At 42.0% G+C, this 143,034-nt stretch overlaps 6 protein-coding genes across 8 annotated transcripts; 4 read left to right on the forward strand and 2 right to left on the reverse strand.

Annotated features, from left to right (window-relative positions):
- The first annotated feature begins 355 nt into the window (after positions 1-355).
- On the forward strand, positions 356-33,578 carry HEPHL1 (hephaestin like 1). The gene is made up of 20 exons (XM_056485499.1): positions 356-525; positions 8,092-8,336; positions 9,118-9,330; positions 11,099-11,278; positions 12,269-12,523; positions 13,135-13,303; positions 13,977-14,113; positions 14,272-14,403; positions 17,604-17,815; positions 18,232-18,382; positions 19,557-19,769; positions 21,808-22,021; positions 23,594-23,733; positions 24,766-24,906; positions 27,895-28,001; positions 28,490-28,712; positions 29,466-29,605; positions 30,200-30,359; positions 31,660-31,752; positions 31,831-33,578. The coding sequence occupies exons 1-20, from the start codon at positions 356-358 to the stop codon at positions 32,031-32,033; spliced, it is 3,498 nt and encodes a 1,165-aa protein (XP_056341474.1). The 3' UTR covers positions 32,034-33,578.
- Positions 33,579-36,121: 2,543 nt separating this feature from the next.
- PANX1 (pannexin 1) lies at positions 36,122-62,209 on the forward strand. The gene is made up of 5 exons (XM_056499770.1): positions 36,122-36,526; positions 45,206-45,345; positions 54,298-54,521; positions 56,024-56,694; positions 59,080-62,209. The coding sequence occupies exons 1-5, from the start codon at positions 36,124-36,126 to the stop codon at positions 59,163-59,165; spliced, it is 1,524 nt and encodes a 507-aa protein (XP_056355745.1). The 5' UTR covers positions 36,122-36,123; the 3' UTR covers positions 59,166-62,209.
- Positions 62,210-68,125: 5,916 nt separating this feature from the next.
- On the reverse strand, positions 68,126-73,354 carry GPR83 (G protein-coupled receptor 83). The gene is made up of 4 exons (XM_056494814.1): positions 72,803-73,354; positions 71,836-71,961; positions 70,677-70,810; positions 68,126-69,861 (listed from the first exon to the last, which is right to left on the reverse strand). The coding sequence occupies exons 1-4, from the start codon at positions 73,187-73,189 to the stop codon at positions 69,237-69,239; spliced, it is 1,272 nt and encodes a 423-aa protein (XP_056350789.1). The 5' UTR covers positions 73,190-73,354; the 3' UTR covers positions 68,126-69,236.
- Positions 73,355-76,511: 3,157 nt separating this feature from the next.
- On the reverse strand, positions 76,512-95,830 carry MRE11 (MRE11 homolog, double strand break repair nuclease). Its single transcript, XM_056492933.1, has 19 exons — positions 95,610-95,830; positions 94,985-95,117; positions 92,943-93,103; positions 92,257-92,344; positions 91,268-91,409; positions 89,771-89,885; positions 88,613-88,798; positions 87,976-88,147; positions 87,181-87,261; positions 86,454-86,580; positions 84,603-84,703; positions 83,345-83,518; positions 82,147-82,209; positions 80,967-81,183; positions 79,989-80,072; positions 78,943-78,998; positions 78,422-78,489; positions 77,971-78,049; positions 76,512-76,872 (listed from the first exon to the last, which is right to left on the reverse strand). Exons 1-19 carry the CDS (start codon positions 95,627-95,629, stop codon positions 76,828-76,830), a joined length of 2,112 nt encoding a protein of 703 aa, XP_056348908.1. The 5' UTR covers positions 95,630-95,830; the 3' UTR covers positions 76,512-76,827.
- Positions 95,831-95,842: 12 nt separating this feature from the next.
- Positions 95,843-98,006, forward strand: ANKRD49 (ankyrin repeat domain 49). 3 transcript variants are annotated; one of them, XM_056492954.1, is made up of 3 exons: positions 95,843-95,922; positions 96,373-96,643; positions 97,052-98,006. In XM_056492954.1, exons 2-3 carry the CDS (start codon positions 96,386-96,388, stop codon positions 97,508-97,510), a joined length of 717 nt encoding a protein of 238 aa, XP_056348929.1. In that variant the 5' UTR covers positions 95,843-95,922; positions 96,373-96,385; the 3' UTR covers positions 97,511-98,006. The 3 variants fall into 3 exon arrangements, with proteins under 3 accessions (XP_056348929.1, XP_056348920.1, XP_056348937.1); XM_056492945.1 differs by having other exon boundaries at positions 95,867-95,969; XM_056492962.1 differs by lacking the exon at positions 95,843-95,922 and adding an exon at positions 96,074-96,148.
- A 14,249-nt stretch (positions 98,007-112,255) lies between these two features.
- Positions 112,256-116,841, forward strand: FUT4 (fucosyltransferase 4). Its single transcript, XM_056501862.1, has one exon. It carries the CDS (start codon positions 112,256-112,258, stop codon positions 113,543-113,545), a length of 1,290 nt encoding a protein of 429 aa, XP_056357837.1. The 3' UTR covers positions 113,546-116,841.
- Positions 116,842-143,034: the final 26,193 nt, after the last annotated feature.

Here is a 143,034-nt window from a genome sequence, read left to right on the forward strand (position 1 = left end):
CAGTATGCCATATCACCTAGTCTGGAAAAAGGAGGATTAACAAGCATCCAAACTTCTAAATCCCACCAACTGTCTCTAGCCTGGACAGGTAAGAAAGCAATTTACTCACTAACCAAAAGATTGGCAAAGGTCCTGCCATGACAGCAACCTTCTCCCTGCTCTGCATAGCCCGGCTCTCTACCTATCCCAGTCCTAACCTGCTGGAAAGGAGGAGCTTTGCTCTGTCCCTTCCTTATTTATAACTAGTTGAGAGCTGGGAGGGAGGGAGGGGTGAGCTGCCCGTGGTGCCTCCTGCTGCTGCCTGCCCGTGCCAGCTGCCAGGTGCCAGGTGCCAGCCTTGCAGCCAGTGCCACAAATGCCTCCTGCTCAGTGTGGTGGCTGCCTCCGTGCCCTGGCCTTCCTCTGCCTCTGGGCACTGGTGGAAGCAAGGATCAGAACTTACTACCTTGGCATTGTGGAGGAGAACTGGGACTATGCGCCGTCTGGGAAAAACCTGATCACGGGGCAAAGCCTCTTAGAGGACAAGTAAGTGACTGGGGGCTTTGGGGTACCAGAATTGGTTAATGTGGCTATTTTGCTGCAAATGTCTTAAGAGAGCCTTTTCCTTGTTTTTATTCTGATGATGTTGTCATAGGTGGGAATTCGGCTTCAAGGCAAGAGTAGGCTTTGATTGATTTCTGTTGTGGTTGTTTAAGCAAGGTGATAGCATGTATTTGAAGAGGATGTTAATGAACTGATATTTGTCAAAATGCATCAGGTATGGGCTCAAAATCACATGTATTTCTAGAGATGCAGGTATCCCTGGGACTTGGTATCAAAAAGCAAAGTGCAAATTTGCTGAAACCAAGCACACTCTTTGCAGTACAACACAAAACCCTGTTTACTGGCATATGATGTTATTTTAAGTATTTTCCCTGATAAAATTTAGGGAACTTGGTAAGATATGAAATTCAGACGTGTATAATACCTGCAAATGAGATAGAAGTCCCTGTGTCCATGTAGTGACTTCCATTTTGGAAATGTGTTTAGATAAGAGCTTAGATACACAGCAGTGGATGGTCAGACAGAATTCCTGGTGGTCTCTGAAGCTGGGGAGTGTAGGTGAGCACTGTGATGAATTGTGCCCTGGTCAGTGAGAACAGGTGTCTGCTCTCATGCCCACACGGCTGGGGCTGGCTGTGTGCTCATCCCACAGCAGGAGAGCTGGCCTGGATGTTGGATGGAGATGGCTCTGACCCCTGGTGCCTGCCTAAAGAAGTATTTGGGTTGGAAAGGACCTTTAGAGGTCCTTGTTCACCTCCCCTGCCATGTTTATGGTTATTTTCAACTAGGTCAGGAATTTCAGAGGCATGTCCAAGCTGAATTTGAATTTGGCTTCCATGGATGGGGCATCCACCACCTCCTTGGGCAATGTGTGCTGGTGTTTTACCACCTCCATTGTTAAAAATTGTTTTTTCTTACATCTGAATTGTCTCTCTTTTTGTTTAAAACCATTCCTTCTTACATCATGGTATTCAAATGTGTGGGAATATTTTTAACATTTCATTGATATTTTTGTCACAGTAGAGGTATTTTGGGAGTCCTTCCTCAGTGTTTAGGCTTGGGATTGGAGTGGGAGCTGTGAGTAAGTGAGGAGGTCCTGGTCTCTGTACCAAGTTTGGAGGCTCACTGGGAGCTTGGTACTGCATCCCAGAAGCTAGAAATGGAAATGTACTTTCTGACTTTTCAGGAAATCCCAAGCAAGTCTGGACATGTCTCTAGTGGTAAGTAATTTCAGAATCACTCCTAGGTGAATTTCATAAAATAAACTATTTTGTCACAAGAAGGAGATGAGAAAGAATTTTATTTTTCAGCACAAATATATGCTTAAGTTTTTAATAGCTAGAAGTCCCAGATGGCATCCAAGACAACAGGTATTGCATTTATAGGCAGAATTAAGGGTAAGAGTTTGTTCCCAGCCCATGAAAACAAGCTTTACTGGCAAAATTGTCCTTAATTTATATTAAATACCTGATTTTCTCACTTTCCTAGTCTTTATAGTAGAGAATAACTTTCTTGTCTCACTAAATTAGAAGATCTTTCACTATAGAGTAGTTCAGCTTTAACTGAAGAGCAGTTACTTATAAATCCACTTCAGTTGAGAGGTCTTCAATAGAAAGATACCATAGAGAGACTGGAATCTCTTCTGTAAATTGTACTTTTGAGGCTGTCTGCACTTGGTGCTCCCTGAACATCAAATGGAACATTTGCTTTTAAGTCTGTGACATAAATGCAATTTTTTTTTACGAAATGGCACCAACAGGGATGGAAGATATTTTATGTCTTCAGTCATCATGGCAATGTAATAATTACAGAATGTCAATTACAAAAGGTTTACCCACAGAGGATTTCAATCTAGACTACACATTCAAAGCTGGGGAGATGTTTGCCATGAACTCCCTACGTGCACAATAACTAAGTGATTTTTGTTATTTTTCTCCATTTTTAAACCGTATTGAGTAGAGCCAGGATAAAGTGCTGTATTCTGGAATAATAGTGTGTCTGCATAAGCATGTGTGTTAAATAGTGAACCAGAAATAGCTATTTTGACTATTCACCTCTTTAGGATAATCTCTAATTTAAATTTAAAGCAGTATAAGACTGGACTACTTCTCAGCTAATTAATTGGTTCCTACAGATATTATAGAAAAGTAGTTCCATAAGCAAAGTTTTAAGGATCATTTTCAAGGTAGGGATAGGAATGCCTTTTGAGCCAGCTCTGTTCTGCAAGCAGCAACACTCAGGCTCGCTGAGCCAAGCACTTCTCACCTTGTGAAGCATCCTCACAGCACCCATCTGATGGGGCACTATCCCAGTTTTATTGAGAGCCAAGTGGAGATAAGGAGGTTGCAGACAAGCTGATTATCTTTGAAAGAATTGGTGCATACACTAAAAGGAATGTTTCCTTTGATTCCTGCTAGCCCAGAGAGATATAATCAAATCGAATAATTATTCTTCAGTACTTAATGAAAATCCTGAATTAGCAAGTGTGCAGTGGAAAGTGTTACATTACCTGGATCAGATAGTGACATTTAAGAAAGGGTTTTCAATGTTACTTGCCAAAGTCAATAATATTGTCCTCAACCTTTAGTTTTTAGCAGTAAAGAGGATGAAGGAGGCTCTGGTAGCTGAAGCATGGGGCTAGAAACCAGGTGAGCCAATTCTGGCACCAGACACGACTGCGCTGCTCAGTTCCCGCTGTGCTGGTGCTGAGTGAGCTGCCTCTGGAGCCAGGAATCCTGGTGCTGCATCAGAACCTGCCTGGGTGTGAGCTGAAACACTGCCTCTCATCAGAGCTGATTAGCCCAAATGAGCCCTGTCTTAGCAGAACTATTCTGCTTGGATGATAATTTTTATTATGCCTTGTCTTACTGCAGTGCTCCAGAGTCAGCCTGCTGCTTGCACGGAACAAGTATCTTGCTGGACATCAGTACTTTTAAAAGACTAATGGGACTTTCATCTCTGCTCTTTGTCTTGTCTAAGTTTGAGGCCTCAAGCTGTTCTACTAATTCTCATAATTTGGAGTGTAGTGAGTAAAGCCAAGACATTTCAGTCTCTGTTCTCCCTTCAGAAATTAAACTTACGTTTTCTGGAGTACACAGGGTTTTGGAAATAGCAGGTCCAGGTGAGCTGTGAAGGTGGTCAGCATCCCTTCCCACCTGACATAATTGGTGGAAGAGCTGGCATCCTTAAACCATGCTGGACTAGACACAAAGGGTACAAGGTGCTCTCAGTGCTGCTGGATGTGCTGCAGATCCCAGCGAGATTTTGTGATGGGTATTGCTGCTGCAGGAGAGTGAGCTTGGATGGTTTCTGCTTTCTTTTATGGTCAAATGGCCTTTCAAGAGGAAAATTTACCTAGGTGTTGTGGTTTGACATCCACCAGTCATTCTTTCCCCACTGTAGCTCAGCCCTCAGGATTAAAGTGTAGTGATAATCTCTTGAAATTAACTTGATGCTAGTTCATATGATGGACGCTTAAATCTTGCTCTGCTGGTGGTAGATGTCGGTAAGTTTTGCCTGATGTGGCAGATCATTCCTTCTCTTTAGGCCACCAATCCTGCATTTATCTTGGCCAAGTCTTGCACCCACCAACACTAACGGGTGTTTTTTGTTACCACAGCACCAAACACAGTTTGTGCAATTTGCCTGTGAGGAGATCCCACCCAGAGAAATGACGGTGGAACTATCGTCACAGATGCTACACTAATGACTGAGTCACTGTGAGGCCAAATAACCCAATTGCAACAGCAGACATGATCATGGGGGGGAGGGTCAACATCAAAAGGGTATTTGAGGTGAAATCCTGGCTCTAATGAAGCCTGAGAGGAGCCTTGTTACTGACTTCAGGGGCAAATTTATTGCAGGAGGGAAGCCATCATACCACACCAGTGACGCCTCAGAGCCTCGTGTAAGATTTTATGGATTTTATTGACCTCTGTGGCTCATGCAGGCCAGAAAAAGCCTAAAAACATCCTTTGAGGGCTTTGTGTCTCTGTGTTTTGAGGACTCAGCTTTGTTGTTTGACGCTTTGTGGTCAGGTGCCATCTGGAAAGGTGAGCTGGCACCACTGGTCCCCCTTCCCCAGCCATCCCTCAAGCACAGACATTGCACTGGCCTGGGCACAGGAGTCATGGTTTCCTGGAGGGTTACCTTGAACAGGTTACGTGCCACAGGGGTTCTGGAGCCCTGTGGTGGTCTGGAGCCCTGTGCTGGCTTCCTTCAGCCACAGGAAAAATCAGGGACTTTGAGGAAATAAAATGGTTGTAAACCTAAACCCAGGGTATGTAAAGAGGGAGGAGAGTAAGGAAGGTTTCACCATCTACAGATTTTAGGGGATAAACCCATAAAGATGGTTGTTTAAATGGTTAGGAGTGTAAAGTGTATGGGACTTTCATGGAATAATGACAATAAAAATAAATTTTGCACATACGTACATTTGCACCCAGGAGTGTACAGTAGCTATAGGGAGTGTTAACCACATGAGAAAATTTGGAACTCTAAATCTAGTAGTTATTCTGAGTGCTGTTTTTTGGCACTCAGTGGTGATTACATCAGCAAGCCAACTCAGGAGGCTTTGAAATTTTATTTGTGAGGATCTGTCTCCAGGCCACTGAAGAGCTGTTTGCTTGGCCACGCACGAGATGTCATCCCATTTCTTACTGCTCTCTGCAACACAGTGCTCATGTAATCACCTCTTGGAAAACATAACCTCTGTTAGGATGTAGCCTTGAGATCAAAGGAAACATAAACACAGTAAAAACTACAGCAAAACACTTCTTCTGTGTGATAAAAGAAATGGGTGTAGAAATTACACGTCACACATGGATCTTCCTGGAAATGGCAGATTGTCTGCATGTCTAGTCTTGATTTGGAGTAGAATCTACATGGCACTCTTGTTTTACTCTTTCTCTCTGTGGAAGGGTTGTATTGCTTGTCATTGCAGGGAACTGGATGTCTATAATTATGCTTACACTTATTTTAAAGAACTAGAGTTAATTCCCTGTTAATAATTCCCTGTACTACTCAGGTGCGTTTCCAACTTCTCTTGGAGTTTTGTAAGTGCAGAGAGGGGTCAAGCACTGTGACTGGCTGCAGCTGTTACCCACTGCACCCATTAGAACAGTCCTCCCCTCAGAAAACTGACACTAAAAGGCTTATTTTCCTGACTTCTAGATGGCTTTAGGTAGGAGGCAAGCACAGACCCAGATATTATAGCACAGCTTTAGGCAATGAGACTTTCTCAATGCCTAAGCCTAGAGGGTTTTCTCACAGTAATTTCTTGAACTTCAATAAGTAACTGGATTTTGGGATCACAATCTATGCATTTAAAGGAGCTAGGCTCATGTGAAGCCTTTAACAAAGCCTGACTAAGAAGTGCATTTTTTGAGGTCCAATTCTTCTCCTTCAGAAGAGACAGTGTATCCCAGGGGTGTTATGAGAGAGCATACAATGTTGTCTGGACATAATGACACTGTCATCATGGCTAAAGCATGGCCCCACTGCACCACAATATTTGGTGGCTGATGAAATTGGAAAAAAACCTGATGAAAAATATCTCCTGAAAATAGAAACTTTCTGAAAAAATCAGAAAAAAATATTGACCTTTTTCTAGAGAAAACTTCTTAAGAACCATTTTAAAAAATCAATTCATAATTCGAATTAGAGATAGCCATGTGAATCCATTGCCATGAGGTAAGGAAGCATGTGCATTGACACTGCACTCCTACTGACACCACTTCCCACTCTGTGGTAAACACTGGTAGCATCTCTTCCCCCAGGCAACAGAAGGTATCTTCTCCTTGGTGAATGTGGTGTGACTTGCTATGTGCACAGACTACAGACCTGCTAATTCACTGAAAGTCCTGATTTCTTGATAACTCATTCCTTAACCCTGCTTTTGGGGTGCATTTATCTGGCATACATTATTCTGTGAAGAAGTTGAATGAGAAGCTTCTGTCCCTTCCACCCCATCCTACCCCACTGTTTCTGCCCCAGCAATATCACTGGCAATGTTTTAATTGCTGCCAAAGCACGTAGCTTCTTATAAAGTGCACATTTCAAATGAAAAAGTGTACTTTTTGGAGGCTTTTATATCTGGATCACTTCAGGGGTCTGTTTTAGACAGTGATTGTGGAGGTGTAATGACAACAGGTGTGGGATATTGTGTTTTATGGTGCCACAGAAATCACAGCACCATCAAAAGGTTTGGGTAGAGACAGAAGTGGATGTCATGGTGAAGAACTTAAAGCAAAGCATGCCTTTCAACTTATGTGACATCCACCACTTTGGTTGCTTGCACTTCACAAAAGAATCTAAACAAAATTGGTTAAGCAAGTGAACTGACCAGTCAAAAACCTCACAATAAATGTGAAATTGCTTTATTTCAGGAAAATTTAGTTCAACTTTTAAATGAGTTTTTAAGATAGCATGAAAGTTCAAACAATCTTCAGGAGATGGAAAAGCTCATGATCAATTATGGTGAAATTGGTCATGCCATTCCCTGCTTGGTATGTAGCAAAGAGTTTAATTTCTGCTGTTATTGAGTGTTATAATTAGGGACAAAGATTGTATATCATATTTACCAGCTGTAACCTGGAGTGAGTTAAAAAATGGATTTTATATCATCACACATAGGATGAATATGGGTTATCAGCATGATGTTATAGTTCAAAGGGCAACTGATTCCCAGTTACATAAGAAATATTGACTGGGAACGTCTCTGGTTCTAGCTGGATTATTACTTGCCTATTGTGTGAGTTCTTGTGTTCAGACTTCAACAGAGATAGAGAAATATTTGCTTTCAAAAGAGAGCTTTGCATAAGATTTGTGGCATAAAGGGTGTCTCTGTGCTTGGTTTGTCCAGAAGGGGGGTATGAGGCAACTTAGTCAATTAATTAAAACTTATGCAAGTGTCTGCATAGAAAAGAAGTTTCTGATGGTATGTGGCTCCTTTGATCTGAGAGAGAACTTGACTGGAACCAGTGGTTGTAGTGTGGAACTGGATGATATTAGACTGCAAATGCAATTTAGGCTTCGATGGGAGCAGGTATTTAATAGTTATAATATGCTAACCACTGACCATATGGTGGGTTCTCCATCACTTGAAGTTGCTATAATCACTGACTCTGGAATGTGGAACACATTTAATGCTACTCTTCCAAGGAGTCAAGCTGGTTGATTAGAATCTCTCTTATTGGCTTTTGAAAAACCTTGATTTGGTTTTATTTTCCTTCTGAACAGTCATGTTTTCAGAGGCGAGGTTTTGAACCTTCAGAAGAGGGAGAAGCTGTTAAAACTGAGCAGCTTGAGGCTTGAGTGGCTGGCCCTCAATGAAGGCTTGGAGCAACTGTGCTGAGGACAGGACCTGCAAGTGGGATGGTTGTTACTGTACAGAAAGGGGCTTGGGCCCTGCTAGCCCTGTCCTGATGTACTCCTGAGCTTTAACTCCACCAGCCATGAGATGTGTCCCAGAGAACTGTTTATCTGCACCAGTTATCTGATCAGTTCTTAGGCTATCTCCTATAATGTCTCATATTTTCCCAACACTAGGTTTGCGAGCGTGTACTCAACACGAGGAGCCAACCGGATAGGACGTGTGTACAAAAAGGCTATTTTTAGGCAGTTCACAGATGACACTTACTCCCAGGAGATCCCCAAAGCAGCATGGCTGGGGTTCCTTGGCCCAGTCCTGAAGGCAGAAGAAGAGGATGTCTTTATCATCCATCTGAAAAACTTTGCTTCCCGCCCATACTCCGTGCACCCACATGGGGTCTTCTATGACAAGGACTCTGAAGGTAAAATCTGGCTTGCCTTTTCCTCTCTTTTCCCCTGGAGTAACTAATATCATGACTATAAGTCTGTCCAAGTATTTATTGTTATTGACATTGACATCAGAGGACTTTACATCACCCTCTCATAAACTCATTAGTAATTGCAGCTGATGACTAAAACCAGGAACAGCCTCATCTCCAAACTTTTTGCCATGAACTTTCAACACCTGGGATAAATCCAGTACTAAAACAGGTTAGATGGGTCTTTTTTGCCTGAATTATTTTTCTGAATCATAAGTCACTGAAACATTTTCACTCCTTCCTTCCACCTCTAGTCTATTTGAATAGATGGTGTTCTTGAAACTAAATGCTTTCTTCTCTTTTGGCCTATAACAGACGTGATCTAATTTTCAAAATCCCAGACCTGTGCATGTGCATTTCTGTTAGGAGATTGTGTGGATGTGCCTACAGTCAGTCATTCTCATCAATTTTCTGTGAAAAAATACACACTGTTAGATGACAAAATTCTAGATGATGTATGAGTGAAGAGACTACGAAAAAATAGAAACTGTTAAAGCATTTTAAAGCTTTATCTACCAATAAAAAAATGGATTTAAACTCCCATTATATTTGTGGTGAGATTGTCAGAAATTCTGATTTTTTTCATAATTTCTCAGTGATTCTGTATTTGTAAGTGCTGTTATTATTTTATAAATAGAAGTTAAAATAGAATAAACTACACATTTATTTAACAAAAACAACTAAGGGATGGCTAAAGTCTTCCTTTTTCCTTTTTATGTATTAGGAGCACTTTACCCTGATGGAACTGGCGGTAAAAGCAAAGAGGACGACTTTGTTGTTCCTGGTGGAAATTACACATACACATGGCCAGTAAGGAAAGATTATTCCCCAACTTTGGCAGACTCAAACTGCTTGACTTGGATTTACCATTCTCACATTGACACACCAAGAGATATTGCATCTGGTTTAATTGGGCCTCTGCTGGTGTGTAAAAAAGGTACTGAGCTGGGAACACTGATAGAGCAAGCCCCTCTGCCAAGCTTGGCATCTTAACAGTCATTTTTGCTTACAGGTTTAAACATGATGGTCTAGAGTCTATCCCTACATAGCCCATAAAAAGGGGCAAGGAATAGATGGGCCATTCCAGGAGCATCCCAGGGTAGGTATTGTAGCTCTGGGATAACCCCCTTCCTGCTCCCCTTTGGCTTCATGATAGGTTTGCCTCGGCTGGTGGAGGGACTGCAGCATGCTCTGTGACCATCCCATCGTGGCCGAGACCACAAATAAGCATTCAGTCCAAGCTGGGGAAGTTTCAGGATGAACAAAGGACTCATTGCTCAGGAAATCAGATTAGACCTGGGTGGGTGAATTTGGCATTAGCATTTACATAATTGAAAGCCCAATCTTTGTAATTTTTTTCCACATACAGAGTGTACATTTATTTTTGTTTACAAGTTATATCTCACAACCATATGGGGATGTGCACTGAACAGCCTGCCCTGTGTATTTTATAGCCTGCTAATGCTGTGCTGGAGCCATCATGAACCAGCCATCTCCTCTTTATCAGCTGAGCCATTGCCACCTCTCCAGCTGGGCACATGTAACTCTGCCATGTCTTTTCAGTAACTCCCAGAGTACAAAATCAGCCCTGATTTCATACAGCACTTCTAAGTGAAGTAGGTTCTATATGTGAAGAAGAGAAAGACTTTAATGTGGAAAAGACAGGCCTGATTTCCAGCTTAACTCACACAACTAAAGTGTCTCAGACTCACATTCTTCTCGAGAGCCTTTGAAATCCACAGAACTGAATATGTGACACTGAGCTGATAACTACGAGACGACACATGAAGAGAGGAGCAGCATATTCCAAACAATCCTAGCCTGAAAGGCCAGATTATCTGCATGTTTGGCCTTGAATTCATGACGGCAGATATCTACATGATGTTACTGCTCTAGTGCTCCAGCCAGTGGTGGTGGACACAGGACTGAGAGCAAGACTGGGAGCTTCCTCCTGTAGAAGGCAGAGGAAGTTTTCATGGGATCAGAGGTAGACTGATTGGAATGAAGTCTACACCTACCAGTGAATAATAAAGACTACTCAGTATCACAGTCCTATAGTCTCAGGTTGCTCCCCAAACAGATACTGGGATAAAGATATTGAACTTAGCTGGACTAAATTCTGTTCATCCTGTCTTCAGCCTTTTAAAATTTAAGTATCTAGTCCTAGATAACACTCATGAATTCCTTGTCAGTCTGTGGAGAGTGAGCCACATTTAGAGGCCACTCTGAGGGTATGGTTTAGCATCACTTCAGTGCAACAGAAATGCAGGTTACCACCCATCACTCCTCAATTCCTTGTCAAAAAACCAAGAGTAAATGGTTTCTGGATAGATCCAGTTCATGATCTGGCTCACTGTGCTGGAACACAGATTGACTAAGGAGCAGGATTTGGTGCAATGGGCCAAAGAATGAGGAAATGGGACAAGAGATATCAGCAGGTGCTTGTGCTCATGTTGGACCACAGAGATATTGAAATATCAGCTTGATTTAGCTTAGCTTTGCCTTTTGGAGGCACTCATCTGTTCAAAGTCTGTTGGAGGGTGATCAAAATTACTTAGAAGAGCAAAATTAGGTGAAATTCATCCTGCCCTGAAGACCGTGGGCAAAGAACTGTATTTCCTTGGGTGTGTCAAGGTTATTGCAATTTTTAAATTCAATCCTGTCCCAGGCTTTTTTTATCACTTTCCTTTTCGTTTGCAATTTAGGAACTGCAGATGACACCACAATAGAAGGGACTGGTGCTGCTAATGCTTTTGCCCTGATGTTTAGCATTGTAGATGAAAACTTCAGCTGGTACCTTGATGAGAATATAAACACCTTCTGCTTAGAACCAGACACAGTTGACAAAGAGGATGAAGGTTTCCAGACCAGCAACCGAATGCATGGTGAGAAGGACTTTTGGGTAAATGGTGACCTACAGTGGTGACCTACAGCAGTGACCAGGCTCTTTTCAGTTCAGAAGGACTTTCTGTCCCCTGTGATGCCTCTCCTTTATCTGTGACAGCAAGGAATGGTCAGAATGTTGAAGTACTGTGTTGATAAAAGCCTCTCCCTAAAAACAGCAGGACACTTGCAGAAAGGAGATTTGGCTTTCATGCCCAGCTCTGACATTTGCTTAGCAATTTATCTTAGGCAACAGATTTAAGCCTATTTTTTTTTCTGTCCAGCTGTGAAAAGTCCAAAGAAAGCTGCAGAGCAATTTGAGATGTATGTATTGAAAGAATTCTCAAAAGACTTGTGGATGATGGGCTGGCTGGTAGAACCACTCCTGCCTTTCAGAGATATATTGGCCAATGGTACTTTGTGTTATTTGGTTACTTTGTGGACATTTGGCGTAAGAAGTTAATTCCAGATATTTCTGTGTATTTTATTGGTTCTAGTGAGCCTCGGAAATAAAATATTTTGCAAAATATGAGTCTCATTCTCCTAGTGTCCTGATACATTATCAGATGTGGAACAGAGCTGACTTCACTGATTTGGCTGATATAATTTTCAAATCTAAATTGCTTGAGCCTGGCATATAATGGTATATTTATGACTTAGGACCAGAGGAAATAGATTTCAGCCATTCTAAATAGCTGCAGAACAAGTTAACTTCATTATCAGGCCTTTTTGGTGATGACTTGGCCTTTGCAACATCTTGATGTTGCCCAGGATGTTTTTCACAGACACAGACAGAGAATTTGAGGCATTTGATCATCCAGAGCAGTAACACGTATGTTCAAAATACTCTTCATCAAGGAGCCTGTGAGGGCCTTATTCAGTGTGCACATTCAGGTATTTTCTTTTCCGGGCCAGCAAAGGATCATCCTTAGAAATGGCATCAGAGGCACTTTCCTTCCAGCTCTCATAAAGTCTCCAACTTCCGTTCCCAGCTATTAACGGGTACATCTACGGCAATCTGCCCGGCCTGGAGATGTGCGCCGACACCTCGGTGTCCTGGCACCTGTTTGGCATGGGCAGCGAGATCGACATCCACGCTGCCTATTTCTACGGGCACACGTTCAGCAGCAGGGACCAGAGGGCCGACGTCGTGGGTCTCTTCCCGGCCACGTTCATCACGGCGGAGATGACGCCCGGCAGCCCCGGGAGGTGGCTGATAACCTGCCAGGTCAACGAGCACTTGCGAGGTACGCTGTGGAGATCTGGGAGGTGTTTCCAGGGAAAGCAGGACTTTTCAGAAACCCTCATGTGAAGGAATTTGGTGGTGTGATATTTGTGCGGTGCAAGACCCCAAAAGCATATATCATAAACTAGGTTCATGGGAGCAGGCAGTGTATAATAATAATTGTGAGAATTTTTATATATTGATTCCAGTGGGATTTGCGTCAGGCAAAACAGACTTGATTCTGGCAAGCAACAAATACCTTCAGCAGAAACTGTATTTCAGTGGAAGTCAGGGGGAGATGATGCTATTTTGCAGGTTTCTGGAGGCACTCCGACCTCCAAAATCATTCTACCATCCTTATGCAGATTAAAAAATTGAGTAAATAAGTCCACTAAAGGGTGTCATTGATGTCCATGGGTTTCATCCGCTGCATAAAGTGTGCCACCTTGCAAAGGAAGGGTGTTGGTATTTGGCCCATTGTGGGCAGAGAATGTATACTGAAATAGAAATTTACTGTAGCAATTGTTTCCAATCCATGTAGCTCCCAGAGAGTTTTGAATGTGTGTTTGTATCCATGAGATTGCTGACTCTGCAGCTGGTCAGGGACTGTCTCCAGACTCTTTCTCCTCCCAGGTGGCATGGAGGCACTGTATGATGTTCAGATCTGCCAAAAAAACCTGTCTCAGCCTTCACCAATCAGTCATATGAGAAGATATTACATCGCTGCTGAAGAAGTGCTCTGGAATTATGGACCTGACGGTTATGATAAATTCACTGGGCAGGGTTTGAACGCCACTGGCAGGTAAGGTTTATTGTCAACTCCTGCTGTGCTTTAATTTCAGGAGTCTGTGTGACACTGCCCCAGTGATTCACATGGGCTAGGTCCTGCACTGTCATTAATTTTAATTGAAAGGGGCAGGGAGGAATGGATTTAAACAGCCTTGTCAGGAAGCTAGATGCATAACGTGCTCCAAGGTGCCTTCTGGAAGCACTTATCTTACTCCATTAAATCCATGGGGAAAGTGAGGCATGCCAAGTTCAACACAGTTAATGACCTTTTGTCGAGAGCCTTCAGGCAGCTTTCACACTTACAATTAATGCAGTTCAGAGGTGCCACAGTGGCAGAATTTTGCCCCCTGATATTACTGATGAGGACAAACTGCATTATAGTATCTCCCAGAAAAGCCACCAAGGATTAGACACGCATTGTGCACAGTTCTTGCCCTAAAATAAGCTGATATAAATGTCTCACTAAGTAAATCAGGGTTAAACATAAAAGTCTAATGTACAATGAATGCTCCTTTGTTGGCTAATTCAAACCAGTCATATCTTTCTTTGTGTACTAGAAAAGTGTATGCAGATTAGTTACTTGTAGGGGTCATTTCTCCTGTATCTGGAGTAATAACTTTATCTGAAATGAAGGGTTCTGCTTGAACCTTCAATTATTTAATCAGTCTGATTTGCTAATTCCACAGTGAATCTGCAACATATTTCACCCAAGGGACGGAGAGAATAGGAGGGCAATACTGGAAAGTTCACTATGTGGGATACACGGATGCAACGTTCAGTAAGAAAACTTGGTCAGAAGACATGAAGCACCTGGGAATACTCGGTACAGTGAATATTTTCCCCTCCTGTCATTACATCAGGTTTGAATGTAGAACCATCTGGACTAAGAGGGGAATTTAGGGCACGCTGCTCTTTCATCTTTTGGTGGAAATACGCTGGAGAGCAGCCCTTCTAATACCTGCCCTCACTCTGTTTTTCAAGGCCCTGTTATAAAAGCTGAAGTGGGAGATACATTGCTGGTTACTTTTGCCAACAAAGCCAGAAGAAGCTATAGCATTATGGCCCATGGTGTAAGCTTCAGCAAGCTGTCAGAAGGTGCTCCCTACTTAGATGGTAAGTTTTGGCTGCACTACTGCATCATCATATCTAGAATACTTGCGTCCAAAAATCTGCTGCTGAGCTATGCAGGTTTGCCCTTTCGTGGATGCTAAGGCACAGAAAGGATGATTTGATTAATTGGTATCTACCCTTCTTGTCACAATCAGTGGGACTCCACAAGTCTGCAAATGTGATGGTTCTTCTCCTTGGGTATGTGCCAGACCAAGGTATCTAAAACTAGCTGAGGTCTATGTTGACAAAAGTCACAAGCACAGTTTCTATTAGTTCTAATCTAATATTGCTCCATTGCAAGCAGTGGACCTCCTCTGGACATGCTCCAGAATTATGACTCTTAGGATCTGGCAGGATGGCCCTGCTGAGTCTGGCTGTAACTATCCATATGGTCTCAGCTGCATCACTCCCTATTCTCTAATCCAGGCTGGGCATTGCCCTTGCTTTACTGTCAGGATAGTCAGTTTCAAAGGCAGCTTTTATCCAATTGCCCATGAAGCAGTGGTAATCATTATTAATTCTCATAAATACATAAATGCTGAAATAGAGCATTTATTAAATTAGTCTCATTTCGTGCAACAACAGGGTCTTATTGTCTAAGTTCAACTATTGAATATTAAATATCATGTTTAATTGGTAGGCACCTTTTACAGTCAGTGACAAGAAGACCCTCTGGAGACGTGATTCTGTCTCCACCAACCACAGAAGTCTAGAGTTTGAGTTAGGGACTAAGCTTGAGATGGCCCAATGAAAGCGAGATGGATCTCATTCACAGCATCTACAGAGATAATGCTATAGTCTCCAAAAAAGTTTTTGTTGCTTTTTCAGCACTGAAAAGAAATGTAGTTTTCTTGCTGCCTAAATTGCTTTGTTTCTACTACAATGCATCAAAAGAAACTCATGGGAGGTAATCCCTCTTTTGAAAATTGTGCTGAGAGAGAATTAGGTCAACATGTAAAACTCATCATACAATGAAATCAATGCAAAAGGCTTTATTAAATTGTTGTCTCTTATTCCTGACCTTGCAATTCAACAAAATTCGCCAGGAGGCAAAACATAAAAAACCAGCTGGTGTGAGTTCAGCCTTGAAGCTACCTGCACAGATCCTAATGCCACCCATGTCAGAGATAGCTCTCCATGGAAGATTCCTGCTTGCAGAGCTGTTGGGCTTTCATTTAACAGTCCCTGGTAATAGTGCCCTTCAGCTCTGCACACTTTTGTGTGTAGCAAAATCAACCCAAAACCTACAATTCAGCAGCCATGTGTGAGCTGGCACACCTGTGGGTCTTTGGAGAGAAACCTGACTCCAGATTTATCAATAATCTTTCTGCCCCTCCTCTCCTTTTAACTCTTTGTCCTAGTTTGAAGGACAGGTGTTTGCCAATAAAGGCAGAAGCTTCTCTTTGAAATGGAGAATGTAAACCCTCTCCCTCCAAATTATTATTATAATTTTGAAATTAAGGGGCTCTCAGGCAAAGATATGGGAATTAAGAATAACAGTTCTTTACTAGGAAAATTAAAATAGAAATACAGTATTACAAAGAACAATCCTAACCCTGACAGAGTCAGAATACAACCTGACACCCTGACAGTCAGGGTGTTGGCAGCAGTCCCATTAAATGGTGGCTGCATCCTCCTGCAGTGGCAGATGTGGTTCAGCTGAAGCAGTGCTACTGTAGAAGGTGCAGTTTTCCTCTGAAGGTCCAGAGATGATGTGTAAAGGTCCAGTTTTCCTCTGGAATCCAGTGGAAAGACAGTATCTTGTTGTCCAAAATGTCAGTTTTTTATCTAGGTAGGAAAGGCTTGGCTCCTCACCCTGGCTGGAGCATCTCCCAGTGGGATGATGTAATTTTATCAGTCATACAGTGGGACTGAATGGCCCATTAACAGCAGATAATATCTTCCTGGAGGGAGGATGGGTTGTAGATAAGATAAAGATGATTGCCCCACTTTGTCTTAAAGAAGGCCCATTAGCAGATGGTATGTGCCATGGAGATAAGGGTCACTGCCCAACCCGGCTGCAACAGATGGTGATAGAATACACATTTCTGGCCACATCAACCCAACACAATCTTGTGCCACGGATTTCCATAACATCTATCTACAAGTGTATACATTGCATGAAATCCTGTATACATGCAGGAAATCCTATCAATGTACACATGCAGAAATCCTGTCCGTGGACATGCAGAGGCTGTAGGTTTATGCTGAGGGTAAATAATTTTTCAGAAGACGTGCATTATCTAAGTACAGCTCACTTTTGTGAAAATATTGTAAATAAAAATACTTACATCTAGAGATGTCTGCATATATATGTCTTTTTCAGTGCTCTCAAGGAAATATCCTTGCATGTTGCATTTGATACTTGTCAGTCTCAGAGGGCTTTTGACTCCAAGTCAATGTTTGCCTCATTGATGACTGTTGCAGGATGAATTCAGTAGTATTGGATACTGTGGAAACTATACTCTGCTTTCTGTTGCAGTTTGCAGCAAATAGAGGTGCTCAGAGTAATACTGCTATTTTCACTTGTGTCTAAGTTTCTAAGATTTTCTTGGAGTAGTAGAAACTGACTGTGCTGAGAAAATATAGACAATGGATGCTTAAATATCAAAGAAAATTTAAATCTACCATTTGCATGGCAGCTGACAATGGCCCAAATCCTTTAAAAGTAGCCTCCAACAAAGAACAATATCATCCACTCTCTGGAGATGCTGACAAAGGCTCCTGTGCATTGCTACAAAATCAAAAAGAAACAATTACCAGGATCAGATTTGTTTTGAATTTCTAAAGAGCCACAGCTCCAGCTCCACACACTAATCTAATTCATTTTTTGGTGCTTAATGAAAAGCAGAGTCTGAGTTGGTGCCACAGATAAATTCCATGTCAGGGCAGGTAAGCTACAAACATTAGAGGAAGCCATTTAAGCACCAGGATGAGCTCTGCCTGTCTTGTCTGATTGAATCCAGATAATCCAGCGTAGCGTCGGAGGGTGTCTGAGCCGAGCAGCTGAGCTTGTTCTGCGGGGAATGGGCTTGGCTGTCCCCATGGCACAGGACTGGGCTGAGATGTTCCCATGGCATAACCGCCCAAACCGTGGGATTTCCGCAGAAATCAGTAGCTGTGCCTGATTTCCATCCAACTCTCGTTGACAGGAAGACAAAGCCTTCCTGTAATCATGGTGCATCTCAACTTTCTCTCTACAGGCTACCTGAAGCCAGGAGCCCACGTCAGGCCAGGTGAAACCTTCACCTACAAATGGAGGGTGCCTGAGAATGGAGGCCCAACAGAGAGTGACCCCCCGTGCCTGACCTACCTGTACTATTCAGCCACTGATGCTGTCAAGGACACCAACTCTGGCCTCGTGGGACCTTTGCTGGTCTGTCGGAAAGGTGCCCTGGATCACGACGGGACACAGGTGCAATGAGAATATCTGCTTCTCCCTAAGAGCAGGGTGCTGCACTGGGGGTTCCATGCAGGCAATTTGTCCAGTTCCCAGCTCAGTTTACAGAGATTAAATAAATGTCACTCCTCAGGGCAAAAACTGACCTAAGTGGATGGTTAAGAAGCCAAAATTGTCATTCTGGAACATCCTGGCTCTTCCTTAGCTTTTCTGTCTTTTCCATGCAAATAATAACTCTTTTCACACCACATTATGGACATTTTATTTATCCTTCTGGCTGATGGAAAGGTGCCAATTCCTGTCTCTATGCAGACTTAGTAAGAAGGTGGCTTCAGGGAAAAGAAAGTTTTGTTATAAAAACCTATTCATTTTCATTATTCAGACTTTTTAAAATTATTATTATTACTTCTTGTCTTCCTTTTTGTCCACAGAAAGGAATAGACAGAGAATTTTACCTCCTCTTTTCAATCTTTGATGAGAATGACAGCTGGTATCTGAACAAGAATATCGAAGCATTTACTGGAGACCCTTCAAAAGTAGATGAAAAAGATGCTGATTTCATGGAATCCAACAAAATGCATGGTATAGAATATCTAATATCTGTTAAGGATACTTTTTATTCAACCATATTGGGAAGATGAGTTGGCAGGTTTAGTTATCACTCATAGCTCTCTGCACTGCCCTGGAGAGTGAGCTGGAAAGCTGTCAGTCAGCTTATGGCCAGCTCCTGATGCCCTTGGAGGGCACGCTGAAACCCCAATCACAATGGCAATGAACACATCCATCCACCAACTACTACTGGAAAAAGACAACAGAGCATTGGTTTTGGATACAATACCTAGTTCTATAAAAAGGCACAATGCCAGACACAGGCATCAGCTGCAGAAGAAGCCCATGTTCCCTAGTGTTTCAAATTTCACTGCTGTGAAATTGGCTGTGCCTTGGCGCTGACTCATGCAGTAAAGTCTACCTGCTCTGCCATCTCCCATTTGGGCAGTGACCACCTCTGGAAGAGAAGACACAAAGACTAGGGAAATGGCCAAAAATATTTTACAGCATAATTTCTGGATGCAAGTATCTGGCTTCAGCATGGTAAACTCCAAGGTATCCATGGGATGACAGACTTGAGCAAATCACATAACTTATTTTTACTTTAGATATATATTGCGAGAGAACTCTGGGGCTTTCTGGCCCTATCTTATTCTTCTGCTATGAGATGGACTTCATACTGAAGTTTTGTTCTTTTATAGCATCTTTCACACACTGATCATAGAGAGGATTAGGGAGTTTAGCCTCATAACACCCTTGTTAAAGAAAGATATACATTTAGGAAGTAAAGCTGGAAATCAAAGGTCAAAATCACATAAAAAGGCTCCATCAGAACTGAACTTGTAACTCAGACTCTTTATGACCCTCTCCACTGGTTATACATTCTCCAGGCTGAAAGAAGGTACCAAATTTGTACACTTGGCTGGTGTATGGAAGGTATACTGAAAAGCTCAGAGGAGGAATGCTACATCATCACTGCAAAGGGCTGTTACAAGATTTTACAGACTAAACCCAGAGAGGCAGAAGTTCTGAGTTTATAGGAATAGCACTTAGATGTTAATTTTATGTCCCCCAATGCTACCCCTGATTCACAAAATGCCCCTTTAGTGACTTGCTGAGTCGTGAGTCTCTGGCCAGGTAGGTGATAGGAAGCTCTGTGCTTTTCTGTGGACCTGCTGCTAACCAGGATTTTTTCCTTCTCCTCCAGCTGTCAATGGTTACTTGTATGGCAATCTGCCAGGCCTGGCCATGTGCAAGAATGACAAAGTCTCCTGGCACCTCATTGGGCTGGGCAGCCACTACGACATGCACGGGGTTCATTTCCAAGGCAACACCATCGACTTGAGAGGGACGACAAGGGATGGGCTGGCCTTGTTTCCTCATTTATCAGGGACAGCACTAATGCAGCCAGACCGTGTGGGTAGGTTCACGAACTGATTTTGGTTGTGTGCCACTTGCAGATACCAGTCAGCCAAAATAACAGACAGTGAGATGCTCTGCCCTGCACAAGGAGGCTGAAAGCATTGACAGAGACTCTGGGGATCTGGCATAGCTGAGAATTCAGGCTGGATTACTTTTCTGGGAAGGTGTATAAATCAAATATATATATATATGTGCAACAAAGACCAGAGGCTTTAATGACCTGGGGATGGGGAGAGCAGCAAGCAGAGAGATAGCTAACAGGATACTCACAGAATCCTATAATTCTCCAGACATACTTTTTCAGAAAAGCTAATTCACTGCCATGTGGACAGGCAGCATCACTTAAGGTATTTTAGGATTTCAACAAAAGCTTTTCAATAATAGCCAGTCTTTAGGAGTTTCTTCAGAAGCTTATACATTAAAGGTACTTTTAAATCTCATGGGTAATCCAGTGATTCACACTTCAAACTAGGAGAGTATGAGTTGTTTGCTGGAGACACCGAATAATCTTCATAATATAGAGTACAACATTGCTTTGCTTTACATTGGTGCAATGCTGTTTAAATTAACAGAGTCATCAGGGCTGTACAAGGCTATGCCAAGGGCTACCCATGGCCAGGGCACCAGATAGAAATGTACATTGGAGTTGTGTATGTGCCAGATTAGACCTCTGTTGCAGATGCCTGTAAATGGGGAAGAGATAAGGAGATATTAAAAAATATTAAAATCTGCCCATCAACATGCCAAAATATGCTCTCACTACTGTCTTTGATCACCAGAGCTACCAAAAAAAGAGGCTCATGGTGGCTTAGCCTTTCATGGAGGGAATGCAAAGGGTCAGAAAGTTACAGTTTGCCTCAATTGTGCATATAGATAGATGGTCATAAGGAGGCATTCCTGTATAGAGGGTCTGTATGTGTATTGCAGAGCTCTTCATTAGCCTGATTACAGCATACAGACTGCAGGGGCTCAGTGAAGAGTCTCTTGCACTGAGGGCTGGTACAGTGGCTCCATGCTCAGGGACAAGGAACCAGCATCTCTCACACAACCCTTGTTTCTCCATGCCTTTACTGAGTTTTGCAATGAATGCTTCCTCCTACGTCTTCTTGTGTTCCTCATGGGCATGTCTGCAGCATGGTATTGCTGGCAAGCTTACTCCTGCTTCCAGACATCTAAGGGCTTCTCAGAGCTTCCCTGGCCAAGCTGATCTAACTCAAAGAGCTAGAAGTAATTTATGGTGATTTTTGAGCAAAGATAGAGCAGGCTAGTTTTTCCTATGGAGCAAAATAAGGTCCTGCACTTGGTTCACAATAAGGTGCTGGTCAGCAGTGGCTAACCATGATCCAGGGTGTGCCCAGGTGTTCAAGAAGGCCAGTGGCACCTGGCCTGGACCAGCAGTGGTGTGGCCAGCAGGAGCAGGGCAGGGATTGTCCCCCTGCACTGGGCACTGCTGAGGCCACAGCTCCAATCCTGTGCTAAGTTCTGGGCCCCTCACTGCAAGAAAGACATTGAGAGGCTGGAGAGTGTCCAGAGAAGGGACACAGAGCTGGGGAAGGCTCTGGAGCACAAATCCTGTGAGGAGTGGCTGAGGGAGTGTTTAGCCTGGGGAAAAGGAGTCTCAGAGGGAATGTTCTCAGTCTCTATAGCTGCCCGGGTGTTAGTCTCCTCTCCCAAATAGTAACAAGTGACAGGAAAAGAGGAAATAACCTCAGGTTGCATCAGAGAGTTTCAATTCATCGGAGCAGGCTGCTCAGGAAGTGGTGAAGTCACCATCCCTGGTTAAAATATTGTAGATATAGCATTTAGGGACATGGTTTAGTGGTAGACTTGGCAGTGCTGGGCTAATAATCTTGGAGGTCTTTTCCAGCCTAGAATATTCTATCATTCTATTTAAACCTTCCCTTGCTTGACTTTCCATACAGCATCATAGATGAGGATTGTCTGAGGACAGATCAGAGATGTACACAGGACCTAATTTGTGCAGCTGATTGTTAAGTTCTTTTAACTGCTTAAATGTCATGTGCTTTTCTTTGCAGGCACGTTCAAAGTGGTTTGCAGGACTTTTGATCACTTTGTTGGTGGGATGAAACATCTCTACGAGGTCAGCAGCTGCCACAACACCACCCAAGCCCAGCAGCAGCACGGGGCCATGAGGATCTACTACATTGCTGCAGAGGAAATTGAGTGGGACTATGCCTCAAATAAGAGCTCAGCACCAAAGATTTATAACATCAGCAGCTATGAGGAAAGGTACCCAACCCAAAAAAACACTTGTGTGCACACGACACACTTATAGTGGAGGGGAAACTTTGAAGCACCATTTCATGATGCCAGCCTTGTATTTTTTAGGAGGACTCTTTGCCAAACATATCATGAAAAAATGTATTTATGAAGTCACAGCCCTTCAGACTAGACTAGTTCACAGGGACCAGTGTTAAATGCTTTCATTTCAGAGTGTCTTGTAATGCTGCTGAATTCAAGAAGGCTTCCAAGTTTGTGTTCCAGCCCTGGCACAAGCTTACAATGATGTACCCCAACCCCCTCCTCTCCCTTACTCTCCCCAGCCCTGCCATCCCAGAGTTCTGGTTTTCATAGAGGCACCTGTTCCAGATGTGAGCTCCTGTAGGCAATGCAGGTGCATGAAGGGGGTGCTGAGCCTGCTTTCCTGCAGCATGGTAGCCCCTAGATCCCCTGAAAAGATCAGAACAAAAATAACTCTGCAAGTGAATCACTGTACTGTGTTAAGGAATAAAAAACTTCTGAAAAAAATACACATTCCAGATCATATTGCATAGACTGCTCTCTGAGGACACTTTGCTGAAAGCAAAAAGGAACACATGTCAAAAATAAACCTTAGAAAAGCATCTGGGAAGCTGCTCCTTGTACAGAGGAAGAGGAGATTATAAAAAATACACCTGAAGAGTCACAGATGTTGATGTGAGTTTAAAGAAAACATAAACTCCAGTACTGTCAAATGCTGCTGTTGCACACATAGCTCACTACACAGTAAGCAGTATCCCTGGGGCAGTTCTTTGGTTTTATTTAGTATGTTGTGAGCCAACCTTGCAACTCCCCTGCCAGGGGCACCTTGGAGATGGGCTGCCAGGAGCCAGCTGCTCCCAGAATAGGGTGAGCTCTCAGCTGCACAGCAGGTTGTGAGTGTCCTCTGCTGGCAAGTCAGCCCTCTGGGATCCCATGGGAGCAGCAACAAACTGAGGGTAAGCCTGGAAAGCATCCTCTTCCAGGTGCAGAACAGAAAATACCATGCTGGGAAAGCATCTAACCTGTTTTATCATCATGCTGGGAAAGCATCCTACCTGTGCAGCACATAGCAGCAAGAGGGAAGGGTAAAGCAGCTCCCTCTTATCTCAGATGATGGCATTTGTTTTCGAAGGTCAAGCTTTGTTTATCATCTCCCCGTGCTGACTAATAGCCAGGATAGCAATAGTAGCCATCATGATAAGAGCATTCAGGTCTCCAAGGACAGGCAATATCTTTCATTGGAGTGAAGGATGCAGCTGGAGAGGGCAGCTGAAACCACTCCCATCTCCTACTTTACCTCTGTTCTGACAGCTCTGGTGAAGGTTTTGTGTTCCCAAAATTCTTGGAGAGTGCAACTTATTATCAGCTTTACCTGTTTGAAGAGGGTGTGCATTCAGTGAGGATTATCACTCTTGCTGTTTAAAACCTCCTGCATCTCTCAGGGCCTTCACATCCATCAACACATTTTCAATTATCATTGAATCTATTGTGACTAACACAACAGCTACTGGCTTTCAGATATGTGTGCTTTAGTGCTTTTATTGTCTTTTTATTTTGCAGCTATGGGCATGTTTTTCTGAGCCAAGCAGAGGACCAGATTGGTTCAAAATACAAGAAGGTGGTTTACAGGGAGTACACAAGTGGCAACTTCACACAGCACAAAGTGAGGACAGAAGAGGAGGAACACTTGGAAATCCTGGGCAAGTAGCTCTCATGTCTCACAGACCAAGCCTGTGGTCAGCAAGAGGATTGCTTTCCAAAAACTAAGATGTTTTCTAGCTTTGTAAAGATGAAAAATAAGGAACACTGATGCCTATTCCAGGCATCAGTGTTTTTTTACATGCTATTTACGTAATTGCTGAGTGTAAAGACCCTTTCCAAATTAAAGAATTTAATCTTGAACATGAATAAGGAATATCCTTCGGAGTGCTATAATGGCAATTCCAGGATTCACCTTAGCTTCAGAGCTTGTAACATGAGGGAGACTCTTGTAAACAGATTGAGACAATATTAAGGAGATGGATTTGTGTTTGCAGTTGGGCAAGACAGAATTTTACCCATTATTAAATGTTTTTATGGGATGAAAAGTGGGCAACAACTGGTCATAAAACAGTCATAGAATCATAGAATATTTTGAATTGGAAGATCATTGAAGTCCAGCTCCTGGCCCTGTACAAGATCACTCCATGTTCCTGAGAGCAAACACTTCCTGAACTCTGTCAGACTTGGGGCTGTGACCACTTCCCTGGGGCACCTGTTCCACTGCACAGCCACCCTCCGAGTGAAGAACCTTTTCCTTATATTGAAATTAAGCCTCCCTGTTCCCTTGGGATAACCTTCTCTAGGAATATATTTACTATTTCCTTTTTTTGAAGAACAAGAGCTAAAAAAAAAAAATAAATTAAAAAAAAAAAAAAAGTGGCAATTGCCAGCTTAAGAAATAAAATTTTGAAAGATTCAAAACCCATCCTCAGGAATTTTCCTTAAAAGCCAGCTGTCCAAAGGCCTGTTTTTAGAGAGAAATATTCTCTTCATTGACTGAAAAGGGACTACTTATACATATGGAGCTTTTAATCAGCTGAGATAAACCAATTTTGATGGCTTTCCTGGAAGAATAGAAAAGCCCAAGGGTTTTGATAGAGACTTTGGCTCCACTCCTAGGCCAAGCTATAGAGAGTGTGTTGAATTCAGAAAAGCAGCATTAATCACTGGCACCTTCTATCTGCATTTAGGGCCATTACTCCATGCCGAGGTCGGTGACTCTGTACTCATTGTCTTTAAGAACAAAGCCAGCAGGCCTTACTCAATAAGTGCACATGGTATAGAAGAAGTGGGTTGTGAAGAACAGCCTGAGACACCAATTACCCTCCCTGGTAAGGATCCCTTTTGTTTTATTTCCCCCTTCTTTTCTCTGAGCTACAGAGGCTGTATATGAAAGCATTTTAGCACATAATGATAATCCCTCTTTCAAACTCGCCCATATCTGTATGTTCTCCCAGGCACAATATGCTCAACACTTACTCAGCTACAGTTCTGAGTTGCTGTACATGTAGGTTCTTGACCAAGTGACATGTCTGGGCAGAGAATGAGCCTTCATTCCTATCAGGGTAGAAACAGGAAGGTAATATCACTGGACAACTTCCAAAAGAGAGAGAAGAAGGCCCATAATCATGGCAAGAGAAATGTGAACCAGTGCTGCATTTGTCTCCACACTGACACTCTAACAATGTTTTTAAAACTTTCAAATTCAGAGATAAGAATTGCAGATGTTAATATTAACTCTGCCTCTTTCAAGCTACACAGAATTGGCATTTGCATTCAGAGTCATGCATAAAATGCAAAATGTAGCTGCCATGTGAATTAACAATCTTTGGAAAAGTGTACCAAATATGCCTCAGTTTCTTGTGAGGAAAACAGTGGAAAATAGCTTTTCATATAGAAAAATTCTAGTTAAACTTTTTGCACTTCAATTTTTTTATTGGGTTTATGTTCTAGTAGGAAGTCACACCCAGGTATTGTAGTCAATCCAAAATGTACACACCTTTGTTTTTCCAACACCCATGCAATTTTTTTCATGGTATTTGTGAACTAAATGTGTGTGAAGCTAAATGAAAAAAAAATTTCATGTAATAAAGCTCTTTGCAAGCTGAAATTTCTTTCCTGTGAGCAGCTGTGTTGGTGCAGTACAAAACCACAGAAACCCAAGTCCAAATATGAGCCAACATCTGCCTTGCTGGAGTTTGATGAATGCATACCTGAGGTGTAATACATGGCGGAGGGGAAAAAAGAGGAACTGATTTATATACAATTCTCTTGTTTTGTAATTTGCTCTGTGATGCTGTTGATGCAGTTAGGGGTGTAACAGGACTATTACTGCCATGTCTCCTGTGTCCACATGGGAGCAGGCTTGGGATGAGTTAGATGAGGGAAGGTGTTTGTGTTTGAGAGTAAGCCAAAAGCGTCCTTCAGGATCTAAGGACTGACTTTTCCTTAGGAGTTTGGAAAGAGCAGTTAACACAGAAATGAAATCCCTGAAAATAGGAAAAATTTTGGACACCTCAGTCCCCACTACCATCACCTAGAAATCCTCACTGTCAGTCTTCCTAGCTAGGATGGACTGCTCACCCCAAACTGGCCAAAGACTGTCTAATTCTACTAAATCAGTCATCAGACAGATTTGCATTCTGACAAACTGCACTCCTAAGAGCACTGCCAGCTCCTAAAGAAACTGTGGAGGGCATGGTAAATAGATGCAGAGAGCAGCAGGCTATGCTACACTAGCTCTCATTTACCACAGCTTTGTTCTCTCCCTGTCCATTTTTCCATTTGCTCAGAGGAAAAAAGGGGAAAAACATAATTTTCCTCATGTTTATTGCTCTTTTCAGGGATTATTCCTTATTTGCACTTCAAAGATAGGTCTTCAATGCCTTCTGAAGTGTGTCAGCTTTTAAGTAGGGTGGAGAATTTTTTCCATCTCCAGCCCCCAAACATCCTGAGATGAGGAGGAAAAAGCAAGGAAGGGGTGGAGGACCATGACCAGCCTCCCTTCTCAGATCATGCTCTCTAAAGAGAGGTGATGACCTGTAGGTTACATACAGGTGGATGGCAAACAGTTCCCTGGCCTATGTCTCCATGACATGGTGCTTATCCTGTAAGAGTAAATTATATTGCAATACTTACATGAGACTCATTTCATATTGTATGAGAGTTGAGAGTCACTTTCTTGTTTTTGTAGTTACTCCTGTACAATAAAACCCATTGTTGCATGAAGCATGAACAGTGTGGTGGCTCAGTGACACAAAACTAGGCTCAGTCACTTCCCAACCCTTTAAGCTTGAGAACTCTCCTTGCCTAAATGTCCACAGCTATTGACAGCTGTACTAAAACCATGGTTCTGTGATTTCCTGGTTTTCACCTGACTCACAGCACATCCCACGATGCTCTTGGCTATGGTCACCCTGAAAGACTTTTGGGACAGAGATTGCCTGGTTCAACATTTCTCCACCACTTAAAAGGGCAAGGTGTAGACCACATCTTGGTTTCCTATCCTTTACTGCAGTACCAGCAGAAAAAAAAAAAAAAAAAAAAAAAAAAAAAAAAAAAAAGCAGGGAAACATAGCATAGGCAGTTCATCTGAGCACAGATGTTTCTGTTCAGTGTAGAAAAATGATCCTCACTCAAATAGATAATTTCCTCACCCATTTGTTACAGTTTTTTAAAATCAGAGATCAGGGAATTTCTGCTCAGGGAGGATGTGGCAGAGATGGTGATATTTGGGAAGGGCTAGAGATTCTCTGGTAATTGCTGTGGAGCAGGGGCTTATCTAGAAGAGGAAAGAACCCCCCCTGCTGCTCCCAGACAGCAGGTTGGTACATATTCAGCTCTCCTATCTGGGCCCTCAGCTGACATACTTCTGCAGCACCCTCTGCAAAATCCCAGTGGCAGCTGCCACTTCTTTTTGCCCTTTTCAGCTGAAAGGTCCAAGAAACATTTTCTGGGCTTGGCTTCCAATGCCTTGACTGACCTTAAGCATCAGCAGCCAAGATCACTGAATTACTACAAGTTTTGCAAAGGGGAAAGATGAAGAGTCCTGTCTGTAAACTTCCTTCTGTGGGATGCCACTTTTGTCAGTATCATTTGCAGATCTTCTCCAGAGCAATCTTCCTTCATTTACACCACTAGAACCTCCCTGACTTCCTGGAAGGTAGAAATCATATCCCTGTCCCATTGCTACATGTTTCCACAGCTAGTTTTGATGCAGAAAATTTTTTGATGAGGAAGGTAGGAGGTCTGAGTTAGATACTATTCAAAGCCTCTAACACTTAGCTACTCAAGGTAAAACTGTTCTTTCTCTGTTTCAGGGGAAATAAACACCTACAGGTGGAATGTCCCAGAACGATCCGGTCCTGGAAAAACAGATCCGAATTGTATCACTTGGGTTTATTATTCAACAGCAAATTTTGTCAAGGTAACCCAGAAATGGCCATGAAAGCTTGCATTGCTTTGGCTAACATGTCATGGCTTGTGTAATGTTTCTGAAAGGATCCTGCTTCTCAGCTGAGAGAGGACCACAGGCTGGAGAAACCATTTACAGAGCTAGATGCTTTGTCCTCTTTACTAACAGTTGCACATGCCTGGGTAATTTAATCTACAGAAATCCCAAGGCATGCACCACAGTAATGTGACTTCCTCCTTAAAGAACAGTTGAAGGGATTTGGGGTAAAGACAAAACATTACACAAAATCACAGAATCACAGAATGAGTAAGGTTGAAAGGGGCCATTTGAGCTCATTGCTTTGGTATATTACCAGAGAGGCAAACAGAGAAAGAAATTTTTAATCAGACTGTTTTTTTCTTGTCTGCTAGGAGAAAGCAATTTAATCTTCAGTTAATCTGTATTTATTTCATAACCGGATGAACTGAAAATCTGTAATGCATATATTTATTTTATTTCAGGACACATACAGTGGTCTGATTGGGCCTCTTGTAGTATGCAGAAAAGGAACTTTAGATGAAAGAGGTCTAAGGAAAGACATCGATCGTGAATTTACTCTTCTGTTTATGGTGTTCGATGAAAATCAGTCCTGGTATTTGAAAGACAATATTGAAACATACCTTCACAAGAATCCTGATGATTTTAATTCCACTGAGAACTTTGAAGAAGGCAACAGCAAGCATGGTATGTAGGACTCGGCAGCAGCAGCCAAGAGGAAAGAGGTTTATTTTTCACAGCCCTTTTAGTAAGACATTTGACTTAGCCTGCAGTTACCCAGCCACGTGACAACTTCATAAACTGCAGTGCTGGATACAAAAAGATTTCACCAGGCCAAGCCAAGACATTTTTCTAACAAGATAGTTTACAAGATAGTCTATTGGGAAGAGGGTGCCCTGCCAGAATTCCCTTGTCATTTGGGAGCCATGCTCCTCCAAGGATTGTTGTTTTAGGAGCATAAGGATGATATTTTAAAACTGTGGCTGTATTTGCAGCTAGTTCAGGAGCCAGGCAGAATAGACTGGATGGTGACAAAGCAAACTGCAACTGGGGGCAAAGCAAACTCTTCTTTCTACAGCTGGTACCCATTTTAGGCAACAATTTTGTTCCCTCTTTTTCCATGTGGCTTCTCAGCATAAATCTAGTTTGTTCAGGAGTTCAATCTCAACCAGTAAAAAAACAGTTTGATGCTCTTTAAGACAGAAAAATATTTGCAGATGTATACTTACACAGTTTGGAAACTGAAACAAAAGCATGACTGTGTCCCTGCAGTGGCAGTGGTCACTATGGACAGCACTTGTCTTGACCACACATGCCTGTCCCCGCTCTGCCTGAGCACTCCTTCTCCCCTGGAAATGCAAAGGCTGCCTGAAGCAGAGGTTATAATCACCCACCCCATGGCTAGTTATTAATCATTCCTGTTTTCTGACATTCTTCCAGCAATCAATGGGAAGATTTACAACAATCTCTTGGGTCTAACGATGAACGAAGGTGATAGGACAAACTGGTACTTGATAGGAATGGGCAATGAAGTGGATATCCACACAGTTCACTTCCATGCACAGACCTTCATCTTCAAGGTTGGTAAAATAAATCAAAGTAAAACTTTTATAGTTGGTGGGAAATTTATAAGAACAACAAACAAAAAAAAAAACATCCATATTTCCAGCCTGGTTTTGTCACTTAGGCACAAAGCCCTGAGGTGATGCTGAGGTTGCTGAGAGTTTTGCATTTGAAGGACATGCAAAATGAATGAGATCCTTGCAAAGCTTCTATTACTCTAGCAGAGGACATGCTTGGGTGGGTTAAAATATGTGATTATCCACAGATGTAAGGGAAGATGCAGGGAGGAAATTAGAGTTATGGAGGGTTAGAGTATAGTTTTATGCTGTGACAGTTTGCCACTGTCAGAACTACCTGAAAAATCCATCTTTCAAAGAAACATCTTTGCTCAGCCAACAGTTGGAGTCATCAGGAGAGGTCTGCTGCTGTTATATAATAGATGAAATGAGAGGTGTCCACAGATCTCAGTTTCTCTGGATGATGCTCACCAGAAATGTACAAGAAGCATTTGATCTACCTTAAGGAGCTGGAAGTCTAACTGGAATATTTCAGTGCCCGTGGGGGAGTATTTGAGGCACGACTCTCACAATTCTGGTTTTGCTTTGCCACAGACAGATAAGGACCACAGAGGAGATGTATATGACCTTTTCCCTGGGACTTTCCAGACAGTTGAACTCGTAGCAGAGAACCCTGGAACGTGGCTTCTGCACTGTCACGTGGCCGATCACATCCACGCTGGCATGGAGACAACCTACACCATCAATAAATCAGGTGCACTATCAGAAATGTCCTGGCACTCAGAGATGGTATTGCAGCACAATTGGATGGAAGGCAGGGATGCAAGGAAAAGAGCTCACCTGGGAAGCACCTGCACTGCCATGGCCAGTTAGCAGTGACAAGAGACAGGTCAAACACCCCTAATGACATGGCAAAGACAGCAATCTTTGGTGCACTTTGCTGCAACTTGAAAGCAGTTGGTGCTTCACAAGTGCCCTTCTGAGACAGTGGCAGCCTAGGGACCATTTGCCATTTAAAGGTGGTGCAGAGAACATCTGCAAAGCTGTTTTTCAGCCTTTTTGACACACTGTGAGGGAGGCCCTACAGTCTGGCATGGTGCTGGTTCCTTCCTGTGACCCCTAATGATTTGCAGAGCTGTTTGGGCTCCTCGCTGCACAGGCAGACACCAGCTGGGATAAAAGGAGCTCCAGAAAATGGCTGTTCACCTTGTCCAAGAAATAGGTGATCTCTTGGCTAAGAAAAGCTGGCAAACTTTTTGAGGGGTGCCTGTCTCTTCCAAGGCATGTGAGTGAAGCCAAAAGTGTTTTGTGAACCTCTCCACAGCACATCACTTCACTAAACATCTGGATCCAGCATCTCCCACCTAGGTCCCCACTGTGCTGGCTACACTCCTCTTCAAGAGTTGAACCAGTGCCAGTAGACACACCTCATACCTATAACCCTGTAGCAGCACGATGACAAGTGTAGATGACAAATGTAGCCAAAATACTCCTTCCTTGGATATGAGGAGTTTATTTGATTCCACCTATTCATGTGGGCTGTGAGATTTCAAATGGACAAGCAAATGTAGAATCATGGAATCATGGAATGGTTTGGGTTGGAAGGGACCTTAAAGATCATCCAGTTCCAACCCCTCTGCCATGGGCAGGGACACCTTCCAATAAACCAAATTGTTCAAGGCCCTATCCAGCCTGGCCTTGAACACAGCCAGGGATGGGGCATCCACACCTTCTCTGGGCAACCTGTGCCAGTGCCTCACCACCCTAATCATAGAAAATGTATTCCTTATAGCCCATCTAAATCTACCCTCTTTCAGTTTAAAAGTTACTCAGTGTCCCATCACTACAGTAAGTAGTGGAGTAACAGAGATACCTCCAGAGAAGGGGAATGCTGCCCATGGAGCTGCCCAGAAGAACAGCTGTGATGATCTAATCACGATTTGTGTTCAGATCAACAAGGTAGAAATAATGAAATAAAGTCAACTCTACTTTTTCAAATAAGAAAAATTATTTATTAAGGCTTTCAACATAACTATGCTTTTTTTCTCTCTGAGAAGAGAGAAGAGAGTGGGAAGTTCCTTCAGAAGGAGGACACACAACTGAAGCATACAATACAACTACTTCAACAAATGGAACCACTACAAAGGGTAAGGAATTTTTAAAATGCCATTTAAAACTCTTCAGATTCATGTGCAGATTTCTCATTAACAACTCTCTTTTAGCAGATGATGACAACAGAGTAGGCAATTTTTTCGGCAAAACTTTGAGTCCTGGAGAAGCCAGCCTGATACTCGCAGCATTTTTTTGCATCGGACTTGTTCTACTGTCAACAGCATTAATCTTCTTCTGCTTCATCACCCACCAAGGAAATAGAATCCATTACACAGCTCTGCATGACAAAAGTGCATTTCTGGCAGATTCCCTGTAAATCCCCACTTTTAATATCGTTCACAGGGACTCACTGGATTTCACGACATAGAACCATAAAACCATAAAGGTTGGAAAATACCTCTAAGATCATTGAGTCCAACCATTAACCTAATATTTGCAGACCACATGCTGCTAATAAAACTGGAGCAGGGCATATGCTGACAGTCCTACCCCATGGCCAGTGCTCACAAGAGTGAACATGAGCTGTAGGGCTCAGCTCCAAGAGCCATGTGCCACCCATCACCATTTCCACTCCTCTGGAGCTCAGATGAGCTCTGTCCAAGATCCAATCCAGCACACCTCTTGGCATCCATAGGCTTTTCACAGGAATAAGGAGCAGGCAGAATGGCATCCATGTGATCTGTGCAGAAACACGGGGCTCACACTAGGAAATAAACACCACCAGGGACTGGCTTAAGTTGTCAGCTTCTGAAGGAGCAGGTGCTAATCTCAGTGTCCCTGCAGTTTCCCAAAGTTTGGCTCAATGAATTCACCACCAGTCAAGTGATTGTCCCTTTTTATTTTTCCTGTTAAATGAGGAATCTCTGCACTACAGACAGATTTCTGAAAACCTACAAATAAATTTTAGCACCTGACAGGTTCAGCAGTGCCCGTGCTGTTAGTTTCTAACAGCTTTTTCCATCTCTAAAAAATCTAGCCCTGAACAACCTCCAAGAGATTAATTGACTTTGTAAATGCTGCTTTTTACGTCCTGATTCTGTATTTCTTCTTTGCACTGAGCAACACCTCTCTCCCTATCTGTAATGAAGGCATCAGGAAGATGATCTCTGTGCTCTGCGAGGCAGACAGACAGAATCAGGACATGTTTAGTGATACTTGAATGTTTATAGCTCATTTTTTTGTTAGGCTGTGTTCTTTCTTGCCTGCTCATACCTGCTATAGCTCTTGAAGAGGAATTCCAGAACAAACACCTTTGTAAAACTGTTTACACAAATTTGATTTTGAATGTAAATTCAAGTTGCTGTTTTGGTTTTTTTAAATTTTTTTTCCCACTTCTGTACTTTAAATTATGTTCAAAGGTAGGAAATTTCACTGTGCAACAGTCTTACTGTATCTTAAATGTGTCCTGCATTGATGTCCAGTCAAACAATATGTTGAAGGTTCTTAAATGTTTCTCAGTAATTTCTTTGTTTTCCTCAATCATTTGAAAACACACAAATGAAGTAGAAATGCAGGGCTGAGCCTTTATAGAATCTACATCACATCAACAAACAAAATTTACTTATCAAAATCTCCCATTTCAGCTGCCAAAAACAGATACTCTAAACCCTTTCATCTTCCTGTCCTGTAAACATTGAAATTGGGGTCTCTTGTTCTGTGCAAAAATACTGTCTGTGCAGAACTTTTGTTCTCTGTGTACATACAAAATTAAAGCCTTTCACTTAAAATGCATTGTTAAGAAAGGGAATTATTTGGTACTTCACTTCTAGGGTAGCTAATGTGCCTGATGTTTTAGAAACAGAGTAGTAAGTATCTTTTGACTGTAGAAGCTAGTTTGCCAAAGTGATTACACTGATAATAAAAAAAAATCCAGCTATTTGTATGAACCTTCTGGCACAGTTCATTTCCTCTGTCCTGCTCCTCATCTGGATAGCAGCTGTGAAACCAGAGTGAAGGCTCCAAAGAGCCCCAGGACATCACTGCTGCCACAGCCTGCCACAGGGATCATGAAACATCACAAAAAGTGTGAAGCAACGGGTTCACCATTGCCTGCCTGGTGCAGGCAGCACTGAGACACCCGTGTTGAAGGACATCTGTGTTGGGCTGAAGCACCAGCAGGGACAGAGTTAAGCAACAAAATGAACAGAGATCAAGTCACCAAGGCAGGAATGCTCTCCATGGAGTGCTACAGGCTCTCAAGTATGAAAAGTCTGCATTATAAACTAGTAGCATTTGGGAACTGTCCTAAATCCAAAAGCTTGAAGGTGACAAACCCAAGGTCAACCTCTAAAACCTATCCAGAGGACTAAACAGCTCTGTCAGCCACAAAACAGGAGCTGGCTGAAACTGTTCTAAAAACAAAACCAGATAAGTGTCCAAAGGAACGGAAGAGAACATGGAAGAATTTATACTTTTCCCCCCTCCCCAAAGAAAATTATGCCTTAGGAAGGTCTTTGTAGGACTCAGTGCATAGGTAAGAAATGTGGATGAATATAAGCTGTTTACATTTCCATAAGATCTTTGAGAAGGTCTTCAGCTAAAGCTTTTTAAGAAAATTAGATCACCATGGGATTAGGAGTCCATAGAAGTTAAATAACTGGTTAAAAGACAGTGAAAAGTGATCAGATTTCATGTTGAAAGTCACTCATGGGGCTACATGGCTTGTAGGTCATGCTTGTCCTTTCTCTTCACTATTTTATCTAGGTGCTGTGAAAAAGAGTGGACAAGTTGAGTGACAATCTTAATCACATGTAGCATGTAAATCAGTGAAAAAAAAAAAGACAAAATTTATTACTGACACATTTACAGTACTACATGTGGAAAAAAGCAATCCTAATTTTATGTTAGGTTATCATACTGTCTAAGCATCTCTGAAATGGGTGGGATCTTATTTTAATAATGACAGCATTAGCTCCAGTGTTGTTAAGTGGGCAGAAAGGCAATTACATACTATGAATCAGTACAAATTAAGAACAGAGCAAAACAGAAAACCACTTTGTCCCATGTCACAAATGTCTGGGGCACCTGCATCTTGTGTACTGCATGAGTCAAATCTACTGGCCTCATCCAGCAAAGCTGCACAAGACCAGCACAAAAAGGACAAGAAAGGGAATCAGTATTGTAGAATAGTTTCCGTATGAGGAATTATTCCCTTGGCTTATAACTTGGAAAAAATAGGAAGGACAATTGAAAGCAGATAGGATAGCAGTTTTATAAACAGGAATTTGAGTGGAGAAGGGAATAGTGTGTCCTTTTTGTAGAAAGCAGTGACCTGTTACATGAAAGCACAGCACAGGAGGTGGCTCTTCATGGGGCAGATGTGACTTCTTCTCTGACTCCTGAGAATACTCCAAGCTCACAGACGTCCAGAAGCCAACAGGAAAAGTACAGAGGAGCAAATAAATTAAGGGTTATTAAAGGTGCAGGCACTCCAGTGACTTCCCCAAAAACCTGACCTGAAAAGCAGTGATCAAACATTTTGGATGGAGAAAATGCCACTGTACATGGTGCTAGGTAGGTTGGGGGCTTGGAGCACCTGTCAGACTGTGGTGGGGAGATGAGTGCTGAGACCCTGAGATGAGCTGGGGCTCATCAGCCTGCAGAAACTGCCACAGGGGCTCTCCATAGTGTGTGCAAACAGCTGATGGAAGAGTAGCATGGACAGAGTCAGGTTGTTCTGGGAAGTGCCTGGCAGGGTGACCTGAGCTGATGGGCACAAACTTGACACAAGAAATCTCCATCCAAACACTGTCCCTGGGTTGAGGCCACCACAGATGTGAGTACAGACTGGGAGAAACCACTGAGAGTTCCCCTCACTAGGATTTCTTGTGGATGAAAAGCTGGAGATGAACAAACTGTGCTCAGAGTGCAGAAAGCTAATGTCATCATGGGCTGCATCACACAGAGTGTGGCCAGCAGGCCAAGGGAAGTGATTCTGCCCCTCTGCTTTGCTCTGCTGACACCCCACCTGGAGTGCTGTGTCCCCAACATAAGAAAGTCATGGACATGCTACAGCACATCCAGAGAAGGCCACAAAGACGCTCTGTGCAGGGGCTGGAGCAACTCTCCTAGAGGAGAGACTGAGAGAGTTGTGATTGTTCAGAACAGAGAACAGCAGGCTCTAGACAGACCTCACCGCGGCCTTCTAGTATCTAAGGGGGCTTATTTAAAAAAGGCAGAATGACACTTTACAAAGATATGCAGTGATGGGAGGAAGGAGAAAGTCTTTAAACCCAACGAGGGTGGCTTTAGAACAGATTTTGTTAAGAAATTCTTTATTGTGAGGATGGTGGCACAGGCGGCACAGGCTGCCCAGAGAAGCTGTGGACGGCCCGTCCCCAGTGGCGTTCAAGGCCAGGATGAATCCGGTCTAGTGGACCTGTCCACAGCAGTGGGGCTGGAACGAGATGATCTTTACAGTCTCCCCTGAGCCAGGCCACGCTGTCACTGCCCGCAGTGCCTCTCCCGACCTGCAGGACGCCGCTCCGCGCCCCTCGGCGGAGCTGGGCCGGGCTGGGCCGGGCCTGGCTGCGGGGGCGTGCCCGAGCGGGGCCCAGCCCCGCTACCCCGGCACAGCCCGCCCGGCGTGGCCCGAAGGAGCCGAGCCGGGCCCGAAGGACGAGCCCGCCATGGCCATCGCGCACATCGCCACCGAGTACGTGTTCTCCGACTTCCTGCTGAAGGAGCCGCCGGAGACGCGCTTCAAGGGGCTGCGGCTGGAGCTGGCGCTCGACAAGATCGTCACCTGCATCGCCGTGGGGCTGCCGCTGCTCCTCATCTCGCTGGCCTTCGCGCAGGAGGTGTCCATCGGTAGGTGCGGCAGCCCCTTTCCCGGCTGGCCAAAGGCGGACAAAGGGCTCGGCGGGGCGGGAACGCCGCTCGCAGCCGGGAGGGCTCCGCTGGGGCAGGGCAGAGGGCGCCTGTGGGCCGCGGGGAGGGAGGCTGCCTTCCCGGAAAGCAGCAGTCCCGGAGAGCATCCCGGGCTCATCCAGGTGTGCTGTGCTTCCCGGTGAGCCGTGCCCTGCTCCTCGCTGGGATCCCGCCGTTCTCCAACACCTGCCGAGCAGGCGCCCTGTCAGCGCATCTTCTCCCTGGGAGCGGCGGGGAGCGCTGGAGCCGTGGCGCCTTTGTTTCCCAGGCTGGAGCCGGCAGGCGGGATGTGCCCCGGGAGCTGCCCGGCTGCTGCCGCTGCTGTTTGGCAGTAGGATCCCGGGGTCGCTCAGCAGCTGCCAGGCCGGGAGAAGGCTGCCAGAGCTCTGCCTTTGTGCTGCAGCCGCTCCCTGGGGTCACCCGCGGGACGGGCAGCTCTCTGAGGCTCTCCGCTGCTCCACTGCCCTCCTGCAGCTGTTCCAGTAAAGCTTTCAATTTCTGCTGTGACTCGGTAGATGAAACCATGCTTTATAGGTAAAAGGTCAAGTTCCCCAATTATTTTGCTATGTTTTTATTTACCCACCTCCCCAAGTTACAAAAGTGATCATGCAGCAGCCCTTAGTGTGAGGAGTGGAACTAAATATTTACTAAGAATAGCACCATATGAATGAAGATTTCAAAGGTGAATAAGCAATGCTGTCCATTTTGAGACGGGGTGAATCACAGGATTGCCAGCCTTTCAAAGAAATAGTTGGATTTATTTCATGTACCTATTTATTGCCATTCAGTGTTACATACCTGATCTCCATCATCTACAGAACTGAGTCAAGGGAATGTCAGGAGAGTGGAAATTGGAATGGGACTTTGAGTGGGTGGTGAATCTATGTAAAGGCATCATGAATAGCATTAGTCAGATATCAGATTGTTTAAGAGATAAGGTGCCCCGGATTGCTGTATTTACATAAAGCTACACACCTATTGCACAAGATGTGCACCAGATCACTGTGGCCTGCAATAACTGTGCAGGGGAGTGAAGGACATCAGACTGGGAATGATGAGACCGGGTCTGAGCCCCATGGCAGCTCTGTTTGTCCAAAAACTGGATGGATACATCCATATTTCTGTACTCTAACCTGCTTCTTTTAGTTTTAGATCTGCTACTGATATGTGCACATTTCTTACTCTTAAAACAATGAAAAAGAGGGTTTGTATTTCCATACAGTATCTTGTATGTGGCCCCTTAATTCTTCTTTCTACTTCTACTCTAGAAGTTCTGGAACCAGTTTGAAACAGTTCCTGTGTACCAATGTTTCTTTTATTTCTTTCATTTTCCTCCCTTACACAAAGATCAAACACACAGTGGAACTGCAGAGTTTGGTAAAGTGTGCCTTTCTTTCAAATGAATTAAGTTTTTATCTTTTAATTATTTCAGTATTAAAACTATTTCGAATGAATCTGTGAGTGTGGTAGATTCATAAAGCGAGAATAGAAATGTGGGCTCTGTCTTGTTAGTGTTTCTTTTTGTTTATAATCCTGAGACCCTATTAGAAGAAAACATTGGGTTGAAAACTGAGCTTTTTTATTTGAAAAATAAATATGCAAGTAAATATGAGAAGTACTTATTGTTATTTCCGGGCATGTGTGAAACTGCACCACGTGGTGCCCATACAGAAAGTGATAGTAAATCAGCCATGCTGCTGTGACAGCTGTCACCTGTTCCCCACACAGTCCTTGCAGCTCAACAGGCTGGCTGCTTATGGGACAGCCCAGAACTGCTTCTGTTAAGGCATTTGGGGCAACACTGAGGGTTTTAGGGGCTGGGAATGCCTGGTTGTCTGTGCTGTGGTGTTCAGCCAGTGATAAAATAGGCAGCAAGTTTTGTTTTCAAACACTCCGTGGTGTAATCACGCTCTGAAAAAGCTCAGGAGTGCTAAACTGAGGGGAAAATGTCAGGGTCCATTTTTAGGTCTGAAAAAGAGCAACACAGAGGTGGGTGTGAAAGTGTTTGGTGGAAATATCTGCCTCAGAGTACAAAAACAGAACACACTTTCCAAAAATGAATGCTCAGCTCCCATCTCTCTTGGGATAATCGCATTCTTCCCACCTCGGGTTCTCTTGGCACCTCCTCCTGTCACCTTCCTTTCCTGCCCTGCTTTCCTGTTCCCTTGCAGTGTGGTATCAGACACCTGCAATTTTCCTCCTACACGTGGCTGCTCTTAATTGTGCAAAGTTATTAAAATGTTTACAAAGGCTGTGGAAATTTTGTGAAGCCACCAAGTAACTTGTAGTTTTGATGGGAGTTGCAGGAAATAAATGAGATTCCAGCTGAATCACAGAGGATTTCTCTGCTGGAGGCATGGAAAACCCAGCTGTAGCACCCAACCAGTGAGCAGTGCTGAAACTCTGGGGTTAGTGCCTGCATCCCACTTTGGCATTCTTCAGGGGCAGGAGGAGAGCTAACCTGAGGTTACTTTTGGCTATATTTTAGAAACCTGTTGTCAGTTGTAGTTTTGTGAGGATTTTAAGCTGGTTCTGGCAGTAGTTAAGCATTGATTGAGCTGTTGTCTGCTATCACTGGGAATCTTTGCTGCTTGAAATACTGCACCTGTTAACTCTTTGCAGCTAGACCTTGTTTTACACAATTTTACATAACTTTATGCAATTATATATATACTGGGAACGGGAAAATGGAAATAACAATAGAATTGTGAGGACTGTGTTGTACCTGTATATTCCTTATATTGTGGCTTGATATTATTTCCTTATATTATTTCGCAGTTCTTGGGTAAATTATACTAGAGGTAGTGCGGTAACAGAAACCATCTAAATGTAGCTAAATCAGCAATTCTTCTTGTGAAGGGGAAAAACCCTGAAAGATGGAGCACCCTCAGCAGTGTATGAGCCAGAAATTAATAGAATTTTATCTGTGTCATTTTTCGTAAGAATAGCTCTGAGTCAGGATTGAGATTCCAGTTTCTGAACCCAGATTGTGTGTAGTGCAAGGTGTGCTTTCTTACTGTAAACAGCTTGGCTGAAAACATAGATATTTATTCCCAAGGTGCTGCTTGAAGCAGGATGCTGCAGCTCTAAGCAGATACAGTCAGATGAGCAGAGGAAATCAAAACAAGCTGCTTCATTTTAGCCTCTGCCAAAATGCACCTTTGGGTGAAGGTTGTGCATGGCTCGTACATAGCTGGGATGAAGTAAACCATGTGTTTTAGCATCTCTGTTTTATCATAAAAGAAAACACCTTGTAAACCATTCCAGGATACAGAAACCATCACATGTTGAGTAAAGACAGTTGAGAAACTTGGTTATAATCATAATTAAGGCTTGGGTAGTTCTGCTGGCTTATCAGTTGTGGCAGGATACTGGGCTAGGAAGTACCAGACCATGGGCCAACCCACAGCATCTGCATGAATCTGTCAAAATGGAGATCTGCTGCTCAAAAACAATCTTATTTCCCACTGGTGCCCTCTGGTGCTTCTTATCATTCTGGAGGGTGCTTAAAGGTGGAAAGGAGCCTTGCCTTATGCTCTACACACCATGGGGTTAATGTCCTCGTTGATCACTTTGAACTTGCCCAGTGGTGACAACCCTTACTTGCCTTGCTCTTTTTCCACCTAATTTGTAGGTACTTTTTTCACCCAGTTTAGGTTTTTTTAGTTTCCATCCTTGCGGTTGGCTGCCTGTGGGATTTGAGGGGCTTTGGCTGGCAGAAAACACAGAGTGAAAGGTGTTAGTGGGGAACTCTGGGTGCTGCATCCCAGAAGCTTCTGTAGGAGCCACAATAGCATCAGTGCCCCTTACTACACATCCAGCTGGGCCTGTATCTCTCTATGTAAGTTAATAATGTGTCTGAAGCAGTCATGAGAGTAGAATGTATAGGAGATGGAAGAGAAAAACCCCAGTTGTGAGACTAAATCACTACAAATATACTGAAAAACAAACCAGTCTTAACTCTTGAATTGGGCTCCTTTCCTCTCTTGCTACCCCATGTGATCCTCCCTGCTGATGTCCCTCTCCCTTCATGTTCTCAAGTGCATGGGGAGGCTTTTAGGAAATAATGTTATCTTGTGACTTCATAAGAGCTAGGGGCTAAAGTTGGTTTGGGTGTAATTAAGCCAAAGACTATAACTATGGCAGCTGCTGGCTGAGAGCTGGAAAAACCCCTCCCAGTGCTGCTGAAGCAGACTGTATGCTAATAGTTGACACTTGCACACCTTGCATTTAATTCAGCAGGATGCTGTGAAACCCAGGGCATGAATGAACTGAGACAAGTGTGTGAGTAGGCTCAGCCCAGAGCAGCCAGACAAGCTGAGGACTTCTGTCAGCAAGTCCCAGCACGATACACTGTGCTGCTCTTTGGCATGTAAGGGAGTGCTCAGGAAAGAGCAGCAGTTCCAGCATCAGGCAGTTCCTGCCTAAGCAGCCAGGACAAACTTGTAAAAACATTTGCTTTAATATCAATTTTTAAACTGTCACTGGGTGAGTATCTTCAGCTGTTGGTAAGATTTTTTCTGTTTAATTCCTACAGAGCCAGCTTTACCTTTTCTGTGGAAGTGATGGTAAGCTGCTTTAGCTGGCAGAGTAAGTGTAAGAACAATCATTGGTCTCTGGTGTTGCCTGAGATTTGGGGTACCACCCATATTGGCAGGGAAGCTAGATGGTCATTGCCACTGTTTTGTAATGCTTCTCCTTCAGATGAAAGAAAACTTTTTTTTTTTTCTTAAATCTCAGTGGTGGAAATTTAATTCACAATTCTTTTTCCCCATGAATCAAAAAAACTTCTCACTCTGAAGGCTGTGCTTGATAAATACCCATGCATAACTTTGAGACTTCTCTGAGGTGTAACTTGCAGCCTGGTAGAGAGAGATATATACCTGCTAACTCCTCTAACCCACTTCACTTCAACATTTTATCACCTGAGCCTCACATTCTGCTGGTATTCCATTGCCAAAGCACCTCTGGGAAGAGGTGGTTTTCTCCATTGCACCCATTTGCTCCATACTTCCATCTTCAATGGATTCTGCTTCACCCAACCTTCCACTCTGGTCATTCCTTCATGCATGTGTATACACCTGTACACCCACATGGACATTTGTTTTTTCTTTGGAATGCGTTGGAATTCCTTTTTTCAATCTTCATTTTTTTTTTAAGACCAGTCTGGAGGATGTGTGTTGGATGGTGCCTGGCAGTCTGTACATTGTCAATGTGTGTCTTAATTTTCTTGTTCAGGTTTTTCTTTAGTGGCTACTAAAGAGCATAATTCTTGCTAGGTGAAATCAGATGTTTGGGCATCATGGCAAGTTCATTTTGCCCTGTGGGAAATTATAGTAGTAATTAATGGCCAAGTGCAAATCTTTTTGCAGTGACTGCAGTGTATTAGAATCCAAATATTTACTTACTGAAGGTTTAATTCTGTCAATTGCAATCATTTGATCCTGGTTCAAGAAAAATAGCTAAGCCTATGATTAACATTGATTCTTGAAAGTCTTATCTGTTAGTTGCAGTTTCTGAATTAGTTGTATAAGTCAACAGAGAGGTTTTGAGCCACTGAAGAGGAAACCAGTCAGGCTTGCTGGCTTTACCCTCTCTTTCGTAAAGAATGCAGCCAGAGGGTGCTGATCCCTCAGCTCATCCTGCCTTGGACCAACAAAGCAGTCTAGTACTGAATAGGGATTCTCCTTTCGATTTGAGATTTCCTTGGGGTTCTGAGAATTTCTTCTCATACACAGAGATCCTGCAGTGGAGCTGCAGAAAAGCCAGTTGCAGGGGGAGAAAAGGGTATTCCTGGTCCAGATGTGGGGGCAATAGCTGGAAGTTTGTTGGCAAAGCACCCATGAAGATGTGCCACAGCTATGAGGGGTGACAGCTCATCCTTGCTGCAGTGACTCAGGCTTGTATTATGCACTCAGTTGCATGCCTGCAAGTAATTCCTGCTGCCAGCAACCAGCTCCATCTGGTAATCTTAGCACTCTTGGAAAAGTGTCATTTCATCATACGTAGCTGCACACCTGTTGCTGCCTTAGTTTCCTGCAGCTCTTTTGGGTGGTCTGTCTTTAGGACAGCCATCATAAACAGCATTTTTGATCCTCATTTGTTTGCAAAAGTAAAGTTAAATTCCTGTTGCTCCCTTTCCAAAGCTAATTTAGTATCAGGAAATGTTTACAAAAAAAGTGCATTGCCAAGTGTGATGATAAATTGGCCAAAGACTGTTGGGACAACTGCTTGACAAGTGCAGTAATTTGTTATTCCTCATACTTCTTGCTGTGTATTTTATCTCCCTGTTGTTACAGGCTTGTTTGCTGCTTTTCTCTTTCCCAGGCTATTACTTGTGGGAGCAAAGGACAGGAATGGCTTCATGTCACCAAGCCAGGAGGCTGTTCCTGTGACAGGCTCTCCTAAACTAGCCCTGTGCATAGCTGTGTGCACAGCTGGTCTGTGGAAGGCATCCAGCCCTGTGCCAAATTTCTCCAATAGAAACCACAGGTTTTCTTTTCAACTTCCTCCAGAACAGTCCAACATAAAGTAAATTATCTCTATATATATACTGCTATTACTCCTTTGGAGGAGAGAAGGAAGGTAGGGAAAAAAGATGGAAAATGGTGACCATTTTCTGAGGCATGTAGTGGTCTGTGTTTTGTATGGATGATGCACAGAAACATCTTCCCTGTATAAGTCCTAACATTACTACCGTTACTGCAAAGTTGTGATTTGAATTAACAAGTGTTTACCAACAAGACTGCAGTCAGTTAATGAAAAACCAGTACAACAACTGGAGTGTCCCCTGCTTGAGGCTGAGCTCTGTGGTCACTGCTCTGCTGCAGCACTGGCATCGCTGTAGCTGTTCTGGTATGACATTGTGCACATGACATTTTGGAGGCTGGCTGCCTTTTTCATCACTGGTTTTGGAGAATGGGCCTGCCTGCCTTTTTCCTCACTCTCCTGCCTTTTAAACACTCCATCACTTTAAGTGGTGTTCCACCCATTGATGAGAATGAACACATGGAATGTGTTTCTTTTTGTGGATACACTAACATGAATAAGACAAAGCATCTTTCTCAATTGCTCTTCTTTTGAAAGGGTCACTTGTTTGCTGCTCCACACTGGGCACAGCCACCAGCAGGAGATTGGTTAAGTGATGAGAGCAGGGCATGAATGGTCCCTATCCAGTGGAGAGCGAACATTAAATGCCTGCTTTTTTCTGTGCTTTCTTTCTCCATTTTTTTTTCTGCAATGTATTATTTCTTGGGTTTCCACAACTAATGAAAATCATCTGGAAAACAAAAACTCCCAAGGCTTTGGGGAGTGCAAGTACTTGTCTGGTGCCAACTTTGCTAAATCACATGAGCTCTGAGCTCTGCTCTGATAAACAGTAACTTGTTTTCCATAAGGGAGACTTGTGACAGGTCAAACCATGATGATCAAAACATGTCCTTATGATACTACAGCCATAGAAATCATTATAATAGTGACTCATATGGAAAGGCTTGTATTCATAAAGCTCCTTGACTATGCTACATTGTACAAGTTACAAGGCGAATGCAGTTGACTCCTTTTCCGAAATAAATTCTTATTCTCTGGAAACTAAAGTAGCAAAAAGGCAGGACAAATGATAGTCTTTTTACTCCCATAAAGCACACAGCAATGCCATTAGCATAAGTTAGATGATTATGTTAAAGGGAAAAAAATATAGCAATATTTCCCCCCGTTGGTCCTTTGATGCTGGCAAAAGTGTTGGAAGTGTTGCTCTTAGAAGAAATGTTCATGGAAGAGCTGTGCCCACTCTGTGTAATTATTTGGTGAAATGGCTGTCCTGTAACAACATTTATGAAAGTCTTGTGAAAATGTATATGTGTTGGGGGGATTGCTTTCAGTATCAAAGCTTCAGGAAGAAAGTTGAACCCCTTCCTCCGGTTTTACTGGCATTACCTGAGGAGTCACTGCTACTCCATGTCCCATAACCACTCTTCCTGGTTGAGGTGTGCTGTGGGAGCAGTCACCTGGTGCCTGTGACTGGCCAGAGCAGAATTTGACCCTAAGGCTGGCAAATAGCTGCCCTTCTGTGAGTTGGGGCCTTGATCTTAATTTGGAGCTCCTGAGCAGCTGGAGAGGTCCTGGGAGTAGATGGGAATTGACAGTGTTACATGTAATCATGGACACAGCACATCACTGCACTGATGAGGAAGGGCCTGCCTCACCTGGAGGTGTCTGGGGCCACAATTTCTCTGCCAAAAATTACAGGAGGAAATCCTTGTTTTCACAGATATAACTTGAACCCCTCCAAATAATTTGCAGTCTCAGAGGCAGAAGTGGCAGCACCCTGGGGAAGCCTGCCCTTCCATCATTGCAAGGACTGCTGTGCTGCAGGAATGGTGTTTGAGGTTTTGTTACAACAGCCCTGTGAGCTGCAGGTTGTGCTTTTGGGAAGTTGTGACACCATGGTATGTGATGGCATTTGTTGCCTCTGGCCTGATCCTGTCACACATTGTCTGATAACTCTGGATACCATAACATCTTAAATGTGCGCTTTTCTTCCTAAACTGGTTTCCTTCTTTTTTTTTTTTTTTTTTTTTAACTTTTGAGGATGCAATAACTTTTGCTTTGTTTTCCCAGGTGCTCAGATAAGCTGTTTTGCACCCAGCTCTTTCTCCTGGCGACAAGCTGCTTATGTGGACTCCTACTGCTGGGCAGCTGTGCAGCAGAAGCAACCATCCCACAACAACTTAGAAAACATACCCCTGTGGCTGCATAAAGTATGTATAGGTCTCCATCTCCTGGCAGAGTTATTCCCACACTGAAACCTACCTTTGCCTCACTTTTCTTGTTTTTCTGCTGTGCTGTAGTCCTTGCCTTTGACTTGAGTCTATTTTTAGAATGTTTTCTTTCCCTTACTTCCAAAGAGGGTAGTACTAGAGAACTTCTAATAAAGGGCCACCAGTTATCTGACACAAGATTAATGTTAATGTTGCTGAGTTGCCCTGGAGTAAATGCTTCACCTGGCTTTAGCCAGGAGCTATTTTAAAACTGTAATGCAGGACACAACAACTGCCTTAAGGCTTGTATCAAAAGCTTTTTTTAGAAAAGCAGGGTAATATAAACACTTTATATTTTTATTGTGTTACTCTTGGCCAGTTGTGCATGGACTGGTGTCAAATTGACATTTTGGGAGAGATTAAATTAATCACTGGTACCAACAGGTTTGACCCCTGTCTTCAGTGTGCTTTTCTGCATGTCCACAGGCAAACCATGAGCTGGCTTTCAGGTAAAGCAGCATCATATAAAGCACAGGAAGAAATTTATTTTATGGGTTAAAAGTGCAGTAGGTTTTAAGATACTTGAGCTGGCTCAAAGCAATTAGCTGAGGTTTGGCAGGAGTTACACACTGAGTTAGTGCCATGCCAGTGCCTCAGCTGACTCAATTCAAGAGTCAGCTTCTGCGTGCTTGAGCAGTGCTGATGCCAAAGTAAGAAATGGTTGTGGGCTCTGCAGTTTATGTTCTGCCTTCCTCAGCCCTTTTCTTGCTTGCCCCAGCAAATAAACCCCTGGCACCTGGGAGCAGAGGAGAACCTGGTGCTAGAGGGAGCTCAGGTATGAGACCTGCAGCACCTGTATTTCTGGCTTTTGCTTCTGTATCCTGAGCCTCAGATTTTATTATACAGTCATCTGGTGATATAATCACTGAGAGTCTATTCAAGGCTGTCTCTGATTTGTTTGTCAACACAAATCATTAATTGAGGATTCTCCAGTTAGCTCCACTGATAACCTTGACCCAATAGGCATGTGTTTCATGAATATTAAAGCCAAACTGGTTGGTTTCTAGCCTGAACTCTTCCTTGCACAGTTAGGACTCCACTTCAGCCAGACCTTCTACAGAGGCCAGCTGAAGCTGCTGGAACATCTCACAGTGCCAGAAGCTCCACCTGCTATCCTGGATATTTTCTGTCCCTTTCTCTTGAGGGAATGAGCTCTTGTTAAACCAAATTCTTTATGTTGAATTTCATGTGGTAGTAGTCACCTGCTGATAACACTGTCTGCTTGTTTGCTGTCCATGAATAGCTTAAGCACTCATACTTTTGTGAGGCAACCCATGTTAATTTGCTGACTAGTGCTGTATCAGAAATTGCTGCAGTTCCTCTATGACGTGTGTGGTATATGGTGTTTCCTTGTAAATATCCTGCAGACTGTCTGCTGGAAGTGCATCTGCACAGCTGAGCCAGGGGCTGTAACAGAGGCTGGTGACTCCTTCCTAGATCCATGATTAGCCACCCACCCTTCTGACCCAGACATTGGGAGCTGCAGATGCTCTTTGGAGCTCAATATTAACTAGTGTACTTCTGGTTGTTCACCAGCCTCCATGCTTTACAAGTTTACAGGGAAGGAGTGGCATTGCAGCTGTTTAACAGTGAACTTTGGTTCCCACTCTGGTATCTCAAGGCTGTTTTTTGCATCCAGGGCCAACAGCTGCTGAGTGGCTTGGGATCACTTCTGCAGGGTGACTTGGGGTCTTCCTCCAGCCTTGCACTGCAAGGTATGCACAAGCTCATTGCTTTGCAGATTTTGGCTAGATAATTTTAAAAATGGCTGGAGCAGAGCCTTTTGGGAGCACAGTGATGTTGAGGAGAAAAGGGAGACTGCTGTGCTCAGGTCAGTGGAGACCTGTCTCTGTAATGTAAGGACAGGAGTGCACACAGAGGAACAGCAGGGGTCATTAGGCCCAGTTTTTCTTAAAACAACACTTAAAACTTTTTTCCTTCTTTCTGGGAAGCAGAGCTTTTATTTGCAGGGCATCTCAGGTTCTTTCCAAAACTGACTCACTCAGTATCTCACTGTATTGGCATGCTGGAAGGCTCCATAAAAACCACTTAAGGAGGCATTATATTAAGGTTTTGGGGGAATGAGATTGTAGGCCCCATTACTGATCAAAATGGATGGATTTCCTTGTGGCATGCTCTCTCTGCTCTGTCAGAAGTATTGCCTCTTGGGGCAGTTCTCAGTGTGTACAGAGAGGAAGAAGGAGCAGGTAGCTCTTTGCTGAAGAAGCCAACTTGTAGTAACCTGCACTGCTTGTGTTCTCAGCATCTGGTTACTCTGGAGGATTATCAAGCCCAGACTGCATTACAGAAAAACTGAAACCTTACCATCTCCCTCCTGTTTCAGAGTTCAAGTTAAATCTGGGATTTTTGAACAGAAGAATGTAAGCTTCAGTTCTGGGCACTCCCCAAAGCTTAGCACCTTTACTGGTTGTCCTTTCTGCTCTAGATCTCTCCCAGGGGTTGAATTTATCAGTTTGGGAACTGAAAAGGAGCATACTGCAGACTTCTGGGTTCCTTGACTCTCTAGTGGCCAGTGAGCTCTTAGATGGTGCCCAGGACCTCTCTCCATGGAGAACAAGAGTTCTGAAATTTCCAGTGATCCTGGAAACTCTTCACGCTGGATAACTCTTAGCAGGAAGCAAAATGAGTTGTGTACTAAATTGCACAATTGAATGAACAAAATGCTTGCAGATAGATAAATGCAAAGAAGAGACTGTGGTAGGTCCTGCCTGCATTCTTAGTTTAATGCTAAGATTTCCTGCTCTTTGTCAGTAGAAGAGATGTCAAAATGATTATATGGTGGAGTCCTCTGACAAGAGTCCTGTTCAGGTTTGTTATTGATGAAACTTACTCTGGTCAGGCTTCACTATTTTCTTGCTTCTCTTTTCTCATGGAATTTTCCATTCAGGTTTAATTCCCTTAAGAGGTTTCTTGTATCTGTCTGAAGTGTCAGAACAGAGATGTTGGTTTCTAGAGGTGAGGAGTAATGACAGACAGTCAGTGGTGATGGGGGATAGAGGAGTTTTGCATTTCCCTGCCCTGTGCAGATAGTTTGCTTATTGCCTCTAAGGATGAATGCTCCACCTGACAAGTTATTTTGGTAAAATTTGTCTTGATCCTTATCTGGAAGGAGAAGACAAGCTTTTGGTCCTTGTGTATGGGCAGTCCTTGCAGTCTAGTGAAGGAGAGGAGGTAGAGACTGCACTGTGAAGCCTTTTTAATCCATAGTGCACAGAGAATTTTATACAAACTCAAGCAGGAGGACAGTGAGCATCATCTTACTGGCTCTTGATAGCAAGCAAGTTGAGGGGTGGTTGAGCACTGAGTGATGACCACTTTATAACCCTGAAATTTGGATTGCTAGGATGGAGCTGCCTGTGAGCAAGAGTCTTCTAGATTTTTTTAATTACTGTATTTTCTAGGCTCCTACTAATTAGAGAGAAGCAAAGAAGATAAAGGTAAGCAAAGAAGAGGTAAAGGGCTGTTCAGAAGAAGGAGTTTTGTACTCATATGAAATGCAAGCAAACAATTCATCTGACTGAAAGAAGAGGTCTTCACATGTGGCACAGCCAGGAGAGGTCAGTTGTGTGACTCAGATCTTTCAAAGTGCAGGACAAGTACTTTGGCATCTGCTGAAAGCATTGCATACAAAGAGTTGGTCTGCAGTCTTTGTATATGCATGATATAAAATTACATGAAAAACTTCACTTTTTGTAAAAGAAGAAAGATTTACCATGGACCCTTGAGTTGTTCTTTGAGTCAAAAAACTCAAAACAAACCTTGGGGTTATTCATTGTATTGATGGTACAGTTATAGTCATGATTTTTACCTGGTTCTAGTTAGTAAATGTTTGTACAATTTTGAGGTTAACTGAAGGCTGCTTGTGTTTCACCTGTAAACCCTTCCCAGAGAGATTAAGGGCTCTCAGAGCCAGAAAACCTATATGCAGATGCATTTATAAATAATTCTTTGAAAGTGTCATGCTAGAGTTACTTCAGTCTATTGCAGATGGAGTCATCCACTTCACTCATAAGAGAGAAGTAACAATGAGTTGATATAAAACAGTGAGTTAGTTCAATTCAATGGTAAATGTGACAGTGGTTTATCAAGATTCAGTGGAGAGATACACTTCATTATTTAGTGCATGGAGGATAGAATGAGAATTGTTAGGGAGACCCTCTTGCTGAGTCTTGAGGTTCAGAAAGGACTCCTTTGTAATCTAAACTTCTCAGAGGGGAATTCAAGTGTGGCTAGGTTCAAACTTAGCCCCAGACTTCTCAACAGTTTGTCTGAACAATTGTATGTGCGCTGTCAGTCCTTTATATCATTTAGCTAAGAATTCAGGCATGGTGTTAATCACCTACAGACAGTGTGTTACAGCAAGGAATTTCTCAGCCTTGGGAGGTATCCCTGCTCAAGGGAGAGCTTGGCATGCAGTCTGTATCCATGCAGGAAAGCTTAACAGGCCCTGAGCTGCCTGCTGCTTATGGAGTGTGATGGTTGACTTGTCTGGGTCACTGTTCCAGGCAGCCTTTGACTACAACACTGCCATCTGTTCCCCAAAGTCCAGAATAAACTGGATACAGCCATCACAGCCTCCCCTGGTGATCATGGCTGTGGCTAATTGAAACTGGAGGAGTACAGTTTTGAGGCTATATCAAAACAAAAAGTATGTAATAGGCAGGATAAAGGTCATATAGGGTTTAAGATTCACTTGTAGGTTTGGAGACAGGATAGGATCTCATTTAGAATGATCAGTCATTTATAGCTGTTTTTGCTGAGCACCAATGTAATACCTCCCACAGAAATAGGGTCATATCCAGAGGGAGTTTAATGCCTTTGCTTCTGGAAACGTGTAATTACTGTCATTAGCCTGTTTGGGGACTAGTGCCTTTGCTTGGGCTCTTTCCAAAACTGGAACTGAAGAGAGAGACATCTCCCTATGTTCATGCATTTTAATGTCAGGTGAGTGAAGGCACATCAGTGCTTCATTCTTTTAATTGTCTGCCAATTAATTTTCACAAGGCTGTTACCCAGACCTGTGCAGCTAAAGTTTTGTGCTATTTAAAGTTACTCTTTGACCATGGTCAGGAAGGTGGAAGCCAGAATGCTTTCAGTCACTTGTATAGTGTTTGCCCAGAGGAAGTAGGGACTGAAGATGCAGTAAAATTAGAAAGCTGTTGTTTTCTAAATACCATTATAGTTACTTTCATCTTCCAGCCATTTTTATCCAGAGGCTGTCAAGCTTTCTGTAGATTAGGTCCTTGAAAATGCCTTTTGCGTCATTCCACCAATTCTAGCTATATTTTTTTTGCATGATAAAAGCATATTTGAGGTTACAAAGCGAGTATTTTAAATGCCCTTTTAACTTCTTTGCTGTGTGTTTACTTCATCTTAGCAGAGTTGAAGCTGGTGATGACAGACTATTTTGTACTTTAGTCTGATTTTATCTTTCACCTTCAGGAGAGTGTGGTGCTTATGCATCTTTGAAAGACAGTTTTGTGATTCCAGCATCTTTCGTGCTTCTGCAGATAGACTGCTCAAATGCCTCTTCTTCTCTACCCATGCACATGTTCTTGCTGAGCAGTAGCTGAGTTCTAACAAATGTTCTTAAACAGCTGGAATGTGCACAGGGCTCAAAGGCTTGTCAAGTGACATGACCTGCAGCAGTAGAGGGGCAGCCTCTTGGCTTGCAAGTGCTCTGCTTCCTTGGGAGCCTGCTGTCCCCGCAGTGTGCCATCAGACTAAGGGCCAAACAAGGCAGGAGAGCCTGCTTCCATCATCCTTAGGTTTCAGGAGCTCAGCAATACGTAGCAGAAAACATACAGGGCACTGCAGTTTGAGTCCCTGCTGCACACACCACTCATTTTGTCAGTCTCATACTAAGTATGTCAAAAAGGAGCCTGACAGCTACACAGCAAAGGAAAAACTGAGTTTTACTTCTGGGCCAGTATTTTTCTCTGGCATAATTTTGACCATACAGTTCTTGGGATCAGTGATGCTTCCTTCTACTTCAATGCTATAAAATACCCAAGTCTGAAGTGGCATTTCTTCCTTGTGTATTCGGCGCCTTGGGAGCAAATAAACCATAAAACCATAAACCATAAAAGAAAGGTGGATGGCATGTGGCTGTGTGTGCACAAATACCATAGAGTCCTCTTTTTAAAATGGGTAGTCATTATGTTTGACTGTCAAATATAGTCAGATGAGCTTGACAACCCAAGTCCCTACTGTTAACAAATAGAACAAGTGTATCTTTCATTTTTAAAAAAGCCAGGATCTGAGAAAGATGGAGTTGTGCATCAAGGGCTGTGGAAGAGATGATAAATACAGACTTCTGTTTGCCAGCTGCTCTAATGATCATGTTGCTGCTCTGGTTTTAAGACTATTCAGGAAAGAGTTACGTAGCATTCACTTAGGCTGCCATAAGCTGAAGCTTTGGGAGTGATGAGAGCCTGGTGAGAGGAACCCCAGCAAATGTGCAAATAGCAAATGTGCCTTTTCCCCAACAGTGGGATGCTTCTAGGTGAGGAGGCAGTGGTGGAGGAGCTGGTGAGAGGAGGAACTGCAAGGCAAGATGGCAGGGACTGGTTTTTTTAAGGCAACAGCCTGAGGGCAGGCTAGAGGGGGGCATTGGAGGACATCTGGGACAGAGCAAGAGGGCTGATGCCAATGTGCTACACAAGTGCAGAAAATTCTTTTTAAGTTATAAAAGGAGAAGTGGAGACTGGAACAATGGAGGTTTGGGGGCTGTAACTTCAGCGTGAAAACTATCTTGCCTCTTACCACTTTTCTTGTAGTACTTGGGATAAAGAGATCTCTAGGATTATGTGGGATACTGCTGATGGTGTTTCCAGTTTTGAGAGTCAGAAAGGGCATTAATTAATCTTCTTATGCCTGTAAAATTTGAAATGAGTGAGTACTAAAGTCAAGTGGTGTAAACCAATGTAAGGCATTTTGGCTGCTCCTTACTAAATCAGATGTGTCTTTGCTTCTTTCCCCATCTGGCACCAGAGGTGTATGACACAGGTGTAAGTGAAGGCAAACAGGCTTTGCAGCTATATAAGCATTTGTTATGACCTATGGGAAATAGGTTGCAGCAGTTCAGAGGAGCTTAGATAAGTATAAGATGGGTTCAAAGACAGATAATTTCTGTTTCTACATAATATAGAATTCAGAGGACTGATAGCGCCTGGATATGAAACCATGAAATTTTGGGTAAACCAAGGCATCAGGACTCAGACCTGGTGGCATTGTCCACAGTGACAAATAAGAAGGCCAAATTCTTGTGCTGTTGATGAGATGTCCAAAATATGTTGAACATGCCAGAGCTTTACATCTCAATGAGGAAGGCTAGGCTTGGGAGAAGGAAGATGATCTGATGTCATCTGTTGTGTAAAGGGGAAGGAGAGGCAGTACTGAGGACAGAGCTCTGCACTGTTTTTATGGATTACTATGGGTGGAGGAAGCCAGTCATTTAAGGTTTGATACATCATATGCATTCCTACTGCCAATAATAACACAGGGTTTTGCTTTAATGGTAGGTGATATTAGTAGTAATTTTCCTGAATAAAATGTTCCATAACATCAAATTACTTACTTTGTGCATGCAAAACTTTAATCTCTCTTGATTAATGCAAACACAAGTTAACATAGTTATATTAGGTCCAGATTTTCATCTTGTTAAATACCTGCAAATGTACGTGTAGCTCTTCCACTTGCAGTGATTAATGACTTCAGTTCAAGCTTCCTCTAAAAATCTCCACTGGCTTTGCCAATGAATGTGCATGGGAACATGTCTGTAACACTTGTGATGTCTTACATCTATTTCATATTTGTTCAACTAAAGTTCCTTATTAACTGATGCTGGATTTGAGTTAAGTGTGCTTGCTATCAAAACCTGCATGTAATGAATTGGAGGTTGGCCGAATTTGCAGTACATTTTCTTAAAAAACTGCTTGTCTAACCAGGTCTTACATCATGTCTCTATAAGGGTAATGTTATGTATGATTTTATACTTCAAATATAATGTCTGAATATGTAGAAAACATCATCTTTCCTGCAGCTGCAAGGAATTAGAGTTAAAATTGCATGACAAAAACCACTTGTTGATGAATAGAAGAAAGATGGTAAAACTTCACACTTGTATTTTATACCTGGTTCAATCCTTCCCTAAGCAATTGTGACCATGTAAGGGCTGACTTCTCAGTGCTGCATTGACACCAGACCATTCTGATGCTGTGTGTTGGTTTCCATTTAGGTGTCATGTGAAAATATTTAAATACCCTGAAGTATTCCAGCCCCACTTACATCCTTTGCAGTCCCTGGATGCACTCTGAAGAGATGTGTGTTTGCAGGCAGAGGCAGAGCTGTAACAGCTCTATCCCTTGACCTCCTGACAGCTAATGGAAAGCAGGAAAGATTTTGCTGGTATTTGAAATGTTTTAGTTGCTATGAGTGGTGACACATTGAGAAGGGAGAGTTTGATGACGCTGTCTTATTCTTTCAGTCAGTCCCTCTGATAGCTTTGCTTTGCTATTTGTTTCTCCCCAGGTTAATGCTGTCATTTGTAATGTCATCTCCAGCAGTTCTGAATATGCAGAGGATTGAAAATGTTTTCAGGATCATGGCACCTTTATTCTGTGTGTTTCTTTTTCCTTCAGTGGGAGGAAGCTCCAAGCAGCAGCAAAGTTACTGGAGCTGTCTGAAAAGAGATTTTGCTTCCCTGCATATCCCAAATAATCACAAACTTGAGTTTTAAGAGAAGGATTTAAATAAATTATAGGGATTTAACAGGCCTCTAGGAAACCTAATGCTTATGGAGAATGATGGTGATTGGCTGATATATTACTTATGCAGGTGAAACCTAATCAGGGTTTTTTTCTCCTGCAGTTCTTCCCATACATCCTTCTGCTTGTTGCTATCCTTCTGTATCTACCATGTTTGTTCTGGCGCTTCACTGCAGCACCTCACCTTTCCTCAGACCTGAAATTTATCATGGAAGAACTTGACAAAGCCTATAACAGGGCAATCAAAGCTGCTAATAGCATTCGAAGTGGAGACCCCAGGGACCCTACTGACTTGATTCCAGCTGCTAATGAGAACTTGACACAGAGGTAAGATGTTGGGGCTTGGCTCTCTCTGCTCTTTTCTGTTTGTAACAGATGTGACATCTGTACTCCCTTAGAAGTTTATTGCAATGGTGACCTGACACAATTTTAAGTTTGATTGAAAAAAAGGAGATATCTGAAATGATTACTTTGGCACTTGGAGCTGGAACTTACCTTCTTTTTTTTTTTCAAAGAAAACATGTAATGAGCTCTTCAGATTGCTTATTACTTGAGATGTTCTGATTTCTTTAGTTGCAGTAGGTGTTAAGTAGTTTTGCCCATCACAGAGTAAGAAAAGAGATACTTCAGTCCTCAGTTCTCAATGTTCTTGACAGTCGCTTGCACGCTGTCAAGTTACTTGTCATCTCCTGTTCTTTGAGATCTAGCTCTGCAAAGCTTCTGGTCAAAAAAAAAAAAAAAAAGATTAAAAACCCCAAACATCAAAACCCACAAGAGCAATCCCCTCCCATTCTGGTCAAGTTGGTGCACTGTTCCAACCGGATCCAGTTCCTGCCTTGTTCTAGGTCAAGGTACCTGTTTCTCTCTATATGTGAGGGTATGAGTAGTGCAGTGGGGACTTGGGTTTCTTCTTTGAAATGTGGAGTTAGGTCTTGACAAGTAAAAAGCCTTCTATTGTTCTATTATTGAAGAAATGCTTGGAGAGTCTGCCTTTCCACATGGATTTGCGCACTGCTCCTGTTTCGTACTTGAACAAAAATAATTTTTTTGCCATGAGGGCTATATATTTTTTCTCATTTTCCAGTATTTGAACTCTTTGTTTCTTAACAAAGTTAAGAAAGTTAAAAAGTTTTCAATTTTTCTGTATTAGAGTGTTGCTATTTTTCATTTATCTGCTATTCTATTGGTTTTCTATTGCCTTCAATAAAATTACCCTTGATTTACCTCAATAAGAGGATGTGAGCATGTTGGAGTAGGTCTGGAGGAAGATTATCAAGATGATTAGAGGGATGGAACACCTCTCCTACAGATACAGGTTGGGAAAGCTGGGGTTGTTCAGAATGAAGAAGAGAAGGGTCCAGGGAGACCTTAAAGCACCTTCCAGTACCTAAAAGGGATATACCAAAAAACTGGAGAGGGGGTTTTTAGAGGGGTGTGTAGTGACAGGACAAGGCGGAATGGCTTTAAACTGAAAGGAAGTAGGTTTAGATTAGGCATTAGGAAAAAATTCTTCCCAGTGAGGGTGGTGAGGCTGGCATAGGTTGCCCAGGGAAGTTGTGGATGCCCCACTTCTGGAAGTGCTCAGGGCCAGATTAGCTGGGGCTTTGAGCAACCTGGTCTGGTGGAAGGTGTCCCTGACCATGGCAGAGCAGGGGAATTGGTTGGAAATAATGATGTTTAAAGAACCCTTCTAATGCAAACTGTACTGCAGTTCTATGATTTTAAGAAGGTTTCCAATCTTTTATCTCTTTTAGAGTACTAGGTTTTGTTGATATTTGAGGTAGGTGAATATATCTATATGATTTGATGTTTTTTTCTCTCTTTTTCAGTTTGTGGGAAATATCTGAAAGCTACTTTAAATACCCAATTGTGGAGCAGTACCTGAAGACAAAAAAGAATTCCAAGTGCTTAATAATTAAATACATTACATGCCGTTTGCTCACTCTAGTAATTATTTTCATTGCATGCCTCTATCTGGGCTACTACATTAGTCTCTCCTCTTTGAGTGATGAGTTTCTCTGCACTATCAAAACTGGGATCCTAAAGAATGACACAACTGTTCCAGAAGTGGTTCAGTGCAAGCTTATTGCTGTTGGTGTCTTCAAGGTACTCAGCTATATTAACTTGATAGTCTATCTGCTGGTGATGCCCCTGGTAGTGTATGCAATGTTTGTTCCATGGAGGTGGAATTCAGGTATCCTCAAAGTGTATGAAATCTTGCCAACTTTTGATGTTCTGAAACTTAAGTCAAATCATTTTGATGACTTAAGCCTTTACCTCCTCTTTCTTGAGGAAAATGTGAGCGAACTTAAATCATTTAAATGCCTCAAAGTGCTGGAGAACATTGCAGTTTCTGAGAAGTTTGATGTCATGCAGCTTTTGGTAAACCTTGGTACTATTAAGACTGATACCATAGATGGGAAGCCTGGGACTGCTGAGTTGGAGAAGCCTGAAGAAACAACTACAGAAGGACTGGAAAAAGATGCAACAGAGTTACAAGGTAAGCTGATCTAGATGTGTATTCCTACCAAAAACCTAATATATTCTGTAAGATTAATACATTAATATATTCTATAAGATAATGGACCTGTTTAGCCCTTGCTGTGTTGCCTGCTGTGTGAGTGCTGTAACCTCAGAAGACTGTGAAGGTTTAGGTCTGTGGCACAGCTAAACCCTGAAGTGTTTGTTAGGTTGGTGGTCCTTGCTGATGTCTCTGCTCTGGCACTAAGAGACTCCAGCTGTTAGAGCTTTAACTGCTTCAGACCCCCTACACAGCAGGAGAGCTCTAGGGTAGGTTGTACTTGAAGCAGCTCCAGTGAGAAAGCTCAGATATTGGCTCCAAAATGTAGTAACTCTGATTCTACTGCTGCCAAAGCTTCTATTTGGGCTTTGGCAGAAGTCTCTAGTGAATATAAAGATATGTCTTATGCTCAGAAATGCTGCTGGCAGAGAAAATGACAAAAGAAGGGCAATGGGACTGGGGTCAGTGAACACACTCCTGTTCCTGCTTTGAGAGAGAGCAAGAAAGACTGACTGTAAAGAGTTTTTTATCAAAATGGTTCAAGTCAGTCTGGTTTGGTGCAACAGTGGATAGCCCATCAGTCCCATGGTCAGCTTGAGCAATCACTCATATAAGATGCAGTCTAGGATTCTGAACTGAAAAATGTGGCATATCCTAATTGGGGAACCAGTTTCTTCCTCAAGTGCAGAATTAGAGAAGCCAAATATCCAGAGAAAGGTAAAAAACAAAAGTGATGATGCTTTAAAACATTTAGAAGCTTATCTGAGTATGTGAGTACAATGCTGAGGGAAAGTTAAAGAGCTGTTTCAAAGGTAGGAAAAGAATAAATCTATTTTCTCTTCAGAAGGCTATGCCCTGTAATTAATAAAAAAGAAGCATCAATACCCAGGGGTTAGCTGTTCCTCTGTGGCTTGGGTCAAGCGCTTGTGGTAGGCTGAGATTTCGAGAAAACTTATACAACAGGATAATTCAGAACAATCAAGCAGAATTACTTTTGATCCAGAAGAAGCCCCTTTAGCAGCCAGCTCTTGTGCAGCAGCTCAGATTAATTCTGACAGCATATAGTTTTCTCTCAAATGATAGGTGGATTTGGAAGTAAAATATAAGAGCCTAAGGTGGAGGTCTGGGCTCAAGGAACTGAAAAAGTTAATAGAAAATCTGACTCGTTTTTATCTGAAAGCAGAATTTTTGAGATTGTTTTCATCTCATGAAAGCACTTCAAAGATATATTTTTGTCCAGATCAGAACAAACTCAGGCTTGAAGCTCTGTTAAAATGCATTGCAGAAAGAAGCTGCTGAGTTAATGACCAGCTCAGGCTGGTGCAGCCCCTCTCCTTCTGCCTGGGGACAGCTGCAGGCTCTACCACCCATCAGCAAAGCTTCACCCACAGCTCATCATCTTTTCCTCTGTCCCTTGTGGTGTCAGCACGTTTTGTTAGAGGCTGTGTTATCAGAGCAGTGGTGCATGCTGGCTTTGGGAGAGAGATGTGCAGAACACCCTGGTGCTGGGTGTGGGACAGTGGAGGCAGCATGGGTGTCCTGGTTTGAAGGACAGGTGTTTGCCAATAAAGGCAGAAGCTTCTCTTTAAAATGGAGAATGTAAACCCTCTCCCTCCAAATTATTATAATTTTGAAATTATGGGGCTCTCAGGCAAAGATATGGGAATTAGGAATAACAGTTCTTTACTAGGAAAATTAAAATAGAAATACAGTATTACAAAGAACAATCCCAAAAACACTGACAGAGTCAGACTACAACCTGACACCCTGTCAGTCAGGGTGTTGGCAGCAGTCCCATTAAATGGTGGTTGCATCCTCCTGCAGTGGCAGATGTGGTTCAGCTGAAGCAGTGCTCCTGTAGAAGGTGCATTTTTCCTCTGAAGGTCCAGAGATGATGTGGATGGTCCAATTTTCCTCTGGAATCCAGTGGAAAGACAGTATCTTGTTGTCCAAAATGTCAGTTTTTACCTAGGTAGGAAAGGCTTGGCTCCTCCCCCTGGCTGGAACATCTCCCAGTGGGATGATGTAATTTTATCAGTCCTAAGTGGGACTGAATGGCCCAGCAGCAGATAATATCTTCCTGGAGGGAGGATGGGTTGTGGAAAAGATAAAGATGATTGCCCCACCTTGTCTTAAAGATGGCCCATTAGCAGATGGTATGTGCCACAGAGATAAGGAATCACTGCCCCACTCGGTTTTAACAGATGGTGATAGAATACAACAGATGGTGATAGAATACAACAGATGGTGATAGAATACACATTTCTGGCCAACACAACAGGCATGGGGCAGCTCCTCTATGCACCAGAATGTGCCGAGTGGTTTGATGGCCCTTCCTCTTCTAAAGCTTGTCCTTCTCCTCAGTTCTGGCAGACCAGGATACAGGTGGCAGTGTGAATACAAGGGAAGACAAGAAGCTTCGCCAGAGACTTATAGATTCTTCATGCTGATGCTTCCTGCAGGAGCCAGGAGCCTGCTCTACAGGAAGGCTCCTCCTCTGCCCCCTCTGCACTCAGCGCAAGGTGCTGCTCTTCAAATGCAACGTTCTCAATCCCCTGACAGTCCCCAGAGGCCAAACTGGTTTACAGACTATTTGTTATATAATGATCAGGAGTCTTGTGCCTGAAAAATCATGTTGTACACTTCTGTTATTTATTAAAAAATTCAAACCACACACAAGGAGGAACAAGAACAAAACAATTCTGTCCTGAGTAACAAGTGATGTGCACTGAGTGCAGCTGAAGCTGGCAGCTGGACAGAGATTGCTCCATGCTGGACAGGGATAGGAAATATAACCCTGCAGGTAGCAAAAAGATTTGGCCACATTGCATTCTGAAGTGTCGCTCTGCAGCAGTGGCCATCTCAGTTCTGGGGTTTAAGTATGGTAAGTTTGGGTTCTCTGACCTGGAAAAGAGGGGCTGGGGATGGGGTTTTATAATGAATTTGGTTAATCTGTCTCAGATGGTGGCTGCCACTGACACTGGCTGTGTCTTCATGGGAAAAATAGAGGTTACTCTGTTCAGCCTGAGATGTCTCGGTTGGTCATCCCAATTTTCATGTCTGGGATTAAGTACTTGACACTGGTAGAAAACAAACTAGACAGTTCTAGTGTTAAAAAGGTACTGTAAATATTAGGGATTTTTAATTTTCTGTGTTTTAATAAATTAATAATGTCTTAACACTTTTTTTACAAAATGTAATTATGTCTAAACTAAGTGTTGATTTAATTTCTATCCCTTGGTTGTTTTGGTCGTAGTGTCTACCAAATCCACCTTGGAGTTTTAGACTGAAGATCAGTGAAGTTGGTTCTATTTTTGTAATGGTTTGTTGAAGTTGTTTTTATGTTGTAATGTTTTTATGTGTAGAATTTTTCTCAATGTGTTTGTAGTATCAAATGCAATATTAGTTATGCTGTTTTCCAAACCAAACTCTGGAAGACAAACTAACTTGTTTTAAAGTAGCACCCAAATGCCTCAGCAGAACCAAGCACCCAACAGCCAAGGTGAAGAAGTAAATACTATGAAAGGTTGTTCTCCCCTACACACTTTGTGGCTATATTTTAATTAAAGATGATTAAGTGTGCTGGAACAGACAAAATAAGGGGGAGTGTTTGTCCATTGATTTGTTATCGGATCATTTGGGGAGAGTAGAATTCAGCTTTAAGGTTGTCCCCTCTGCCCAAGACCTCAGCCTTCACTGAGTATTAAAATGACCTTTGTCTTGAAATATTAGATGCAATGTGAGGTGGGTGGGGGGTGAAGCACCACAGTGACAGTGTGTATCTTTCACAAATGTGATATACTGGCTTATTTTTCTGTATTGTTCATGTAAGTGAACTGACTTACCTGTCACCTCTTCCAAGTTGGCTTTTTAAACAAAGGAGGATTTCTTTTATAGCTAGGTAGGACTTCCAGTTTCCAGTTCCATAGTGTCACCCACTTTTGTGCACTTGTCTGCTGCCATTCTCCATATGTTTGTGGACGAGAGGCAAACAGGAGTAATTGGTGTTACCATTTTTGCACAGATGTCTTTATGTGCTGCAGCAGATTTCAGAGAAATCTTGAATCTGGCAGCTTCTGTTGAACAAGTGGATCTGAAAGTGCTGCTGCTGCACTTAGGGCTAGCATTACAAGAACTCTTGAGTTTTCTTATGGCTTTCAACTGAGACAAGCCTTATTTTAAAAGAAGTCTTTAAAGCCATAGTTTTATGCTACCTCTGCACAGGACAGCAGCACAGCTGCAATCCTAGTATTTCTTGCATTACCAGCACAGAACAGGGCTTATGTTGGACCCTGGTGGTCCACACTGCTGAATTTTACTGCCATACTTCTGCCACCAAGCCTAAGATCCCTTTGACCTTTCCTAGATTCTGTCTGGCTGTGCTGATGGTCCTTTATATGTAGGCAGTGCAGGTGCACATGGTGTGTCTTGGACAAGGAGCTATAGTGCAATACTAAGATTTTGTGATGTAGATGTGTTTGAACTGTTTGATCTAAGTAGAGTTCTCAGTCTTTAAAATTCAAAGCTCCTGAAAGCCACATATTAATATTTCATGTTGGATATGTACCTAACTTTTTACTAATTCCCCTTTTGTATTTTAAAGTGTGACTTGCTGCAGTAAATCTGTTGTTGTCTTATAAAGTGTTTAATAAAATGCCTATTGGTCCTCCTTGGTTATTAAAATAAAATCAGTTTTGTGAACTACAACAGCATAAGTGTCTGAAGGTTCCAGGAACAGTCACGTGTTGCCATAATGCAAATACATGTGGTCTAATGCTAAACCCTGAGAAAACATTTTGGACAGTGGTTGTAATTCTGCTGTTTTAATTTTTATTCTCATAAAATTGTCAGAGCAACATTAATTGGTTCAAAATCTGTTTAACCTTGAAAAACTGTTCAGAAAATGTCAGCACATGATAAATAGCATATAGTGTAATTTACTATCTACAAATTGGCCATGGTCTCAGCACATACTTTCAGCTGTATCTTCCTGTTTTAAGATGTGGTTCTGAACTGCCCAGCTCAGTTCTAATGTTTTAGTGGCACAGCTCCTGCTGTGTTTTGCAATTTTCAAAAGATGGGCTGAATTCCAATTTAGGCCGTATGAAAGAGTCCATCTTTATCCTCTTCATCACTACACTCTTTCTAGAAACAGCTACATACATCTGTCCTCTTTTAAATATTCCAGAAACTCAAATGACAGTGTCAAGGTTCAGGTTTGGTCCATGCTATTCCCTCCTGCCCCCTTCTCTCTCCACCACCTGGATATTAATAATCCTCTAAATGCAAAAGAGTTGCAACTAGTTCCTCTGCACATGCTTTGCCTTACAGTGGCTCTTGTGAGATTTAAAACTTGTGATTTAAACTGCAGAGAGCAAGGAAAAAATGTTTATTCCATTAGCAGATGGTGTGCCTCTAAAAGCAGCTATACCCTGCTGTTTTTCTGCCTCTGGATGTTGTCAGTCACTTTTAGAATAAAGGTATATTTTATGTCCATTTCTTTTTCCTTATTTGGAACAGTGAATGTTTTCATAGCAGCTTTGATGCCTAGGTTAGTGCCTAAGCCTAGAACCCCATTAACAAAGGATGTCCTGACTGCACTTTGTGAACAGAAAGACAGAAATCAGGTCGTGAGTGGTTTTCTGAAGATGGAGGTGGTAAGAGAACTTCAACCCTCAGTACAGGCACAGGTGAGTCACGGAAGCAGGGAAGACTCAAAGCTGTGTCATGGCAATAAACTCTTCTAGAAGTCTTTTCTTTGAGCACCACTTTGCACAGACCATGTGAGAGTGGCACAAATGAAAACCTAGCTGTAGGTTCAGGGCAGTTTGTGTGTTTCTGTCATGCAGGTTATGTGGCCAGAAGCTCCAGAAGACTCCTTTCCTCATAATGGAATATTTGACTTAATACACTAAATTACTAGTGTAATACTAAAAAGTAATTACTCCTATTAAATATTTTAAAAGTATATTTCTGAAGTGACACAATATAATGAAAATATTATGGCTTTCTATTCTTAAACGTTCAAACATCTACTTGGTTCATGTCATGCTGTCAACTCTCCCCGAAGGACTGCAACAAAGAATTCACACTATAACACTATTTAATCTTTTTAGGTAGTAAAATTTGCATCTTCTCTCTTGTTTCTTCAAATTCTTTGATGTGAGTCATCTCAAACTTTTTATAATCATTGAGATTAACAAAACACCATGCAAACAACATTCTTGGCCTATGAATGAACTCCCACCCAACTCAGGGGCTGCTCAGTTAGTCCTCTTAAGTCAGATTCTTGCTTCCCCACAGAGTCCAGGGAAAATGCTGGCTGCCTTTGAAGGCATTTGAATGGGCAAGCAGTCCAAGGATGAAAACAGCCTGGAGTCACTCTGCTTGTGCTACCTTTGAATTGCTTCAGCTCTTGCACACTTACAAACTTTATGTGAAATCTCCCAACCAGCAACAAAAGAACTGGGGGCTTTGCTTTTTCCCTCTTATCTGAGCTCAGCTGAGATGAGAGAAATATGTGCTGCTGCACACTCAGAACAAGGCCTCTGTGCTGGGAATCTGAGCTGCAGGATGAGAAACAAGAGCCTGAGGCTGCTGTCTGCTTGTCTTGAAATGTGTGCACTGCTGAACAGGAACACCAGGGAAAAAGCTCAAGGGTTTGGTCCTTGCTGTTCTTGTTCAAGTGTCAGATCATTCCCCAGCCCTGTCTCAGCACTGCTTCAAGACAAATTCTAGGCAAATAGTTCACTTATAGAGCAACTTCCAAAAGTCACTAGGGATGAGACCATAACAATTCAGTTAGCACCACCCTACATGTCGCTCCAACATATCCCACCGAGTTTTGTACCTTCAGAGGCTGATGATGTGCTTTTAAAGCACTTGATACATGTCCCTAGTTTCATATTAATAAGAAATGGTGACCTCTGACAGACCTGTCACATGGTGTTTTTAGCTGAAAAAAAGCCTATAAAAATGTAATGTCTTAAAATCCTCATATCCCTGTGACCTTAGGGGCTAAGAGCCAAGCACTATGAACCACCACATATCTGGTCTGCTCTAGATGGACCTAACCCTACATGTTGTGGAAATAGGTGAGCTGACATCTTAGAGCCAGGAATAATTTGTTAGACCTTCAGTTATTTAATGGGTGTCTGTGTTTCATCTGGGATACAGTTACTTTTTTCTTAGTAGCTGGCACAATGCTGTGTTTTGGACTCAGTATGAAAATATTGATAACACACTGATGTTTTGGTTATTGCTGATCAGTGCTTAGCCTAAGCCAAGGACTTTTCAGTTTCCCAAGCTCTACCTAAGAGCAGGTGCACAAGAAGCTGGCAGAAGACATGGCCTGAACCCAAAGTGGCCAAAGGGATAATCCACACTCAGTTTATAAACTGTGGCAGTTGGCCAGGAGACACTGATTTGTTTTGTAGATAAAGGCAATTTTCTTCCTGGTCAGGACAGTGTGATGATGACTGGATTCACCTCTGCCTCTCTATCATTAAATGGCTTTGAGCCTAAGGCAAGAGGTGGGAAGTTTTATCTCACCATGACTCAGAAATCCCTTCAAACTTGCAAGCCAGAGAACAGGCTGTGGGAGACATCATACCCAGAAGAAAAAAAGGATGGGCCAGAGAATTTCCCTGTTTCTTTAATGGCAGTGTAAACCTTCTCCCAAGCCCACTGTGCCACCCCCAGGAAGGAGCAGAGGCTGCCCATCTGTTGGGCTGTGTAGGATGGGGAGGGCAGAGGAGGATCCCATCCTCATTCCCCTGCGGCGGCACAAGGAAGATCAGGAGTAAGAGAGCAAGCCACCAGCCACCAGCACTGGACACTGGGGCTGTGGGAAGGCACAGCATTCCCAGGCAAGCCTCCAAGAGCTGCTAGGTGGTGTAGGTGCCTTCGTGGATGCAGGGTGTTCACAGCCCCATGGATCCGACACAAGGCTGGCAGACTGCGTCAGCAGGGACCTGGCTGCGCTCTCACCAGCACTCAGGAGCTTCATGAATAAGGCAGATGTGAATAATAGTTAGTCTCAGTCTCCTGGGAAACTGCTATTCTCTGTGTGTCCACATTCAGTTTCTAGGTCAGTCTACTCAGAGAACTAAGACATCCCTGGAGCTCTTGAAACAACTAAGTGCACACATGGATCATAGCTCAGTGCCGTGCAGATGTACCTGTTCATATCCAAGAATTGTACAGCTTCATCCAGCCCTTGCTAAGCCCAGCACAAGCTCCCTACTCAGTAGCTGCAGTGCACAATTGTAGCCTGAAATTTGGAACAAGCACACAAGTCTGTAGCTGGCAATAATGTTGTGGTCTTGTAGAGCGATCTATTAATGACTTCTATGCAGTTCATAGAACAGACTGTTCTAACTGTGATCTACCCAAACTGCATCAAAATAGACCTTGAAGTTTCACATGCAATAGGTAAATATTTAAGACTCCCCATAATAAAATATTAATAAGATACCCTGAGTTGGAAGGGTATCCATAAGGATCATTCTGGCCCTGCACAGGACACTCCAAGAATCACACCCTGTGATTGTTTTAATGCTCCTTGAACTCTGTCAGGCTGGTGCTGTAACCACTTCCCTGGGGAGCCTGTTCCAGTGCCCAACCACCCTGTGGATGCAGGACCTTTTCCTGATATCCAGTATAAACTATACCCAACTCAGCTTCAGGCCATTCCCTTGTGTCCTGTCACTGGTCACCACAGAGAAAAGAGCCTGCCAGAGATAAAAACCATGTTTGTAACATCTAATGGTGGCTAGATAATATATTCATTAAAGAAATTAGAGGTTTTTGCTTCTCAGAAAACTGTGATTTTGAAGTCTTTGGAATCTCCCAGCACTTTTTCTATAAGAAAGGTGGAAGTAAATAAAGATAACTTGGAGATGGTGTCTGATATCCTTTGAAAATGCCAGAGAGACAATGGAATTACTCTTCCTGAAGTTACAGGACATTTCTATATTTTAAGCAGCTGCCTTTTCATCTCCATCTTTCATCCACTGAGAGGAGAAATTCATCCCACACTGACAGGAGAAGAGGTGGGCTGCCTTGCAGTCAGAAACATTACCAACCAAAGCTGAGGTTCCTTTCTTCTGTGCAGGACAAATTTGTCGTCTTTTCTTTGAGTGATCTCAGTGTGCCTTGAAGAATTGTCCTCCTTTTATGTGTAAAAGCAAGAGGTGGTTTCAAGGATTTGTTTTCCCCTGAGAACTATTCAGAATAACACAAGCTTTGAAACACATCATGGCACTGTCTTTGTTTCCTCTGCATCATTCTACACAGAGAAAATTAATAAAATACTAGGAATGCTTTTAGAAACTGAAAATTAATATTCAGGAATTCCTAGAACTTGCAAGTTTATTTTCTTAGGCCTGTTACAATATTTTTCTAGGAAATAGAAAAATAAGAAAACAGTATTGTCAATACAAATAACAATTCACTTTTGGGTAGAAAAACCCAAAATACACTAAACCACAGGTGTTGTAGAGCCAACCACTCAAAATTTTGGAGATGCCAGCATTAACTTTACCGTTGTAACCCTAATTGAGTTCCTTTATTCATGTGCCAGATATTGTGTTCTCTAAATGCAGTTCATTTTCCCACAAAATGCCTGTTCTTGGGCTCTGCAGACCTCCTGCAATGAACAGCTGTTCAGTGCCTTGTGCAACACCTCCCGAATTCAAAAGATATCAAAAACTCCAGCTACAACAGGGAAACACACACCAAATAGAAAATTAAAGATAAACTCCACCCTGTACACATTGTGTCTCATTTTATCAACACTCAGATCCTCCCTTTACACCCAAGATGACATCTCAATGCAGTTTATGCACCAATGGCAGTATTAGAATTCTAAAAAACCCTCTGGTCTGCAGGAGAGATGGAGTAGGATGAAAGAATATCCACGAAGCCTGGATGCCCAAGTTAAATTGTCCAGAGCATAATATTTTGGAGTACTTGGCATCATACTGCACTTTGTGTGCACAGAGCACAACTCCCCCACTGATTTCAGCAGTGAATGCCAAATATCTGTCCAGAATCCCAAATTAGACATGAAGAAATGAAAAATTGCTAATTACTAGAAATGGCGCTGTTAAGCACATTGTAGCACACATGGTGTATGACACACAGTTTCCATGGACACCGTTTCTAGGGCATTAACCATGTCCACCTCTTCCACACTGTCCAAGTCCCTCTGAACTTGTACCTCTGCTGTTCATTCCTGGACAGGCTCCTGAAGTTCACTATCCAGTCTGTCTCTTCCTATTATCCATCCTGTTCCTTTGAATTAAATCAAACAGCTTCAACTGCTTGCATCCTCCCCTTGTGCCCAGATTCAGGATTGAGCAGAGCCTGGAGGAGAAAGGTTTGACACCCAGTGCAGGGGTGCAGCATCAAGAGCTGCAACTGCAGGAGCCCTGCTCCAACCCACCAGCAGCCTTTGAGTAGGCATTTGAAGATTTTGTCTACTGGAGTTACAAAATTGTTCCTCATATATAGTAGGATGACAACTGCACTCAAAAATGGTGAATCTTAAGATGTTTCCTTCAGCTTCAGAAAGAACATCTTACTGAGGTAGTCAGCATTCACAGAGATTTATTTGCTAGTAAAGTACTGGATTCTGCTGCCACTGGAATGGGGAGCATGGTTCACAAGGTCTGCACAATTAGGAAATTAGAATAGAATTAGAATTAGAATTAGAATTAGAATTAGAATTAGAATTAGAATTAGAATTAGAATTAGAGCAGAATGGAATGGAATGGAATGGAATGGAATGGAATGGAATAGAATAGAATAGAATAGAATAGAATAGAATAGAATAGAATAGAATAGAATAGAATAGAATAGAATAGAATAGAATAGAATAGAATAGAATAGAATAGAATAGAATAGAATAGAATAGAATAGAATAGAATAGAATAGAATAGAATAGTTTGTTTGGAAGGGACCTGCAATGATCATCCAGTTGAACTCCTTGAACAATTCAAGGCTGATGTGTTGCAAGTGTTGAGGGAGGAAATGGGACTTTGTGTAAGGGGTCAAAGAAGGCAGGAGGAAGGATTTAATTCTGCAGATCAGTGATACAAAATATTCTGACTCCAGGAGCATTGATAGAGGGCAGTAAAATACCACCAGTGAGAGACTGATAATCTCTTGTGCAAGGGCAGGTTAGCTTCAAGGAGTGGTAGATATTTCAGTCTCTTTAAATATTGAAGTGTGAAAATCCTGCACAAAGCTTAAAATTATTTCAGAACAGTAAGTTTATTACAGAACACTGAGATAAACAGCTTAACCTTTTTGTTTTTTGCATTTATAGAAAGATTTTCTCACTTCACTGCTGAATGCTACAAGTTAAATGTGGAATGGGGCACCCTGGTGTGATGTTCAAGCTAATTTCCACAGCATGAGGAAGTACTGTTTTCCTATTTTTGGAACACCTTTTTTTTTTATTGTTCAAACCCATATTTTCTTCTGCTAAGAACATTACGTTCTGAAATCTACTTCAGACACTTGCAGTCATGAATTTTCTTAGCCACTTCAAACAGGACACATCTCAGCTATCCTTAAATGCACCAAAATTGTGTCATCACCAGAGGATAACTTGCAGTCAAATGTTCCACCTTTATGTCTTGCTGTCTGAGATATCATCTCTTCTCTCAAAGCAGTTCATTTATGAACTCATTTCAGCGAGCTGACTTCTTACTTGGAATGAAATGTCCCGAATGTCTGAAGTGACAAGTACACAGGTGCTTTACAGGCTAAGAGACCAACATTCAAAGGCAAGTTAAAAAGTCGAACTGTGTGATCCTAGAGCTGCAACTTGACAATGATGGAGAGATGCTCTTAATTATCCATTCTCCAACAGTGAATGGCATGTCCAACTCTTTGTATGATTTTGGGTTTAGTTATCTATTTGAAGAAAAGCCACCTACTTACTTGAAGAATAGGCATCCACTTTTCTTCAAATCAATCTTAAAAAAGGATTTATGGAATAGATCTGTTCATTCACTCCGAACAGGTCTTGACTTTTCAGACCTCAGTTCAGAAAGGATGCTTTCCTACCCAGCTGCACTGGGTCTCAGACAGCAACATAAAGGTCTACATCTCAACCATTTCCATGTTGCCAAGAGGAGACTCAGAAAAGGGGAAGGGAGATCTGATGTGATGACACTGTTGTTTAAGCACCAGGAAAACACACCCACAGTCCTAGTTCTAAAAAGCCTTAGTCATGCAGGCAACAGCAGCACACATGCGGAGAATCCCATCCTGCGAGCCAGTCCAAAGTCACCCCAACAAAGACAAAAGTTCCTTCCTGGAAAAAGTTTACTTTCTCCCCGCTAGAGTCTCCACACCATTATCATCAGCCTGCCCCAAACATGCAGTTCTTTCATACTGCCTCCTGCAGAACCTCCTTCTTGGTTTTATCACCTGTTGTGTGGCCAGGGCTCCACATCTTCCCACCCTTTTAGCTCTTGCCAAATCTCTGTGCAGTCCAAGGTCACCGTTTAGCTCACAGCTACTATTGGCTCAACTGCAGAGATGTCTGTCTTTCCTGACTGGATGGTGGAGGATGGTGGAAGGACATGGGAGGCCTGCAGCCTCTTGACATTGCTGTTTTCTGGCCAAGCCAGTCGGTAGGAGGGGACTGTGGAGGGGAGCCTCTGCTCCGTGGGCCTGGGGGCTTTTCTGCACACGTTGAGCAGAGCCTTCAGCTCCGCTCGGAAGCTGTCGTTGAGCCAGCAGTAGATGAAGGGGTTGTAGCAGGTGCTGCTCATTGCAAACCAGTGGAAGGCGAAGTAGAGGGCGTTGTTGGTGTGGATGGTCTGGCTGGAGAGGAGGACGACGTAGCAATTCAAGGGGAACCAGCAAACTGCGAAGAGGATGACAACGAGCATCAGCATCTTGATGGTCTTCTTGTTCTTCCTGCGGAGGACGAGGTACTGCTCGGTGGTGACGTCCCCGATGACATTGCGCAGCCAGAGCTTCTTTGCCACCGTCAAGTAGGCAGCAGAGATGATCAGAAGGGGCAGGACGTAGAGCAAAACGAAGGTTGTTAAATCAAGGTACTTCCAAAAGAGGTCAGCAGGCTCAGGGAAATCTGGCAGACACAGGCACCGGGTAACATCCTCACTGCAAATGGAGAGATGGGACAGGATGAGAGGCTCAGATGGCCTGGCACGGCAGGATAATAAGTACATCAGAAACAAGGAGGCAACTGGGAGAGAGCTCCTGCCATTGGGCCTGAAAGCAAACACTGGTGTTAATCTCACAAATGTCACAGCTGAGCAGAGCTCTGCTCTTCAAGGATCTGAGCCATGAAGCAGCCAGTGAGCAATGTAGTGCTAATTTCTTATGGGCATTCATGACCTTATGAGAATCTTATGAATTTCACCAATTACAAAATTTCCGGCTGCACATAAGCAGGTTTTTATTTTCTGTCCTTTGGCAAATAGGAACACAGTCTCTGCACATATTAAGAACCTTTCCTTCATTAAAGCATTTTCCAAATACAAGGACTCTTGACAGCTGAGGCAGATTTATCTACTTTCCTAGGACTAAAGAGTAGATTAAAAACAATTGGGTTTTAGTGTGTTTTTGTTTGTTTGGTTGGTTGTGGTTTTTTTTGTTTCCCACTTCCAGTCTGCCCAAACAGGTCAGATTGGTATATGGCATAAAATGCCAGTGTACAGAAGGGTAAAGCCAGATCCTCTAACTTCTTAGCCTGTTTTGTGTGATTAGTGGGACAGAATAAAGATAAAATATTTAAAAATAAAAAGGACAGGATATCAGATATAGCAAAAGGAATCGGATGAAAACTGTAGTTTAGGTCCGTATTTGGCTGACCTTGATACATGCTCAAGGCTTTCAGCAGAATATACCAAAGTATAACTGCTCAGAGTTTGGCCTCCAGGGAGACTGTGGAGGAAAGCAAACCACATCCTTACCTGTATTCGAAGGTAAAGAGCTTTTGGTAGATAGCATGCGGTAGGGAAAAACAAGTTGCCATGATCCAGATTACAGAGATGTAGACAAGACCTTTTCCGGTAGATATGCGAGGCTTCAGGGGGTGCATTATAACCTGTGCAAAATAAACAAAAATCTAGGCTTATTACATTTATGGAAAGAAGTATACTGGGGTTTTTTTCCCCTCATATGGTCTTCCAGCCTTAAATCTATTACTTAATGTGGTAATTTAGCATGCAAGCAGTACAGTCTTCATCCAGCTCCCAATGACTGTAAGCTGTACATGAAAACCTGAATTTTAACACCATGAAATATGGTTCAAGTCATATCCTAGTTCTGCCCTCAAATTTCAGAACTTTCATCTAGGTGGGAAAAATTGCGTACCAGGAGGTGTTAATGCATGTTAATTACTATGTTCAATTTCCTTAATTGAAAAAAAAAAAGGAAAAAAAAAGGGGGGGGAAAAGGGAGAAAAAAGCCTCAAACTCTTCAGTATCAGTGACCCAAAGAACTAAAGGGTTTAACCAGACCTCCATGGGAATGCTTTTGATAGTCAGTGCATTTTCTGGAAACAATCTTTCTAGCAGAAAATGCCAACTGTGAACAGTTTTGTGTGGTTGTTGGGTGACTCCAAGCTGATAATACCCAAATGCCCCAAGTTTTGAGCTCATTATCAACAGCAAGCCACAGCTCTGATTGTGACAAACACCAGTGTGCTACAGTCAGATCTCCAGTATTCAGGGTAAAAGGATATGGGACATCCCAGAACATCAGGAGATAGAGATGAAAAAGTTAACTAGGATGTCCCTTACAACCCTGGTGCTGGCCAAGCCACCCCAAAGGAGAGCTGTCCACATGAATTCCTATTAGGACCTTGATCTTTCTCCTTGTTTGAGAGCTACTGGGTTATCTACTACATAAAAGCTCCCTTTACTCAGCTGGAAGAGCAAGTTGATGGATACTTCCTACCTTGCTATGGGTTTGAAACTATTCTGACAAGAACTGCCCCTCTACCCTGTCAGCTCCTCATGAATGTTATGATATTCTGGGAGCTGAAAGGGAAAATGACATGAGTTCATCGTTCTCAGTTTACTTATGCCTTCCCAAGCTTTCCATCTCTCTGCTTCAGAGAGGTCTCACCTGGTGCCTGTCCACAGCAATGGCTGTAAGGGTCAGGGCAGAGACGTGGAGGGAGCAGTACTGTGCAAACCTGCTGACGTGGCACATCCCCTTCCCAAAGATCCAGGTGCTGTTCACAAAACGAGCCTAAAAAGGAAGACCATTAGTTTTGTGCACCCCACAACTGCTTATAGGTACACCTCCAGTACACAATTCCTTGTGCTGCACAAAAGGCACTTGTAAGATAGCAAGTTCTTTGTATAATTTTATAATTTTCTGGGTTCTGAGCCCTGAAGAGGTAGGTTACTGTTACTCAGTGGCCTGACAATACCCTCCAGAACAATACAGCAGTGCAGTACCAAAGATGTTTGTTCTGCTTTATTTACAGTGTGTCCTTCTGCAGCCTCACTATTGAGTAAACACATTTGCTCTTCCTCTTTATTCCTCCTTATGGAATAGAGCTGACCTGTATATCTCATCTCAGTTCAAACAAACTACAGCTTCTCAAAAGGGCTGGTTAAACGATGCTGAGCATTAATTTTTTCAAGAGGTTTATAGCATTGCTTTCAAAGTACTTTAGAAAAAAGAAGGGGGAATAAAAGATCAGATGCTACAAAGTGGCAAGCAATCGCTGCAAGGTTATTATTGCTCAAGTACTATTATCAGAGCCACGTTTAACAAATGGGTAATTTCCGATCTTCTACTAGATAGCAGCCATCAGAGAAGAAAAATACACGCGGAGTTTCCCAAAGGCAACTCCAATAGCTGTAATTTGGAGTGGACAGCTCTCTGCAGAACATCCACACACCGCCTAGAGCAGTGTAAAGCAGGAAAAGCCACCAAAGCACCTTTAGGGCCCTGTAGAGGGGCAGAGAAATTGACTTCAGTCATGGGGTGGATGGTGGTGGCGCATCCCCCTCCCAGGCTGCGGAGGTGCTTCCCTTCCCTTTAGGGGCGAGGAGCGCCAGGCGTCCCTGCCCGCCCTTACCAGCGTGAAAGGTGTGTTGAGGAGCGTGATCATGATATCGGCCACCGCCAGGTTCACGATGAACAAGCTGGTGGCGGAGTGCACCCGCTTCGTCTTGATGGCAACGTGGCAGACCAGGACATTGCCGAAGAGGGAGAAGACGATGATGAAGGAGTACGCGGCGATGAGCAGCGCTTTCACCGTGGGGCTCTGCGACTCCGCTCCGTACCGGCTCCTGCCCACAAAGCTCTGCCAGTCCGCCAGGCTCTCGTTGTCCCAGGAAAAGAAACCCGACACGTTCGGGACTACCACAGTCTCCTCCAGGCTCCCATTGAGGGGCAACTTTGCTGCGGTCACAAAGGCTTTAGCCAGGTGGGGAAGGGCGAGCCACACAAAGCGGGACAGCATCTCGGGAACGCCGCTGTGCCCCTCCGGCTCTGGCAGAGCTCATTTGCCAGAGCAGGACTCGCTCCGTGCGCCGGGAGCGCCGCTCTCGCCTCGCTCAGCCCCGAGCAGCCGGAGCGGGGAGATGCTCCTGCCTCCCGCGATGCGCTTCTCTCCCGCTCAGCTCGCCGCTACTCTTGTCCTTCAGCCAGCTTTATATCCCCAGGCGAGCTCCGAGCCGGGATCTTCGGCAGTCATTGGGTTGCATGACATAATGTGTGCTCTGACGTGCCGCTTTTCCACACAGCTGCGCTCCCGGGCGCTACTCCGAGGTAAGTACATCTGTGGGAAAGGCAAAATCACTCTCTTCAGGTGGCAGAATCCGTTTTCTCTACCAGCAGCCCCGCTCAAGCAAATTCCGTGCTGTTCATACATCAGCAGCACAGCGTGTGTGCCAGCTCTGCTCTCTCCCAGGACAGGTCAAATCTGAGCTGTTTTACAGGTCTGGCGGCCAAGTTTCAGCCTATTTCTTAGCATAATGAATAGAATAGAATAGAATAGAATAGAATAGAATAGAATAGAATAGAATAGAATAGAATAGAATAGAATAGAATAGAATAGAATAGAATAGAATAGAATAGAATAGAATAGAATAGAATAGAATAGAATAGAATAGAATAGAATAGAATGTAACAGATGAACTGTAAATAACAAGCTGCCTTATTTTACTTACAGTATTTTCCCAAAGACCTTTTTTCTCTTAGAGAGACAAGCAATACTCAAGTTTTCCCTTAGCGAGTATTTTCCCTCAGCCAAAGGAATACAAGTCTGATGTGAAACTGCCTTCTAGGGTTTGTAGAAATAGAGGTAGTTACAAAGATGTGATTATACAGGACAGAGAAACTGTCCCAGTCCAGTGAGTCCAGTATCCAGAGCAAAAGGCTGGTCCCAAGCACTGATGAGATGGCAGCATGTGTGTTCCCTCTGCCTTGCCCACAAAACACAGCAGGAAACAGAAAATCAGGACCAGGAGACCAACACTTGTAAATCTTACACTGAAAAATGTGCCACTTCCCAGGTGTACATGTAGAGTGCTGCACCTCTGCTGAGGACAGATCTGCTTGGGAAGTGTTAAATAACCCCAGCTGGCTCTATATATAAAAGGCTTTATTTAACCATTAATTAAATGACCATTATATGGCCACTCACTGAGGAAAACTCTTCTAAAAGATGTTTTGTGACTGCTTCAGTGAACTGCTCAGGCTGCCTTCTCTTCACCACTCCCCAGGTGCTGGACACAATAGAACAAGCAGAATGGACAGCTCACAGTGCTACTCTGCACACTGCTGCAGGTCTTCCACAAAATTGTCCAATTTGAGCTCTTTAGGCAATTCACCTATCTCAGAGAAAGCTTTCCAGTGAACCTGCTGGAGCTGCTAATGTGGCAGTCACACCTGACCATTCAGAGAGAAGAAACATGTCTCACAAATGCTATCAGGAAACCAGTCTCAAATAAAGGCCCAAGAAAATAGTAGAAAGTAGGACAGAGCAGCACTCTTATAGGCTTGGGATAAGGACAGAGGGGTCAGTGGCATATGTTCCTCTGCTTGCTGATCTGCTCCAGCAGCTCCCAAGTCCCCCTCCTTTCCAGTGCTGCTGGCCAGTGCATAAGGGCATTCTGTCTTCTGCCATTCAAATATCAGCTCTTATTGTTTCACATTTATTAGACCCTGTTCTCCCGTACTATAATCTGTATTCCAGCAAAAATTACCATCTTTGTTAAATAGTGCTCCTTGATCTAATTCTTAATTTCTAGCAGGGTACCCTTGCAAATGTAGCTAGAGCTTGCCTTTGAAGACCAGGTGCATCCAGGAGAGCAGGGTATCTTCTCACCTCCTAAGCCAGGCTGCTGGTAGGATGGGAATCTCCTCCCCACTCAGCTCAAGCCCACCCTCCTCTGAGCTGAATTGTGTGTCTTACGATCCAGAGGAGGTGGTCCAACCAAACACTGGGCAGGCACACCCCAAATACCCACAAAGGAAAAGCCAGTGGAAGCTCTCGTGTCAGGTGTCTCCCATGTTGCTGGTGTCTTTCTCTGATTCACAACACCTTTCTGATTTAATTTGCATTTAAAGCATGCTCCAGTATGAGCTGTTTAAGCAGCTCATCTACGTTTGGTTATTACCAGAGAACAGGCTACAGCAGATTTGGCAGCTTGGTACCTGCTCCTGCCAACTTCACCCTTGTTCAACAATTCCCAGCACTCCAACAGTAAAACAAGCAGCTGAACAGGAATGTCAGGATTTAGCATGCTGAATGTGGTTTTTATAAAAGGTACCTGTGAAATGATGCAATTTCTAAAGTGAAAAATTATGTTTGAAATTAAACTGTATGGATGGACCATGAATTCAGGAAATAAAAAAAGTCATCAAAAATACTAAGAGTACTCTTAACAAATAGAGAAAGCAGGCCTGCTGGGAATAAAAGATTGTAACAAGAATATAAAAAAGTTAGCTACACATGCCAAAAAGTCTGGAAGCATTTAAAAACAGGAATAATGCCTTTTTTTTTTCTTCTTAAATCTGCAGCACAGTGTGTTTTTCTCCCTTCTCCTGGGAACAATCTTTCACTACCATGGTTTTAATGAATTTTTGAGCTTTGCTGAATTTTTGAGCATTTCTGAGGCAGGGGAATTGAAGTTACATGGGTGAGAAGCGATTTTTCAAAAATTATCTAGTGTGACCTCTGAGAAATCATGTTGATTTTCGGAGCATCCTACCCCCTCCTGTAACCAATCACACCAACGTTTAGGACAAGCTTTTCTTTGCAGTACAGCCTTTCTCCACATACCAGTTACACATTTTCCCCTGAAGTGAAGGCTGCTATGTTTATCTTCCATAGATAAAACACAAAGCCATTGTGAATTTGACAGCTGACTGAAAATAAAGTTGTGAAAAGGGAGAAAGAGCCTTCGATATGATTCCTATGATTCATTTGAACTCAGCTAAAATCTTTTCCTATGAGGTCTGTAACATCAAAATACAGAGTCCCCTTTTGTACTTCTTGAATTACAGAGCTGAATTCATTCCCACATACTATGATGTTTAGCAACAGTGCAATACTGGGTTTAAGTTCTCTTGGATACAGGAATACAGTTTTCAGTACTGAAGCTGTAAAATGTCTTAATGATTTCTTGACTTTGACTCTGAATTCAGAGTTTTCAACTATATTCACAGCAAATTGTAAGTAAATACAAGTTCCACTGTGCTGAGACTGTGTCCATATTCATACCTGCAGACTATTATACATTTATTTCTCTGCAAAATTCAAACCAAAGAGATGGGAGTTTTCTACAAAAGATACAACTGTCATTTTTATTATCATCCCAAAAAGAAAGCAGAGTTTCAGAGTTTTAGAAAGAACTTGCACTTTCAGGCAGTACTTCAGAATATTAGATCTAGCCTAGTGCATCTAGCAATGTAACAGACATTATACCAAATTTGGTGCCACTGAAAAAACCAACAAATCCAAACCAAACCATTTCACAGAAGTGAAAATGGAAGGCAAGTAATCATTTACAGAGAAATATCACAAAGTCTTGCAAACTGCTTTCCATTTTCTTCACAAACTTCCACAGTCTCTCTTGCATAGTCAGCCAGAAATCACTTAGTTCTTCTTGACGTTGCAGGGCTCATGAATGGATCATCCTGAAATTAGCAAAGAGATACACATTACTAAAACTAGCAGGCATTCCAAGTCATAAAAAAGCAAAGTCAGCTTTGGAATAAACTAGAAAGCCTGGCCATGTTTTCTGACAGACCTGTTTTTGTTGGTTTTGATATGAAAGAGGTAATTTTTTTACTTAAAAGTCCATGTGAGGAACGTGCAGAGAATAGAAGTTTTTGTCAAAATGACCAGAACAGATACTTTGAAATAAGGAACAATCTATATTTCACTTGTAAATGAGCAGCACATACCTCAGTAAAATTATGTCTATATACACACTGCACACCATAATTTACTGACATTTTTATGAATCAAAAATACTGTTTCTGTTTGCATATTCAAGCAAACATGTAGGTTTTTACTTCAAGTACAAGAAGAGATAGCACAGTGGGGAGAAGGACCAAGAACACAGCATTTTCTCTGAAGTGGCCATCATCTGACATTGTTAAGGAATGGATTCTAACCATGCATGACACACTGAAAACACTGCACAGTGCTTGACAGAACAGAGTGTCTTCTATTCAGTGCAAAACTGTGTAAAAAGTTCTACTTGTTTAATTGTGGAAGAAACCATTTCCTAGCAGTTCAAAGATATATTGCAAGAACAGACATATTAGACTTGAAGAGTGTTTTAAATTTCTTAAGAAGTGAACTTAGATAATTTGCAACAAAAAAATGCCCTGGAAAAGAGCTGTTTCTAAATGGAAAAAAAAAAAAAATCTTCCTTTTTACAAGAATAAAATATATTACTAAATGAAAGGATATAGATAAGTACTAGAAGAGATTATAATTGCTTTCTCTCCCAGGCAATTCCAGGTCCACATTTCAGAAATGAAAATTCACTGATTAAAAACTGAGGGGAAAAAGGACTGGATATTTTTCTGAGGTAGCTTCTAGCCTTGTTTTTAATAATTATGCAGGTAGTCTAATGGAAATTGGTTGCAATAATCTAGTCCTGTTAGTGAAAAAAAAGAATAAATTCAATTTCACTCTGAAATGCTTTACTCAAACAGCTGTAAAACAGTGAGCTACAGAAACTTACATAAAATAAAACTAAAAAATAGTCCTATATACCATACCTCATCTGACTCAAAATCAACTCCTTTAGATGTTTGGCTTTGTGAACCTCTTTTACTAAATGAAGATAGAGTTGGAAACCTTGAAACATACAAAGAGAAAAAAAATGGCATCAGCATGCTCTCAGTCACCAGATATTCCAATAACTTTGCCTTTAACTTAGAGCTGGACCACCAATACACAAAGTAAAAATAAATGGACATAAAAGTAAACAAAACAATACAAATTCTTAAAATAACATATTAATACTAAAACTCTGACCAAGTTTACCTCAATCAGTAATTTTTTCTGTTACAGAAAGATAACTCATATTAACAAGCAAAAATTTATATAAATTCTCTAAGCAGTGTTATGACTTTCCTAAAAATCTGGTAGTCAGTCAGACCCTTGGACTCTGCTGATTGCCAGTCAGAAATAAGGAACATATTGCATTTACAAAACAAACATACTGACCTTTGATTTACTTTGGAAGAAGGAACAAAAGAAGTATCTTCTGGATCAGAATCAACATCTATAATGTCCTGAAAAAAAATGTATAAAGATTTTCCACAGAACTTACTCTTAAAGAGAGAGTGCATAATGTGTCAGTACTACAGCACAGAACCTCTATTTTTTTTCCAACTATACACCTATTTAGTTAGAATAATATACATTTGAGAGGGCTCCTGCACAAATTTGCAAATACAACACAAGTTTATTCTTCACATCTTTGACCTTGCAGAACCCAGCAAAACACTCATGTATACACACCTAGTATCTTAGATTATGGTCACAAATAAAACATGGCTTTTCTCAGACAAAAACCATAACAAAAAAGGATACAAAAGGTCTGCAGATTAACATGTAGAAACTTAATGCTGAAACTGATAGCTTGCAAAAAATCTGCTGATTTAGGCTAATGTTTTGACTGTGTATTTATTTTTCAAATCAACAGTAAAAAACACCACAGCTTCATTCATAAACAAGGTGCTTACCTCAGAGTAAGACTGCAATGAATTTGAAGAGTGGTTTGTTTTTGAAGACCTAAAGGCTGGAATAAAACATATTAAATACTTTTAAAATGCTCACACAATTAAATGCAAAGAACATTAAGCATTTCTTTTTTTTTAAGATCTACCTAGCATGCATTTCCATTGCAAAACATCCTGTAAAACAAACAAACCAACCCAAAGCATAAATTAAGTCTATCAACCCAGGGATATAACCCTCTGTGCAGCTGCAGGTGCTTCCCAGTCTGGCTGAAAAACCATCAGTAATGTTGGTTAAGAGGACACGAAAAATACTACTGTAAATGAAATTCCTGTATATCTAGCAGGTTAAATATGAACACAGCTGCTAAAATTAATTTCTCTGCAATATTTCAGGTCATTGCTGACCAATTTTAAATTAAGTTAATTTGCTGATTAATTTCAGTCTATCTTGGAGTATTTTGTGGGGGGTTTATGTATAGATTAGTGAACAGTAATTTTTTCTATAATTCTTAGATTCTCTATGCTGTTTCCTCAGCACCTTCCCTCTACAGCAAGGAACAGCTACTCTCATACATAGGCAGCTTAAAGATAAGGTTTTCTTCCCTAGTAAAAACTGGCATTTCCAAAATTTACTACAATGTAAGGCTAAACAGATTTGCATTAAAGCTTACTAACTTGCAAACATCAGCCAAATTTCACTTTTTATCCCCTGAGGAATATCCTGCCTAAAATGTTAAGTTACATTCTTTCTATGCTTATTTCTTAAGAATATGAATTATGTAATATGTTTCCTATGTGCAGCTCTAGCCAGAGGTTCCTAATAGATTACATTTTATCCCATGACAGAAGAATATCACTAATTTTTTCCCTTTTCTTTTTTCTTTCTCTCATCATTGTTAGTTATTCTATTTCATTAGTGCTGAAAGAATATCTCACAGTTGAAATGGATTAATAGAATAAATGGCAATTAAAGCACTTCATCATTAAACAAACACCTTCACTATAATTTGAGAGAGCAGATTAGAACAACAGATAGATCACAGACCTACCATCCATGATAGATGGTGTCTTGCTAGGCACAGATACAGATTTGTAGGACCTGCTGCCAGAAGCTGACTCTTGGCTAGTGGTTCCTGTAGAGATAACAAACAAAATGCAAATCTGTTCAGCCGTTACTTTTTTTCCTCTTCAGTCTATCATTACTGAGTGGGAAGTCACCTCAAAAAATCTACAATCCTCTTTATTCCTCATTTTCTTCTTGAGTTAAAGCCCTCCTTACAAGCAGAAGAGCTGCCCTGGGTCATGTATTCAAAGGTCCACAGACACAACCTCTTAACACAGAGGGCTCTACTCTGATGGGAGCACAGGAGTGTTGGAGCACTCAGGCTCACAGAACTAGTTTAAAAGCATTAACCAAATCAGACCCAAGGTAACAGCCTTTGTTTCAACTCAACCTGTTCTCATTTGGGCATATTACTAAGACAATTAAAGGGATATATATATGTATATATACAGTGAAAGTACATCTATAATGGAAGTACCACTACCACTGCAAAGTGTACAACCACACTCAGTCCAGAAGCTATTTAACTCTTGCTTAAGAAACACTCCCCATTTTTTCAGTCACTAAAAACATTAACGTTTCTTGTAAATTACATTAGGATAGAGACAATCTGTACCTCTTCTTTATACTCATCAAATGCTTCACCTTTAGTAATGACAAAGGTCTATCAATGCACCTCATAGTACAGACCTTCCCAATAATGCATCTTTTAGAAGTATACTGTGTTTCCACAGCTGGGAAGCATGATATTTTTCTTTTAATCACAGTGAAAAAGGTGAAAAACTTAAGCCTTGTAAGGCAGTCAATTGTAAGCAACAGGATACCACAAGCAGTTGAGAAGAGCTTTTTTCCCAGTAGTTCTTAAGCAGCAAATTTCCACTTGATGGAAGCATCGGAAGAGAGTCACCTTTTAAAGAAAAAAAAGTCAGGAACTGCAGTACAAAGACTGCAAAGTTTTTCTTACCTCTACCTCTTCGAGATGAACCTCTTGCTGTTGAATTTTGTCCTCTTGCACCTCTTGCCCTACCTCTTGCCCGACCCCTTCCTCGGCTCAGTGTTGAAGAAAGGCCATCACTTGGATTACTAGTGCCTGCCATCTCTATATCCATGGAATCTTCATCACTGGAGGCTTCAACCAGAACTTCACCTGCAGATCGGTGGGCTCTGGCTCTCATCATTGCCTGAAATGGAACAATAATTACAGGAAAAAGAATCTTGAATCATGAAACACACCACTGTTAAACCCTAGTTATGTACAATAAATATGTAATATAACTATAAATAAAAATGTGTAATTCTAAACCAGGGAGGCTTACAATGGAAGGTGAGGACATCTGTGAAAATACTTATTTTATTTAATTAGATGTGTACATATAAGATCTGAGAACAGAATTGAGCTCGTTGATGTGACACACTGTTGGTGAAGTATGGTGAACATCTCAGGTCACCCTCTGTCAGCTACATGTGTCTGCTCAGAGGAAGCACCCTATGGGCTGCCCTGACTTGAACTTCATTGATGACAGTGGGTGCTTAAGACAACCAGCTCAGGTGATGATATCCCAGATTAGGAGAAAACCGAATCTCAGCCCAGGTGTCCTTTATCTCAAAATTTCATTCCAGTCCCACATAACTTGCAAAGACAAAGGAGCACCCCTGCTATTAGTAGTTGGCAATTTTCTTTAGAAATGCAATGCAATTGAAGTACTAGAATGTGGGAGATCTAAGATTGCTGATAAAGACACAATACCTAAAGGTTTGCCAATATATCCCATTTGTTCCAGTAATACCATCCAATATAGTCCATCCACATCTCCACTGGTGAGGAGATCCCAAAGAGCTTAAGCTGAAAGATCTTTGAAAGTCACCTGCCTAGTCTAACCTCAGTTAAAAGCAAGAAATAATGAACACTCTGGTTTAGAAATTTGTACATGAAAAGAGACCTCAAAAGCCCATTTGAGCAGTAGCTTAGGTATATATTATCCTAACAAAGATTTAAAACAGACTTACTAAGCTTTAAAGCCAGACAGGCACTTTTTGGCAAGTACAATGCTGAAATATTGCTGAAGCATTGCTAAATAGACACATTTATATGCAGAGGTCAACACTACATTTTTCAGCCTATGCTCAAAATTCAGAGTAATTACCTCATGGACTTCCTTATCCTCTTCTTCAGTATTCTTTTTTCTACTCTCCCTGAATTTTCGCACCTGAATAAAAATAAAAAAGCACTTCCTGTCAAAATAACAGTTCATGTCATACAATAATGAAAATACAGTAAGAGCAAAGCTGTGAGAAGTGAAGAGTCCAAGAATAACTGAACAGTTTGTTTAGGGCCCTTTCACACTGTCCTATGGTTTAAGAATCTCACATTCTGTTAATAACTGGAGCTACATCACTGGGGAGGAAGAAAGCTTGGGACATGATGAAGGAGATACTGTGTTTAAGAGGAGAATATAGTAATTTTGACAACAGGGGACACTGAAATATGAATAACTGGAAAAAGAGGTAAAGACGAAGAAGCAAGACAAAAAATAACTTTAAGACAAGAGACAATGTTGCAATACATGCACAAATAAGGAAGCTCAACTTGACAAATATGGAAAAAGATATGGGGCATGACTGAAAGAAGATATTAGTTCTAAAGAGAAACAACAACAACAACAGAAAACACCCTAAAGTGTTACAGAAAGCCTGCAGGCACTGCTTGTTTATAGTCTCTTTCAACCCCTCATGAATTAAAGCAATCAGTTAGAAAATAGGTAGATGCAGCCTTCCTTCCTCACCAAATCATTCCTTAAACAGTGCACAGAAAAGCTGCTGAACAACTTCTTCTACACTTTTGAATATTACAGCTGAATACATGGGCTCATGTGGAAGCTCAACAAGTTGACAAAAATGTCTTTCAAGGTTGCTCAATACACATAAACCAGGCCTGTCTCTGAGATACCATGAGCTGCAAGCAGTTAGAAGCAAGTAGAGCAACTGAAGGATAAATTTCCTTTATGCTTGTCCTGTTCTTGTACTCTTCCCTAAGCCAATACAAAAAGCTACAAAGAGATTATACCTACCATCTTTCTCACAATAGTGGTAAATACGTAGTTCTACATGTATTAGACAGATTTTTTTCTATGAACATGTGTGCAACCTAAATCCCATTTTCAGTACAAGTTTTTAAATCATGTATTTTAAACTTCATCGTAAATCAATTATTTATTTATTAATTGCATAAAATTACTAGAGGCAATTGTTGCAGATGCTCCACACACCGGCAAATCTACTCAGCCATGTTTGAGCACTGATTTTTCTACTGTCTTGATCTCTCTTGGGGAATCAGAACATTACCTCCTCATCTATTTTTTCTTCCACTGCATCAGTGCGACGCTCCTTAAGAAACCTCTGCGTTTTTTCTAGCTGAAATTTCACCAGCTCTTCTATGGCATCTTTTTCCTCTTTGTCCACAAACTCTTGCACTGCTTCTCCCATTCCTCTTTCAGTTAGAAGTGAAAGCTGTACTTTCTTTAGAATTGGAGAAAATAATTTGTTAAGAAGCATCTGCCATTAGAGAAAGCAAGCAATATTCCAGCTGTTTCAGATAAATATTACATTAAGTTGGTTGCAAAAACAGTAATGTGCATTGAATATTTGAATCAGAGAAAACCACAGCAATAAGCAAATGTTACTTATCATAAACCAGTTACAACTCTCTTGCTACTAGCATGTCACACCAACTTTACAGAGGATTTCTCAAACTAGTCAAAGCAAAAAGCTTTATGAACAGTAAAGAAACTGCAATGCTAGTAATATCTAAAATAAAAACTTCCAGGAAATAATGCTGCCAGTGGAATAAACTTTCTAGCTCTTATAAAATAAAATATTTAAATAAAATAAGTAGAACAAAGGAACATGATTTATGCTGTCCTAATACTGACACCTAGCATGTGTCTAAGGTTAGGCAAGATGATGTAATTTGAAGGATCTTAACCTCAAGAGTTCTTTCTCTAAGGACTTTTTACAACTGGAACAGCTTCCGCACATGTGCACATGGCTCATTGATTATTTTTTTATCTCTTAGATGTTACTGCACTGTTGTTGGGAAAGGGAAATATAGTAGATTTAACAACAGGGTGGGAAGAAAGCAAATTATCAAGGTTCTCTCTTCCTTCTCCCTGCTCTGCTTTAAATAAAATGTGGAAATGCACTACAGCTGAGGACATAAATATACTGCAAAGTAACAAGTGACTCTAAGTCAGTGATAGTAAATGCTACAGTCTCACACAGGCCCTAGACTAATTTAAGGTAGCTCTTCCTTCACATGCTGCCTCACATTTTCCTCCTGTACTTGAGTACATGACACATCACTTAGTGCAGGGCACACATTGCAAGTTCACACGAAGGGCTATCATGCTCTCAAACCAGTGTATGCTCACATACCTACACAACGTATACACAACAGTTACACATACTTCATGAGGTAATTCTCAGACAGTTTTACGGGAAATAAATTCACTTGTTGAATGTCAGAGTCTTTTCAGGGAATGCTAGTTCCATTAAGAAAGAATCAAGACATTGAAAAGGGAAATTATAAAAGTTAGAAAAATACCTTCTCTGCTGTCTGGAAATACTGCTTTACAAGGTCTTCCACCCTGAGTGTTGTTCCCTCAGCAGGTCTGCTAACCAATTTTCCAAAATTAAGATCAATGTCTAGAATTGAAAAACACAGCGGCATCATAAACATTTACAGCTTTTAATTGTTACCATCCCACTGACAGTAGCAGGAATAAAAGGTTAATTCAGGCCTCCTAAGATTTGTAAAGCTTTTTGCTCTTTTTAGAGTCTATTCATTGGAAACATGGAGAAACATCGTAATTGTGCAGACAACTCCACCTCTAGCAGACATAAAGAGTTCTAACTAGCCTATGTCTGGAATTATATATTGAACACTGTGTTCTGAAGGTTATAATTGAACTCTAGAAGATCACAAATGGAAGAAAATCATGGGAGCTGTCAAAGTACAGAAGTTTTTTATAAGTAATCCATTTACTACAAGAGAGATTTTCCTCCACACCACACTGACTGATTTTTAGTAGAAAATGCTCATAGTTCATCCCCCTTTCTCAAGCAGCAAGGTAGAAATGAAAAGGCAGAAGGATGAGAGGGATAATCATCTTAGGTTAGCACATACCACACAAATAACATAAAGTGACTACAGACTGCTTTAGACTATAGACTGAATTCCTGAAGTCTTAACATCATCTGTACTGAACCACAATGTGCACAGGAATGAAAACATTGAGTGCTTCATTAGCCACTTCCCTTGTATTAGAGGCTGTCTAATAAAAGAATGCAAAAGCCATGGTAGTACTTTTATACTCCCTTCCTGAAGCTGACATGCCCATTAAGCAGGAAAAGTAAATTAGTGAAACATGGTGGTAGATGTGGTAGCTACAGTGTATTCTGAAAATTTTAATGAGATTACACAACTATAAAAAACGAAATCAAAGCAAAATAAACTAAGGTCAATAGAGTATAATTTTTAAAATGCCTCACTAAAAGCAGTTTTTATTAGTTTTTATTAATGAAATTATGTTTTGAACTTTATAAAATTGACAGTATTCATAAAAACCATCACTGGAACTGGACAATGCACTTACAATGCATTAAGGCAAACTAGTAAGAGTTTTTAAGCACATTATGTTCCTGAACAAGCTGAATCTTCATTAGCAATTATTACAAATCCAGCATTTGGACAACATCTGTGAACCATTTATTTAAAATTCTAGGCAACAGTGAGAAATGCTGCAATAGGAACAGCTATTATTGGTTTGGCACAAATATTTGAATAGAAACATACCTGGAGGAGACAAGCCAATAGCACCTCAGACAAACCACTAATTAGGGCAAACAAAACACTATCCTACATTTGGACCTTTTTAAAAAAAAAAAAAATAACATCTCTTAAGCCCACACCCTTTATTACTATTTTAGGGATGAACAAATGAACTACTACAAAATAAAATTAAAACATAAAGGAAAAAGCACTATACCCATCTCTTTCCTTCACAGTGTTCAAACCCAATTATCTTATTCTATGAAGTCTCTGGAGTGAGCCACTTCATGACTTTCATGGTAATTAAACCACAGAGTAACTCAGCCTGGCATGGGGCTATATGCATTGCTATAAGCAACCCAATAAGGTCTGAGGCCAAAGGAAAATGAAACTGTTTATGAGTAACTGTCAGAAGATCCTGTGCTGAATATCAGAATTTTGGACAATCCAGAATTAGAAAATAAATAATTGTGCAATATATACACTTAATTAAGACAATGCATCTTTACCCTTCCTATAACCCATTAGATGGTAGGCACTAAGCCTTTGCAAGTGCTGGGCAACAAAATACAGACAGATGAATGAAAACAAAGGAAAGCCAAAGATTCTTTCTTTCACAATCACCTTTTTTCTCTTTTTGTTCACGACGCCTGAAAAAGTGTATGATGTCTTTTGGGTTAGCCACCCTATGCATGTACTTCTGGCTGAAACGATGGACACTGAATGGTTCAAAGCCACCTGCATAATCAACCTAAGTGAGGAAAGGACAAATTTAAGTATGAAACAAACAGAAACAGAGAAGCCACACAATTCAAAACAAATTTGTTATGCTTCAAAGGAAAAAATTAATAGTAAGAAATAAGTCAACCTAAAATGAATGCCTTACTATACAGAAGAGTTAATGGCTAATTACAGCTAATAATAACATCAACAGAATAGCTAATAACTCATACATAAATAAAATATTTATATATATATATATATAATAGCTCATATTTAAAACTTGTTCCTAATTTGTTTCATTTGCTGGCCTTCACAACAGTTTCCAATTGGGCTATGAACACACACAGGATAGTGTGTGATAGATAGACTTAAAAGAACTTCACAGTAAATAGCCACTTTTGATGCCCTTACTCAGAACACCAGTGAAGTACATTTATGACCAATCTCATCCTTTATCTTAGAGTACTGGTTACACAGGTAAACAAAAGTATGGTAGGTAATTTATATTTGCCTGTACATAGGAAAAAAATGTATATATTATGTGTTTACACAAAAACCATGACTTAGCTCTGAAACTTTTCACAGTGACCTTTAAAAAAAAAGCAATCCAAGCTGAACAATTTCTTACTCTTAATCTTATGATAGGCTTCTCTGGCTGGCGGGGATTTCCCAAGCGCTCTCTTTCTGCAGTGTCCAGCATCAATTCCACCTGTGAAGGAGACTTATAAATTCAGTTCCACTTTGTTCTCTTACAGATGCCTGAATGTTTCAAGTATAACTTAAAATACATCCAGTTGCAAGGGGAGATATCAACATAAATCAAATGTGCTCTCATTCCTGAACACATATGTACCAGTATGCAGCCAAAAGCCATTAAAAATGACTGAGAGAAACACGACAATGAAAGGCTTATCCTTCAGACACAGTGTAGTCCAGCAGCATCTACACCACTGATCTCTCATATTTTATAGCCACTATGCTTTGCTAAATTTCTAGTTCCAGAGAAAAGCAAAACGAGCCATATAAACGTAAGAATTAAGCAATTAATAAACGTGCTTAGTTCCTTCTGCCACTTCTGACTGCATGGCTGAGCTCTCAGGGTTTAGGCCACTGCATTTATGCTGGTTCCAAAGTGCACATCCAACACTGCCCCAATCTTACATGCAAGCTTTTGTACAAAGATGATAAGGACATCCAAAAAGCAGTTCCAACCTACTTTAATAGGTCATCCCAATCAAGGAATCTGGAAGCCATGGCTGCAGAGTGAATGTCATGGTATAAGCTTCCTATGGAAACATTGCCTAAGCTTGTTTTAATATAGAGCAAGACACAAGATTTCTCATCTTCCAGTCTCAAAAACCGTCACAGATCCCATCCCCTGTCCATACACTGTTATCCATAAACGGTTAGCACCACAAGTTACCTTTTCCATGCAGAATGCCTGTATTGCCTGAGTAACATTAGGATTGTCAGGATTAAAAAGATCTGGATGATCAGCTAGAACAATATCCTCTATATGGAAAGTTCGCACTGTCTCTAGAGCAATCTTCTCCATTTTCATTTTTTTCCCTTTAACATGCAGCAAACCAATGTGTCTAGAAGGAGAAAGGTAACTTACTAGAAGATAAACTTAAGAGAAGTATGGTATAAAGATTTGTTTTCAAATTCTTATTTACTTTCCAGGGACAAAATTTCAAAAGCTATAGGAAGATCTGTACTTCAGGGTTGGCCCTCTAAAACTTCCATTTTCTCATATTTAGATTATGCTTGTTCCATATACAAGCACCTGCACTCAGTTCCTTGTATTCCAATTTATCAGTATATAACTCCTCTTAGCTAAGTTCCTTTTGCTTCAAATCTTACATTAAATTGTAAGCAAAGCAAAAGTTATACCAGGTACTCATTCCATCTACTTGGCTTATCATGTCACACTCTAAAGCTAATCCACACAATCATACAAGTACTTTCATACTGTATACAAGTATTTTTCTGTTCTCAAGAGAACACCTGAGTCATGTAAGACAAGGGATAAACAAGAACAAAAATGAAAGCTCACATACTTCTTCACAGCTTCTCCAGGGGACAGAGATGTCACCACTGAACTTCCAGGCTGAGAAATGTAGAAACGTTGCTGTTCATTTTTGAATGGAGCTATTTTGCACTCATGTTCATGACCCCACACAACAAGATTAATAAAGTCATCTAAAAACTGCTCTGGAATGTAATTGGTAGCTCCATGTTTGCTCCTGTTTAAGAGAAAAATAATGTATGGGCAAGGGGAGAGTGAAGGAGGAGAAAAACGTCTGTGATTTAAAATGATACAGGAGCTCCAGCAATGATATCAGACATACACATCAGGTCTTCTTCACATTTATTCCTTACACAGCTGTTTATAGTGTGTTTGGTTAAACAAAAGGGCAACTTACACAGCTCACTTTTTTACACAGATCACTGTTTTCTGCTCCCCTCCTTTTATTTGGATCTCTCTTTTCTTCTTATTTGGCTTGTAAGACTTTTGTGTGTTTTTTTATATGAATGCTTTTATAGCATTTAATGGCCATCAGATTTGGTTGTTTTTTATTCTTAAATTGTGGAGTAAAACCCACTGAATTAGACATGGGACATGCCATCCCCAATCCCTTTCTGTAAGACAAGGGAGATGGGGGAGTGAGTTCCTTCAGACTACAGGACAGAAATTACACAGGGTAATATGAGCTATATTTGTTTACATCTGCCTCGCCATTATTTGAGCATGAGGAATGTCCTCTTCTTCAGGAAAAATCAGAAGAAAGTAGGCAGACAGAGCATGTTACCTATCTGTAAAGCACAGCAGTGCAAGGGAACATAGGGTACTTGTTGAACTATAGTTCAAACAAGAATAGAAAATACAATATGAAGTTTGGTGTTCTCCCAGCTCTAACAAGCAGAAAGGACTTAATTATATGCATATTACACTACAAACCGTCCACTGCCTGTGGCTATAAAAGTTTGGTACAAAAGATCTCCCAGCTCCCCTAACTCATTTATTTCAAACATTTTCCTTTACAATTCTTCTCTGGAAGAGCTGGAAAACAATGTTTTCACTCATAAAAATCTTAAGAAACCAGCTACTCACAAGAAGCATGAACTAACACAGCTGGCTTGCTCACCTATCATTTTCCTATGGCAGTTTAACAAAGTAACATAGTAAATTACAGTAATTCATTCAGTACTGTTACCTATTTTGATGAATCACGAACAAGTTAAACCAACTATCTTCATCTTCCTTTGGTCTCAGCATAGTTACTTGCTTATTGACAAACATACGATACAACCTCTCATCTGGAATAGCTCCTGAAGTGGACAAACAAACAAACAAAAAAATCCGTGTGGTAAACAAGTCTGTATTTCACAGCATTTTTACTAGCAACTCCATTAAAAAAAAGCATAAGGAACAAAAATATAGCTGCCTTCCAGTACCCAAAGTGGGCTTACAAGAAAGCTGGAGAGGGACTTTTCAGAAGGGAAAGCAGTGGTAGGACAGGGGAATGGCTTTAAACTGAAAGAAGACAAATTTAGGTTGGATATTATGACGAAGTTCTTCACTGTAAAGGTAGTGAGGCACTGGAAAAGCTTGCCCAAGAAAGTTGTGCATGTCCCATCCCTGGATGTCAGTGATTATTTCCTTGATGTTTTTAACTGGGAAAAAAAAACCTCCAAACTATCCTTAGCTGGGGTCATAATAGATATCAATAAATCCCATATGCAGTGTTCACAAATGCTCTCTGAATCAGAGAAAGTCAAAAAGGTATACATAATTTTGGCACAAAGAACATCCTCATGCAGCAACACTGGTACTTTAGAAAGTTGCTGCATTTCCCAGCAACAACTTCGGTATTGAAAACTTTTGTATTTTGATTTTAGAGCATTTCACTAATTACTAATCTTTCAAGCATCTAGCAAACTTTCAAAGTATCTCATTAAACATGCAAAGACATGGCCAATAAGAACTTAATTTAGAGCCATAAAAGTTGTTTGGAATTAAGTGTTTAAGCACTCATGACTGGACAAAAAATAAGGGTGAAAAAATAAGATCTTAATAGCTAACTTCTCTGTACAGAAAGCAGTCAAAAATACCCATTCTGTGTAAGAAGTGAGGGTAGAGGGGAATTCAGTGGAGAAAATACAAAGGAACAAACCTATCACAGAGCCACTTTAAAGTATGAAACTCTTAAGTTTCTTTAAAGAAACTGAGATTTCCCATGGTCACTGTTACTTATGAAGCACTTCAGACAGACATTTAAGACATTAGATTTCTGCTCAGGCAGTTTATATTTTTAAATATAACCAAAATGGCACATGAACATAGGGTGTTTAAGTTTTGCCTAAGTAGGATGAAATAAGTTTAATACACAACAGAGACAATTTAAGATTAAATGCTCTACCTTGATACACCAGCACCATGGTTAACTTAAGCAGGGTTCATTTAACACCAACAAAAGTACAAAAATCAAATTTAGGAAGATGTATCTAAATGAGCAAAAAACCCCTGTCAGCCAGTGACACAAAGCAGGGGGAAAAACCTGACAGTCACAGAATTGATCCAGTTTAATTTAGAATCACGTAGACCTTCATGTTTGTTGCAGCCTTATATATTTGTTCCAACTTTATTTAGACCTATTAAATTTCAGTAATACATGAACAGTCTAGTCACAGTCTGGCAGACAAACACTTACCCAAGCCATACAGAGCAATTTTTGTTCTACCTTTACGCAATAAAATGGGACTAATATCTATTTTCTCCACGGAAGTTGAACGTCCAAAGTGGTTCAGCAGTCCTGCACAGCTTAAAATATCCAATGCACACAGTGCATCTGCCTACAACAAACAATAAGAAACAATACAAAACTTTGAATAGAATGTTAAGTCTTTCATGTCTAAATGAAAGTCTCAAAAGTAAGAGAGAATATCTTTCCTTAAGTAACTCCTGCAGTTAAAAAGCCCCATAACATATATTAGGGGTTTTGCTAGTATTCTAGAGTACAGAAGAAAATCCCTTTTCCTTACAAGTCATACTTCATCTGAAGAATATGAAATTAAACAGTAAATCATTCAGAAAAACAAGATCACACTCAAACCAGCCAGTCTCTAAACTACTACAAAAATTATCTGGCTAAGGTAACTACCTTATAATAAATTCAAAGTTAAACTGCTGGTAAAATACTCATTTCCGTGATACACTGCTATTTGATATAAAATGCAAAATTATTAATTCAACACATGCATTTTAATGCTTTCTAAACATCCTTTTCCTGCTTACTTCTCATTGCTTGTTTTTAAGCTACCATTTCACTGTTATTAGATTATCTTCCTTGCAAATGCATGATGCATATCAATTACGTATTCACAAATCAAAGTATCAAAATTCTCTTCTGTAAGAAAAAAGCTTTCAGTCTCTACAGATAGAATATTTTAGAGATGTTCTGAAAGACTGCCACTTCTTAGCATGAAAAGTGATTCTATTCTCAATGACAGAGACCAACGTAAATTAGGAAATTAAACACAGTTCATTTGATCTCAACTTATTTCATTTTTCCTAAAGATACACAAAATATTTCTACAAAGAGTGGAGCAGCTGACTAAAACTAGAGTGGTGTCCCAGAACTGCATTTCTATACAAGTTTCTATTTCTCTACCTTTGTCATGCAATTATGATAATAATTACCCCTGTGGGATCATCATGATTGCCATGAATACTAAAAACTGGAATAGAAATGTTGAGATTTTCATCCTGATAATTCACCCAAGGAAACCTGAACAAAAAGAGGAAAAGAAGTTAAACTACATCTGCAAATTTGTGTGTGATTCTCAATATTGTTTTCAAATTCATCACAAATAGATGTGGTACAAATCAGAATGAAGTGATTATGAATAAGCCTAAGGTTAAGCTAAGTATAAGAAGATTCTTACTTATGGTCTGGAATGGCACTTTCCATGGGGAATAGGGTAGCAAAAAAACCCCTATTTTTTTAGAAGAAGCCATGAAAAGAATTATAAAAATAATTGTGTAGTAGTAGTGAATTAGGCTGTCCAACCTTTGCTTACACACAAGGAACTCTGCTGATTTTACCCAAAAATACAATGTGAATTGGTTTACTTGTGCTTCCAAAATGGAAACTATACATTATGTAAATATATCAAGAGTCACAGCACATTCAGAAATTTCTTAAAATATTGTACACATTACTTTACAGACTTAGATGACAGGTGAAGTTATCCCATAAACTGTCCCACACAGAGAGGCCTAAAAATTCCAGGTTCCAGTCATGGAGGATATAAAATAAAAATCACAACACACTCACCTAATACACAAACCAAGCCTTACATGATAATTTATAGTAATGTACTTACTTGCTGTGATGAAAATTAACTGCCTGATCACTCAAAATTTCAAACTGAACAGGACGATCACCCATGCAGTATTTTCTTAGTGACTCCAAACAAGAGTGTACTGTTTTTCTGGAGGGTTTGTTGTCGTGAAAAAGGTCCCCACCTAATAAAATAAAGTCCACCTGTATGTAACAAAAAGCTTTATTATTTTAGTAGAATATTTTGTATTATCTTGAAAGATTTCTAAGCAAATTGTTTAAATTATTTTTTCTAGGGAGTTTCACAAACTTCCTCAAATATGAAGATGTAAAGGTAAAAGGAGTTAGTAGTAACAGAAAAAAATATTTAACTTCCTTATGAAAAAGAAAAGTAATTAAATTATTAATTAAAACAAAATCAAACCCAAAAAGACCCATTTATGAAGAGCCACATGAGAAAACATGATAGTGATAAAAAAATGATTAGTGTACTATTGTTATAAGGATCTCCAAATTGGCCCCTGAACATTTTTTGCTAGGCATGAAAAGCAGTAACATTATTTTCCCACTGCTTCACTACCTAGTGAGAAGAAACCAGCAGCTATCACCACATCATTTTGAGAAGGTACTAGATGCAGTTTCTGTATATATTGTGTATATTTAGCTGTCTTTCTTGCAGTGAGGGACCCAGAACTGAACATAGCACTCGAGGTGCAGCCTCATCAGTGCCCAGCACAAGGGGACAATCCCTGCCCTGCTCCTGCTGGCCACACTCTTGCTGATACAGGCCAGGATGCCATTGGCCTCCTTGGCCACCTGGGCACACCCTGGATCATGTTCAGCTGCTGCCAACCAACCAAGGCCCCAGGGATGCAACAGGCTTCCCTAAGAAGTGGAGCCAGTCTGCATATTGGGGCTTCTATACCCATCAGAAGGGGGTCTCCTATAACCACCCATCTTTTTTCTTCATGGAAGGATATTTTGACATTGGGCACAGGCAACAACCTCAGCAACACCTCTATGCTAGATGAACCACTATCCTTGCTCAGTTCAGAGCCATCTGTTATGTCAGGGCACATGGGGTAGTCACGGAGGAGATGCAGCTGCTGTGGAGGCAGGAACTTGTTGCCATTGCCTCCTGTCCCTTAATTCAGTGAGTTCATTCAGAGGAAGCGAGGAGAGGGAACCCCCTGGATCATATGTCCTGTTTGCCTGTTAGGCCTGCCCCAAGGAAAGTAGGGTGTGATTCCAGTAGTCTCTCTCTCACACACCCTCCCTGATACCCCTCAGCCAGAGCTGTGCCTGGACAGGGAGTTCTGTCTGGGCAGCTCTGTCAGCCGTGGTGGATGCAGAGACAGGCCATGGCTTTGTGCCAGATAGATACCATTGCTCCCTGCTGGAGCTGGCAGGGCTCAAGTGCTGTTCCTGCACAAAAAGCCACGCCACGGCAAGTCTGTTTGCCATGCTGGAGGTGCTCCTGCTTGCTGCCACCCCCCAGGAGCTTCTTTTACAGGCGTGGGAGACTTTTTGGCTGCCACTGCTCCTGACCCCAGCCAGGTCCCATCTGCTTCTGCAGGCTCCTGGTGGCTCCAGGCTCCCACTCTCGGCTCCCTCGATGCTGCCCCGGTTCTGAAAGCTCCTCTGTCCACCCCACTGCAGGATTCTGCTGCCCACTGTGCAGGCACCAGAACTGCTCACTTCAGCGACTCAGCACTGCACGACACTTCAAAAGCTCCAAACAAATCTCCACTGATTTGTTAGAAGACTGTATATCACTACTCTCGCTCTCCTCAATTATTTTTCCTCCCTGCAGTGACAAACCCTCCCTAGATACCACTGAAACTGGTGCAGGCAATCCAAAAACACTGCTAATGCAACCGAAGTCATGATTCAGCAAGAATGCTCTCACAAAGAAACAGGCACTCCTTTTACCAAATCAGAAACGAAACTGAATGTAACAAATAGTTCAGCCATTGGATTTGCTATTATTAGAGACTGTACCAGGACTAAGCTTCACAGCTTCTGGCAGATTGGACCATGTTTTCAACAGCCTCAGTCCTTCCCTCTCCAAAAAGCAGCACTTACTTCTTTTTTTCGAGCATGGTCCAGTATTTCATTAAAAGTTACAAATGTATCATTTCCGCGCACTGGATCCTTCTCCAAATAGCCAAGATGAACATCAGTAGCAACGAGTATTTTAAAGGTATCTTCATCATCCCTAAACAAGACAGGACAACTTGTGTCAGACAGCAATACATATACGGAATTTCTACACAGTCTTTAATAAGGTAAGCTTATCTGTCCAAAGTAATGAAACACGGAGATTTGCCATAAAACTCCACCAAATATCAGTCCTGTTAGAGTCTCAAAATACTTCACTACTTGTACTGCAAACAGCACATCGCCAAACCAGCCAGCAGGAAGATTTGTTTATGCCAGTCATTCTGCTCCAGTAAAGGGCTGCAAGCACCCCTCTGAAACATCTAATTATAAACTAAAGAACTTTGCGCGCTTTTTGTTTTTGTTGAACACTCTAATTCTCTCTTTGCACTGGTAACTTCCAGGTGCATGAAGGCAAACATGGTGATCATAAGGACCGGAGGGATAACACAACCCATGATCCCAGCTCTTCTTAACTCGTCCCGGACATACAAAACACTTGTGCCCGATGTGTCAGGACGGCAGGGAGCTGCAGACAGCGGGAGCTTACTGTGAGTTGACGGTGCTCATCCTGGAGCCGCGGTTCCTACGGGAAGGCTCTGACACAGCGCAGGGAGTCAGCCTGTGTCCTCACGGACGCGAAGCGCAAGAGACCAAACCAGGGCAGGGGCGCAGCGAGGCGCGGTCACTCGGGACGATCACTGAGGCCGCTCCATGTCCCGCTCCCGCGCTGCCCGGGCCGGCACCGCCCCCGGCCCGGCCCGGCCCGGCCCGGCCCGCTCCGTCACGTCCGGCGGCCGCGCGGCCCGGAAGCGCTCGCCGGGCCCGCCCCGCCCGGAGCAGCGGCGCCGCCGCGGCCTCGGGTACCGGAGCGGCCGGGCGGGACACCCGCGGGGCCGGGAGGGGATCGGTCCGTCTCCTGCGGGGATGGGGTGATGCGGGCCCGCGGAGGGGAGCGGGGATGGTGCAGCGGGCCGGGCCGCGCCGGAGCAGAGACTCTGCCCAAAGTCCGCGCTGCTCTCCAGACCCTTTGTGGGTAAAGTGAGCAGCGTTCGAGTGCTCTCAGCACTGTTGCACTGCGGTCTGAAGGTGGTACCGTTCGGGGATCGGGTAACACGGTGCTTTTTTAGCGTGGGTGTTACCTGTGAGTTCTGGCAGAGCTGGCAAAGCCCGCGTTAGCGGAGCATCACTGAGTTTTCTCTTGAGTTTTGCTGTTTGTTGACACCCTCATCATCCATCAGATAGTTCTATTGACAGTGCACTGATAATAGTTACAGTTAATATAAATGTTGTTGTACATCTGCTGCTCTCAGATGCTGACTGAAAATGAATAAAGACAAACAGACTGATGAAGACGATGATGACAGCGAGCTGTTTGAAGACTTCACGGAGCATTTTAACCAACTTGAACTGCTGGAGACACACAGGCATTTGATTCCTGTAGGAACCCAGAGCTGTTGGTCAGGACAGTCTGATGATGACGATGATGAGCAAGAAAGAACAGAGGAATGGTACGAAATGCAAGAAAAGAAAATGGAAAAAAATCCAGAGAAATTGCTACTCTGGGCAGCTGAAAACAATCGGGTAAGGCACTTCTTCTGTTCATATATATATAACTTACAAGAATGTTATTTTGAGCACACGTCTGTAGTCTCATCCACAAACAAAAATTTACCTATACTTTTCTTTCTTTCTCTGAGTTGTTTTGATCTGGTTTTGCAAGCCACTGTATGTAAAACATCCCCCCTTTGTAGCCCATGCACACTAAAACATCTCTGGATCCGTTGGCTTTTAGAACAAGTTTTGATTCCAGTTCAAAGTTCAAGTAACAGCACTTTAACTTCTATGAACTGAAAGCATGCTGGGCTCTTCATGGCAAATAAGCCTTTTAACTGGGGTGGAGAGGACGTATTTGAGATTTTGGAAGGTTTTCAGGACCATCAAAGCCTTGTTTCACAGAATCACGTGAAGTTCCCTGTTTTCTTTAAACAGCTGAGTACCGTGAAGAGGCTCCTGACGGAAAAGCTGGCTCCAGTGAACGCTCGTGATGAAGACCAGTACACTCCTCTCCATCGAGCTGCCTACAGCGGGCACTTGGACGTGGCGCACGAGCTGGTGGCCCACGGGGCCGACGTTCACGCGCAGACCGTGGACGGCTGGACGCCCCTGCACAGCGCCTGCAAGTGGAACAACACCAGGGTGGCCGCGTTCCTGCTGCAGCAGGGCGCAGACATCAACGCGCAGACCAACGGCCTGCTGACGCCCCTGCACATCGCTGCAGGAAACAAAAACAGCAGGGAAACCCTTGAGCTCCTGCTCATGAATCGCTACGTGAAGCCAGACCTGAAAAACAACTTGGATGAAACCGCCCTTGACATTGCAAGGAGGACTGATATATATCACTACCTTTTTGAAATAGTAGAAGACTGCATAAATGCTGTGTCCCCATAAAAGCTTGTGAATGTGAGGTTTTCTGCCTCTTTCATGTTAGTGTTCTGCATGCCTATCGGTGGTGGTCTGTCTCTTTGCTACGAGGTTTTAATGTAAGATACTTCAGTATTCTCCTCAGGCAAAATGTCACTCCTGCAGCACAGTTCAGTGGTCACGCTCGTACTTTGAAGCGTTTCTGATGTTAGTCAGGCTAGTCAGAAAGTCTCAGTAATTTCTGTGAGTTTCTATTTAATTAGTGCAGATTTGGAGAGGCCTTTGTAAGTTGTCTGTAGTGTCAAAGCAGGAGGGAAAACTGGAATATTTACTTGATGTGAAAAAATTCTGGCTTGGTTATGCAGAGTTTATGACTGCTCACTTGAAAAATATTTTTTGAGAAAATTTAACTTTTTTAAAACTGCATGAAAGCTCAGAATGAATGTAACTTATTTGGGTGATACACAAAGTGTTTAATGAACCTAATGTAAGGCTTATGATAAAATAAAATATTTAACCCAAAGTATCTTGTCATATTTTTAATTCAAAGCCCATTTATCAGTACAATGGCCTGTTCATAAATCAAACACATTATTTATAGGATAAGAAAGTAGTTTTGGTTTATTTTTTCCCTAGTGCTTTTCACCAAAGTGACCTTCCATCAAGATCCTACTTACTTTTCCCTTGCAATTACATTGAGTAAAGACTTAATGTCAAGAATGTGGCATTAGTTGGAAAAAATGAGCCACAACCATGTGAGGATAAACAGCCATCATACTGTTGTGCCTGATTTAGTTACAGGTAATACAGTATTTTTCTTGCACTTTTGAGTTAGTACACTAAAATTTCCCCATGGTAAGGGCATGCAGTATGATTTTCAGCTTCAACTTTACCTCCTGTAATTTAGAAGACAAAAGTCGCTTCTCTCTTAAATTAGTTGAACTGAAAATTGAATGTAAGTGCTGAAGTACTGTCACTATGAGAGCTGTAGTAAACACTTCAGTGTCCCATGCAGATGCCTTGCTGAGCGATCCCAAGCTCCTTCCACTAACACATCTGCAGCAGTATCAGCAGGATTGGGGAATGTTGGCCCACATTTGGTGCTCTGGTCAAGCTGCTGTGGAGGGTGTCTTGGTCACCCACCTTTTATAAGCAGTGTGTAATGTTCAGCACTTTCTGTTGCAAAATGGAAGCACAGCTTCTGAGCTATGAATGGTGTGGCATGATTTTAATGCTTATTATTTTTGAAAGTCTCGTTTCAGGACATCTGTGGAAGAAGATGAATATACCTTGAAATGCATCAATAGAGACGTGGATTACAAGACCACTTCAGTCCAATATGCAGTGTCTGAAGATGCTCATTTTATGACCAAACTAATACTTTTGAGTAACAGTGATATATACTTCAGTTAAGCTGGACTCTGTCTGTTGGAGTCAGTGAGTCAAAAACTCAGAGAGAAATCAAGGTGCAGGGATTGAATTAAAGCCTTTGGATGGATTGAAATATATTAAGCCACTCACACATAAAGTAGACATTTAAGTTAGTAAGTTTTAGGGTGAATTCTAATGCTTTTAGTAAGTGAAAGGTTTCAAATGCCAGAGTAGCAGTGTGAGTTCTAGTGAAGGTTGAAACATACTGATACCTTCAGTGGAGGCTCCAGGCTCACAGTTGTAGACAGGACTTAGATATAATAGAGCTATAGTAAGAATATTGCTTACATTTTTCAGATAGAACAAGATAGAGTGTATGTGTAGTTCTATACATAAGCTGGCATGCTAAGAAACTAGAATTCTAATAGGTTAAGGAGTGGTGGTCCGAGTTTGTGTCTCAGCTTGTTGGAAAAATCCTATATAAGAGTATGTATTGGGGAGAGTTGGTGCTTTTAGCCATTTGCTCTTGCCAGGCTTTTGCTTTGCTACTGCCACTGCATTTGCCATTGCTTGTCTGCTTGCCTTTTGAGACTGATATGCTTTGTAATAAATAACCTTTTTAACTATTAGCTGCTTTGCTTATTTAGAGAATTACCCGACAAAGTAAGAGATAAGAGCTCGAGGTAAGAGCCTAAGAGCTCCGGAGTAGGTGCCTGTAGAGACCGGAGGTCCAAGAACCTCCACATCTGTGGTTCTTCCCCTCAGCCCGGCATTGCCTCGGGCGAGGATGGCAGGGCAGGCCCGTGGTGACAGCCCACAGTGGCACCGAATTCGCGATGTGCGTGCCCCGCTCCCGCGGCAATGGAGTAGCTGCCAGTAACACCACAGCCGAGGGGGCTGCTGTCCCTGGGGCCGGCGGCGTGCCCGGAGCCGCAGCGCCGGTGCTGCTGTCCCTCAGGACCGGCGGCGTGCCCGGAGCCGCAGCGCCGGGGCTGCTGTCTGTCCCTCAGGACCGGCGGCGTGCCCGGAGCCGCAGCGCTGGGGCTGCTGTCCCTCAGGGCCGGCGGCGTGCCCGGAGCCGCAGCGCGGCCCCGCCCGCCGGGCAGCCTGGCAACCCGCGCAGCGCCCGCACAACCGCCCGCGGAGGCGGCCATGAGGGCGGCGGGCCTGCAGCTGCCCGCGGCGGCGGCCGGCGAGCCGGGCAGCGACGGCCGCGGCGAGCAGCCCCGTGAGCACGGCCGGCCCCGGCCCCCGGCCACCCCTGCCCCTGCCCGGGCCCAGCCCGCGGTGTCCCCTCGGGAGCCCGGCCGCTCCCCGCGGGTTTCCTCGCTGATGGCCCCCAGCGCCGCGGCAGGTGCGGTGTCCGCATCCCTCCAGCTCCTTGGAGACGTCTGCAGCGAGGGCATCTCCTTGGATGCCTCTCCGCCGACGGCCCTGCCCTGGGATGTCTCATGGGGAGGCACAGTGGCCGTGTCCCCGAGTGGCCCTGGGGTGGCTTTGGCTACCAGCACACCCCGTCTGGCTGTGCCCACCAGGGTCCTGTCCAGTGCCAGCCTCCTGTCCTGAGGAATGCCTCAGCGCTGGGGAGTAGGGCCTGGCTGAACACTATCATGTAAATTATTGGGTTCTCAGGGTATTGAAGATGGATACAGAGTAGCATGACTTGACAATTGCGTTCAGCAAAGTAAAGCAGCGCTCAGGGGATTTATAATAACTGGTTGTTTTGTAATATATTTTACTAACAGGGCAGAAATGTGTATATGTTGAGCCATCTAGGAGAGTTAAAGAAATACTGGAGGAGCACTTTCATTTTCAGAAAGAAGAATGCAATGTTAAACATCCAGCTGCAGGTAATCCTCTTTATCAGCAAATGACAAGTGTTTGTCAGAACAAGTGATTGTTTTAAGGAACTGTGGCAAAATTACAGAACATTTATGTAATAGTGTGCAGAACATTTAGGAACAGCAGAATTGCATATTGTCTTTATTGCTTTCTCTTTTTTTTTGGTCAGAAATTATGAGACCAGAGACAACACAGGTAATTCCATATGATATATCAGTTTAATAAACCAGAAACAATTGCTGAGCAGTAGGGAGGTTTTGTTACTTTTTTTTTTTTTTTTTTAAAGAAATGCTGTAGTTATCGGAATACTGTTTCTCTTGTGTAGGATTGAGACCCATTTCTAAACTCACTCAAAATGAATTTAAAACAGTTGAATTCACAGACAAAAATGTACCTAAATTAGGTGATATAAAGACCATTTGAGCCTGTAATTTTTTTTACTGTGATTAGGCTCTGTAGGGAATTACAGCACACAACTTGAAATGACTGACTTTGGTAGCATCTGTTGTAGTAAGCAGAGGAAAAAAGGTACATTGGACATTCTTTTGACTTGTCCTAGACACCTGTCATTGCATGTGTCATGCTCTAAAAGTGCCTGTTCTTTACCTGTTGACTGGAAAGGGGTCCTGAACACAGAGCTGAGTTGCTGATGTTAGCACATCTGCTCAATCTGCTCATGTGTCTAATATTACTAAGAGCTGAACACAACTATTTTTTCTGTATCCATCTGCCAATGGATTGAAATTGACTGGAATATTTCAATCTGGTTGAATAAATGGATGCTACCTTATGTGTTCTCATGACTTTTGAGGAGTGTCCCAAAGAAATGTATGTTACAAAGGCTTAAAGTACTAAAGATAATAGAGAAAGACTACATAAAAATTTGTTACAGGACTGTATAATAGGTATGTATAGCAAACTCAGTAGAGAAATGGTATGTACAGCATGATGTTATAGGCATAGCATAACCATGATAAAGGATAAATATGATAAATAGAGATGCTGGTTTACAGATTACTCAGCAAGTACTGAATTCCTTTTTCAGCTGTGTAGACAATTAGAGATGCTTACTAAGTGGCCTGGGCTCTGATAGACAATTGTCAGGTTGGATGGTAAATTATTTACACAGTTTAGACTACTAAAGTGTGTTGTTTAAAATGAATGAGATGGCCAGTAAATTGTAACCTTTCCACAAAATAAATTAGCTTTTAATTTTGTTCTGATTGTGATGGCTTTGGTTTTTTTGGTTGGTTGGTTAGTTTTTTGTTTAAGTTGTTTTTTTTTTTTGGGGGGTAGGTGTTGTTGTTTTCCATATTTTTATGAGGGTATTTGGTATTCCAGTATGACCAAAAAATGATGCTTACTGCATCAGTGGTATCACTGCTATTTCTTACTTATTATAGACAAGCTGAATCCTGCTTCAGTTAGGTGCCTGAGTAGTCCTAAGAGCTTCTATAAACAGAGAGTGTTGTGTAACTTTGGCAATCTGATTTGCTGTCTGAAGATGTCAATCTCTTTTCATTTGCTATGGAAGAATATTATTGTGTAGTTTTATATTAATTCTAGAAAAAGCTGAAGTAATCAGTTATAAAGCTATTTTTTTGCCAAATTGTTGACAGTGGCTGTGGAAGAAGTTTGGAATGTGAAGAACAATTTCTCCATTAGAAACCTGAAACCAGTGTCACAGAACAGCAGCGATTTACTTTTACAGCCTCAATTCTACTCAAGACATGCAAGGATGAAAAGTAAGAGTCAATAATAAGAAACTTTCACTATAGCACCTCATTTTTAAGTTGCAGGGCATCTTTCTGCAGAGCTAACCCATCTCTTCCTTTAGTAAGTAGGAAACAGGCTTTGAAATCTTTGCAGAAGAAATCTGTTCAGAGCTGCTGTGTTAAGTCACCTTATTTAATATTCTGAAACCTTTTGTAAAGGTTCCACATCTATTTTCCACATCTATTGGTTCCTACTGATAGATGGTGAGTGTTGGCTTCATGTTCTTTATGAACCTTACTGTTTTTAGCATCCAACCTTAGGAAATTCAATTGTTTGGAAAAGCACTCCTCCAGCACACCTCCTGAAAAGAGCTTGATCTAGGTGTTCTTTCAGGCATTTTAGTACTTGCCTGCAATGGTCAGCTGGTGCTCTGGGAAATGTGTGTTTCTCTCTTTACAGTCTGTAGAGTACGGCTTTTGTGAAGCAGACCTGGTTTTTATAGGTTTAAGCTTAGTGTGTGCCCATATTCCCTCCTAACCTAACTCTCCTTAAACCCTAAGGAAAGATAGTTTGTTTGCTTTTTAAGAGGAATATTTTTAGTGCCATGAGCTTGCAGAGTATATTTATATTTATATTTATATTTATTTATATTTATATTTATATTTATATTTATATTTATATTTATATTTATATTTATATTTATATTTATATTTATATTTATATTTATATTTATATTTATGTTTATGTTTATATTTATTTTTATTTTTATTTTTATTTTTATTTTTATTTTTATTTATATATCAGCATATTTTGCCATTACATAAAGCTCCTTCCCACATTCTTGGGGGATAGTGGTTTCATGCAGGAAACTGCATGACTAGCACCTCTTTCTTCCTATCTTGTGAGATCAGAAGACAGTAGCATCTTAGTTACAAGAGCAGTGTGGATTAAGCTACTACTGGTATAACAAGTGTTTAACCAGTACAGCCTTCTGCCATGCTGCCTTTATTTTAGAGTTACTTACTTGTAGGAACACTTTAGTTATATAGCAGTTCTAAAAACTACAGATTGACTCAGAGTTTTGGGATGTTGGCATCATTTTAAAGATCATGTACCTCAGGCTTCTAGTGAAGGCAAGCAGAGTTTTCAAAGATCATGATCTCCATTTCCTGTTCAGAACCATGAAGAAAGAAGAGCTTTAAAACAAAGCAGTTTATTCAGATTGATGTAAGTGCTGAAAATCTGTTGATTTTCCTTTGGGAATTTGGATGTACATTCATTCTCAGGGACTGCTGCTAGAGACAAGTGGTGCCCTCCTCACTAGCTATGCTGCTTGTTTTTGTAGTGGACAGGCAGGCATCATGAGAGAAGGGGTGGCAGAAAATACACATAATGGGGAAAAACTGGGAGCAATCTGGCTTCAGCTCCTCTGTTCACCAAACCATCTCCATTCATGCACTGTTTTCTGTGTAAGGATCTGGGGAAGAAAGGAGATACTAGTGGGGAGATGGAGTGGGTACAGGCTATAGAAATGGACAAAAGGGAAGAAATGATCAGAGAAGAGGAGCTCGCTGTGTTTAGTGCCAGAGGGAGAGGAACCAGTGAAGGAAAAGGAAGAAGCACTCATAAGGGGAATGAAAGAGAAGACATACAGAAGTTTAGAAATTCCTGAAGGAAACAGAAAAGAGGAGAATACAGTTCAGGAACACAGAGATAGAAACTGTAAAAAATGAAGGGAAATATGCAGGAGATATAAACAAAATAAAGAAAAAAAAATATATATATATTCATAGTGCTGAATTCACTTAAGTAAATGCATTTTGCTTCTTCCTTTTGCTGCCTTTCCCTAAAAATGATCAGTAGTTTGGAGGGCTCACTATGTGGTGTTTCATCCATCCTCAGAGCAGATGTTGTCTTTTTTCCAGATTGCTGAATGTCAGTGCTGTGAAGACATGAACTTGCTTTGATGTGTCAAATCAAACACCAGCATAAATAGCTACCTTTGGAAATGTAGTTGTTTATTTATAGGATTTTGAATAAAGTTCTACTTGAATATGCAGCTATTTCCTTTTTGTTGTTTTATTCATATCCTCATACTACTTTTTCATCTGACATTGTAAGTAGCCAAATCTGATCCATATTTCCACCAGTGATGAAAGCGTCACAATCCAAAGATTACAAGATGTTCTTGCTGAAAAATGCACAACTGTGAAAGTCAACATCTTCATAGTTTTCTCTTTTGCAAAGGGATTCTAAGTTCTAGTAGATGATTTTAATGTAATTGAAGAAATGCCTGATTATGCTTTAGGCTGAGTTCATCCATTAAACGGAGCATTTCAGAAGGCAAGAGTTTGTGATTTGGTTTAATGAAAGTTTAACATAAATAAGCCTCTCTCCATACAAGACCTCTCATAGTATCAAAGAACCACAGAGACAACATGAAACCTGAAATAACTTGCCACTCTTAAACCTTACAGTGAGCTAACACCAAATGAATATTAGTTTGCTTTGTATTATCATGCCACTTACGAAACAAATGTGGATCCTTTGTAATGTACAAAACCAGAGAAGATACGGAGTCCTCCAGAGGCTGTTTCACCATGGACTTCTGTGTGCTGCAGGGGTATAACTATCTCACCATGGTCTTCCCTATGGGATGGCTCCTGGAGCACCTCCTGCCCCTCCTTGTCCACTGACCTTGGGGTCTGCAGGGCTTTTCTTCTCACATATTCTTACTCCTCTCTTCTCTGGCTGCAATTGCTTCTCTGCAATAACTTTTTTTTCCCTAAATTTGTTATCCCAGAGCTATTGTACCACCATTGCTAATTGGCTCAGCCTTGGTTAGCAGCAGGTCTGTCTTGGAGTCAGCTGGTACTGGCACTATTGGACAAAGGGGAAGCTTCTAAAACTTCTCACAGAAGTCACCCCTGTAGTCAGTCCCCCGCTACCAAAACCTTGCCTAAGAGGTGGAGATGGGATTTGTTTCTGGGGCTCTCAGTTCCTCTGGAAGTATCTATAACACTATGAATATTTTTAAAAACGAAGTCTCAGTGACAACTTTGTGAAACTGGACTTTGATTTCCCTTTTTTTTTTTTTACAATTATTTGTGAATTTAATCAGATGATTTATCTTTGATTTTCTCTGATCTCTTCTCTGACATTAAAAGCTTGATTTTATTTTTGTATCAGTGAGAAGGGAAAAAGAGAAGAATAACCAAAACCAAAACAGCCCCTCAGCTGCCTTCAAGCCAACTCTTTTCAGTGTTTCCGTTTGACTTCTAAATGAAAAAGGTTATTGTACTGAGTATTGCCCCTGAGGCATTAGAGGAGTAGCTCCTTTTGAAAATACTGTTCTCACTTTTTAGATGCAAATTTGATCATGAATCACATAATAATGTTTGAAAAGCATTGGATTTTCAGACAGAGACTTTGATTAGGCTTGTTGCATCTTGCTTCTGCTTCATTTCATTTTTGTCCTACACTCCTCTCCTTGCTTTCCCATTCTGTTTCATAATCTTGTTTTAAAATTTTCCAAATGAGAAGACTTTCTGGCTCTATCCTGGATTCCTGCACTGACTCAGTTTTGATGCAGCATTTGGTGCTCATTTTCTCTCTTTTCCTTTTTGTGTGATCTTATACAACAGAAAAATACCTGCTATATCTTTTCTACTGAGTATATTACCTCAATTATAAGGCTGTGGTAATTCTTACCTAGTCTGATATATTCATGTTTGTGACTTTTTATGTGTCTCCTCTTTTATTTGAACAAAACTAAGAAATTTGTTTAAATATAATATTGCATAATATTATTAATATTACTGTGATATTTATAATATCTTTATAATATTTATAATACATTTATAATATTTTATAATGTTTTATTAAATAGGATGCTGGTTAATTTAAATTAACTGTGCTCACATTTTATCATAGTGACTTTTTACTGTCTAACCGTTCAGCTCTCCTTTTCCCTTTTTTTATTCTATTATTTCATTGCCAAACTCAACAGTACTCTTTTGAAAGACAATTGTTGTCATTGCTTATATCATTGCATAATTAAACACATTTTTCCAAGGCTACATCTGCTTTATTAAGTAATGAAGCACAACAGGAGGGGGCCAAGTTATTAAAGCAGTTGGTATTGAGAGCCCCATAACTAGATTATATGTGAATTAGGAGATTTACTTCAAATTAGGGCTAGTTTTGTCTTCTGAACTGAGATATGACCCTGATCTCTGATGTTCAAAGATGTCCAGAGGGAATCCTTGCTCTCTGTCCTGGGAGATGCTCACTATGTAAAATGAGATCATCAGTGCTGGTTGTATGTAACTGTCTCTTGCCAAAGAGGCTGCATAAGATGAAGTCTGGTGCTCAAAAACCTCAAGGAAAACTGAAATTATTGATAATTGCTTACAAATATCCACAGAGCCAAATTCTGGCTTGCTGGTACCCACAGGTGTGTCAAAGTGTCTGAGGATCATGTGGGACTATTAGGAAAATGTTCTGCTCTGATCTCTGCTCTGGTCTACCCTGGTGAACAACATAGCTGTGTGCTTCAGTGGAAGACTGAAGAGTGTCCTGGACAGGATCCTTCATTCACAGTGTGCACAGCACATTTGTTCATGCCTGTGCCTTGACCTGGAAATGTCAACTTCATGTGGTTTTAATCCAGCATTGCTCACAGTCACAAGTGCTCACAAGTTTCACAAGTGGAACTGTAGCTGGGCAGAATATTTGGATGTTGCATTTGTTGCATATGCAGAAACATCTGTTTGTCTGTCCAGAAACTGTTCAGGCATCAACTTTCAACTGGATCTTCTATCTCTCATTGTATTTCCGAATTTTAAACTTCAAAGCAGGAAGATCATAATCCTGCATATGAAACACTAGTTAATTAAATTACAGGTACTTCAACTTCATGCAGAAATACAGCATCATCTGTATCATTAATACAGAACAAAACTTTAATAATCCTTTTCATAGAGAATTTAGGTTCTTATTTGGAAAAACTTGCATTGAAATCATGGGGACTACTTAGGAAGAAGAGACTTCAGCATCATTCTTAGTGTCATTTTGGTACCAGACAGCATCCTCCTACGCTTTGAAGCTGATCACACTTTCTTATGATGAAAAACTCCACAAGGTTTCCCTGGCTAACAGAATGTCTGACTTGATAGCTGTGGCTAAAAACACACCATGTCTCACAGTATTTTTTAAACTACCTTTGTAAAACAGTTGACAAATAGCTTCAAAGACTTTTCTAGGCTTAAATATTTCTGAAGTGTGACAAAACAGAGTGAGTCAGAGTAGAGGAGGAAGCCAGCTGGGAAGTTCCAGGCAAAAATATTTACTGCTGTTAGTGATGGCAAATATTCAACCTTCAAATAAGAAAATATTTTTTATTTTGCAATGGCTTCATCACTAACACACAGCACATTATTTTAAATTCCTGACTATCAGCAACATGAGAACTTGCTGTGATTTCCTGGAGCAGTTAAGGCACTGCATATATAGTGCCAAGAAGTCTGGGTGGTCCTCAGTCCATGGGGCTATCTCCTGGACTGGTTTATCTCCAAAGCAGACAAAACCAGATGTGTTCCCTGTGGGAGGTCTTCAGGCATCTGGCAACACTACTCAACCTTCATCATTGTTGTACTTCTCAGTGATGTCCATGGAGTTTTTCCCAAGTCAGAGTGAACAAAACTGCTTGACAAAACCCTGCCAGCACAAAGTAGCTGATGTGATTGTGCCACGGATGTGCTGTGTCTTATGGCAGAAATGAGGCAAACTGAAGCTGACACGGGTTACTGCCAGGCTGGTATTTATATCTCTAGACAGGAAATGAGACATTAAAAAGGGAATCTGACCTACACACAGATCTGAGGACACCTGACTTCCAACCTTGGTCCTGAGAGTGAGGTCACTCCCTATATCCCTCACATCATATTTGGCTGTTAAATTTACTACAGCAAGATTTCTAGGAGTCTGCTAGACTTGTAGATGAAGGTACAACTATCATTACTTTCAGTAGTGACTATGATGAATATCTAATTAAAATGTATTTCTGCTATTTACCATATTGGGAGGGTTCGAAGACAGTAGCAATGAAACAGTTTGATCTGTAGTTTGTAAAAATTCTAAAATAGATCTCAAATACATTTCATCTTGCTCTAGATATAAATTCCTTCTCTAGATATAAATTCTATAAAGGTTTTTGAACTAGTGGACTACATACAACATGTAAATGTAAACATATATTTAGTTTCCACAGCGGCAGGTATAACAGGAAAATTAATTTGAGGTGACAATATTACCCATAGAAATTATTTAGGCTATGTTCTCTCATCTTGAAATGATTAAATTCTCATTTTTCATAATAAACCAAATATTATTATAGTTCTTGATATCTATGTTGTATATACAACTGTAACTTACTGTGGATTTCAGTAGTAGCTTTTTTTTAAGATACAGTTTGGAGCTTTAGCTGATGTTGTGCTAAGGAATACAGAAAACCATGTTTTGATTTCATGCTAAATAATTCAGCAGATTTGTCTTGGTGTAACAGTAGTCTTAATATGGATGCCACTGAAGTGCAGATGAAAGTCACACTGAAGTTTCACTGAGAGACTGCAAAAACTCAAAAGTAACTAGGCAACTCTTGCTATGAATCCTCACAAGGGAAGCTTATTTGTTTGTTTGTTTTGTCTTTCAATTTGTCTACTTGGCTTATAAAGATTTCCATATGACATTGTCCTGAAACATTTCATAAATGCCAAATTAATGCCAACATTTTTGTTGACAGGCAGAATCAGGCCTTGCATCATCAATGTAACTGGCCAGGCTTTGAACTTAGAGTGCTTAGCAGAAAATCTTCAAACAATGGAAATGAAAACATGACTAGATAGATAAAGACTCCTCCAAAGTCACGTATCAATGCTGAAAGCTCCTGAAGGAAAATAAGAACTGTCATTGTAGTTGATACGATCAAATTTATTGAGTGAATCAGAATTCCACAGAAGTCACTTGAGCTCTCCCACTCACTTTCACAAGTCCCAGATTTCTCATATTATTGGAAAAATGTCTGAATAAACAAAATAATAAACAGTTGTGGGTTTGGACCACTTTGAATCCTTGATTAATGCAGGCTAGGGATTGTGTTTGCTTTATTCATTGTATTGAATCTACACACAGCTTAAGGCTTCAGAGGATTCTACTCTTCTTTAGCAGTGTATTTCTGTATTTTTTTGCTGTTTTCTACTGTAGCAAAGTAACTTTCCCATATTGCCATTTTGTGACTAAAACCAGTTATTTATCAAGACAGGTGCTGGTGCCAGCAATGATTTAGCTCATCCACTAGGGTGGACTAGCGTTCCCTGGAGATCCCTTCTGACCAACTGCATGGTGAAGCAGGCAGCCAGATACCAATTCCAACCACTGCTGCTGGCATTTCTTATATTTTAGGAGTGCCTGCAGCATGGACTACAGAAGTACTATGTACACAATGTGGAATGAAATTACTATGTACAATAGATTTATGGAAGTACATGACTTAGTTTCTAACCTAACACCACCAAACACACACAATTGTGTTTTATTGAGTGAACAGGCCTGAATCACTTTTCTTACTCATACAGAGTCAAGTCACAGGGCCTTGATGTATGTGGTATGTAAAAGCTGTGCTGAAATCCAAACAGCCAGTGAGAATATCTGCCTGGTGTAACTCTGCTGCCCTCAGTGGATAAATATGAGAGGACCTTGGATCTACAGCTGTTGGATATAAGCACGTGCAGTGTCAGAGCTGGAAACTTGTTCAGTTCTGTATTAAAAAATGTTTGAACTGTGTGAGCCAACAATTTGCTTCAGTTCACTGAAGCAAATTACTTAGGAAAAAATTTCTGAGCCTATGTGATGTACTTTCTCACAGCAGCTCTATGAAGCAGAGCTGGAAAATGTAATTTTCTGGTAACCATGAGGTTTTGGAGTTTTTGAATAACTGTGAGATTTTAAAGTAAACATGTATGATTCTAAGAAAGCTGTAAAGGAGCAAAAATAATCCTCTTTTAAAATTTATTTTCCTTTAGTTTTCCAAATAGTTACTCCTCCTAGAGGTGCTTGAAACTGATTTGACAGGAATTGAAAGCTATTGTGGCAGCTGTCACTTCTTTTTTTTTCTTTTTTTTTCTTTTTTTTTTCTTTTTTTTCTCCCCTAAATAAGTGACTTATTCAAACTTGCTCTCAACCTCACTGTCTAAATTACATCTGTTTTTAAAAAAATCCCTTGCATCTTCCAAAGTACTTCCCTGTGAGGCCACAGGATACAGTGTGTAAATCATAGCTCAGCTGATGTGGGAAAACCCTTTCGCCAGAGTTTAAAACCTCTGGCTGTTTCAGGTGTGGACTGGAAGAAATAAATGAGAATGCACATGGGAAGCAGCAGAGCAGTCCTGCTTCCTCATGGACAGGGCTCTCCTCCCCTGTGGCCCTCTGCTGCCTGCTCCTACCTGTGCTCATGTATGGGGTTTGTGTGTGGCAAGGTCTGGTAGTGATGGGGTGACAGGGGTGGGTTCTCTGAGAAGGTGCTAGAAATTTCTTCCCATGTCTAGTGGAGCAAATACCAGCCAGCTCCAAGACTGCCCCACTGCTGGCCACGGCTGACTCCATCAGTGACAGCAATAACACCTTTGGGATAATATATTTCAGAAGGAAAAAAAGTTACTGCGCAGAAGCAATCGCGTCCAGAGAAGAAAGGAATAAAAATATGTGAGAGCAAACACCAAGGTCAGTGCAGAAGAAAGGGGTAGAGGTGGTGCAGGGGCTGGAGCAAAGATTCCCCTGCAGCCCATGTCCATGGTGAGGCAGGATGTTCCCAAGCCCATGGAGGATCTCATGCCAGAGCAGGGGGATGCCACAAGAAGCCCTGCTGCTGAGCAGGGTCCTGGCAGGATCTGTGGCCCCATGGAGAAAGGAAGCCCACGCTGGAACAAGTTTGCTGGTAGCACTTGTGACCTCACAGGGGACCCACACGGGAGCAGCCTGTTCCTGAAGGACTTCCCTATGGAAGTTCATGCAGGCCCTGAGAAGGATTCACATTGGAGAAGTTCAAAGGACTGTCTCCCGTGGGACGATCCAGACTGGAGCAGGGGAAGGGAGTGAGGAGTCCTTCCCCTGAGGAGGAAGGAGCAGCAGAGACAGCATGTGATGAACTGACCCAGCCTGCATCCCCTATCCTCCTGTGCCACTGTTGGGGAGAAGGCAGAGAAATTGTGAGCGGCATTGAACCCAGGAAGAAGGGAGAGATGGCGAGATTTTCAGTTTTGGTTTAATTTCCCATTACCCTCGTCTGATTTCATTGGCAATAAATTAAGGTAATTTCCCCAAATGGGTTTTGTTTTGCCCACGACGTGTAACTGCTGAGTGATCGCTCCCTGTCCTTATGTTGACCAGAGAGCCTTCCGATATATTTTCTCTCCTCCGCCTTGCTGATGGAGGCAGTGACAAAGCGGCTGGGATGAACACCCGGCACCAAGCCGGGGCCAGCCCCCCAGAGGTGCCAGGTGCGAGCGCCCTGAGACTCCTTGTGAGCGTCCCTGCAGCCCTTCCCGCATGTGCTGGAGCCTGGGCTCTCACCGGGGACCCTCCTGAGTGCGGGGACACAAATCCCCTCTGCGGCCCCGAGTCGGGCATAGTAGCGGAGCGGCCCGGGGCGGTGCTGAGGCCGCGAAACCCCTGCGGGAGCCCGGGCGCGGCTCTCCCCGAGGGCGGAGCGGCAGCGGCCGCGGCGGGCGGGACAAGGTGGCACCCGGGGCGGGGGGCGGCCCCGGGCCGGGCGGAGGACGGGCCGGCATGGCCGGGAGGGGCGGCAGCAGCAGCACCGGCGCCTCCCCGCCGCCGGGGCCGGGGGTGGGGGCCGAGCGGCGGCGGCGGCGGCAGCTGCTGCATCCCCGGGATGCGCTGCCCGGCCCCGGTGCCGTGCGCGGGGCAGAGCCGCGGCGGCGGGCGGCGGGGCTGGCTGCGGGGCTGGCGGCGGGGCTGGCTGCGGGGCTGGCTGCGGGGATGGCTGCGGGGATGGCTGCGGCCCCGCGGCGCTGCCGTGGCCGCTGCTGCTGGCGGCGCTGGCGGTGGCGGCGGCTGCGCTGGCGGCGGTGGGCGCTGGCGGCCGGGCTGCTGGGCGCCGCCGCCGCAATCGCCCTCTACTCGGCGCTGCCCGAGCCGGCGCGGGCGGACGAGGCGGTGACCGTGCTGCTGTGGTGGGAGCCCTTCGGCCGCCCGCGGCGCTTGCCCGACTGCCGGCGGCGCTACAACATCAGCGGCTGCCGGCTGAGCGCGGACCGCAGCCGGCTGGGCGAGGCGCAGGCGGTGCTGTTCCACCACCGCGACCTGGCGCGGCACGGCGCCGAGGGGCTGCCCCCCGGGGCCCCGCCGCGGCCCCCGCGCCAGCGCTGGGTCTGGATGAACTTCGAGTCGCCGTCGCACTCGCCCGGGCTGCGGGGGCTGGGCGGGCTCTTCAACTGGACCATGTCGTACCGCCGCGACTCGGACGTGTTCGTTCCCTACGGGTACCTCTACGTGCCGCCGGCGCCCCGGCCCTTCGTGCTGCCCCGCAAGACGCGGCTGGTGGCCTGGGTCATCAGCAACTGGAACGAGGAGCACGCCCGGGTGCGCTACTACCGCCAGCTCCAGGAGCACCTGCCCATCGACGTGTACGGGGCGCGGGGGATGGCGCTGGCCGAGGGCGGCCTGGTGGAGACCGTCTCAGCCTACAAGTTCTACCTGGCCTTCGAGAACTCCCAGCACACCGACTACATCACCGAGAAGCTCTGGAGAAACGCTTTCTCCGCCAGCGCCGTGCCCGTGGTGCTCGGACCCCGCAGGGCCAACTACGAGCGCTTCATCCCCCCCGATTCCTTCATCCACGTTGACGACTTCCCCAGCCCCCGGCTGCTGGCCACCTACCTGAAATTCCTCGATAAGAACAAACCCAACTACAGGCGGTACTTCGCCTGGAGGAAGAAGTACGAAGTCCACGTCACCTCGTTCTGGGATGAGCATTTCTGCAAGGTCTGCGAGGCTGTGAGGGCAGCTGGGAATCAGATCAAGACTGTAAGAAATCTGGCCGGCTGGTTCGAAAGCTGATGTTCCTGGCGGGTGAGGCTTGCCTGGACAGCCGAGGTGTCGGGAAGGATGATCATTAGCCACAGAGGACTGGCATCACTTGGAGAGGCATACAGGTACAGGAAAACAAGCTGTGAAAAGCCTAGCAAAAGAAGATTTTTATTAAAGAGAAAATTATGAAGATACGAAGAGACATTATGCCAGATGATTCCTAAAGAGCAAAGTTAAATTTCCAGAAGTTGTACGGTTACAGAAGTTTGAAAATTCTGTGCAGCTCAACATAAATATCCGATGCCAAATTCCTCAGCTGTACAGCTGAAACCAATTTTGGCGGCTATGACAACTTCCTGGACCGTGAAACCTTCCTCTTCTCTCAGAGGATACATGATCAGTGCTAGTTTTCTGTAATACTAAGACAAAAATGAATGTTTGAAGCTGGTTTTTATGTGTGTGAAAGCTATTTACAGACAAATTCGGAGCCGCAAGTGTTGAATGTAAGACTCTTATGGTACAGTAGCACCTTTTGGCAATGCTTGAAATTCCAGCAGCCCGCTAATAATGCTTTGAACCAAATAATTGTTCTGCTTAGGAAAAAGCCTATGGAGGGGGCTGAATCTGAGTGGACAAACAGCTCAGATGATGTAAAGTATTTCTCCTATTACTGCTGAAACCATGGGCATGTTTATCCTGTATGGAAGTAGAGTAGAACTTCAAGTACAGGAAAACACAGACCATAGGGAAGAAAATTGGAACACTTCCCTCCTCCCTTTATTCAGGAGTTAGAAAATGTTTACAGGTATCTGCATGGTTTTTCTCTGCAAAATAATTGCCATACAGGAAAATGCAGGGAAAGGCTCAGGATGGCTGGAGTTTTATTACTGTATTGAATATATATACAGAAAGGGTAACTTTTTTCTCAACTAGCAGTAGACATTGCTGTTGTGTATCAACTCTTTTGGTTTGTGGCATGCATTTTAAAAAAATTCTGCTGGGGGACAGACTAGTTAGAATGCTGTTTTGTTGTTTTTAAAATAATAATTACCAAAAAAATCCCCAAACTCCCAAATCACTTTCATTCAAAAAGAAAATTACCGTAGAGAATAAGATCTCCACTGTGGGTAAAATACAGATTGTGTGAGGGAAGAATATAAAAAGGGAAAGATTCACTATTTTCTCTTCCTTTGGTTTTGTAGTCTTTTTCTGGCTCATTTTTTAAATGAATAAATAGATTCTTAAGGTAGAACTCCTTTGCTCAGTGCCTGTCAGGAGCATTTACATTTTAGACTTGCACATTTTGCTGGAGCCATCCTAGCAGTAGGTGTGTGGTTACTTTTTGGTTACAGAAATTTTGCTCAGCCAAAGCCAGAAAGAAACTTCAGTTATAATTGCACATCCTCGACAAGCTCAGCTTCCCTGTCTTTGCAGCTATGAAATTTGGTGACAAAAAATGGCAACCTAGAGACCTGCCCAAATGAATAAGGTGTTCATTCTGCTGCTTTTTAATACATGGAGTTACTCAGAGATTTCATTCAGAATAAAACCATGGGCACAGAACAAGTAGGAAAAGAGGAAAGTCAGTTGCAAATAAAAGACGGACATCAGAACAGGCAACCTCACTGACATTTGTGAGTAATATTTAGGTTAGGAAAGGATTAGATTTGATTTAAGCAGTATGGGATGTTGGATGAGGGCTTTTAAGATGTATGAGCTGGCAGTCTACTGTAATTTATTTCTAGTTAGATGTTCTCTATGATTAGGTAAACATGGTGCCAAAAACTATTGGGAAAAAACCTAATAATAATGAAATTCATTAATAATTTGCACAGATTTACCAGTTCAGATCTTGCAGGCTTCTGCAATTATTCCCTTCTGCTTTTGTGCAAGGAGGGTTGGCTGAAAGTACTTGATGAACCTTTTTATTGTCAGTGCCAGAATTGCTGTAGAATATTTATTGGGAAGGGAGTGAAAACAATCTATGCAATGTCAGATATAGTAGAGATGATTCCTAATGCTGCACTTTCACTTCAAGAGGTATAAAGTGATTGTTTAAAGTAAAAGAGAGTTCTTCATGGCATGGTCATCTGTTTCTCTGTCAGTAGGTACTACCCCCATAATACTGGGTTTGATATTTTTAAAACTCCAATTTATAAGTGTCAAGATGATAGGTTCCCTCTTCTCCTTTGGATTTATAAATTTTTTTTTTCTGTTCAGTTTTTATTAGAGTTCACATAACTGTATACAAAACTCCAGTCTTAAAAGTGATGAAATAATATTTAAGATTGCACTACTTTTTATCAGTCTGCTGAAACTAGTGCATTTTTTTCAGTCCTCCTAATTTTTTTAGCATTTTGTGAAAGCTTCTAGGCACACAGGTCTTCTGTGTAATGAGTAATGAGTAATGAGTAATGCCACATGCAGAAGATCAGGCTACAGGAGCATGGGAATTTCCAGAGATCACAAACATTAATTTTTTTTCCTCAGCCTTTCTGAAAAAAGGAGTTGAAATCTTTGAGGAAATATTTTTGTAAAATTCAGAAAATATCTACAAAGCAATTAAAGCATCCTTTTTGTAAAGTGAACAGTATTTGTAAATTGTGCACTGAGGATTTTCAAGAACTCTATGGTGAAAACTGCAGATTTGTAATAATTAATTGTAATAATTATTACTTGGCTTGGGAGAAGGGAAGCCTTTTCTAATGTCATCATTCTTACATGGATGTTGCAAATTTGTGGCTCTCCATTTGGGAGGAAGCTCAGCCCAGGCCTATAGCTGAAGTCAATGTTACAGAATTTCTATAAAGCTCTGGTTTTTGGTGTCATCCACACCACAGGTTAATAGTGTACTGTTACAGGCAAAGGACCAGCTTTTGTAATGCACTTTGTAGAGCTCTAGTTCAATGATAAATGTAAAGTTTGCCTGAACAAACTGGTTTGCACATTGGGTGCCAGAATCCACAAGGCATTGCAGATGAGGTATACAATCCAGTTGTAAAAATTGGGGAAAGCTATTCTCTATTTTAAGTAGAAAAGTTTTCTTGAATACATTTTGAAAAAGTTTTTTATTCCATGCCTTAAAATATTGGGGTGGAGGGAGAGAAAGGAAGATCATTATCTTCTGGGTTTTATAAGGTGAAGAATTACCATTACTTTTTGATTATTATGTAAGTGGAATAGAGAATTATGTGATCCCTTAAATTGCATATTGTATCTCAGGGAATTTTATACTGTAAGGTGTCTTGATCTCCGGAGAATGAAGTAACTTTATATTAATTATATAAATTCACACTCAATAAAATTAAAGGAAGCAGTGCAAAACATCCCTATTTTTTGTTCTGTTTTCTGTGTTATGAAGGCTGAAGAAAACTGCTTTTTAAAGAGAATGAATGTCTTTTCATGTTTGTTCAATAAATAAGTGGCTGATTGTTCTCGAAGTAGTCAGACCATCTGAGGTTAGGCATGAAACCTGGTTCTGTGAGGAGAAAAATATTTTCTTAGGGGAGACTGTGCTGAGTTATTTTGTACATGAAAAGGTGCATTTACTGAAGTTGGGTGTTGGAAAGATGTCATTTCAAGCAAAATCAAAAAAACAAACTTTCTCTTGACCTACAGAGAATTTGAATGTGGTTGGATTCTTTTTGCCCCCCCTTAAATTTCAAAATGAGACCATGTTTATTTTGGTGTTCAGCATGTGGTGCTATATCTACCTTTCTACCAACAGCTTTTTCACATTTCTTCATGGTTGTCTTCAAGTGAGCAACAAAAGAGCGAGGGCCAGAAGCTGTTTTCCCTAAGCTTGTGCTAACACTGATTACTGCACAAGTGATGGCTTACCCCTCTCTTTATTCATCTTCTGTAAGGTACACTCTATTGAGAAAGCATTTCTCAAAATTCCTGCCCAGCCAGGAAAGGGTCATGGCTACAGACCATGCTTTTCCCCCTAAGGTGATTGATGTTGTATCATTATCAATTTACTTTTTTAAGTAGAGCTTAAACTGACTGCTTACCTACTCCTGCCTGAGTGAGGAAACGTTTTTTTGCTCATTTTCTGGATGGCACTGAACACTGGGTTGGGGAAACTGATGTAAATATTTTTCAGACAAATATTGGGTACCATTTGTTTGAGCTTGTTTGGTGACTCTTGTGTGAGTTGTGCCTGATTAAACTCACACAGCTTTCTATCCAACAGTCATATAAAATGGTGTTTGTTTTAAGAGAGTAAATAACCCTTTGTAGGCTGCATAGAGCTGGCTCAATCTAAAATCTGTTGATGGGAACTGTGACTTAATGTGGATTTAAGTGGTGTTTAACTAAAGATAACTCAGGATCCAGGTATAACAGCCTGTTTTTAATCAGTAAAAAAAAGTCATTATTTGAATAACTTGCCTGTAACCAGCTTGGTTTATATAACCAGCTCAGTTTAACAATTTGCATAATTATGTATTTTCTTCTGTGTGGTCATTTAAAAAGCAACACATCAGGTCAGAATTTCTATGTCTTCTTTGCATTCTGCAAACTGAATGAATACCTAAGCTTAATTTTGACATGATGGAGCTCTTCCTGAGAGTCTCACCCCAAAGATTATCTGAGATAAAAAAGTCAAACCTGTTTTTCAGGAGTGCTTTGAGAGCTGCATATATTTCTCACTGCTGGTGCTAAAGGTGCTCAATGTGTTCAGGTAGCATCGAGAAGCCATGACCCCCTTTTCATTGAAAGATTTTCTCTAAAGGAGTACATGCTTTCCTGAATTCCTTCAATGATTTTAGGTCCTTATAATTGCATGGGTTTAATTTTTGCAATGGATTTAAAACTGGATTCTATTTCAGGAATGCTCAATAATTTAATAATGTTCTTATAATAACTATGAAAAATGGCCCCACATTTGGAACCCAAATTTTTCTCCATTTATGAAAACATCTTTTGAAGTTAATCAACCCATAGGTTGGCTGTATGCATTATAGAATGAAATTCTGCATTTGCATCCTTGAATTTCCCGTTGATGTAAAAGGCACTGTAGATATTTTGGATTATGAGAAGCTCAGTCCAGGAAAACACAGAGCATTAGGAATGCCCAAGCTGTGGCCTACTATGGCTCTGAGATCCTGATCACATGAATGCCTGTGTCTGGAAATTGGCCATCTTGCTTTTAAGCAGAGGGCAGAAAGATGATTGCAAATAGAAAGCATAGATTATCAGATTGTGAATGTATTTTGGTGCATTTGTAATGCTGCCAAACAACTTTGTGTAGTATAAAGATGATTGATTTATTTGAAGCAAGCACAACAGGGCTACATGAAATACTGCAAAATAATTGTCCTAGAGGCAAAGTTGGATTCAAAATGAAAAAAAAGATACTGAAATAAAAAAAAAAAAAAAAAAAAAAAAAAAAAGGCATGCAGTTGTGGGAAAGCACGGGTAGACATTTCAAATTGTTAAATGGGAGCAGACAGAAAATGTTCTTGGAACTGCTGACTCTAGCCCAAATTGAAACCAGAAAACATAGGTTCAGAGTCATGCTGGTGTTCATGCTTACATCTACTTCTGAACAGGGATGGCCTCCTGAAATTAAGGCAAAGCTCTGCACATTTTTATTCTTCTTCCAGTCCCAAGTATATATTTTGCTTGCCTTATTGTTGGTTTCCCTTCTCTGTCATTCACATGTTACTCCTCAAATGTGCACAACCTGAGGATGTCTTCTTTGATGTCTTGTTACTTTAGAGCAGGAGAGCTGAGAGGAGATAAGTTAGTATATGGATGTTTTCTGGGAATTTTGGTTGTATTTTGCAAGAGTTCTGGGGTGAGTGCAAGTGAGTTGTACAAATTGAATACAAAAGAGAGAAGCATGTTTTAGGGCAGTATCTTGTTAGAGACCCCAGCCTGGTCTGGAACATATTGTCAGCTTTTAGGGCTGAGATTTTATGTTGTGAGTTTGCTATTTAGTGGTGAAGATTATTGTATCACATATCCCCAGATATGTGATGTATTATCTGAGAATAAAGAATCATAGAGCCAGACACTGAACAGAGACAGTAAGTCTGTGCTGTGAAAAAATTTGTCAGGTTAATTAGAGCAGAATTTATCCCGAGTTCAGGCTCTGATAAAGCATATTAATGAAAATCCTTAATGAAAAAAAAAAAAAAATAGGTTCACCACACTGTCTGTTAGGGTGTCTGTGGTGAGGAATGTTTTCTGTGCTGTCTTTACAGTTGACTCATTTTTGTTGCTACTACTGAGGTATTTAATAAAATGAGAATTATTCCGCAAGAATTGCTGAGCTTTTAGTAAAGAATTTTTATGGAGCTGATGCAGAAGGGATGAAATCTGGTCTCCTGCTCAAGTCAAGGAGAGAGGCATCCTGGAGCAGCCCAAAGGCACCAGCACTGCAGGTAGTATGAGTGAGTAGCAGACCTGGGCTTGACTCCATGTGGGAGGTGGAGAAGATAAGGAAATGACACCAAAGTAGTGGGGTTTTTTTTTTAAATTACTGAAGTGCTTTGACCCCCATTGCCTAAAGCATTTGAGAAATGCAAGGCACTTCACAGAAGACAAAAGGAGACTCTTTTGGTCACAGGCATAGACTCTGACATAGTCTGAAAATGTTTCCATGGCTAAAAGCTGCAGAAACAAGCCAGAAAGGCCCCATAAGCTTTTTCCCAGATAAGCAGCAGAGGAGAGCAGAAGAAAGCAAGGACATCACCAAACCTGTAAAAGAAATGTGTTAGTTGAAAAGTTTGCAGCAGCCTCACTGGCAGCCCCAGCCACCTGACCAGGACAGGGGCTAAGGGAGGGTTCCTCTTGGATTTCACATCTGGAATAATTTTACCCTGAGCACAGAAGCAAGATACATGTTCCTTTCAGCTGGGTTGAGTATCATCAATAGGACCATGGGGCACTGAGGAGCTAGTTAAGGGACATCTCCAGGGTTTCAGAAGAAAGATGAATCCCACTGCTCCTCTTGTAGGTGTGTGAGGCAGAGGCACAAGCTGCACTCCTTGCAATGGTTAATGCCTTGTGACATACTGTGAGAAAAATCTCTTTCTGAACATTGCCTCAAGGGCAGAAGTGGTTTTAGCCAATCTTTTTTTATAACTAATGGACTTAGAATTTGACAAGCTCTCACAACTGTCCAACCTCTCCTTAAACAGTGTCTCCTGGCTGTGGGAAGCTACACATGCTATTTAGGCATCTGAATAGTTTTTACAGTTTAAAATGCTTGATTTGTTCCTTTTGCTCTAGTGGTTGATGTGTCTACCTGTCACATTTCTGCAATGGATCAGCCTCCACACTTGCTCTCATTTCCCTCTCAGTGGACTGCTGGCCAGATCAGCTGCTTGGGCAGGTTAACCTGGTCTGGTGGGTTTTGATACTTAACAGAAAAGTAGCATCGTGAAACAAAAGGTATATATGTGGTTTTCTCTTTTGGTGGCCTTTTGAGATTGTGGATAGTCAGGCTGGGGTTGGGCAGAGAAGGAAAGTGAAATGTAGAACTGAATGATGTATCTTCTTGCTTTACCCATTATTATAATTATACCCAAAGAATGTAAGAGCTTCTAGAAGATAAGTGTCTCTAAAAGCCAAATTGAAGAAATTCTCTTGTATTTGCCCTGTAGTGTTCCCCATGACAGTGGTAGAAATGGAGATGGAGAAATCTCCATTCCTAATTTTCTGAACAGCTGCTTCTCTGCAAATTCAGATTTGATCCTTGGCTGCCTCAGAGCTCTTCCTCATCTTGTACCATGACTTGTTCACCTGTTTGATCCCACTGAGCTGCAAGGGGATCTGGACTGTTTCACCCTGTCCTTGAGGCCATCTGCTTTCCTCTGGCAGATGTGGAGGGCCTGGGGAGGGCAGTGAGCTCTGTGTGTGAGTGCTGGCATCTCAGATCCTGTGCTGAGTCTACCTGGGGGATGCAGAGACAGACCTGACTGTACTGTTCAGCTCCTCCCACATCTCCCTGTGCCCCTGCACCTTGTAACTTCTCTTAATACTTGAGCAGTGTTGCTTGTGGCCGTGCTGGCTCTGCACAGAAAAGCCATGAGACAGCAGCACATCATAGCTTGGCCCCACATCCTCAATCAGGTCCACAAGCCAAACCCACAAAGTAACCCAGATACCTCTAGGTACACCTTTTATGAGACATCCATATCCTGTGTGTTTTCTCATTAATAACTTCACTGATTTTGCAAATTCTCCTTTAAAAAGGCAGTGTTATACTGAACAAATAAAAAAGTAGTCTGCCTTTTTTTCACCCTGATGTTAACTACTGTAGTATGTGCAGGCTGCCAAAAATTTCTGGTTGCTTGGGATATTGTTCAGCCATGTGTTGCTTTGTCCTGTCAACATCCATGTATCCTGTGGATTTCACAAGTGGTTTTGGAGCATGTGAAGTGTCATCAGCTCTTATGCAAATTTCTGCTTCTTATTGGTCTAGACCACAGTATGTGCTATGAAGCCAGCAGCTGAGCAAGACTTTTAAAAATAGATAAGTTTCTCTATGTCATGTCCACCTTTCAGTGTAGATTGGGATCTGTGTTTTAAATCATGCTGGGACAGTACACTTACTGCACTGGTGTGCCATGCTCTGCTGCTTTTGCATATCTGCCATGGTCTAGCAGCTTTAATGCTGCCACAAAAATATGTGCAAATGAGCAAACAAATATAATAGATTTCATGAGCTCAGATGAAACTGTCACTTTTTAACCCTCAGGTTAAAGCTTAGGAATGCAGGGGGTAATTTCAAATGGTTTATCTGAAGTTACAGGAATAAAAGGCAACTTTGGGACTAGGAACCTGTTTTCTTGTGTTAGAGTGAGTCTACTGTCACTTCCACATAGCAATCTGAATCTGACCCTTTCAGCTTCAGGACAGACTGAATGAGAGCCCGTATATGAAGTCAGGATTAGTTTACAGAATACAAATGAGAGGTGGACAACAAATTTCATCACTTGCTCATTTTTGCTGCTCTTCAGATGAAACCAGAGATCCTAACCAATGTTTATTTATTTTCAGGTCTGATGTGTCTTATTGATGCATATGTGGATTCCTTATGGCTTAACTACGGTTTGAAGTGTGATATAAAAGAGTAACATGGATATAATTATTAGATTCTAAAAATGTGTGTGTGTTGCAAGATGCTTCACCATCAGAGATCCTACAGACAAAGCAGGCTGCTGTGCCATTAAAGTTTGGGCACAGAAGGACTCAGGCATTTCATTTGATACCTAAATTAAACCTGATTTGTACATCTGTAGGATTCTGTGTTTAGATTAGAAGCATTTGCTTTGACTCCTGTTTCTGTCCATCCCTACTTCATTCAGTAGGGTGTTCTTAGGAATATTGAAGTACTCTCTTGGACTTGCCATTGAGATTTACCTGTGCACATGTAAGTGCTGAAGGAGTGTGGCCTGGTGACTGACAGATGCACTGCAAGGGAGCACATGTAGTGTCTCTTGTTTCTCATGATGTTTACAGCACATTAAAGCCTTCTATATTGAACCTTCTGAAATGCTGCTTCTGCATTAAAGGGAAAATATCCATTTGTTTCTGTGACATTTCACCTGTCTGGTTTTGCCAGAGGGTTGCCAATCATCTGATTTTACATCTCCATTCTTTTAAATGAAAATAATTTCATTTACATCCCAGGTAACTTGGTTTATATGATGAAAACTCAGCATTATCATTAAGCTAAAGGAAGTTCTCGCTTTAGTGAAAATGCCAAAAATTTTATCTTTGTTTCAGCCTTCATAAAGTCTGATATAAAACAAGAGAGAGGTATCTGAGGGGTCCTAAGTCCTGTGACCAGACATGGAATCTTTCCTGATCTTTGCATTTAGGACAATATTCTAGATATTTTATGATTCCACGTTTTCTGTAAGAGATAGTCCAGGGGAGGGTCCACTCAGCCTAATATCTCAGGTCCACATGTGTGCTTACAGCTGTCCTTCACACAAAACAATGCTCAGAATAGGTAGATGTGTCTCATGATTATTTCTTATCTGAGCTCAGGGATGGTGGGATGCTGGTGTCTTTGGGACAGCCTGATTCTTTGCCCTAGGAACACCTCGATGGAGTAAGACAGGACCTGCCCAAACCATTCCTTTTTTCCATTTTCTTCTCACTTTGATTACAGTATGCAAAGAACCCCTCTATTGGTAAACGCACCTAATATTATCCTTAATTCCTAGAGGGATTGTGAGGTATTTTCCTCCATTAATAGAGTACTTTGAGATCTATAAACAAAAAAGCTGCAGCAGTGGTATGAAGGAGATGATGCTAGAGACTAAAGGAGTGCATGGCAGTCAGATGAGAAGACTGCTGTATTAAAGCAGCCTGGATCTGTGACCTCTATGGGATAAATCACTTTCATCTTTGCTGACCTAAGTCTCTAGTAGGAGTTGTCACTTCTGCCCTGAGAATGCAGAGCAACCTTGCTCCCATCCCCATCCTCTGCACATTGTCTTTGAGAGGGAGATTGTAAACATGAAGGAGATGGGAATGTCTGCTTCGTGTCAGCACTTCCCTGGAAGTTTGACCTGGTTCAGTTAAAAATGTTCACCCATGTCCCACCAAAGCACAAGGGAAATCTCTCCAGTGGCCTTCTTGGTGTATTAGTTAGTGCTGTATTTACCCACATGGCCACAGAAATTATCACAGGAGACACAACAAAAGGACTGCTCCAACACCAGGTAGAGTGACCATGATGTGATGTTTACTCTGAAAGCAGAAGAAAGGGAAATAAGGTAAAACTGTTCTTTCCACGTGCACTGTTTGCACTGCATTAGTATAGTAATATGTTTTTGTATCCCATGTGTTTTGCATCTCTTTGATCTTTGCAATCTTACACTACAGTACAAAGAGAACAAGATCTGCAAGAAACAATAGTGCATTGTGTGCCTTTGTTTGCAGTGAGCATGACCTCACAGGTTGTGTTTCAAAGTTCCAGAGAAGCCCATAGCCCCAGGGCAAAAGAGAAGTTTTTATTCTTCACCACTTCTCTGCAACTCTTAATAAAAAGGAGAGGTGTCAGATGGTCACCATGTCTTGTTGTGTTTTGATTTTCAGGGGACACACCATGACTTTCAGTAACCTAATACTCTGCCCATCATTTTCCCCCCTGGGGACACACACTGGCAATGAGGGATGTGTTTGTGTCTGCACAGTGTGTACAGTCTTGGGGGCCTTGTGGAAGAGGAGGTGCTGTATCAGAACAAGGGGCCATTGCCTCTTGGAGCAAACAGCAACAGTGATGATGGCAGGCACATCCATCCTTGGCCAGGCTGCTACATATCTTGGGTAAAATGAGGTGATTTTCCTCATCTTTGAAGGTGGTGTTCCCTATCCTTTTCAAAGGCTAATAGAAAATTAGTTTGCTCTTATATGTGTGTTATCCAGAGCAGGACCTCAAAACAATGGGCTAAAGTGAACAGAAGAAACATGACCTACTAAGAACAACTTTCCTTGATCCTCAGCCCAGCTTTGGAGAAAAAAGTGCCCTGAAGGGTAATACATATACCAGCTAATGGAGCTCACTGCAGGCAATGTCCTTTTACAGCAAAGGTGGGCTTCTAGTTCAAAAGCTGCTGCTGATTTTAGATAAGACTGCATTGAGCTAAAGGAACCACAGGCTCTTTGGTAGCCCACCAGGTCCCAAAGACCATTCCGGATGTTTAGAGTAAAAGTTAGTGTCTTGGATTTTATCTGAGACTTGAAACGTGTCTTTGGACAGAGGGTGAAAGACACAGGTGTAATTCAATTCTAGAAGTGAAATTCAGGCCTGTGGGGTCACCTTGGGAAAAGTTTGGAGGCCACCCTGGATCTCGGTTGAGCAGGTTTTCAAACAGTGGCCTGAGAGCAATTTTCTAAGCTTCTGTTGCTGTGATCCAGTCCTAAAGTAAGATAACTGAGACAAAGCCTACATAGAAAAAGGCCTGGTTGGAAACATGCCCAGGTACACAGAGAGCTCCTCCTTCTCCAGGAGCAGGTTGGGCTACCACAGTGCTTCTGTTTTGTTCTATCCTTATATTACAAGTGGCAGTTGATTCCCATCTGTCGGGTACATGGATATAATTGTCACTTTTGCTTCTGGCTCCTTTCCGGAAAAGAGTTAGGCTATCTCAATCCTTGCTGAGGCATTGCCAAGGTGGCTCTCACCTGAGGCCAGGACTCACCAGAACACTGAATCCTTTGTTCCACTGCCCTTCCTTGATCAGACAAGAAGCAAATAATCAGATCACTGTTTACTGGAAACCTGTTTTCGTTAGGAAAAGAGAATGAGATCGAAGGGTTTATCACCTGGGGCTTTTTCTTTGTCAAATCTTCATCTAGCAACCAACATTTTGGTATCATTAAAGTGCTAAATAGAGACAACCATACTTGCAATTAACTGAATGAGTATTTAAATGGAATATGAGTCCATAGAGAATTACTTGGAAATATCCATTTCCTTTGTTTTTCTTCTTATTGTCACAGTGCCACCAGTGAGGACAGCTGGAGTGTGCATGCTCTTGCAGAAAGAATAGTCTCTGTTAAAACTCAAAAGATATGGCTTCTCTCTGTGGGGTCCATTGATAAATGCACTTCACTTGCTTATCAGTTTTCTAGCAGTGAAGCTGTGCAGTGATTTAACTGGGCAGGCAATTAAACACCACCTTGACACTTGGAAAAAAGGTAAAACTTGTATCACATAAAGATAGTTTAATTGGACAGAAAGGGAAAATAATAATAATAATAACAATAATAATAATAATAATAATAATAATAATAATAATAATAATAATAATAATATGCAAAATGAGTGATGCACACTGCAGTTGCTCATCACTTGCTGAGTGATGCCCAGCCAGTCCCTGGCCAACTTCCCCAGTTTTATTATTCAGCATGATGCCATATGGGATGGAATGTCCCTCTGATCAGTTGGGTTCAGCTGTCCTGGCTGTATCTCCTCCCATTTCTTGCCCACTTCAGCCTCTTCCTGCTGGCAGGGCAGAGTGAGAAGCTGGAAAGTCCTTGACAGAGAGTAAACAGTACTTAGCAACAACTAAAATGTCAGGGTGTTATCAGCATTATTCTCAACATTATTCTCGTCCTAAATACAAAATATAGCACTGTACCAGCTACTAGGAAGAAAATTAATTCTATCCCAGCTGAAACCAGGACAAGCTTTGTACTTCTTGTGCTTTGAAGCCCTCTGCTACCTGTGTGCATTAAGAGTAATAAGAAGAGTGAAGGATTCGTCTAGGACTGCCTCTGTTTGGCCTCTGTTAACAACATTAAGATTGCATATATCAAAAAAGAAACCATACAGACTTACTGAAGCCTAAAATAAGAAAAAAATTTCTCAATTACAGCAGCCTTTCATTGAGGAGCTCAGCTTGTTCAGCTGTCCTTAAAAGCACAGCAACTGAGATAAGCATGACAGCAGGCTGTGGATGTTACAAGATTCGAGTCATTTTGGTTATGAGAGGTGAGGAAGTGACTTCCAATGTCAGATTGCAAAATCCACTCCACTAGCACCTGCCAGAGCTGCTACAAGAGCATGTTCTCTGCCATAACTCTTCCAAGATGGCTCAGAGATCTCTGATTTCAGGTATTTCAGATTCAATAGAGAACAGCTCAAACTCCATCTCCGAATCTGCATGCCATCAGTACAGAGTATGGGATCCAGGGTTTCCTGCAGCACAGTGATGCTACAAATTCCTGTGATCCAGCCTGGTGTCCTGTGTGCCTACAGTGTGTCTATAGAAGTCTGTAGAGGGAGAGCCACCAGGCTGCAGTTAGCAGGGTGCTAAAATTGCCTCTCATAAAGAAGCATGTGTTCTCCTGGGTACAAGGAGTAGGTGGGACTGGATAAGGGCATTGGATTCAACAAGCTTTTGCAAGTGCAGGAGGCAGAGTGCAGCAGCTGGGCACCCTGCAGGTCGTAATTAATGTCTGTGTGCAGCTGAGGACAGGCAGGACAGGAGTTTGTAACCTCTTTCCTCTTGCTATTGATTTCTCCTCTGGGAGCTTGCTGGTTTAGCTGAAGCCTTGTGTGTTGAACATCTGCATTGCCTCTGTCACCATGCTGCTTTCACACTGTCTTGCTTTTGGAGCATTAAAGCTTTCAGTGAAGAGCATGATAAAGCTGGGGTTGGATGGTTTCCCTGCTCATTGCTTCTTTAGTGTCCCATATCTCTAGCTGGAGTGTGGGAGTCTGGGTGGGAGCTGGAATCCATGCTCACGTGTACTGGCAGGAGGTGATAGCAGAGCCAGCTCTGCTCCCCCTGCTACAGCAGAAGCCAGATCCAGATACATAAAGCAAGAACAACACGAATTAGGATGGTGTACATACGTAGAAATACAGTCCTAATTAATTCAACCTTTTTACATTGATGTCCACTCTACATTCCTCTAACTGAGGAAAAAAAAAAAAAAAAAGAAATAAAAAAGAAAATAAAAAGAAAAAAAGAATAAAAAAATCTGTATTAATTTAGGGAAGGCTTGTTTTTCTTGTAACTCTTGGAAAACATTACTATACTAAATATACAATGAACACTGTGTTTTTTCTGTGCTGCACAAAAATGTATATGAAGAATGGCTATTTCTCATCTTTTAACATCATTTATCCATGCCTCTCTGGCCAGTTATATTTAGGATGAGATGAATCATGGACTGCTCTGCCCAGTGACTATAAAAGGAGTCTTAAATGCCCATCTCAGATGCAGGTGTCTTTTGTAACCATTTTTGTTGCACTACTCTTTTTTAATTTAGTTTCACAGCTTGGATAGAAAAATCTGTTTGTAAACCAGACACAGATCACTTATGCCAAAACTAAATGCAGAATTAACTGATTTTATATAATAAAATTTGATCTGGAGGTTATAACACAGTCATAGGCAATGAAGTAACCTGCACAAGCATCTGCAGAGCCATGGCTTGCTGAAACATAGTATTTTCTGACCAAAGATGCTGGTATTTATAAGCTTTAGGCAAAGAGTACCATAAATAAATAAATAAATAAATAAATAAATAAATAAATAAATAAAATTAATTAATTTCAATGTGTGCAAAAATGAAATGCTTTTTTGTTTTGTAAAATAATTTACCTTTGTTTATAAAATAATTTATTATTGTTTATTATTCCATAGAACTTTGCAGTGCTTTGCAAAGTAATTTATCTTTTGCATTTTTGAAAAAAGAATTAATATATTTTAATGCCACACTAGTCATTAAACTGATTGGGACAAGTTTAGTAAGATTAATTTTGCATTCCAATGCTGAGTACTCTGCTGGGCAAATAAAAATCAACTATAACAAACCTTCAGACTTGCTATTCATTTTGCAAACCCAGGGGAAACAGAAGACAGCAATGGCAGCTGTTTCTAAACTTCATCAATCCCACTGGACCCATTAAAAAGAATAATTTTAGGTTTTTCTTCTTATTTCCATTTTCCCCTCCACTTCTTCCTCTTGCAGGAGGGAGGAGTTTCCCAATGGCAGAGAGGGGAGGAAGGTGCACTGTAAGATTCAGGATTGAGCAATAGATACCAGGAAGACAGTCTCAGATGGCAGAAGTCATACACCTGACATAATAAAGACTTTTTTATTGCCCTTTCCTGCATTTATGGGATAGGGTTTGGATTTAGTGGCTGAGCACTGGAAGGAGGTAATCTTGCAGATTTTGCTGTCAGTGACTCATAAATGACTCAATCAGCTCTTGAAAGCACAAAAGCACTCTTGATAAGTTCTCATCTCTGGTTGTAGGCAGTCATTACCTCTGAGAGGGTGCTCAGATCATGTGTAGGAGTTTCCCTCTGCCAAGAGAGTATTTTGAGTTGTCTGGTTTTTGACAACCCAATTTTCTTTCCATGCTTCAACTCCTTCCTAACAAGACAGTTGTACGGAGCTTTTGCAATTTTTTTTTGGTTCAAGGATTTTAATAAGTCCAGCGAGGGCAAAAAATCTTGTTTAAAAAGTAGTAGAGAAAGCTTTATATAGTATTTTTTCAGAGAAAACATTATTTGTATTTTTTAAATAGAGGTATTAAATACGAATTTAATTTTTTTAATTCATTCACAGCTGCTTGTCATCTTGGCTGTCTGCTAGCAATGCTCAGAGTCAGAATGAGATACCAGGATTCACAGACACCAGCACTGAGCTGATTGATCCCCTGCACATTACCCACCTTCCCCTGGCAAACACCAAGCACCTCCCAGCTTCATCAGGCACCCTGATATGTTAGCCCATTAGCAGCCTCTTTGCTCCTCAAAAACAGATGCTTGTTGTCTTCTGCTCACTATGAACATCCTCTCTTGTAAAGGGTTTTAAACCTGCCCAAATTGTATGGCAATCTTTAGAAAGACTGTGGCTGGTTTTCTCCACACTGGTATGGTGCAGAGGGAAATGCATTGCCCCCATCAGCAGTTACCTGAAGGACATTTTGGGTTAGATCTCTGCAGGGAGATACTGCTGCAAATCACAGTGGGGTGGATGGGATCGTGTAAGGAAGCTGGGCAGGCTGTGCTCTGTTGCTGGATTTCCAGCAGGAGCTGTTTGGGTGGGGAGGCCCCTCTCCTAATCCCTGCTGAAGGGATTATGGCATTGTGCTTCCTGAGGGGCACTGGAGGATGTAATCCTCTGCTACGTGAGAGATTTGCCCTGGGATGATGCTGAAATGCAAAGTACTATTTTCACTGGGAAGATGCTGCTCTGCTGCAGCAAACCCATTTTGTTGGAAGCTATGAAAGATCTGTGTTGTAGTTACAATGCCTGTCAGTGGGAATTTGGGTTCTGTGCTGAGCAGTTCAGCCCCAGCTCTCTGTTATATTCTAACAGTGTTGAAAATCAATGTTTTACATTTACACACAAGGCATCTGCCTTCTGTGGCAGAGATTTGCAGGGCTCTTTGGGTTTGCTTTCAGTGCAGTTGGTTCTTGATCTGAGTCTTGTTTCCATAGTCTTTCAGAAAATCCCCTAATGTTAACTCAGTGTCAATTTACACATTTAATTGTGGGTTTAGAGTTAATTATTTTTTCCCTTGTTTTTGCTGTCTTCATAATTTCCATAAGGTAGTACATACTGATAGTGGAAAAATAACTTTTCTATTCTTACTTCAGGATTCTTAACTCTTCTTGTGTTTCACCAGGGTAGATGCTGTTATGATGAACCAATAAGAATTAAGATATTTCTACCTACAATGTCTTAAAACAATTTTTTTTTATTTAAAACTGACTTCTGCAGTGGAACTGAAAGGAAAGCAGAACAAGCCTCTATAGTGTAAGGTTTGCCAAGCAAGCTGCAATTGTAGCAATACTACATAATGATAGACTCCAAACTGGCTTCAGAGTGCCTGCTAATTGCTTGGCTATACAGCCTGACAGAATTTCATAGGAAAGCAGGAGCACCTGGTGGTGCTGTCACAAAACCTAGAAGCTTTTAACCCTTCTGAGATATATAAATAGGCATGCAATTTTGCATGTATGTATGGCAAGAGAAAAAATAAAAAATATTACTTACTTGCTTTGTGAATACCTTAAATTTACACTTTGTGGGCCTGAGTGCCCCTTCCAACACAAACCATCCCATAATTCTACCTTTTTCAGAAAAAGTGAGACCCACAGGGCCCATGCTTGTAAAACTGAGGACTTTGCCTGCAAATGCAGTCAGTAAAGTCTAGGATGAGCAGAAAGAAGAGGGAGATGCTCAGTGATAATCTTGATGTGAACAGAAGCTGAATGTTTCATTTTCAAAGTCACGTTTGATTTGGCTTTTTCTTATTGTAGCAAATTCAGGGGTTTACTGGCTTTTTGAAAATAATGTTTGTTTCAATCATGCTTAACCAGTCTAATCCCTCATAAAGTATTTGATTTTGTAAAGCACATACTTAGGTTTATATATAATCAGTACTTACTGGTAGCACAACACTTGGAAAAAGGAAATGAAAACTGAAAACAAAAAGAGTGTGATGTAATGCAGGTGAAATTGGGTTTCAGAGCTGTGTGACAAAGGAGTTACATGGAAAAGGCAGGGAAAGTGGGGGTTTGGGGCTGGAACAGTGGTGTTTTATTCCAAGTGCTCTTCTCAGCTCTCCCTGGGCTGGCAGCTGCAGGAGCTGAGCCGTGGCTCAGTCCCCTAGATGGGGTTAGAGCACTGTGATTCTCAGCTACCTCCTGCTGCTCCCTCTGCACTCTGAAGGGATCAGCTGATGGAACAGGCAATGTCCTGAGTGGGTTTTTGGAAGGGTCACATCATGCTGGCAGCTGCCACCCCATCTAATCAGCCAGTATCGCTTTTCTCAAGTAATTGTGTGAAATACAACCAAATTCTTTGAAAACTAAAGCTTGCTTATTTGATAGCTGTTTCTCAAATATATTAGTGTGCCCTCAAGTTCTTGTTTTTTATACCAAATAAAATGCTTCTGCAGAAACAGAGGCTTGTTTGATGAAGAGCAGAGAGGAAGTTCACAAACCTAACATTCACTTTAAATAGTCTATTTCTGTGTGTCTCCACACACTGGAACTGCCCATAAAGTGTTGTTTATAATAAAACATCTGGGCTTTCAAAACATGGAGAGAAAAGCCTGCTACTGGAGAAAGGACAGCTATGTCCTTCCCTTAGTCCTAAAGAAAAATAAAGATGGTCTTGATTTAATGTAGGGGATTGCTATTCAGTGTTACACAGTTTGTATCTGGGGTGTATGCTTCCTTGAATAGAAGTTCCTTGGCTGCAGGGGCTGCTTGAGCTGCTGCTCTGCAGGGAATGACACTGGATTGCCTCTTCAGCAAGGTGCAGGAACTCTTGGGAATGGCAGATCCTGTCTGCTGCTGGAGGAGTTTGTCTGTGTAGAGAAGCTGTGCTGACTGTGGAAGTGTGGGGAGGCAAATGAGTGGCATCAGTTGGTGCTGTGCTGGCATCTCTCTGCTTTGCTGGTGCTCATTACCCAGCACATTTCACAGGTTAACTCCTGCTAGAGCTGGGCTTACTTGGGTAACTGCTTTGGAGCACAGAATGACCAAATGGTTAAAGACCATCTGCTTCCAACCCCCCTACCATGGGGAGGGACACCTTCCACTGGACCAGGCTGCTCAAATCCCCATCCAGCCTGGCCTTGTAGACTTCCAGGAATGGGGCATCCACAACTTCTCTGGGCAGCCTGTGCCTCACTACCCTCATGGTAAAGCAATTATTTCTATTGTCTAATCTAAAGCTACACTGCCAGTTTAAAGCCATTCTACCTTGTGCTATCATTTCATATCCTTGCAAAAAATCCCTCTCCAGCTCTTCTGTGAACCCCCTTAAGGTACTGGGAGGTGCTGTAATGTCTCATCAGAGCCTTCTCTTCTCCAGAGTGAACACCCCCAGCTCTTCCAGCCTGTACTTAGAGCAGAGCTGTTCTCTCCTCTGAGCTCACTTTGACACATACATGTTTGAACAAGGCATGTATGTCTGCAGGCAGTCATTTTCCAGGATTACAGTGGCCAAAGTGTCTGCTGCTACCTGAAGAAGCTGCTGTTGAGCATGCTACAGCATAAAGGTATTATTGCAGCACCCTTTATACACTCATTTTGGAAGCAATTGAACTAGTTACCCCAAAAATCCAGATTTTACAAAAAAAAAAACACCCCAAACAACCCAACCACAAACCAGGTTTTCTGAGAATTATATTTGGTATATGTGGTATCACACTGGTGACTGGTCCTCATCTGGGAAGATGAGCAGCAGACTGGTATTGGCAAAGTTAGGGCACAGCTGGATGTGTTTGCTGCACGTGTTTTTGTTCAGTTTGCAAGTGCCCAGCTCAGGGTGGCATTCCTGGGGCAAGGCAGCAACATCAGATCTGGGGCTGGGGCTACTGCCTTTTGTTTACTCAGGCACCCGTTTGTTTTGCACTTGAAGAAAATGCAGCCTGACTTCTGGCCCTTAGGGAGGAGAGGCAGAGAGGGAAGGGAGTGCTGGCAGTGCAGAGATCAGAAAACTCAGAGCAGTTATTTGGATATTGGTACCAGCATGACTGCAAGGGAGAGGGGCTACAGGCTGCCCTGCAACCTGCTCTGGGGGTTTGCTCCTGTGGCTGGGCTGTGATTAATTTTAGAATAGCTGATTCAAAGCTGTATAATGCATATTTGTGGACAGTCATTTCTTCGTTTTTTAGAAGAGGCTGAGGAGGCAGAGGGTGGAAGTGCAGTAGGTGCAGGGTCAGCAGCTACAGGGACACTATCCTGCTGCACCTCTAATGAAGCACATTTGCTTTATTTCCCCCCAGAAAAGGGGTAAGAGTGAGCATGCTGCATTTTCTCCCTGGTCTGGAGGCATTGCCATCCCAGAGGTCTCCCCTCCAGTGCTTTCAGCTTGTTTGATCCTAATAGGATTTGGTCTGGAGCTGTCACTGGTTTATTCAGCACAGTCCATTTGGGCAGATATCTTCAGCTCTGCTATATCTATCTTATTTTCCAGCTGTCATCTTGTATGAAAAAGAAATTTGTGGGGTAACCAGATAGTCAGAATTGATAAATTCTTCCCATTTCATGAGAATAACTGTATGTGTTTAAAACAGCAGAAAAACCTTGCCATAAGGAGGTGTGTGGAAACAGAGACCTGCATCACCATCTCCATGTCTCCTGGGGAGGGGACCCATGTCTCCATGGGGTCTGTGAAATTTACATCAAGATTTAATTATAATAAATAATAAACACAAAGGCCTCTGAGTGTGTGGGGTCTTTCAGCCAGATTATATGAAGTAGCTGGCACGAGAGAATACTGTAAATTATTAATTATTACTAATTTGGTCTTTCTGTTCACCAATAGATCAGAAGTTAATTCTATCTCCTTTTCTAATTGGTCATCTAAGGGTGGATTAGGCCCACATTAAAATGTTTCTTGATCTTCAAAAGTAAGCAGGTGGTTTAGTTATACATTTAGACAATTATTTAGACAATATTGTACTTTTTCTCAGTGTATTAGCAATAGGAAAAGTTTGCCCCTTGGTGTTGACACATCAGCAGGAAAACTGTCTTTCTTTACTGTTCCTCTCTCCCATATTAGTTATTTCAAAAAGGTTTGTCAGCACTGTAAAAGTCCAACCACCAGTATAATTGGGTCACACTCTTTGATTTGAAGTGACCCCTTGCTATGAGTATTGCCTCATCATTGAAATCTGCCCATTTGGTTTGACTTCTGTGCATGGGGATGTCAGGGGCCAACTCCAGTACTGGCAAGATTGCCTCAGTTACAGACATAAACCAAATAATTTCTTTCAGAACCTCTATCAGCACTCAGGTTTTGTATAAGACACAAGATGTGGCATGAGGCATTATAAAAATTGTAATGTAGAAAATGTAATAATGCATTAACAGCTCATCAAAATCAGTTTATCACTAAGTTGTTCCAAATTTAACTATGTTGTTTCACAGTTCACACCACTCCTAGTGATGGATGCTGGTAAAGGTCCTGCCAGTGCAGGAGGCTGGGTAATGGGCTTGGTGACCCACCCTAATTCCAGCACTGTGAGGTAAGGCTTTGCTAACACTGCTGCTATTATTGCTGTGTCTGCCTTCCTTATTAGGGAAGTCTGAGGCTTAATTTCTCCTTGGACTGCCCCAGACAGATCAGATCATCACTGAACTGGAAGATGGCAAAGCCCTTACCATAAGACTTGCAGCTGACCCAAACTTCAGGAAACAGGTAAAAGAAGAGGGAGCATAACCTGCAGATGCCAAAATTACCTCCAGCCACAGGCAAATCTTTGCAGAATAGCAGAAAGCAGTGACTCATCTGGTCAGCCTGGTTATACAGCTTGGGGCTTTGGTCCTGCCTGACAGTGAGTGGTTTTGGGAGCCAAGGGCACCTCCAGAGCCTGCAGGGAGGGCACAGAGAAGCCCAAATCAGGTTCTGCAAGGTGCAAGGCAAGAGGATGAGAGGCAATGGGCAAAAGCTAAAAATGTGAGAGGTTTGGATGGGCATAAGGAGAAATCCTTTCTCTATGAGGACACCCACCCTACCACCCAGGAAGGCTCTGCAGCCTTCCCTCCTTGGAGGCTGTCAAGACCTGAGTGAAGCACTGAGCACCTGAGGCAGATTTTGGAGGTCCCTTTTAGCCTGGAATTTTCTCTTATATTATGGAAAAGCCAAGTGCTACCAAGGGAGATGTGGGCAGGCATATGCATGTGCAGGAAAGTATCCAGCAGATGAGCTAATGCACCTTCTCATTTGGCAGTGTTGTGGTGTCATCTAACACTGGGACAGTTTAGGGGTGAGTCACAGATTTAATGAAGTATTGGGGAAAGTGCCTTTGTTGTGAGACTCTTAATGAGCTCATCTACTTAGCTTAATGAAGTGAGGATTGAGAGTCAGCTTTGATCCCTGTGACTGTTTATTTGAGGAACAAATTGGATTGTGGAGTTTCCAGTGCATCAGATAAAGTCACAGCAAAATCCAGTGACTGAAGTCTAAGTTAGATAGATTCAGGAGAGCAGTCAGTAATAATCACTAATAAATATTTTTATTAAGATTTCTTAGTTTTGGGAAAAAGTTGCTATGGATTATGATCAGTCCTCTGCTGTATTTAAATCAAATACATTTATTTGACAGAAATGATCCACCTTAAAGGAAAGTGCATTCAGGTGAGTCCCTTGCCCCTCCTGATGCAAGCTGTGGCTGCTGAATGGGTGAACCTGAGCAGCAGTGTTGGCCTCATTCCCTGGTCTAGTACAGCCCAGGGAAGGCACACAGAGCTGCATTCAAGAATCTGGCACAAAACCACAGCTTTGTTCCAATGATCTATTTTGTCACTTGGACAGATATTCAGCAAAATACTTAATGTTGTTGTAAAAGTGTAAATATTTCCATCATCAAGAAGGAGCTTAAATTACATTTAGTCTTGGTCATATGGACAGTCATGCTTCACTTTTTGCAACTGTCAGATACAGACAATGATTCACTGGAATGCAGCATTTCATTACTCATCTCTCTGTAATTCACAAAATGTGAAGCACTTTTGATGAAAGCCACATACAAGCACTTCAGTGTTGCAACTAATTGACAGTCAGAGGCTTAACCTTTATTTCAAATAATGCAAACTTAATGTGAGCTCACAGTAGAAAATACACATCCTTTGTCCTCAGCAGATTTAGCCAGCACTTGAGATGTACTCCACTCTAGAGCAGTTTTCATCAAGAGGTTTAAATACATTTCAGTGTAAAGTAATTGACTGTCCAGCATTTTTATGAGAAAAAAGGATGAGGTAATGGTTTGATTATAAGAACATGTGCTGAGAACCAGCAGTACACTGAACATAATTCCTCATGGTAACACTTGTCTTTGCAGTCCTAGGCATGATTTTTCAAGAGTTTTTTGTTTAGAAAAGTGTATTTACATTTTAATCTGCCTAGTGTGATGGTCCTCTCACAATCCACCAGTTCTTACAATCCAGCTATTACTGCCTACCCCCCTTGGAATGAATCTTACATTGGTGAAGAAATTACTGCTACACCATAACCTGCATCAACTACTAGAATGCATTACTGTGTAAATAATTCTTGATTGATTCTAAACTGATTATTCTTTGTGTGCTTCACCCATACAGTAAGTGAAACTTGCCACTGAACTTTGTTCAACTTTCACAAATTTATATGAAACTTTCTGTTTGAGTACTTTTGACAGTGATTGAGTGGTTGTAAATCTTTGTTACTTTGGTCAGAGCATGGTGCTAATAATGCCAAGGTTGTGAGTTAAATCCCTGTATGGATCATTCACCTCAGAGTTGGACCTGATGATCCTTGTGAGTCCCTTTCAGCTCAGAGTATTCTGTGGTTCTGTGGCTCCATGAATACAGTCAGCCAACAGTTGTCAGAGTGCTGCCAGCTGAGGTGTGGATACGTATTGAGAAGCAGGGATGGATAAGTAGAATCACAAGAAATTACTCATCTGGAAGTTGTGGGATGCAGAAATTCAGCCCTAACCAGGAATCAGACATCCCAGGCCACCCAGGGCTTCTCATAAACTGAGAGCATGACATCATCTTCAATTATAAGAATGTCTTGAATAGCATATGTAACATTGGATAAACTCACAAGCCTTATACATCCATTCTGCTCTTTATTCTGATGCCAAAATCAGCCAGAGATGGCCATAGGTGCTGAAGATCCCCCACTGCTAAACATGACCACAGGATACATGAGGTTTCTTGAGGTTTTTTCATGCACACGCAGTAGTTCCACAGGGATCCTAGGACAGGACAGGATCCTAGGACTTAGCTGCTTCAAGTGCATGTGAGATAAGCTTAAATTCACTTATAATTAGAAAATACATATATTTAAGTTCCTGGCTATGTGGCCTTTGTTTTCACTGTTGTTTCAAGACCCACAGCTGTAGTCTGGGACAAATGCATGCCTTGGTTCCTTGCATGCACCCTGAATGCCAAGGACACATTTACACCATTTACACATTTACACCCTGCTGAGCAGATGTTTGGCATCTGCACATGACCCAGTGTGGAGAGCCAAGCTAAGGGGGAATACATGGCTCAGAGGGTATGTGCCATCACTCATTCTGGGAAAAGATTAAATTCAAAACCAGATCATAAACCTGAACTGAATGAAGCTGCACATGACTATTTTTAGCATTCCTTCATCGAATGAAACTTGCCTTGCCTAAACTGTTTTACAAAAATTCTCATATTTTAAAGACTCCAGATATAAGTTAAAATTCCAGTATGGAACTTGCTGACAGAGACATTAGCTGCATTGCAAAGGGTGCATAGCAATCCATATTAACTATTTTTTTATTGCTTTAGGATATCACAGCTCATTAAAAATAGAATAAATTGCATATAGAACTATTTCACACACGTAGTCTGAGGTTTTAAAGGTAATTCCTAATACACGTGCCTCCTGGAAGATAAAAATAGAACTGCAGAATTTCCCTTTAAGTGATCCATATAAATCTGATTCCACAGTTTCTCACAGCAGTTCTGCATTGCTGCCAGGACAATTTCAGAGTGAAGTGCAATAATAACCTTAATGGCCAAGAAACTGTATTAAATAGGTATTGTAACAGGTAATATATTGTGAAATCATGCATGGAAGAAGCGTGCATTTGGGTATTTCACAACATTCAAAATCAGAAAATGAGGTATCCTGGAGAAGGAAGACTCTCCTAGAAAATAAACAGGAGGGTTTGCACAGAGGTGAGTGTGGAGCCAGCAGCAGGGACAGAGGCACTCTGTGTGTGTGACACTGTGACCCTCCTCTGCAAGGACAGCCCCTGCACCTCAGGCATTTCATGCTCATGTGCACAAAATGCTCCTCACTGCTGCAGCACAGGTCCTGTGGGCACAAGCAGTGCTGAAGCTCCTCTCAGGGGTCCAAGGGGAGCCTTGGGGGAGCTGAGCAGGACACTGCTTTCTCCATGAGGGCCCTGGTGAATCATCTGGGGTATGGGACTGTCATTGGATACTGATGGGAGCCAGGGAAAAAGCAGCCTTGAAGCCTTGGCTGCACAAGGAAGAAATTATAACAGTGATTATGCACCATGCAGGGTGCATGAGAGACATGATGTTTTGCAGAAAGCATGTTTTCAAAGAGGTGTTGCCATCTTGGACCCATGTGTCTTTTCTATTTTGTATTGCATGAACTACCCTTTATACAAGTGTAGTGTTTCTTTAAATAAAGCTCTCTTTCTCTCTTGCTTCTCCATTACACGAAGAACTATGTTGCATTATTCTTTTCACTGCTCTCCTATAGCTAAAGTGCCCCAGGGACAGGCTGCTCTGTCCAGCCTGGCAGTGGGCATGGGGAAGGGGGATATTGCCAGGCACTGCAAAGCTTTCTCAGAAAGCCTGCAACTGCTGGAAAACTGGAATGTGCCTGTGCTGTGAACCTGTTGTTAATGTCCCCTTGAAGGGTGCTGGCTGTGGAGAGCATCACTGGTAGCTGCAGGGGAGAACCTAAGCTAGTAGCTTCTCTCTCTGCCAGTGCCCAGGGGAGACTAAGAGACCTGGGGAGGGCTGGCTGGGAGCATGGCTGAGGAGCCTGGGCCATTTGGGACCGTTCCTTCCAGAACAGGACAGAGCCTGTAAACACTAAAATTTAAATGATTTTGCATATCTACACAGAGCACACACTCTGTGCACCGTGGTGTAGGAAACAAAAATACAAATATTTAGATGCTAGGTCTCACTTGTCTTGAAAGATGGCTAAATGTAGAAGGCAGCCCAGCAGGCATCCCTCCACGGTGCCTCAATGTGCATCAGAGCTGCCATCCCACCTGGCACCACCCCAGTGGCACTGCAGGCATCACTGCAGGCATCCCACTTGTTCAGCTCAGCAGGGAAATCAGCAGACACCTCTGCACAGCATCTCATCAGGACACTGCAGCAGCAGCCACAACAGGGGGTGCTTTGCTGCCAGCCCTGCTTCTGAGCCCGCTGGGGGCAGGTGGGTGGGGAAGGCAGGGCTGTTCCATGGGCACTGCAGGTGGCTGATCCCCACAGCTTGGCCCAGGTGGGGTGAGGAAGGGCTCAGGAATGGAGAAGCAGCAGCCTCAGGGAGCATCCAACCATTGCTGCTGGAAAGAGGAATCCTGAAGGTGTCATTCCGGCTCCTCAACAGAGTTTTTAGGCACCTTTAATCCAAAAATAGTAAAAACTGACTTTCCTTCCACCAACTATATCATGTCCAAAAATACAGTTTTCATTGTGAAATTCAGCCCCTGGCTGAGCATGCAGAATGTGACCTTGGGTGGCCTATGGCCACCAGTGACAGGGAGAGCAATTCCATAGCAGCATTGTGTACAGGAAAAAATAAAAAGAAGAAGCACTGGTGCAGATAAGAAATGACCATTAACTTTCTCAAATGCTTTCTTCACAGGGTCTGGTTGGCCTGTGAGCACCCCTGTGAACAGGGAGATAGAGCAGCCATGGGGAGCCAAGCCTGGAGCTGCCTGATGGGCTTTTCTGCCCAGTGAAGTGAATAACCTCATACTGTAAAAACAACTTTCTGAAATCTCACTGGAATCTCAAGGCTGCTAATAAAGTCTTGTTCCACATCTCTCACTTCCCCTCTCATTAGAGAGAGGAAAACATTTGGGTTTACATTTAAAGTGAGGAATAATCTGTTCACTAAATTAGGACAGCTGAGGACTTTGTGTGCCTAGGGTAGCAAAGCATCAGGAATGATGACATTTAAATACACATTCTGATGTCCAGGGGCAAAGCCCCCACTAGTGCCCTGAGATGTGGGGCATAAATAGACATGTCTTACTCTGCAGGCATATAGACTTGACTTCTGGGTTTCTTTTCAAGGTCACTTTTCCATTTACAGAACTTATTTATGGTCTACTTACATGAAATTTCAAACTGTTCTTAAGAAATAAAGTTTCATTGCATCATAGGAATATTTTTGATACATATGAACATTGGATTACTAAAATATATTATTTTGAAGTTTTTCCTGAGCTCATTTCGTTGTTAATCTGGATACCAAGGTAAGGAAACAGGCACTGGCACAGATGCTTTGGAAAATGAACCCTGATGTGCAATGTAGGAACAGATAAACACATAAACCCACTGACACACGGGCTGGAAATGGAGGAAGTGCTCCAAGTCTTGCTCTGGTCCCAGTCTGTGAAATTCAAAGGTTGTTTCTATTCTTGCAGTTCCCCCACCAATGACTTGAAGGAGGGCTGTGCTCAGGCCTGCTGTGCAGTTTTGGTTCCCAAAACATGTAGTTTGTAAAGATAAACCCTGACTAAGCCTCTCTGCAAGAAGTTTACATATTCCCCATATGTCCAGCCCTGTTGGACACAACAGTGTCTGTCCAAACTGTTTCCCCATCCACAGCACAGCCTTTGACCATACAAGTGTGGCACTGAAGAATGCTCCTACTGTGGTTTGGATTTTCTGTGCTGTAAGCACTGATGTTCAGGTGGTGAATCCAAGGGGACGAAATGATCATGTCACACATCTCAAATGGCAGTATTTTGTGCATTTTCTGCTTATATTTCAAATATTAGGATGGTAACAAGTTGGTAATTTAATTTAAAGATGGTTTGGTGATACTGGCATCCACATTTGTCCACCTCTGCTGTTCCCTGTGTTTGTCAATCTCTCTGTGTTTTGTCCAGATGCTGGCCCAAGGGCTTTCCCCAATTACCCTCCACAAGGTGCTTATAGGATACCTGAGCCATATGTGACTGTGAGTTTGAATACTGGCACATGAACAGCTGATACACTCTTAAACAGTAAGAAAACTTTCTGGAAATTATTTGCAAGAAGGAGTGAAAGGGAAAGGATAGCATGAGTTTACTGAAAACTGTCAAGGCCAAGGGGCACCTGTTGTTAGTGATACATCAGTAACAGATCTCTCAAAATCCATATTTAATTAAGTCCTTGCTATCTTGCCATACTCAGTTGGATCAGACTTTCCTTAAATCTGTAGTGCTATTAAACAGGTACAAATATGTTACACTTCCTACCAAGGCAATATGCACACTTGGGTACTTCCTTTGAAATTCTTTTCAAAAAAGTAAATTAATTTCAAAATAGGAGTGGGAGTTTTAACATCTTAAAAGTGGTTTTGACTCAATGTTTTTATTCCCTGATAACATGGTAGCAGAGTAATTTGTGGGCCAAGGAAAGCTATGGGAATTTCATACAGAAGTATCCAATGCTTTATATATTTATTGAAATATCTTAACTTTTCAGCAAATAGCTAACTAGCAGAGGTGGTGAGGACCAGGAAATGAAGATCACCTTGCAATATCTCACTTTGCATTTTATCCATTACCTGATCCAGACTCTGTCCTGGCAGTCCCAGGACAAGAGCTGGGTCTAGAAGCATCTGACTTCTGGGGACCCCACTCCTGCCTGGATCAAACCTTGAGCACTTTGGCTGTTGGAGCTGCATATGGGCATGGGCACAGCAGCCCCTCTGCTTCTGGCAGCAGCTTTCCCCATGCACTAAACTGGCTTATAGCAGAAAAATTTCAAAAGTTGTTTAGTTAACCACAGGGAATAAAAAAAGCAAAACAGAGAATGCGAGAATGGTATTAATTCAGGACAGTTTTGAATACAGCATCTGATTTAGCTGATACACTTTGAATTATATATAGACTTAACATTTATTCTTCAGAAGTTTAGGGTTTCTTAAAAGGTCATATTTCATTTTGTATTAGAACATGGCATGTTGGCTTTCTGCTCATGGTTTTTCTGCACATGTGAGTGCTTAAGGTAAAATGCTTTTTATTTCCAAAAGCAGCAAGTGTGCAGATGCTTGATAAAAAAATAATTTCTTTGTTCCCATTTCTAGTCAGCAGGAATTTTTCCTCCATCAAGCAGCAAAATAGAGGAATTCAGGCTGATTTCTTCAGGTATCCATCTCAGATCCTCCAGAAAATGGTGAATATAATAGTAATACAAAATTGCTCTTCAAATTCAGTTCCATCCCCAGATGATTTGTCTCTCAAACTCATCACACCAGTCTCAGCTGCCTGCTTTGTTTTTATGTGTTCTGAGAAATCAAAACAGAAATTTTGCTTTTAGC

The sequence above is a fragment of the Oenanthe melanoleuca genome, chromosome 1 (assembly GCF_029582105.1).
Source record: "Oenanthe melanoleuca isolate GR-GAL-2019-014 chromosome 1, OMel1.0, whole genome shotgun sequence".
Taxonomy (NCBI): Eukaryota; Metazoa; Chordata; class Aves; order Passeriformes; family Muscicapidae; genus Oenanthe; species Oenanthe melanoleuca.

Coding starts and splice junctions, on each gene's coding strand:
- HEPHL1 (XM_056485499.1), top strand. CDS start 356: ATGCCTCCTGCTCAGTGTGGTGGCTGCCTCCGTGCCCTGGCCTTCCTC. Junction 526..8,091: donor CAAAGCCTCTTAGAGGACAA/GTAAGTGACTGG, acceptor TCCCAACACTAG/GTTTGCGAGCGTGTACTCAA. Junction 14,114..14,271: donor GAAGCACCTGGGAATACTCG/GTACAGTGAATA, acceptor CTGTTTTTCAAG/GCCCTGTTATAAAAGCTGAA.
- PANX1 (XM_056499770.1), top strand. CDS start 36,124: ATGATCTTTACAGTCTCCCCTGAGCCAGGCCACGCTGTCACTGCCCGC. Junction 36,527..45,205: donor CGCGCAGGAGGTGTCCATCG/GTAGGTGCGGCA, acceptor TTGTTTTCCCAG/GTGCTCAGATAAGCTGTTTT. Junction 45,346..54,297: donor TACCCCTGTGGCTGCATAAA/GTATGTATAGGT, acceptor TTTCTCCTGCAG/TTCTTCCCATACATCCTTCT.
- ANKRD49 (XM_056492954.1), top strand. CDS start 96,386: ATGAATAAAGACAAACAGACTGATGAAGACGATGATGACAGCGAGCTG. Junction 96,644..97,051: donor GGGCAGCTGAAAACAATCGG/GTAAGGCACTTC, acceptor TTCTTTAAACAG/CTGAGTACCGTGAAGAGGCT.
- MRE11 (XM_056492933.1), bottom strand. CDS start 95,629: ATGAGCACCGTCAACTCACA. Junction 91,410..92,256: donor ATCATGATGATCCCACAGGG/GTAATTATTATC, acceptor TGTTTGTTGTAG/GCAGATGCACTGTGTGCATT. Junction 87,262..87,975: donor AGGCATTCTGCATGGAAAAG/GTAACTTGTGGT, acceptor TCTCCTTCACAG/GTGGAATTGATGCTGGACAC.
- GPR83 (XM_056494814.1), bottom strand. CDS start 73,189: ATGCTGTCCCGCTTTGTGTGGCTCGCCCTTCCCCACCTGGCTAAAGCC. Junction 71,962..72,802: donor TCAACACACCTTTCACGCTG/GTAAGGGCGGGC, acceptor CTTCCTTTTTAG/GCTCGTTTTGTGAACAGCAC. Junction 70,811..71,835: donor TTGCTGTGGACAGGCACCAG/GTGAGACCTCTC, acceptor TATTTTGCACAG/GTTATAATGCACCCCCTGAA.
- FUT4 (XM_056501862.1), top strand. CDS start 112,256: ATGGCCGGGAGGGGCGGCAGCAGCAGCACCGGCGCCTCCCCGCCGCCG.